The following is a 144,179-nucleotide window of genomic DNA, read 5'->3' as shown; positions in this document are numbered from 1 at the left end:
CAGTAAATACTATGGAAGGTAAATATAAACTTTCACCCAAATCGAAATCAAAAAAATTACCCAAAGTTAGTGTGTGTACACATGTAAAAGACTGTAAAATATATACCCTTTTAAAAATAAGTGGTTCTTTTAAAAATCAAATCTCTGTAGTCCTACTGTGCATGTTAAAATTTATAAGGGGCGTTCAATAAGTAATGCTACCATTTTTTGTTTTGTTTTGGAAACAGGGTGGTTTTATTAGGGATTTCAATACGCCATATTATTTCCCACTCTTTAGGCTACGAAACCCTATTTTCAACATAATCTCCATTCATTAAGACGGCCTTATGCCACCTTACAGGGAGGGCCTGTATATCAGCATGTAACAACTCTACTGCTCGACGTTCAATAATCTCCCCATCATCGACGCACTGCTTCGCACGGAGGGCATCCTTCATTGGGCCACACAGATGGAAGATGAAAGGAGCGAGATGCTGGTTGTCGGGCGGATGAGGAGAAGTAGTCTAACGAATTTTTGTAAGTCCTCTCGGGTGCGTAATCTTGTGAGACCTAGAGTTTTCATGAAGAAGGCGAAGTCCGTTTGCGTTTTTGTAGCGACGAACAGGCTGGATTCGTTTCTGTAATTTGCTAAAGATAGCACAGTGCACTTTAAAGTCGATCGTTGCTCCATGAGGGAGGACATGAAACAGAGTAGCCCCTTCAGAGTCCCAGAAGATAGTCGCCATGACTTTCCTGGCTCAAGGTGATGCTTCGTGGATTGCCGCTTTTTTCCGAAGAGATGAGCCTATGTTTCATCGCTTGTGGCGATTTCGACGAAAAACTGAGACGATCAGCCTCGTAACGCGCAAGAAATTCTTCACAGATGGTTCTTCATTGCTCTTTGTGGTCTTCTGTCAGGTGACGTGGAACCCATCAGGTACAAACCTTTGAGTATCTCAACTGATGGACGAGCTTATCAGCACTGCTAACAGAGACATCCAGCTATGCAGCGAGGTTTTTTGATTGTGATCCGTTGATCACTTCGACTGAGAATGTCCACACGTTCCAACGTGGCAGGAGTCACAACCATGCGTGGACAGCCATCATGTGGGAGACCGGACCGGTTTGCGTGACCTTGTTGCGACGAAGACAGACGCCTCGCCCAACGACTCACCGCTCTTTTGTTCACTGACTGGTGTCGTCTGTAACAGACGTTACGTATAGCGCCACCACCTATCGGAACTTGCTGAAACTGTAGGGGCTGAATATTCCACGAAGTCAGACAACAGATACCGAGTTTTTTTTTTTTTTCAACCGAAAGTGACCGAGAAAAAATGTGTTGCATTACTTATTGAAAGTCCCTCGTACCATAATTATATGTGTTCGTTCGGCTGAAAGTGCGATGTTATAAAACCGTATGAATCTTTCTTAAAAATTTTTCAGTATGGTTATGGGTTACTAAATATGGCAAATGCCATTCCAATCGAAAAAAATATATTTATATTGTTTTCATTACAAAGGAAGCTACAACAGGTAAAGAGTGTTTTTTTAAGCATTAAATTTGATTCGAATTCATGCTTTTTCGTTCTGTCTCTTCCGATTTTAATTCCAGAGGCCTTTCGTGACTGACCTATACTATGTACTTTAAAGAACAGGAAATTATCCCGACCATCGTGTAGGTAAAGTGACGCGTCCTAGTCGCACCAGCGCTAGACAGACGCCCTCAATTGGTCTCTTTAAGCGCGCACTTAAATTGTTCCACAGTTGCGGATGGGGAGCGTAATTTATGTGGGCAGGAACGTAAACGCACTCAATAGCGGCATAAATCGGAGGCTCGTTTTGATTTAAGACCGGAGCGACGTCTGGTTTATGGCAACGGCGGACAAATATTGCGGCTAATAGCTCACGCCCGTGAATCTTAAAACAAACGCCAGCGCAACATATTGGGACGTTCAGCAGCCACGCGCCGAAGGACATTCCCGTGAGATATGTGCCGCGGGAACCGTTAAATATTAAACCCTTTCACCGCAACAATACGTTAAGTGCGTTTTTAACGCTGTAGCGTTCGATATGCGGTGGTAAAGAGACAGGTCAGATAGGATAGCGGCTATTACGAACGTGGCGACAGTCCGTTATTTTTGCTTGATATCGTTCCGTAGCCAACAACGGAGGAATAGGTTATTGTTGTAGAGCTCTGCCGTTAGCTATATGTTTATGCCCGTGGTAATAATTGCTGTTTCTCGATAAATCAGACGCGCGTTGAATAAATCTTTACGAGCTTCCACCCAAGTGGCTGCTTTGGGATTCCGCGACATTTCGATTAGTGTCTCATCTTTTTCTGGCGAATATTTTCACAAAAATATACGCCGCAAAAGTCTACATTCACACGTACAGTAAGTGGGCAAAGATATGGAAACATGGAAAACACAACACATTAGCGTGCCTAATACGGTGTAGCAAACCCGTTGACACTCAAAACAGCTTCCGGTTGGCGTAGAATGGATCAATACAGGTCATGTTTGCTTTTCAAGGAGATATTATACCATTCTTCCTGTAAAATAGTGGCACGTTCAGTTAACGGCGATGGATGTGGGTAGTGTTTATGCACCATTCTCTCAAAAGGAGAGCAGAAGCTCTCAGTCATGTTGAGATCAAGTATCCGAGGTGACATTGGGAAGTATGACCATTCTCTTTCTCACAAAATGAGTTCGCAACGATGCGAACTGTGTGAACAGCAACCCACCCCCTACCCCCTCTCGTCTTGGAATACAGCATTATCACTGGGGAACAAACCTTGTACGACGAGATAGATCTGATTAGCCAAAATGGCCACACAGTATTTGACAATAACGAGACCTTACAGAGGGCCCGTGGAATACTACGATGTGGCTGGCCAAATCATTACCGAACCCCTGCCGTATTTGACTCTTGGGACCCAAACTAGGCCAGTTGTTTCCAACTTTTGGAAGCAGTACGGAAAAAAGATTCATCCGAGCAAGTGGCTTTCTTCCTTTGCTCCGTAGTACAGGCTTTGTGACTTCGGAACCACGTTTTTCCCTTCCAAGATTTAGCGTCAGAATGATAAGCTTGGGAATATCATATCGCCCTCCAATACCCTGCTTGTGGAGCTCCCTTCATGTTGTTATGCTACTGACAGGATTCGCTAGTGCAACGTTCAGTTCTGCAGTGACTTTTGCAGCTGTCATCTTCTTATTCGTTACAATCCGCTTCAATGACAGTCCGTCGCGATGACTCAACGCGCACTTTCGTCCGCGTTGAGACTTATAAGATGATGGTTTTGCGCTTTCTGTGTAAGTGATGTAAATCAATACGGTGTTTCAACACCAAACATTTCGGCTGCTTTGGTTACGAAAGTACTAAGCAAATGAGCACCAATAATTTGCGGTTGGAGCTAGTCTCTCTTCGTCGTTCGTTCGGGCCGCTTTTGCCTTGCCCCGCACCGAGCTTCCGTGCCGTCACACCGATGCAGGTAAATTCTGAACAACGGAGCACGCCTTCTTTACCTTTCGCTCACCATAGTACTGACGATACTCACTGAATAGTAAATTTTGACTTGGAGCGATGGGTATGTCTATGATCTTTCAATGTTGTTGTACCTGATGATACAGCTTAGACCGCGAAACCCGTTGTGTTTTATAAACAACAGTTTTACCAGCTCTTTCCGGAGTTCTTCCTAACATCACGTCTTTCAACAGATGCGCTTGCCCAGAAAGTAGAATAATTTGTGAATTATCGCACCTTCCAATTCACTTGCCACGATTGCCACTTCCAAGGTGTTGGTGCCGTTCGTGGTCAAATACAACAGCACAACTTTCAAGCTTGGCTAGCATCTGATCTCTGTTCAAGCATGCATTTCTCGCGATGTTTCCACATTTTTGTCCAAACCGTGTTCGATAATGCACTGTTCGCGAGCACGAACTGGCAGAGGAATTACAGCAGCAAGCCAAAAGTCAAGGGAAGCCTTTTCCCATTTAAAGACGTGTCGTGCATGACGCCCCAGGATTGAGGCTGAGTGCGACGCTTGGCACAAATATAGACGCGATATCTGAACAGTTACAGAATCGTGTGTAGTGAACAACGCAGCAAATCTTAAGTTTCACTGACTTTGAACATGGATTGATAGCTAGTGCAAGATGCATGGGTCATAGGATATGGGAGATCACATCAGAATTAGGGTTACCAACGTCAACAGTATCCAGGGCGAATCTTCAGTATCACAGAGACGATGTTTCCACACGCTTAAAATGCCGCAGCGGATGACCACACACGTTAGTCGGAAGGACGTGGCGTCGCCTCCACAGTGGCATACGGGGCGAACGATGATCTGCTGTGAGACTGCCACCCATTTGGATGTTGGGAGTACCAGCTCTGTACGGAGACAAATGCACGGGTTTGGCTTCAGGAGCCGACAACCGAAATCACATTCAGTTCCTTCCTATGACTTTTGGACACCCAATGTAATGCAAAACAACTATATTTTCACTTTAAATCTGTAACAGCCATCTTGTTCCCTTTTTTCTTTTTCCTTTATCCCTCACCGGTGCAGGATCGGTATAGTTATGAATGGATTTCGCACGGTTAGTTGAAGGGATGGCTAGATGCTATTCCTATCGCCGCCCGATTAACCCTGTGGATGGAAATGCTTGTAGTGTCATTCAAGTGAAAGTGAGCAAAAGTTTTCTGAATGTTGCGAATGGTGCAACTGAGGCGGGACTTGGGTGCCAGACCAGCATTCACCAAGTGGGATGTTGGAAACCGCCTAAAAACAACACCCAGGCTGGCCGACACATCGACTTTCGCCGTTCATCCGCTGGGTGGATATGATCTGTACCTGGCACACCATCCCGTTCTGCCCTTTACCATGCATGACAATCTTTTTCCAAAAAAACCTTCCTGGCGTCCAAAAGGAGGCGTTGGGGTTAAGTGGGCAGGGGCACAACCTGAGGACTGACCACCGTGTCCCGTTCCCTCCTCCAGGAACCAAGGAAAGCGTAGGGAATGTGGGATGGAAGTACAAAGCACATCACTGAGATAAGCCTTTATTTTTTTATTTCTTATTATTTATTAAATTGTTACTCGGTGGAACTACCGAGTCTTAGTTTTTCGGAGATGAACGTTCCTGTGACCATAGAGTAACCAGTACTAACAGTAGAAAAGGCGTGGATCAGCTCTTCACTGCAGTAAACCCCAACTCCGCGGTGGGTTTAAAAACACTACAGAGAAAATTAGGGAAAAATTGTATTTGGGATTGCGGACAACTGCACTATGTCGTTCATTAAGGCATTGCAAAAATCAAGGACATTTATCTCACCGTCAACAAACAAGTAGTGGACTGCTTGTCCACAAATGCACCTCTTGGAGTTCGTTTGTAAGAACTATCTCGAGTCCGGAGAGAGGAGTAGGTGAGGAGGTATCTGACGAGGAGTCGTGTGGGTAACGAAGGCCACCATTTGTCGCGCCAAAAACCACACACCTATGACCAATCCTCACCCGTGTCCAGAAATATCATAGGCGACACACAACGGGGCGTCTGCAAAGTGAATCTCGTGAAGGGGTGACCGGCATACTTGCTTCCCACTCACTGTGAGGTACCGTGCAAAGTAGACATCAGCGGCGAGGTAAGGAGCGAACACCGATCGCTAGACGGCACTTCGGTCAACGTTTAGATGGTTCCCCTCAACTACATTCTGTGACCTGTTCTTCTGAAGAAAACCATATATCGCCTCCGTGGACCTCAAGCGCGTTGACAGAATCGCAGTACGGACATAGCTAATTTCTAGGAAAAAATGGCGAAAGTAATTAAGAGCGGCGGGACGTTTGAAAAGCTGGATAGAGGCTGAGAGCGTGGAGGAAGGACCTCCAGCAACAGACAGGTACATAGGAGCAAACGGAAAGGGCTATTGCTCCGTCAGTGACATGATGCAGGCCTAAACAGCCCCTGCACCACGGAGATGAGGGTTTCGTACCGTGTCATAAACAGCAAGCCGTGGCAAACATAGCAACCCAAAGCCGCTAGCAGGCGGCGGATCGCGGATGATCGAATGGAACGTGTCTGTGCCTCGTGGGATTTCGTGACGCCACATACACATTAACATATTTTGTCCGTTGCATAAGCTCGAGCGCTTGTAAACGATGAGCTAGGAGCCCAGCTCGTAACTGGGACAGTGGACGCCGGCAGTTGATGATAGTCATGCTCCGCAGATCATTTGCGAAACCGAGTCCTAAGCATCGGAGAGTAGCAGCCACACGCAATGGAGCAGCGCTGTCCACAAGATGCCCCTCTTCTTTAGCCACAGCTCTCGATTTGCGGACGTTAAGGAAGGTAACTGAAGTTTCACCGCAGGCGGTAATCTACGACAGTGACTCCCTGACCTCAGCACGGCTACAAAGAACGAGGACAAAATCGTCTATATAAGCAGTGCAGCTCAGTACACGGTCATCGACATCCCAGACAAGCATTGATCCAGGTCGCAGAGCAACGGTCCCATGGCGAAAGCATACAACAGTGTAGAGAGCGGGCAGCCTTGACGATTTGAGCGACGGATCGAGATGGGAAAGCGAGACGGCCATTCTAGGGAACACTGGACGTCGCTCCGCATTACGATGTCGATGGTAGTATCAGCGTATCCCATATTGCGGAACACCTATTCCAGGTAGTCGTGATCGACCCGATCGAACGCCTGATTGAAGTCAACAGTGGCCAAAAGTCGAGGCACACGACAAGCGTGAACAAGAGGAATTACGTCTCGATACCGACAAAGGGGAGTGCGGATTTTATACGGTTGCAATGGACATGTAATTTATAACAACTATTGGCCTAAATTTGTGTTCCTCAAATCTTAGTATATGTCACGAAAGCACCATGACCACCTGAGGACTGTACAATTTTAGTATCACCTTTGTAAGCTAACTACTCCTTTGTATCTGATTCTAGTACTTGAAAATATGTCTTCAGAAAAATGCCCTAAATAAGTGGTGGTGATTGGTGGCATGTTTAAGGGGGGACTAAACAGCTAAGGTCATCAGTCCCCCCCTGAATAAGTGGCTCTTTGTATATAAAGTTTACACCCAAGGAATTATTTATAATGCAATCTGCCAATAAGAATATTTCACTAAAAGTATTTCAGAGTAGTTAATGCTTATTTTGCATAACGGAAAGAACTGGCGACATAAATGAATACTTAAGTGAGTCTTATGATCACAGCTATTTCTAGCAATTTCATACTCGACGAACGTGTACATAATCGGCCTTATAGATGAATTAAGTGCAATGAGCTTAAGTGTCTCAGTGTGATGCCCTAACGCCTTTCTATCTGTAACACTGAAACATAAAGATGCGTAGTAGTCATGTCGAAAATAGTGAGATAAACAGCGAACAGTCTCAGTGCTTCAACGCCGTCACTTACCTGCAAACCTGAGGAGCACGCAAAGAGTACCAAAGGCTTCCTGTTGGTTGCAGTTGCGCCTCTCTTTCGGTAGCATTCTTGCTCAGGATATACAGGGTGTTACAAAAAGGTACGGCCAAACTTTCAGGAAACATTCCTCACACACAAATAAAAAAAAGATGTTATGTGGACATGTGTCCGGAAACGCTTAATTTCCATGTTAGAGCTCATTTTAGTTTCGTCAGTATGTACTGTACTTCCTCGTTTCACCGCCAGTTGGCCCAATTGAAGGAAGGTAATGTTGACTTCTGTGCTTGTGTTGACATGCGACACATTGCTCTACGGTACTAGCATCAAGCACATCAGTACGTAGCATCAACAGGTTAGTGTTCATCACGAACGTGGTTTTGCAGTCAGTGCAATGTTTACAAATGCGGAGTTGGCAGATGCCCATTTGATCTATGGATTAGCACGGGGCAATAGCCGTGGCGCGGTACGTTTGTATCAAGACAGATTTCCAGAACGAAGGTGTCCCGACAGGAAGACGTTCGAAGCAATTGATCGGCGTCTTAGGGAGCACGGAACATTCCAGCCTATGACTCAAGACTGGGGAAGACCTAGAACGACGAGGATACCTGCAATGGACGAGGCAATTCTTCGTGCAGTTGACGATAACCCTAATGTCAGCGTCAGAGAAGTTGCTGCTGTACAAGGTAACGTTGACCACGTTACTGTATGGAGAGTGCTACGGGAGAACCAGTTGTTTCCGTTCCACGTACAGCGTGTGCAGGCACTATCAGCAGCTGATTGGCCTCCACGGGTACACTTCTGCGAATGGTTCATCCAACAATGTGTCAATCCCCATTTCAGTGCAAATATTCTCTTTACGGATGAGGCTTCATTCCGACGTGATCAAATTGTAAATTTTCACAATCAACATGTGTGGGCTGACGAGAATCCGCTCGCAATTGTGCAACCACGTCATCAACACAGATTTTCTGTGAACGTTTGGGCAGGCATTGTTGGTGATGTCTTGATTGGGACCCATGTTCTTCCACCTACGGTCAATGGAGCACGTTATCATGATTTCATACGGGATACTCTACCTGTGCTGCCAGAACATGTGCCTTTACAAGTACGACACAACATGTGGTTCATGCACGATGGAGCTCCTGCACATTTCAGTCGAAGTGTTCGTACGCTTCTCAACAACAGATTCGGTGACCGATGTATTGGTAGAGGCGGACAAATTCCATGGCCTCCACGCTGTCCTGACCTCAACCCTCTTGGCTTTCATTTATGGGGGCATTTGAAAGCTCTTGTCTACGCAACCCCCGTACCAAGTGTAGAGACTCTTCGTGCTCGTATTGTGGACGGCTGTGATACAATACGCCATTCTCCAGGGCTGCATCAGCGCATCAGGGATTCCATGCGAAGGAGGGTGGATGCATGTATCCTCGCTAACGGAGGACATTTTGAACATTTCCTGTAACAAAGTGTTTGAAGTCACGCTGGTACGTTCTGTTGCTGTGTGTTTCCATTCCATGATTAATGTGATTTGAAGAGAAGTAATAAAATGAGCTCTAACATATGGAAAGTAAGCGTTTCCGGACACATGTCCACATAACATATTTTCTTTCTTTGTGTGTAAGGAATGTTTCCTGAAAGTTCGGCCGTACCTTTTAGTAACACCCTGTATATGCATGTTAAACGCAGTTTTGCAAAAGGAACGAAACAACACGTAAGCAACTGATTTTTTTTTTTTTAATATGAATTCATCAGTGATACGGCATTGTGAATAAATCACAGAAGCTTCAGTTCAGTTGGTGCTTGTTTCGTCTCCGAATATAATCATCGATACAGGAAAGAATACACTACTGGCCATTAAAGTTGTTACACCACGAAGATGACGTGCTACAGACGCGAAATTTAACCGACAGAAAGAAGATGCTGTGATATGCAAATGATTAGCTTCTCAGAGCATTCACACAAGGTTGGCGCCGATTTCTCATACACAAACAACAGTTGGCCGACGTTGCCTGGTGAAATGTTGTTGTGATGCCTCGTGTAAGGAGTCACGTTACCGACTTTGATAAAGGTCGGATTGTAGCCTATCGCGATTGCGGTTTATCGTATCTCGACATTGCTGCTCGCGTTGGTCGAGATCCAATAACTGTTAGCATAGTATGGAATCGGCAGGTTCAGGAGGGTAATACGGAACGCCGTGCTGGATCCCAACGGCCTCGTATCACTAGCAGTCGAGATGACAGGCACCTTATCCGCATGGCTGTAACGGATCGTGCAGCCACGTCTCGATCCCTGAGTCAACAGATGGGGACGTTTGCAAGACAACAACCATCTGCACGAACAGTTCGACGACGTTTGCAGCAGCATGGACTGTCAGCTCAGAGACCATGACTGCGGTTACCCCTGACGCTGTATCACAGAGAGGAGCGCCTGTGATGGCGTACCCAACGACGAACCTGGGTGAACGAATAGCAAAACGTCATTTTTTCGGATGAATCCAGATTCTGTTTACAGCATCATGATGGTAGCATCCGTGTTTGGCGACATCGCGGTGAACGCGCATTGGAAGCGTGTATTCGTCATCGCCATACTGGCGTGTCACCCGGCGTGATGATATGGGGTGCCATTGGTTACACGTCCCGGTCACCTGTTCTTCGCATTGACGGCACTTTGAACAGTGGACGTTACATTTCAGATGTGTTACGACCCGTGGCTCTACCCTTCATTCGATCCCTGCGAAACCCTACATTTCAGTAGGATAATGCACGACCCCATGTCGCAGGTCCTGTACGGGCCTTTCTGGATACAGAAAATGTTCGACTGCTGCCCTGGCCAGCACATTCTCCAGATCTCTCACCAATTGAAAACGTCTGGTCAACGGTGGCCGAGCAACTGGCTCGTCACAATACGCCAGTAACTACTCTTGATGAACTGTGGTATCGTGTTGAACTGCGTGGGCAGCTGTACATGTACACGCCATCCGAGCTCTGTTCGACTCAATGCCCAGGCGTATCAAGGCCGTTATTACGGCCAGAGGTGGTTGTTCTGGGTACTGATTTCTCTGGATGTATGCACCCAAATTGCGTGAAAATGTAATCCCATGTCAGTTCTAGTATAATGTATTTGTCCAATGAATACCAGTGTATCATCTGCATTTCTTCTTGGTGTAGCAATTTTAATAGCCAGTTGTGTGCGTTCAAAGCCTGATACGCTGGGCACCTAAATAAGAAAAAAATTGAAAAAAAAAGTTCTTGGTGCATTAGAAAATGCTCGAAACATTTAAATACACGAGACTTTGATTTATTCAAGAAACCTACCACTCAGATAGATTAACTAGAACCCGATTCTGTTCCAACTGCATCGAGACCTAAAATTATTACTGAACAACAAACGTTAAATTTTAACACAAATAAAGGCAAGTAAAAGGTCTGAAAATTCTGCATGCAATATATACACCAAGTTGCTTCTGTAACTCGTTGTAAGAAATCACTATCTGAAATCAACTTCAAGGCATATTACTACATCTCTCGTTCATAGCAAAAAGTGGAAGCAACGACCAGAGCTGCTCGCAGAAGAAAACCACCAGAAAACCCAGTCAAGGATAAATTAGGAAGCTTTGTGTGGTTCCAACAGGTAACACGGCGAGACCACGTGGCCGAGCTGGCCTATCACCAGCTCTCGGTTGTGCTGGCCCAAGTGCCTCTCGTCAGAAATCTCTTAACCCTTTTAAACACTGTGACATCTTCATTAATCGATCATTTGGTATAGAAAATCTTTGAAATGTGCTTGCTATCCAGAATACGTCGAAGAAAGAACAGTTTTGGAAGTTGACATTCTGACAACCAACTTCCATCTTCATCCAAATAATGTACAATACGCATTATTAATTGTTGTTTGTCAAACGGTGAGCAAGTAATTGCTGTGTATTCTACCCTTGTAAATAATAGGAGTTTTTAAGCGCTTATCAAGGTATCTCTAATTGTCACCAATAATAAGTGGTCCACCTCACGCTCCTTAAGGATAATGTACAGGGTGCAGATGATCAATACGACGTGAGAGTGTACTGAATTACATGTGTTTCACTTCCACACATGTCATCGAATACTGCTTGACCCTCAGAATACGAATATTCGATTAACTTTTTGACGTTGTAGAATGGAAGACGGTTGGCGACGTGAAATGCAGTTAATTAGTATTCTACTTCACCTTCTGATGTTTACGGGATAATCGAGAGAGCGTTATAGCAAATAATGTCCATATAAGCTATAGTATTTTTTTTACATTTCTTATTCTCCTTTTTCTACATACCTATTTGCATTTGTTAGATGTTAGCAAAGTTGTATGTGGAATTTTCCGAGAGTTATCCTACAGAAACACTTGTTTCACCAAGTAATAGAGTATCGTACCTACACTGGTTTGTGGAATATTGCATCAATGGAGGTCATTACTCGCCTGTGACTAGGGAAGCGCGCACTGAGTTTTATTGGTCGCTGGAAAGGATGTGAGAGCGTTATCAGCTGGCCCCTACGTTCATCCGATTTGATGCCTTTTGATTTCTTCTTTTGGCGCAAGCTCAAACGAAAAGGCCATGCCTAAGTTCGGACAATGAGAGATGATTTAGATCATCGCATTGTTTCTGCAAGTGCAACGATATCGAAGGATTCTCTTCAGTCTGCACCTGTGATTGCAAAAGTGTATTACAGACTACTTAGCACCGTAATTTATAGAATTTCTTACAAATTTATGGAAATGTATATAATCGGGGTTTTGTGACTTCTTTTATGCTGCTCTTGCTGGTACAATTTTACAACGAAAATCTTATCTCGAAATTAATTATTTTTTAAAATTGAAGTTGTTATTATAAACATTTTTACTTCAATTTCTTGTTTTTCAAATCTTTTACATTTGGGGCTTCTAGATTTATTTTAATTAGACACAGTTTATACTAAACTTCTTCAGATATTTTATTTACAATGAGACTCTTACGTGCAAGTTGGAGCGGAATGTTTTCTATGGTAACACATACGTTCGGCCGGCCGGTGTGGCCGTGCGGTTCTAGGCCCTTCAGTCCGGAACCGCACGACCGCTACGATCGCAGGTTCGAATCCTGCCTTGGGCATGGATTTGTGTGATGTCCTTAGGTTAGTTAGGTTTAAGTAGTTCTAAGTTCTAGCGGACTGATGACCTCAGATGTTAAGTCCAATAGTGCTCAGAGCCATTTTTTTGAACACACACGTTCACATAGGACAACAGTCACATTTACGTTGAAAATGGATAAATCCCGAGTTCTATATTTTGTAATTTCTCCGAAAACACACATCGGGTTCCTTTTTGAGATCTCAGATCTATCGATAGAAATTACTATAGTTCCATTTGAAACTGCAAAGCTGATAGGTATATGCTTATGATTAATACAGCTATGACAAGAAATAATAGTCCTTTTAACGAGGACATTCCTACAATTCATTTCGTTAAAAACCGGATACCATTTTTTACACGATTGTAGAAGTATCTGACGTAACTAAGCAAACTAACACTCATACTGTAAGCCCTAAAGACCTAAAAGTGGAACGGAAATTTTCTTTTTACATATGAAGTAAATCTGACTGAGTGAGTAGAAGTTTTAAATCATTAAATACAAGATAATCGAAAATATATTGGCTACCATGGATTTCGTGGTTGTGTATGGTACACCTCTACAGGAACTTCGAAAGTGTGCCCAAAATTATTATTGTAAGACAACAGTAACTTAGGAAAGGAAACAGCAGAAATTGACAATGAAGTCATAGAGCCAGTTGATCAGTTTTTTGTATTTATGTTAGTTCACCATGACTGGATGAACAAAAAAAGAAACAAAGCTTAAATATCGCCAGGAACAAACTAATCATAATTTTCAAAAATGGCTCTGAGCAGTATGGGACTTAACATCTGAGGTCATCAGTCCCCTAGAACTTAGAACTGCTTAAACCTAACTAACCTAAGGACTTCTTCACATGCAACCATGCCTGAGGCAGGTCGCGCGGTTTCATACTGTAGCGCCTAGCGTAATTTTCAAAACAGTTTTGTGATTACAGTGGAATCGAGAAGTTTTCAATCAGTGTGCATCGCCACTTTTGACTAACGACTGGTAGACATGGACTTTTAATGCGAAAATCAGTCAAGAGTCACAAGAAACAACAAAATTGAGAGGAAGTCGTAATGACGAGTCTCGCGATACCGAAATAGAGATGATTGGTCCATGGAGGCAGCGAATGACTGCTATACGAACCAAGGTAGATCTTTGATGGATTACAAGTGGCGTCATCATATCTTGGTGAGGCACTAATGAAGGGTGTGTAGCTGACACTAGAAAAATGCAGGAGCAACGTGGATGTGTGTAGCTGAACATTGTTGGTGGTAAGTTGAGGAGTTCGACATCCATAATTTTATTTGTTTCCAAAGCTGGACCGCAGTTTGTGAACTTAAATAATGAGTTACTGATGTTACCATGCAAATAGCTCAGTCAGCGAGCAGTTACGTTTTAACGTAGGGAGACATATGTTGTAGCAATGTTTTGTGTGTGTGTGTGTCGTGACTTACACGGAAGATCATGAATAATATCGAAAATTTACGGAACTATGCAGAGGAACTTCGAACACAGTGGAATGAAGAAGTTTTACAGTCAAATACAGATTGTGACATATAAAACTTAAATTACATGTAGTCTTACGAAACAAATGTTTTCATAATTGGAATACGTTATCGCTTGTAAAAAGCGTTTCCTCGCATGCATACGTAACGCCTCCATGCCCAGAACTGTATGTATAGCAGCTTTACGATATTTACATTCTCAGACGATGGTTGCCGGCCGCGGTGGCCAAGCGGCTCTAGGCACTTCAATCCGGAACCGCGCAACTGCTACTGTCGCAGGTTCGAATCCTGCCTCGGGCATGGATGTAAGTGATTTCCTTAGTTTAGTTAGGTTTAAGTAGTTATAAGTTCTTGGGGACTGATGACCTCAGATGTTAAGTCCCATAGTTCTCAGAGCCATTTCAACCATCAGACGTTGGTTGACTTTTGACAAGAGTTCCACCAAACACGATAATAAGTAGAAAATTCCTCATTCTCGAAACGTTTCCAGTGGACGTATGAAGTCTAATAAGAGACAGAAATGACCTTGTAGCTGCCCAGTTTAAGTTAAAAGCATCGAAAGCTTCACGTTGGCCGCGCGGGATTAGCCGAGCGGTCTAAGGCGCTGCAGTCATGGACCGTGCGGCTGGTCCCGGCGGAGGTGCGAGTCCTCCCTCGGGCATTGGTGTGTGTGTTTGTCCTTAGGATAATTTAGATTAAGTAGTGTGTAAGCTTAGGGACTGATGACCTTAGCAGTTAAGTCCCATAAGATTTCACACACATTAGAACATTTTGCTTCACGTTGACTGGATTGTAGCCTTGTATAGAAGTGAAACGTGGACGGCACGCAATTCAGACGAGAAATCTGAAATTGAAATGTAGAGCTACAGAAGAATGCGGAAGATGGTGTGGGTAGAATGAATAATAAAGGAGGTTATTGAATCAACCTGGGGAAAAAAAGAAAATTATTAACGTGACTAAAAAAAGGGTATCAGTTGATAAGACTGATTCTGAGGCATCAAGAAATCTTCAGTTTGGTAACGTAGGAAGAAAGTGTGGGTTTATGTGCGAGGGGGAGGGGGGCAGGAATTGTAGAGCAAGACCAAGAGACGCGTAAAAACAGCGATAACAAGCACGATCCTCATATGTCACGATAACGTTACTGCTATGTTAACAGTGTCCAACTTGTTGTTATTGTGTATGTCAGTAAGCCAAGAAGTAAAATAGTAACAGTTCGGAAGATTGTTCTCATGGTCTGGTAACGCCCCTTCTACAGAATGGGCCTTCGCGTTGCCCCACATGCTGCATCGGTCACGGGACGCCGCCATGACGGAAGTCGCGCCGTGGTTTGCTGCCTCTGGTGATTTAGAGCCGTCACGGCGACAAGCGTAGCCTCGCATGACGTTTCGTCATCGTCATCATTCGTCACACGCTCTTTATAGGACAGCCGTGACGTTCTGTGGCTCCGGAGCTGCGCAGCTCTTTTACGACCGTCTCCGAGGCATGTCGAAGCGCCGCTGCCTTTGGGGTGAAATACTTCACAGTTAACAGATAGCGGCAACAATACCAATGACGGGCCTGGGGTAATAGACTAACATTAGGGGAGAGCGAGGTTCGAATTCCCTACCGGAAGTTTGATTTTCCTAATTCTCTTGTGGCGAATGCTAGGATGGCCTCTTTGAGAAAGACACGACCGCCTTCCATTCGAATCAGAACAGGCTTCGTCTCCCGTTATCGCCGGTAAGTTACACTCTAATCTTCCTTCCGAGTGATGGCTGTTGCAGGAGCTACCATTATGATGTTCTTCTTTGTCCCATCCTTTACTGTGAATGTGGAAGCAGGTCGCCGAAAATACTCTGCACGTCTGTTATGTAGCCATCACTATGAGATAAAACGAACATAATGCAGAATGAAATAATTGCCGTGGACTGTGCTATGTTTTGAAACTGCCCGACCGATTAAAGCTGTGTGCCGAGACAGGACTCGAGGATAGGTTAGTCTGTGACACCACTGCCCGCAGAAGGCAAGGTTCCATGTTTGAGTCCCGGCCCCACATTCATATGTCAGTTTCGAAACAGAGCACGATCCACTGCATGGTGAAAAATTTACTACGGGAACAGCCCATATTCTGTGGTTAAGTTGATTCACCACAATATGCTTTCTTACAGGAGAGGAGGTCCAGTAGGGTGTGCAGAAGAAATCCAGTGGTTTCAAAATAAGAGACGTACTGGAAAAAAAAGAGCTGTGAGAACGTGCCGAAACATTTTCTTGGGTAGATCAGGAGGAAAGAAAATTGCCCTTGGAAAGTGATGGTATGAGTTCGAGTCCCGGCTCAACACAGTTTTAATCTGTGAGGTAATATAATGTTTAATCGTTGCTTTCATCCACGTGGTGTCCGCCCCCGGTAGCTGAATGGTCAACGCGACAGACTGACAATCCTATGGCTGGGTCGGAGATTTTCTCCGCTCAGGGACTGGGTGTTGTGTTGTCCTCATCATCATCATTATTTTCGACCCCATCGACGCGCAAGTCGCCGAAGTGGCGTCAATTCGAAAGACTTGCACCCGGCGAACGGTCTATCCTGCGGGAGTCCCTAGTCACCCGACATTTATTATTTTATCCACGTGGCTAATTTCGTTATCTACTTGGTCAGACGATGTTTATATGTGATTTGCCAACTTAATATGGAAATTTCATATAATCACTATGTTCAGGTCCATTTTATAAAGTAGCCACAATTTTAAAAAATACAATAAAGAATTTGTTATCGAAGTTGCTCTGACTTCGTGTTGGAAATACAGTAACCACAATTTAATTTTGTCTCATGTTTCAGAATATTGTACGGCGATGAATCATGGAACGTGGGTAAGGCGGGAAACAAGAATATCGAAGCCTTCGAGATGTGGTGTTAGAAAAGAAAGTTGGAGAGTAAGGGCACTGATAAGACAAGAAATGCATACATGGAAACACCGATTCGAACAAGGGACAGAATGGCAGGATCTGCGTTAACACATCGTGGAGTAACTTCATTGGTACCCGAAAGAGATTAAGAGACTGCCACAGGAGAGGAAGCAATGGTGGGCCACAACAACTTAGTCGGGAGACTGACGACCCGAGACAAAATATAATTACCCATTGGAGGACAAAGAAAATACCACCTCCGCTAGAAAGGTTATTAAATTTCCTTAACAAAGTTTCGGCAGTCTCCTTTTAACGTGTGAGATGTGCTGATGGCCGGAATCTGTTCTCTGTCTGACCATACTCAAAAATCTGCTAGTCCCATCATTGGATCGCTTATCGTCTGCTCCGTGTTGCCATCTAGTTTCTGCCAATGTCCTTCAATATAACGGGTGATCAAAAAGTCAGTATAAATTTGAAAACTTAATAAACCACGGAATAATATAGAGAGGTAAAAATTGACACACATGCTTGGAATGACATGGGGTTTTATTAGAACCAAAAAAAAAAAAACCGAAGTATTGGTAGACGCGTGAAAGATCTCCTGCGCGCGTCGTTTGGTGATGATCATGTGCTCAGCCGCCACTTTCGTTATGATTGGCCTCCAAGGTCCCCAGACCTCAGTCCGTGCGATTATCGGCTTTGGGGTTACCTGAAGTCACAAGTGTATCGTGATCGACCGGCAGCTCTAGGGATGCTGAACCGGCCGAAGTGGCCGGGCAGTGCTAGGCGCTACAGTCTGGAGCCGCGCGACCGCTACGGTCGCAGGTTCGAATCCTGCCTCGGGCATGGATGTGAGTGATGTCCTTAGGTTAGTTAGGTTTAAGTACTTCTAAGTTCTAGGGGACTGATGACCTCAGCAGTTAAGTCCCATAGTGCTCAGAGCCATTTTTTTGAAGGGATGCTGAAAGACAACATCCGACGCCAATGCCTCACCATAACTCCGGACATGATTTACAGTGCTGTTCACAACATTATTCCTCGACTACAGCTATTGTTGAGGAATGATGGTGGACATATTGAGCATTTCCTGCAAAGAACATCATCTTTGCTTCGTATTATTTTGTTATGCTAATTATTGCTATTCTGATCAGATGAAGCGCCATCTGTCGGACATTTTTTGAACGTTTGTATTTTCTTGGTTCTAATAAAACCCCATGTCATTCCAAGCATGTGTTTCCTCTACCTACATTATTCCGTGATTTATTCAGTTTTCAAATTTATACTGACTTTTTGATCACCCGGTATTTAGCCTCAGATATGAGGATAATGATTCGTCGAAATTCATAGCGCACGTCTATTATGAAGAAAAAAACCACTTTCATGAATCGTAGACAAATCCTTTCCTTTCACCAAAGACTTTCCCAACGTTTCAAACAGGAGAGAAATGCATCAAGCAATTACTTTCATAAAATTTATTGGGACACTAGTTTCACAAGTTATGGCTGTATTATGAATGCTCTGAAGAAGGTGTTAACACAAATTTGTGAACACGGCTGTTATTAGCTTGGAAGGAATGAGCATCTACAGCACACTCCTCATGAAGTGGAAGAAAGGGCAACGCTTAGTCACCGAATATCTTGAACTAAACATCCTGATTCAAGTCCATGGTAAACAGAAAAAGTGGACCTAAGTCATGGTGAGAAGAACACACCTAAAGCATAAGAGAACAGTGAACTACACACTCAGTTCCCTGCACAGTAAACGCCTCTTTGAGCGGCAGGTGCACTAGTCGCCTTTCCTCATTCGAAAAAAGACAAATTTTTGAGTCGTTGGACCATATTGGATGGCTCCGGCTACTTTTAAATTTCTGTGTTGTTACAAGGTACCCGACGGCTGTGACTTTCCTCGCTCTGAAGTGAGATGACTTGTATTCACTGATAGCAACAACTGCTATCGGGTTTGAAACCGAGGCGTGGCACCATAGAGGAGAAATGTCTCTGGAGTGAACACTGCGTTCTGTGCATGTTGCCAACATAAAGCAGGATGTGTCACGTGATCTCGGGGCGACGCTGGTTTAGATCATTTCACGCTCGCTCTCCCGTCATGTCACGTCACAACATTCGTTTCAAAAGGCGGCATTCAGACAGGTCGTCAACGGAGCGTCACATGACGTCACGGCACGATTCGTCAAGGTCTCTCGGGAAGAAAGTTTTGACGATATCGTCATCTGCTATCAGCGTAAGTTAAACTATTTTCGACGAGCTCGCTAGTGTTATAATATCGATTTAATGCTTCTGTGTTTCCGTTATCTTTATTTTATTATTATGCTTTGATTTCATGGGAAACTGCAAATGTTCCATGACAACTGGGACATTTTTCCACTTTCTTTCACAAGTGAGGTCAAATATCTGAAAACGAAAAGAATTTTTGTGGTGTAAAATAACAGTAAAGAGCCGACGCGCACAATGTATATAAATAAGAAAAAGAAGTTGACGAAGATGTTCCCATAACGTTTTAAGTGAAAAAGTCAGTTTAGAGGAAGGAGAAAAACAAAGTTGTTTGTGATGTTATTAGTTACGTAAGAAAGAAAACGTAATGGATTAGGTAAAAGGCCCCATTTAAACTTTAATGCTATTGTTTAATAGGTTTGGATGTATACAGGGTGGTCCATTGATAGTGACAGGGCGAAATATCTCACGAAATAAGCATCAAACGAAATAGCTACAAAGTACAAAACTCATATAGCTTGAAGGGGGAAACCAGATAGCGCTATGGTTTCCCCGCTAGATGGCGTTGCCAAAGGTCAAACGGATATCAACTGCGTTTTTTTTAAATAGGAACCCCCATGTTTATTACATATTCGTGTAGTACGTAAAGAAATATGAATGTTTTAGTAGGACCACTTTTTTCGCTTCGTGATAGATGGCGCTGTAATAGTCACAAAGTATAAGTACGTGGTATCACGTAACATTCCGCCAGTGCGGACGGTATTTGCTTCGTGATACAGTACCCGTGTTAAAATGGACCGTTTACCAATTGCGGAAAAGGTCGATATCGTGTTGATGTATGGCTATTGCGATCAAAATGCCCAACGGGCGTGTGCTATGTATGTTGCTCGGTATCCTGGACGACATCATCCAAGTGTCCGGACCGTTCGCCGGATGATTGCGTTATTTAAGGATACAGGAAGTGTTCAGCCACATGTGAAGCGTCAACCACGACCTGCAACAAATGATGAAGCCCAAGTAGGTGTTTTAGCTGCTGTCGCGGCTATTCCGCACATCAGTAGCAGACAAATTGCGCGGAATCTGGAATCTCAAAAAGGTCGATGTTGAGAATGCTGCATCAACATCGACTGGACCCGGACCATATTTCTATGCACCAGGAATTGCATGGCGACAACTTTGAGCGTCGTGTACAGTTGTGCCACTGGGCACAAGAGAAATTACGGGATGATGACAGACTTTTTGCACGCGTTCTATTTAGCGACGAAGCGTCATTCACCATCAGCGGTAACGTAAACCGGCGTAATATGCACTGTTGGGGTAACTAAAAATCCACGATGGCTGCGACAAGTGGAACATCAGCGACCTTGGCGGGTTTATGTATTGTGTGGCATTATGGGAGGAAGGATAATTGGCCCCCATTTTATCGATGGCAATCTAAATGGTGCAATGTATGCAATTTTCCTACGTAATGTTCTACCGATGTTACTACAAGATGTTTCACTGCATGACAGAACGGCGATGTACTTCCATCATGACGGATGTCCGTCACATAGCTCGCATGCGGTTGAAGCGGTACTGAATAGCATAGTTCATGACACGTGGATTGGTTGTCGAAGCACCATACCACCATGGCCCGCACGTTTACCGCATCTGACATCCCCGGATTTCTTTCTGTGGGGAAAGTTGAAGGATATTTGCTATCGTGATCCACCGACAACGCCTGACAATATGCGTCAGTGCATTGTCAATGCATGTGCGAACATTACGAAAGGCGAATTTCTCGTTGTTGAGACGAATGTCGTTATTTAGCATTTATTGCATTAATGTGGTATTTACAGACAATCACGCTGTAACAGCACGCCTTCTCAGAAATGATAAGTTCACAAAGGTACATGTATCACATTGGAACAACCGAAATAAAATGTTCAAACGTACCTACGTTCTGTATTTTAATTTAAAATACGTAACTGTTACCAAATGTTCGTCTAAAATTGTGAGCCATATGTTTGTGACTATTACAGCGTCATCTATCACAAAGCGAAAGAAGTGGTCCAACTAAAAAATTCATATTTATTACGTACTACACGGATGTGTAATAAAAAATGGGGGTTCCTATTTCTAAAAAAACGCAGTTGATATCCATTTGACCTACGGCAGTGCCATCTAGCGGGCCAACAATAGCGCTATCTGGTTTCCCCCCTTCAAGCTAGGCAAGTTTGGTTGTTTGTAGTTTTTCCGCTTGACGCTTATTTCGTGAGATATTTGGCCGGTCACTATCAATGGACCACCCTGTATATTTTCGTTAGGCAGTAAATACAGATGTTTAAAAATTTTGTTTGACTTCTCAGGACTTCATTAAACAGAACTGTCCAAGAACAGACATGATCAAGTTTGTTCTAAGTTATAGGGGACTGATGACCTCAGATGTTAAGTCACATAGTGCTCAGAGCCATTTGAATCAATATTCAAAATTAATAGAACACATTACGGGCACGCCTACGTCGTCCCGAGACCACGCGATCATGGTGGCGATGTATGTTGACAACATAAAACGGAATGCTCAATCCAGAGATGTTTCTACTCCCTGCGTGACTCTCGACATCCATCCCTATCGATTACCATCATTTTGCGACCACCGTTCTTACGCCACGTAAGATGGCTGCGAATAGGACACTGTTGTTTATAGGTGGTGGTAGTAAGTTCCTGTGGGACCAAACTGCTGAGGTCATCGGTCCCTAGGCTTACACACTACTTAATGTAACTTAAACTTACGTACAACCATCTGCAGATCTCTCAACTACCATGACAGAGAACAGCAGTAAAGTGTGACGTGAACATCTGGTAACAGCTCCAATCATCCCACTGCATTCCAAAGCGATCAGTGTGCACTCGTCATAAGGGGTGACCTATTTTGTGCGGTGAGCCTATGCTACGTTACTGCACAGCTCGAGACTTCCCACTCCATACACCTATACGACTCCTGCAACTCTACCGGTCACTGACACGAGGCACTCGTTTATTCCAGCTAGTTCCTTTTTAAGCTTCTTTTACTACAGTGTATTCATTCGTATTATTGATACATATTTTCGAATCTTATCAAAAGCTACGAGAGCTTCTATTCCGGAAAATTATACGTAACTTGTATTGCCGTTTTATGATAACTCTGCTGGCGGTAAACATCAGGGTGCGTGTGTATGTAAGGTATAGTAACGTCACGGTTTATCGCATTTTACTGCCTGCCTAATCCTCTACGGACGACCATCGGCCGCAGCGGACGCGATACTTTATTAGACAGCGACAGTGTAAGCCGGCGTACGTGCGCACTCGTGGCCGTTGTAGAGGGACCGCGAAAGCCCGCCACTTCTTTGTGTCGGTTCGAGGCGCAGTCCCGCCACTCGCGGCGCGTCTCGAGAGATCCGTCGCGTCGCGTCGGACCGTGAAATGCGTGCGGTTCCGGCTATTGTTATTAATTCCTTTTAATTCTGCCGGCAGGTTATTTATGTGCGAGTGGCCGCACGTCTTTTTTCCGGCCCGCGGGGGCTGATTTACTCGCCGGGATTATGTGACGCGGGCCGCGCCGGGCCGCGCGGGGCCGCGCAGGGCCGTGCCCTACAAAGGGCGCAGCGGCGCAGGTGCGAGGCCCGGCGGCGGGCCCGCGGGGAGGCCAGATTTATGAAGTCGCGGTGATTTACCGGGCTGGCCTGCCCGCGCCCAACAACGGCCGAGGAGTCTATTATAGACACCGGAGAGCGCCGAGCCGCGCTGCACCGACCGCGACCCACCCAGGGCGAATCGCGCTGCCAGATTTATCGCGCGCGCGTCTCCGTTCGACTCCGCTCGACTCGCTTCACTTCCCTAAGGGGTGGCGCAGGTCGCCGCATTAGGCTGTGTGGTGGCCGCGGACTGACGGGCTGGCAAACTGCCTTCCGAAGAACGCGCAAGAGCCGTTACAGCTTCTGCACTCACCTTTCATCTAAGACGATAAATCTGTACATTACTGACGCATACGCTATGATAATAATTTGGTATAATTTGAAGCAGAGTGCGGGACCAGGATTCGAACCCTTATCTTTCTTGCTTTCGAGGTCAATGGACTATCAATCCATGCCATCCCCGCACGGCTCCACCTATGTACCATACTTGATACAGGAAGTACCGGGTATAAGCGCAGATATTTCTGTTGGTGACTAGGATGGTGTACACTGAACAATATTCCATCACTATCGTAAGATGGCAAGAACTATGCCCCTTACATGAAGTCGTTAAAGATCACCGAACTCACGTTGAGTGAACAGTAGGGCTGAACAAAAAAGCTGACAAGGCACAATGCATCTTGTAGAGGGTATAGTATGGACGGATTGGAATGATTAATGTCGGGTGATGGTTTTAAAGTAATTCACGCGACATGAAAACTTTGTGGAAACGCATCGATTTACTGGACGCTAGTTTATCCCAAGGAAGTATTCAGAGATGACTGCAGCCGGGCTGGTGAGCAGCGAACGAAGCGACATTACGCAGCTTAGGACGACTCAAACTCTGAGAAAGCGATAGCGTGGCGCAGCCTCCAGCTGCCTTAAGATGAGTGACAGTGAGGGGGGGGGGGGGGCGTTGACCCGGGAAGCAGACGGAGAACTTGTATGCCTGTTGATAAATGTCCGTCGTCCCATTTTCCGTGAAATATGCGAGAAAGCCGCGCAAATCTACGGTGGAGCGGTCAACAGAGGCCAAAATATGCATGTTTGTGACTATAGCAACTTCACACCGAATTCACGGTCTGCAGAGTCTGAAGTAAATCAGGTGCTAGAGCGACAGAATGAAATACGCTGGCCTCCGATAAGAACGTAGGACCAAGGAATTTGAAGTACCCTACTGGGAGTCAGAATTCCGGAAAAATTAGTGTTTTGTGCAGACGCTAACCTTGATGGGTGGCCTGGGAGGAGCTAAATAGCAGAAGTTGAGAGGAAGGGAAATTTTGTGGGAATTTGTTCACTTCCCAGAGCAGGCACTGGTCAGCGCTGGGAAGCGATGCATAATTTATGCGACTTGCACTGCAATTGGTGTAAGTGATTTTGCTGGAGGGGAAACTGAGGCAACGAGCGGACTGGGAGAAGTCTCCATAGTGGTCTTCCATTCCCAGCTTGCCTAGAGTGCGGACGTGGCATTCTTTACTCACCTTGCCTGAGAAAGAGTGAGCATCTCTGCAGTTTACGACTTAGAAAATGGAACGATTGAGCTTGGAGAAACAAAGTTTTGGTTCAGCTACGTACTGTGCAAGATAGCTAGGAGTGAATAGACGAGCATAGCCTTGCAGCACCATGAGGTCAGTCGACGTCCGCGCAACGACGACGCCCTGCCACACTGAATTCGGTGATATTGCACTGGCTCCAGCTCGAGTTAGGCCACTGATTAATTTGTTGGATCACATCGGCAAAGTTTACACGAGGGCTTCATGGGCTGTGTATTGTAGAATTCTCTTCACACTTCGCATTATGCCTGGATCAGTTGATAGGAATTACTTTTGAGTTATCGCGCTTTACTCAACGCAAACGCAATTTATTACCACTGACAGTTAGAGTCATTTAATGTGATGATTGAAAGCCGTGAATTAAAATAAATTTGTGCTAATCGACTGCATCTGTTTTCAATCAAGTTGTTGAAATCCCAAGTCACTTTCTTAATTAATTTCATGTTCAACATTTGCATCTGGTGTTCAATAGCTGAAGAAACATCAATGTGCACCCCTTTTTAATTAAAAGGGTCAATTCTGAATCAATCAATGTCAATACTGCCACCGCAGTTCAATCAGGAGTCACAGGACCTTATTACTTTCTTTGCGTTATCCGACATTGCGGCAGTTTGGCACTCTCTGTTGATCTGTTGGTCAATTACCTGGGGTGAACACACGCCAAAACCAGATAAGTGACAGGTGGGGTGTTACACTATTTATGTCATTTGAAGACTAGTAAATATAGCTGTTACAAGTCGTATGTTTTTAGGTTGGTTAATACCTGTAAGTACATGTGGCAAGAGAGAGCCATTAATGCATATTTTCACCTGGGCAGTAGGTCAAGTGTTGAAGTGTTGACGCGTGAACGCAAAACAGTCAATCTATACTGACAGGCGTAGTCCACTTACGAGGAGAACACGGCAACAGCCATAACCTGATTTTCCAGAAACTTGGCCCGGTGGAAGAGGAGTCAATAAAAGTCAACAAGTGTCTCGGATTATCTGTAGATACTCGACAGCTTCTGAGAAAGCAACTGCCAAACTATTCGATGTAATTTGGATACCTTTCAATGCTCAATAATCTCAGGCGAAATGGTGACACAGTTGCTAGTGCCACAGCCTATCATTTTTGAGCCAGATGTTCGAAATCTGATTGCTTTTATATTACACTCATGTCCGTAGAAGGTTACTACACAAATGTTTTTTATCAAGTTAGGGGATACAGGGGCTTTTTATTAATTGCAAAATTTTTCTACGTATCTGTAGTGTGTCGTGACCATATGTCAATGAATGGAGCTACAGTGAATTTATGAAATCGCTTCAATCATTTGTAATAGCCCTGTACAATACAAGTATGTACAGTTTTTTCAGGGGTTACAATCTTTCTTTAATTTGCATTTTCTCATTGACAATTCTTATATTAATTCTTATCTTTTACTCTTATGTTTATTCTTCAGAGAGATTTGGCGCATTCTCTTGGATGCTACCGATCGTAGACACATTCGAAACATAGAAATTCCGAACACAACGAGCAACGTGCAAAGGGAGGTTTACGACAGTGACGTTGCTTCGTATGAAATACACTTACGAAGAAGCTCAGATGGTTCAGGTGGCTCTGAGCACTATGGGACTTCACATCTGAGGTCATCAGTCCCCTAGAACTTAGAACGACTTAAACCTAACTAACCTAAGGACATCACACACAACCATGCCCGAGGTAGGATTCGAACCTGCGACCGTAGCAGCAGCGCGGTTCCGAACTGAAGCGCCTAGAGCGGCTCGGCCACCGCGGCCGGCTACGAAGAAGCGTCGTTAACGTTGTTGAAGGTTTCATGCAATGTCAACAATTTCGCGGCAAACCACCCATAACGCATCACTTTTCCGAAAACTGGCGCTTGCAAATGAATCAAGATACACAACAGGAATTTCACCGAAAACAATTTCAGATAATTTTCCCATTCATTTATCAATTATTTTTAAAATTCATTTGCCAGACACACATTCAGCAGACGGAAAAGGGCAACTTTATTTCTACATACATTGGAAAACAACAGTAATCCTCAACGGATATGGGTAGATAAATGAACGACAAAAATATGAAAAACATCGGGTTTCGAACACAGAGCGCAGAAATGTGAAGCCGTGGCGGTAGCCACCGTGCTACCGCTTTGTTTGTCTTCTTGATAGCGAGAAGGCACATAAATTACCTGGAAAACTGACCTTCGTTTTCTATTAAACGGTAGAGTAGCAACAGAAATATGTTCCTTTAATTTTGACCCCTCTTCCAGTGAGCGAAGTTTCAATGAAATCGTGTTGTAACACTCCCCGTGTTCCCCTCATTACTGATGCAATTACGACCATGCAAGTTTGTGACGTGGGAAGATTGTTCGACGCAGAGAAAAACTAACTAACACAGTGATGTCTGCACATATCATGGTACCACATAGAAGAGTATCTGCACTTACACCCGTTACGCTCTGCATTTGGTTTTTCAGGATGCCCAAAGGACTTACACTAGAGAGTACCCAGTGTCTGGACTAAGGCATGAGGGAGGCAGTACCGGCGGTAGTGACTAAGGCAGCGGGGCAGGGCGTCACAGGATGGCCTCTACTCTTATTACTATCTACATCTACAAATTTATTCTACAGTTCACATTTGTGTGGCAGAGGGTCCATAGAACCAGTTTCAGAACCATTTCTCGAGCCTTCCACCCTCAAATACCTCGTGGGAAGATCTCTCTTTCTGAGCTCTGACTTCTCTTATTTTTTTACGATGGCCATTTCTCCATGCATAGGTAGGAATCAAAAAGACGTTTTAGCATTCGAAGGGGAAAGTTAGTGACTGAAATTTCATGATAAGATCTAACTGAAACGAAAATCACCTTTGTTTTCATGACCGCAACCTCAACTTGCTTATTATAGCCGTGACTATCTCTTCACTTTTTCGCGATTACACAAAACGAGTCGCCCCTCTTTTTCGATGTCTTCTGGCAGTTCCATTTGGTAAGGATCATGCACCTCGCAGCAATACTTCAGATGACGGCGGACAAGCATTATCTAAGCAGTCTGTTCAGTAGGTATTTGCATCTTCAAAGCGTTCTGGCGATTAAACTCGGGTTATTTTTCGCGTTCTCTACATCATTTTATATGTGATGGTTCTCACTTCAGTTGTTAGATCAGTTGCTGCTGCTACTATGGCAGGTTATCAAGATTTAAGTGAGTTTGAACGTGGTGCTATAGTCGGCACGCGAGCGATGGGAAATAGCATCTCCGTGGTAACTATAATAATGTCGTGTGACTAGGGCCTCCCGTCGGGTAGACCGTTCGCCGGGTGCAAGTCTTTCAATTTGACGCCACTTCGGTGGCGTCTATGGGGATGAAATGATGATTAGGACAACACAACACCCAGTCCCTGGGCGAAGAAAATCTCCCACCCAGCCGGGAATCGAACCAGGGCCCATAGGATTGACATTCCGTCGCGCTGAACCACTCAGCTACCGGGGCGGACTGCGAGGTAACGATGAAGTTGGGTTTTTCCGTACGACCATTTCACGAGTGTACCGTGGATATCAATAACCCGGTAAAACATCAAATCTCCGACATCGCTGCGCGCGGGAAGAGATCCTGCAAGAACGGAACTAACGACGACTGAAGAGAATCGTTCAACGTGACACAAGTGCAGTCCTGTGGCAAATTGCTGCAGATTTCAATGCTGGGCCATCTACAACTGTCAGCGTGCGAACCATTCAACGAAACATCATCGATATGGGCTTTCGGAGCCGAAGGCCCACTAGTGTACCTTTGATAACTGCACTAGCCTGGACCTGTCAACATCGAAATTGGACTGTTGATGACTGGAAACATGTTGCCTGGTCGGACGAGTCTCGTTTCAAATAGTCCGCAGCTCGTGGTCTCGCGGTCGCGTTCTCGCTTCCCGAGCACGGGGTCCTGTGTTCGATTCCCAGCGGGGTCAGTGATTTTCAGCTGCCTCGAGATGACTGGGTGTTTGTGTTGTCCTCATCATTTCATCATCACTCATGAAAGTGGCGAGAGTGGACTGAGCAAAGGTTAGGAATTTGTACGGGCGCTGATAACCGCGCAATTGAGCACCCCACAAACCAAACATCATCATCATCATCATCGTTTCTAATTGTATCGAGCGGATGGACGTGTACGGATATCGAGACAACCTCGTAAATCCATGGACCCTGCATGTCAGCAGGAGACTGTTCAAGCTGGTGGAGGCTCTGTAATAGTGTGAGGTGTGCGCAGTTAGAATGATATACGTCTAGATACGACTCTGAGAGATGACACGTACGTAAGCATTCTATCAGATGACCTTCATCCATTCATATCCATTGTGCATTCCGACAGACTTGGGCAATTCCAGCATGACAATGCGGCACCGCACACGTCCAGAATTACTACAGAGCGGCTCCAGTAACACTCTTCTGAGTTTAAACACTTCCGCTGCCCACCAGACTCCCCAGACATGAACATTATTGATGTCTGTTCAGAAGAGATCTCCACTCCTTCGCAATCTTACGGATTTATGGACTGCCCTGCAAGACTCATGGTGTCAGTTCCCTTCGGCTTTACTTCAAACATTAGTCAAGTCCATGCCACGTCGTGCTGCGGTGCTTCTGCGTCCTCGAGGGGGCCCTACACGATATTGGGCAGGTACACAAGTATCTTTGGCTCTTCAGTGTATATTCACGCACGCTTCTCATTTGGTTTCACGAAGCTGAATGTACCATGTTACAGAACTACACATCACAAAAATATCTGATGTGGTCACTGGGAATCGTACTTAGGACTTCCACCGACTCTAACCACAATGCCACATCGCCGACCTCGATACTAATATTACCATTTTAAAACAGGTGCCTAACAAAATAACCGTTTGTATGAGATTAGCATCTACACGAATATTTTGAATTTTCACATTTTTAATTGTTTTTCACGTTTCCTCAAAACAAAAAGTCAAAACATCACGAATACAAGGTTTTTTTTAATACAGAGTTACGGGGAATTTTCCGTTCCGGGAGGAATGACGGGAATCGACTCAAAATTTGGAGGTTTTATAACTTGCGTTGCGTACACTTATTGCTAATGAATATCCTATATACGTTTTGGCTGTGTACAAACTGGTGCTATATTGATACGTTTGTCTGAGTAGTTGGGTATGTGCTAGTCCCATTTGCTAAGATCACAACTTTTTCTTTTCTTAACATTGGTGAGGGGCAAGCTCTCCGTTGTCCCATTCTTGGATGAGCCCCTGGGAGAAAAAAAGGAAATCTGGGAATTTTACTTAGATATGCTTTAGGAAATGTGGCTAAGACATATCATTGCTTGTACATACTGGTATGAAAATTGATAACGGGTTAAAAATTATTGCTGTGCTGGAGCTGGAAATCTGATACCTTCCTTTCACATGCAGTGCATTAACGATTGCACCATGCGATAATGCCTCTGAGAGTAGTTGCAGAATTGCTAGTGGCTCTTTTACTCGTACATACCTACATATTAGCCTTACGGAAATACAGCGTCTCTTAGTGTTAGCTAGAGAAAACATGTACCTGCAGAATTGCATCTCCAAGCGTTATTTGGGGAAAACATGTAATTACATAGCTGCCTTTAAAGGCCCTTACTTCATACTGTGGACATACTGAAACTGCATAATAGCAGGTTTTGCCTAGTGGAGTGGAATTTGAAGTCTTTCTTGGAAGCACAAGTGGCAAGCAAATCAGAGCAGTATGTTACAGACATGTGGAATGCCATCGAGGAAGCATCAATGATGTAGCTTGTAATACAGTTGCAAGACAGTTAATTGCTATGCAACATCAGAGCTGTGTGACCAAGATGCCAATGCATTACAATGACATCAAAGAGAGAGATGACTGTACAGAGTGAAGTAAGAAGTCATAATTCATACACAAGAATAATTATTCAGTAGAATGACTCTGCCAAATGCGTCACCACTGCTCTTGAAATATGGAGTTGTAATAACTTTCAGACTCATCGAGGGTGACCAGAGAAGCTGGATGGACAAGCAAAGCAGCCTAGTGATGTCATTGATGCCTGAAAAATTCGGAGTAGGTATTAAAATCAATGGAGAAGAAATAAAAACTTTGAGGTTCGCCGATGACATTGCAATTCTGTCAGAGACAGCAAAGGACTTGGAAGAGCAGTTGAACGGTACGGACAGTGTCTTGAAAGGAGGATATAAGATGAACACCATCAAAAACAAAACGAGGATAATGGAATGTAGTCGAATTAAGTCGGGTGATGCTGAGGGTATTAGATTAGGAAATGAGACGCTTAAAGTAGTAAATGAGTTTTGCTGTTTGGGGAGCAAAATGACTGATGATGGTCGAAGTAGAGAGGATATAAAATGTAGACTGGCAATGGCAAGGAAAGCATTTCTGAAGAAGAAAAATTTGTTAACATCGAGTATAGATTTAGATGTCAGGAAGTCGTTTCTGAAAGTATTTGTATGGAGCGTAGCCAGGTATGGAAGTGAAACGTGGACAATAAATAGTTTAGACAAGAAGAGAATTGAAGCTTTCGAAATGTGGTGCTACAGAAGAATGCTGAAGATGAGATGGGTAGATCACATAACTAATGAGGAGGTATTGAATAGAATTGGGGAGAAGAGGAGTTTGTGGCACAACTTGACTAGAAGAAGGGATCTGTTGGTAAGACATGTTCTGAGACATCGAGGGATCACCAATTTAGTATTGGAGGGCAGCGTAGAGGGTAAAAATCGTAGAGGGAGACCAAGAGATGAATACACTAAGCAGATTCAAAAGGATGTAGGCTGCAGCAGGTACTGGGAGATGAAGAAGCTTGCACAGGATAGAGTAGCATGGAGAGCTGCACCAAACCAGACTCAGGACTGAAGACCACAACAACAACAACCAGTTTCAACAATTCAATATGCCGTCTTCAGGCCCCATATGCAGCTCTCAAAAATATTGACATTCGTATACTAAGACCATTTGATTCTGCGTGTCGCGAATTCTCGAGTGCCTCCTGGGAAGACTTCAATGCAAATCAACTGCGAAGGAAGCACTTGAGAATTCAAGACATCCAGAAACAGATGGCCTGAGTATGCCAACATCGCTATTTTTGCGAGGTGCATAAGGGACTTGAAGACGTCGTACTGAATTGTCGCAACTGGAAGCGAAAATAAAATAAAATACACTCCTGGAAATGGAAAAAAGAACACATTGACACCGGTGTGTCAGACCCACCATACTTGCTCCGGACACTGCGAGAGGGCTGTACAAGCAATGATCACACGCACGGCACAGCGGACGCACCAGGAACCGCGGTGTTGGCCGTCGAATGGCGCTAGCTGCGCAGCATTTGTGCACCGCCGCCGTCAGCGTCAGCCAGTTTGCCGTGGCATACGGAGCTCCATCGCAGTCTTTAACACTGGTAGCATGCCGCGACAGCGTGGACGTGAACCGTATGTGAAGTTGACGGACTTTGAGCGAGGGCGTATAGTGGGCATGCGGGAGGCCGGGTGGACGTACCGCCGAATTGCTCAACACGTGGGGCGTGAGGTCTCCACAGTACATCGATGTTGTCGCCAGTGGTCGGCGGAAGGTGCACGTGCCCGTCGACCTGGGACCGGACCGCAGCGACGCACGGATGCACGCCAAGACCGTAGGATCCTACGCAGTGCCGTAGGGGACCGCACCGCCAATTCCCAGCAAATTAGGGACACTGTTGCTCCTGGGGTATCGGCGAGGACCATTCGCAACCGTCTCCATGAAGCTGGGCTACGGTCCCGCACACCGTTAGGCCGTCTTCCGCTCACGCCCCAACATCGTGCAGCCCGCCTCCAGTGGTGTCGCGACAGGCGTGAATGGAGGACGAATGGAGACGTGTCGTCTTCAGCGATGAGAGTCGCTTCTGCCTTGGTGCCAATGATGGTCGTATGCGTGTTTGGCGCCGTGCAGGTGAGCGCCACAATCAGGACTGCATACGACCGAGGCACACAGGGCCAACACCCGGCATCATGGTGTGGGGAGCGATCTCCTCCACTGGCCGTACACCACTGGTGATCGTCGAGGGGACGTTGAATAGTGCACGGTACATCCAAACCGTCATCGAACCCATCGTTCTACCATTCCTAGACTGGCAAGGGAACTTGCTGTTCCAACAGGACAATGCACGTCCGCATGTATCCCGTGCCACCCAACGTGCTCTAGAAGGTGTAAGTCAACTACCCTGGCCAGCAAGATCTCCGGATCTGTCCCCCATTGAGCATGTTTGGGACTGGATGAAGCGTCGTCTCACGCGGTCTGCACGTCCAGCACGAACGCTGGTCCAACTGAGGCGCCAGGTGGAAATGGCATGGCAAGCCGTTCCACAGGACTACATCCAGCATCTCTACGATCGTCTCCATGGGAGAATAGCAGCCTGCATTGCTGCGAAAGGTGGATATACACTGTACTAGTGCCGACATTGTGCATGCTCTGTTGCCTGTGTCTATGTGCCTGTGGTTCTGTCAGTGTGATCATGTGATGTATCTGACCCCAGGAATGTGTCAATAAAGTTTCCCCTTCCTGGGACAATGAATTCACGGTGTTCTTATTTCAATTTCCAGGAGTGTAGTTTCTCAATCTGCACGGCTGTTAATTGTAATTTTATCTCAAACTCACAGTCCGTTTCCATATTACGAAACCAAACGTGTGGTTTATCGCAAAGATATTTTTATAACCTGTACTCTGTAGGTACGTCAAAAAGAACTTAAGTATTTTTTTTTCACGAATACAGCTAGTACAGTGTAAATATTTTTGTCGTTTTTGTAACCTGACACGTGTAATCCAGTGTACGTACACGTGATCAAGTCAATGAAACACTTCATTTCAGAAGCTTTCTTTACACTAAATGGATCGTGAGCCCATCGGGATTTGACACCTCGGCTGTTCTGCTCCGAGGGCCTGCCTTACCACTAGATCACCAGGCATAGCTGGTATCACAGAACCTGACCGTAATATCAGTGTTGCAATTACGAGTACATTGACACAGTCATGAGCTACCTTTTCCATACGGGACAGAAGTTTTAGATCCGAGTCTAATAACTCTAGATTTTTGTCCTTACGGTTTTTGTCCTTACTGTTAGAGGGTGTGCACTCCAATCGGAAAAAAGCAGTAAACATAACTGAAGACGATGATAATGGGAAAGAGATGAGGGTAGTTTTGTGGACATGGCTGTACAGCTTCCTTTTGAATAAATAGCCCATAACATTGCCTTCGCCTAACTTTTTTTCTTTCGTGCTTCACAGAGAAATGGTTCTTTTGGAACAGCTGTCCTGCAAAGCTGGCGCACTGCCATTGTCGTCGGTCAATTGGAGACGAATTAAGAACGCGATACGGAGCGTAAATCGAGGGGAGGTCTGGTGGGCTGAACACGTCTAGCCGACTCCGGCTGCCGGCTACGGAGGAACGCGATTATTTACACATCCAGCGCGCATGTGATCGGAAAGCCCTGCGGCGCAGTGCGGCGCTCCGGGGATTTAGGGACAATATGCTAGTTAAAGGCGGGCACGACAGCAGCTGTGGCCGGGGTGAGTCCAATCGCAGCTCGCTATTAGGGCCTGCCACAATAGCCGCGGCCGGCGCGTGGGAAAACGCCGCGCATTCCTGCCCGGCCCATCTCGATCCCTCTGTCTGCGGGGGCACGCTTCTCCCACACACAGCTACAATGGCCCCCTTAACAAGCACCTTACTACAAGTAGCAGGCCGGTTTAGGTTCCTCGCTAATTGTTTACCTCATACGTTTTCATCGGTCTTCTGTAACACAGTTAACACTAGGAAAGTGCTTCAGAAGTTCATCTGCGGCCTTCCCGTTGTGTATTAATGAACCGTTAGTCCCAAGCTACTTAGGAATGTTTCTGTTTGAACGAAGAGATGTGCTTCACTTTCCAGCATCAGCTACCGTGTAACTGAGAGCTATATAGAGCGTCCCAGGAGGAATGGTCAATATTCAGGAATATGATAGCAACTATCATTCGTAGCAAAAAAACAGTAAGAGCTATGAGCCCTTCATCTTCGGCACTCTGAAAAAATCTCTTCTACGGCAAGTTCTTTGCTATTCATAATATGAAAGTTGGTAGTATGCAACAAAACAAGGAAAAGAAGCCAGAAAACATGGTCTTTAAAGAGGATTCTGTAACCAAAAAAGCACCCACTGTTATACATGGTTGTGTACCTTACGTCAATGCTTAGCATTAACAAAAAATGGTTCAAATATCTCTGAGCACTATGGGACTTAACATCTCAGGTCATCAGTGTTGTGACTTGGCAAGACAGCCAAACCACTAGGAGATAGCCGAAAGGCACGCGTTTATGCTCACGCAGGCTGGCGTGAGGTCTGGAACAGGTAAAGTAATTGAGACTAGCAAGTAAAGTACGTAGCTTCTTGAATACTTAACTTTAATCCATAATTCGTGAACATCTGTCTGACGGTACACGCATCACAAGATAAATAGCAAATGATAATGGCGCCCTGCTAGGTCGTAGCAAATGACGTAGCTGAAGGCTATGCTAACTATCGTCTCGGCAAATGAGAGCGTAATTTGTCAGTGAACCATCGCTAGCAAAGTCGGCTGTACAACTGGGGCGAGTGCTAGGAAGTCTCTCTAGACCTGCCGTGTGGTGGCGCTCGGTCTGCAATCACTGATAGTGGCGACACGCGGGTCCGACGTATACCACCGGACCGCGGCCGATTTAAAGGCTACCACCTAGCAAGTGTGGTGTCTGGCGGTGACACCACAATCAGTCTCCTAGAACATAGAACTACTTAAACCTAACCAACCCAAGGACATCACAGACACCCATGCCCGAGGCAGGATTCGAACCTGCGACCGTAGCGGTCGCGCAGTTCCAGACAGAAGCGCCTAGAACCGCTCGGCCACAACGGCCGGCAAATTTGGTATCTACCATGTATGTAACTAGGTTGTGTATAGTTACGAGATAACTCTCACGCTTTTGTTCTCTGCATGTTGGGTGATGTAGAATTGAAGCCGGGATCGACTGAACAAGTCGTTGTACTTTTCGCCGTGTCTTGTGCCTGCCATCAATATAGCTACCGTTATTTGCTTTTGTGTAGTCTGGTTCCGTCGTACCAAGCACAAACAGGTTCTAATACTCGAACGACAGTCTGCACAGCCTGCATAGAGACATGTGGTTCAAATGGTTCAAATGGCTCTGAGCACTATGCGACTTAACTTCGGAGGTCATCAGTGGCCTAGAACTTAGAACTAATTAAATCTAACTAACCTAAGGACATCACATACATCCATGCCCGAGGCAGGTTTCGAACCTGCGACTGTAGCGGTCAGTCGGTTCCAGACTGTAGCGCCTAGAACCGCACGGTCACTATGGCCGGCCACTGAGACATGTCCTAAGAGGTATGAGCACTTGATCATCTTCGCTACTGTGAAACACATCTCTTCCTCTGAACAAGTGCTCGTTACTCTCACGGTAAGCATTTTAGCGTCCATGTTTACCAGGCAATTTGCTCTTGTTTTTGCCCATACTACCTCCTTCCAAAATACAGGAAGCAAATAGCTTGCAGATTTGTTTCATAGAATATAAGGTCACGAAATGCTGATAGCTCCTGAGGTGAGCTTTTTAGAACCCATGTTTACTAGACATTTTTGGTTCTAATTATCGTTCCTGTACCATCCCTGAATGTCGACTATTCTCCTTAGACACCGTGAAGGCTTAAGAGCATTATTCACCATTCTTTTCTGTACAATTAACTTAGACTGTCAGAGACAGCAAAGGACCTGGAAGAGCAGCTGAACGGAATGGACTGTGTCTTGAAAGGAGGATATAAGATGAACATCAGCAAAAGAAAAACGAGGATAATGGAATAAATCGGGTGATGCTGAGGAAATTAGATTAGGAAATGAGACGCTTAAAGTAGTAAATGAGTTTTGCTATTTGGGGAGCAAAATAAGTGATGATGATCGAAGTAGAGAGGATATAAAATGTAGACTGGCAATGACAAGGAAAGCGTTTCTGAAGAAGAGAAATTTGTTAACATCGAGTATAGATTTAAGTGTCAGGAAGCCGTTTCTGAAAGTATTTGTATGGAGTGTAGCCATTTATGGAAGTGAAACGTGGACGATAAATAGTTTAGACAAGAAGAGAATAGAAGCTTACGAAACGTGGTGCTACAGAAGAATGCTGAAGATTAGATGGGTAGATCACGTAACTAATGAGGAGGTACTGAATAGAATTGAAGAGAAATTTGTGGCACAACTTGACTGAAAGAAGGGATCTGTTGACAGGACATGTTCTGAGGCATCAAGGGATCACTAATTTGGTACTGGAGAGCCGCGTGGAGGGTAAAAATCGAGAGGGAGACCAAGTGATGAATACACTAAACAGATTCAGAAGGATGTACATTGCAGTAGGTACTGGGAGATGAAGAAGCTTGCACAGGATAGAGTAGCATGGAGAGCTGCATCAAACCAGTCTCTGGGCTGAAGACCACCACAACAACAATTTAGACTATTTTCTGACACAAATCACAAATCCGAACTTTCAAATTACTCATTTTAACCGATTTTTGCTCGGTTATATTTATGCTGCACGCTCGCTGCGGGCATATCGCTGCTCTAGTTGAGTCGGCGTCAGTTTGATCCCTGACAGTTGCAGCGGGCTGGGCGGGGTAGCTTCGCAGCCCTACCTCAACCAATAACGCAGCGCGATTTTGTAAACTTCTCTGTTGCAACGCCTCAGTGTTGTCACAGTTCTGTAGACGGCTGCTGTTTTCGTCTGTAGCCGTTTGCACTTCGCAACTGAAAGCTGGCAACAGCGCTACGAGCTGTCACGGATCTTTTCGCCCCATCTCGATTATAGGTGCTGGCACATCGCCTCTCGCTGCTTCCCTGGAGCTTGTACATTACAACTGTTTGCATCGCCAGTTGTATTGGCGTAAAGCGTAAACAATATTCTCTGCATCTTCCGCCGCCAGTAACAGTGGTTCGTTCGTACCAAAGAAGGTAAGGAAAAAGAAGCGAAAGTATGAGGGGATCCCTTGAATGCAAAACTGCCACTCTGCAGATAGTTTCACCTGTTCTAAAAGCAGCTCAAAAATTATCCAGAGCACCTTTTCAGTACCTAATGTCGAAACAAAATTTTCATATTATTTTAAATACTTTAGAATTATAGATAGTTAAACATCTGAAGATGTGGCGCAGCACTGTTAATACACAGGTGAACCTGTTGGTTTATGAGCCGAGTTGCGGCGTCATATTGTCGCAACGTTTTGACGAGTTTCCTACTCGATATCTTTTGGTGAATTACCCAAGAAGATTTCATCGATGAAATTCTCCGAGAAAGTCAGCATTCCCGTATTATTAATGCAAATTAGTGGAAGAGTCATTGGTAGGGCTACCCACTTTGATGTAATATTTTGTAAGTTTTTATCAACATCTACTTCATGAACTACGTCGGCCGCCTGTAGACTTCTGTTATTTGCCCACTTAAAGAAGATAATTTACGTGAAACAGAGGAAATAGGTTCCGAGAATTATTATACCGAATATTAGCCGTTATGAGTCGGTTGTAATTATGTGTATCCCTCTGGCTTGCGATAGGTTTGTATTAAAAAACGCCTGAAACAAATACCTGCTAAAAATCGTCAGTTCCCGTGCTCAGTTTTGAAATTATCTCCTATTGCCTATGATGGTTTCACAGGTAGGATACTGGGGAAATGAAGTCAGGCTATAAAGGGCATTTCTTACAATTATGCCGAACCATCCTACAGGTGTGTGTTATCTTTATCAAATAGGAATACCAGTTATACTGAACGTATAGAACGAGGGACAGCACGATAGATCACAGATTTATCTCATCCACCGAAAATCGTCACAGAAAAGTAGAAAAGGAAAAGTACAAAAATCTGGACAGGAAGACGCTTGAAGATAGATGTCAACCTGCGAAAACCCCCCTACGAAATTCCAAGAAACAGTACTGCGGAATGTACTACAGCCCCCTACTTATCGCTCCTAAAGGAACTGCAAAGACAATATTAGAATAATACAGAGTGCACTGAAATCCTTAAGATCGATTTCTCCCCCGCCACTATGAGACTGAAACGGGAAAGAATAATAATATACCCCATACCCTTCCCAGCGGTTTGCAGAATATGAAGGCAGATATAAGTGTATCACACCCGGCAGTTCTCTAAACAAGGGCACAACTAGTGTGACTCTGAAAGAGCCAGTCGCTGCTCAAGTTTTAATACGGCCGGCGATGGTAGCTACTCGAAAAACAAACGAGCTTGACTTGCTCGCCTGTCTAGGTTCGTAGTGAATATCCCTGAGAGCAACGATGCTGCTGGCTAAATGCGCATCGCGGGGTCTTAGAATCGATGTGCGAGCAGCGAAGCTACAGTATAAATGTACCTTTGGACAAAGGAAGGAAGATAAGGGTTTAGCATCTCTTTGACTAGTGCATCCTCAGAAAAAGGTGTACAGATTCGGATCGGCGAAAGATAGGGAAGGAAATCGATCATTTCAAGGGAACAGTCTCGGCATTTTCCTTATGCAGTGTAGAGAAGCCACGAGGAACCTCAATGTGACTAGTCGATCGAGGATACCCTCTACTCTGGGGTCAAGTGCATGAGTTTCAGACTACAAATCCAAAGTTTATCGTTTCAGTTTCCACTTACGCCCTTCTTTCACCTCTCAGAACAAGTTGCATATGTGAACATAGTCGGGCATAGGAGTTCACGTTAAGCCATAGTTCTACCTACAACCGTCTGGGTAAATGAGTTCAGATATCAGAAGGGCAGGGTACACCATCTCTATTATGTCACAGCCTAGTAAAGCATTGCAATGGTGAAACCAACTGACACCTCTTAGGAGAGAAACCCAGTTGAATATAAGCTAGTGTCATAGCGTAGCAAACTGTTGTGGTGGTGGGGTTAAATTACCAGTAACTTTAACAACTGGGGATATGGTAGAGTGATCTAAACAATCTTGTTGCTAATGGTTTTTCCCAGTAGTTACTTGTGTTGATTAGTCGTTTGTGCTATTTTGTATTGGGTGTGTTTGTGAGTGTGTGGCGGAGAGTGCCGATAGGCAAAAATTTGAGATACTGCAAGAATCTTATTACACCTTTAAGGACGTCGTCGCTGATTGGACTTGACGTTATACTGGAGTGTGGTGGGAGCTTTCTAACAACAAAACAATTACGCCATTGGCGCAAAAAGTGCTACTTTTTAAGGATTGGTGATGAAATTGCCTTGGTGCGAAACGCAGAGATGCTTCGTGTTAACTCCCCAAAAAGGGAATCTTTCGTTTGACTCTTGGACACTTAACATTGACTCTCGGCTTGTAGCTCTTGGTAACTCGACTTGGGAACTATGGCAAGCGGAACGTCAGACTTGGAAGGCAGCTCTCCTTGACGGTGGAGACTGGCGGAGTCAGAGTTACAGTTCACAGCAGTGCGCTCGTAGGCACGCAGCCGGTCACCCCATCAGCACTCCGCTTACGTCACATCGAGGGTATGGTCGGACTAACTTGCAGCACCTGTATGTTGGGACAAATGGAAGTTAGGGGCTCGGCATCATTTGTGGTTCAGTCTTCTCGTGGCGACAATAGAGCCACAGTTGCACAGATAACTTCAAATTCTTCAAGCCACACAGGCACAGATATTAATGCGTAGACGTATTGTCGTAAATTCATTAAGAAAGGGACATGATGTTTAGAAAATCACTCTCTCACCAATTAAATTCACCAACCGTTAATTATATTATCTTAGTTTCATTCTTTGTCAAGGTTTCAGTGTGCATCAAGCAATTTCATGTCATGTCTATTTTACATTTTGTGTGTATAAACTTTTGGAACAAATTCAGAGTACACAAGCCATGATTTTGATTAAAGCAATTACCGAACGCTCTATTATGATCAATTTTTTTGCATAAAATAATTGTGGACACCCTTCCTTAAATCTCACCGCTGGACCAATAATTTATAAAGCGTAAATTCCGTTAGTGCGAACTTTTAATCCAGTGCTTGACTCTTAACGGTGAATATGTCTCATAGTTAATTCCGACAGAGTTTGCTCCATACACACGGGGTTTCAAACCGCTAATAACACTCCTTAGCAAAGTGTTACTTACTGCTAGGACTTTTCAGAAGTTTGTAGCCAGAAAGTGTTGGGGAAAATCCACCATCTAGGGAAAGTGACTACATCGTAAGTCATCACAGAAAAAACCCACCACAACCCATTCAGAAAGTTTTATGGAGAGCCCCTTTCGCCAGTGCTATGCTGGTGGAGAGTACGCGGCTTGTTACCACAGGAATAAAGCTCCAAGTTGTCGTCACAGACGCGAGCAAATCCAGGTGTGTATTTCTTGGTGGCCTGTAGCACGGCTCTCAATGTACGGCTGATACCTTTCACTCTGGACTGGAGTTTGCGAAAGTCAGTGAGGCTAGCCAGTCGTGTGTTTTTGTCGGCACACGCAGTATTCGCCTTACTAGCCTAACCACCGTTGGTCTCAAGAGAATCATCGACAGTAACTAAAGGCAGATGTAAGAACACACTGCCGAAGCTATGGTGTGTATTGTGAGAGAATTAGATGGCTTTCATTCCAGAAATTGTCATCTAATCATGTAAGTCGGTCCGCCTCTGTGCCATGGCATGAAGGGCATAGCCAATGAGTGTGTCACTGCTACCAGCTAGTACCAACCTCTTGCATGGACATTCTGTAAGCTTTGGATGAGAAATTTCAGAAGCGTTACCTTGCATATACGTAAATTTTGGGAAATTCTCTTCGATCAGGGTGACTGAAGTTTTTGAGAGTACATTCGGTGTGACGGTGGTGCGCTGCCCGATCGCCGAAAGAAGGCGTCTGGTCGAGCTTCAACCCGGATCGCGTGCTGATTTTCGAGTAAGTTTCGCACTTTGTGTTTGTACTATCCGCTTTATGACCAGCTCACAATTTACGGGCTCTGCTACACAGCTTGTGTTGCTTCACTAATTACATTGTTTCACGGGTCTTGAATCCGTTGACTTCGCAATTGAAAGCTGTAAGGATTAGGAGAGCTTATCGCGTTTCTCCAGCAGTCTCCCGCTTTTCAGATATCCTCCAAAGTATTAGCGGTACATTCTTTTTTTTATGCATTTAAGAGGGTAGTATGCCATCCTTTGTTGTGTTCAGTGTTCTTTTCAGTCATAACTGAGTATCAGTGATTTCCATTGTGGTTCATGTAGAAATTTGAGACAGTAAATCATTATTGTTAAACACAAACTTATTTTGCATTTCCTAACCTAGTTATCCTACAACTGATCCTGATGAGGCGACCCTTAGAAAATAAATGTAATAAGTCATTGGTACATCTAATTTATTGTCTAACTGTGACGGTGTTTCGGTTGCAAAACTAGCGGCCACACTTCGAACATTCAGATTTATTGGTAGAGATTAAAAATAAACTGTCCGTATGATGTCTAACGAGCTTTGCACTCGCTCGCACAGCATCTCAGAGTTAGCAAACAGATTTATTTACATATGTTATTATTAATTTATTTATTTGACGTCTAACGAACACTGCACTCGTAGCGCAAGCATTTCAAATGCCCAGTTATGACGTCCCACTGTTTAACGTGCAGAATACTTCTTAGTCGATCTACAGCCTTCACAGACCTCACAGCCACCGTAACAGGAGTATATAGCCAAGCTCTAATGCTGTTGCCCGTATTTCAACGGCGTCTATCTCGAGCAGAAAACGCACGATAAACGACAAAGATGGAATAAACTACCATCCTTCAAGCCAGTTTCTATACGGCAATAAAAGTGCCTGAAACACCACTCAATTAACTGTGGAAATAACACCATGAAGCAACACTTGATTTCTCAAGACGTTATGGCACTATTCTCCAGAGAACGCATTCACGTAGACACTGACCGCCTTTGCATGAAAACTAAGTAGTCAATTCCTCATGTAAAGTGAAGCTCTAAACAAAGTGGCCGACTTTGCGTGATGCATTCGACTCAGTCACCAAATGAGAACTAGGCACACAAACATCCCTTGCCTAGACTCAGCACTGTCAGTGCGCTGTCCTGCTTACGACACCAGGAAACCAACCAGCCTGACACTTACGCGTGACACTGCTCAAATCAGTAATTAAACGTAGAAGTACAGTTCTACCGGTTGATGGCCCCTACCACTGTGCTCGGCGGCACTAGAGGAGCTCCTTCCTCGGTAGCGTGCGCTTACGGTTCCAGGGACACGGCCGCCAGAGCACGCCACAGCAGGCAGCAATACTGCTCACGATTAGCAGCAGTAGTTCAAATTCCGCGAAACAATGAGCACCTGGCTCATGGTTGACCACTTAATCAAGAAGCGTGATATCAATCGGCGTCGTCGTACTGCTGTAGAGCACTGCAATCATTATGAGGGTATAAGGACACCATTTAACAGAATTTCTGACGACGTACTTAGCAATCCTCTGTTGCTCCTCTTCAGATCGATACCTGCTCCACAATGAGCTTCATAATAAAGGTTCTAACATAAACGCAATACATGGTTCTTAGTAGGACGAAATCGATAATTTCGAGAGTACAATAAGTAGTGTTATAGGGCTGTTAGTGGTTACAATACAGATAAACTAGCCTTTACCCCCCAGCTTCACCTGTGTATACGTTAGACCATCCATTGAACACACCTCTTCCTCGCCATCTCTGTGACCACCTTTCCCTTCATCTGTTTGTCCGCCTGATCCTCCGACCTGTATCTTTCTTATCTCTTTCTCCCCTCTCTCTCTGTCTCTTCACCTCCTCCTTCACCTCTCTTTGTCCATGCCTACCATCCGGGGTAGACTACATGTCATGGGCTTGAACATAAAATACTTGCCCCTGATGTACAGGCTGACATGTAAGCCAATACTGCTCGAACGCAACATGACTATCATGCAGAGCAGCCTAGATGTTTGGGTAGGGAAAACCGTTTCTTACCCCTCACATATAGGCTGCCTAGCAAAGCAGATTTATTTGGTGGGCCAATACTGTTCCCACAAAACATCTCCATCATGCAGGGCAGCTTATACATCAGGGACTGGAAAAACACATTTTTGTCAGTATCTCAGCTCCTATTGGAGCTACAAGGTTATAAACCACCCAGCGCTGATACTCAAGAGACCTGCTGTTTCTGTACTAATTTTGTTTGAAATCGATTTGGGCATTTTGGAGAAGATCCTGAACATACACACAAGTAGATAACATCAGAAGTTCCTCAATGAGGCTGTTTGCAGATGTTTCTGGTGTCTAAAGGAATGATGCAATGTCAGATTACAGTGAAATGCAGGAGGATCTGTAACTGGTACCGCTACTGTTGGCCTTTAGTGACAGTAATGGGCAGAGAGACCCATTACTGTTCATTTACACTATTTAACTACCTTAAAGTATGTGGGATTAACTGTCTGGAGCCATCTACAGTGTAATGACTACATAAAACTAATTGTAGGAAAATTAGTTGGAAGCCTGATGTTTATTCAGTGAATACTTAGGAACTGCAACCTGTACATGAATTGAATGTCTTGTAAAACACTTGTCACAAGCCTTCTTCAGCACTGTCATCAATCTGAGAGCCTTATCGGAAGTGTAGATCCAATGAGGAACGGCACTTTCGCTATAGGATTGTTCAATAAGTACACAGGGAAGGAGGAGTTGATAGTGGTATCAAAAGTACCTTCCGCCACACACCGTAAAGAGGCTCGTGGGGTATAGGTGTAGATGTTTGTTCGACTATAACAACCTGAGTTCTGATAACACACTTTACGTCAACCACATGGACTAGCGATACTTCTTTCGTTATTTTACAATCGGGAACGGACTAAATTACAGGCGGTAAGAACGGTTAACAAACGGCCGCCTCCCTGTAGTGATTCGCGAATGCAGCACTCCCGCCCGTAGTGACGGAGCAGCCGCGAGCGGCGTTGTGGGAGCCGCCCTCAGACTAGCAGGTGAATGCGCGCCAGCTGGTCTCCTTCAATGGGCTTTAAAGACGCGGCCGCGGACGAGCGCGGCTCATTTTAATATCAATGGGCGCGCGAGGCTGCGAGCCTGGCTGGCCTGTGCCACGGCCCACATTGTCTCCAGCTAGTTTATTGCCCTCCGCGCCGCGCTGCCCGCCTGCAGGTAGAATCGGAGCCGAGCGCAGGTGCGCGGGGGAGAGGGGACCTGCTGGATGCTGCGGCTGGGTTGCTGTGGGCCAGCGCCACGTGTACTGCGCAGTCTGTGCGCCTCACTGCTCGTCAGCAGTGGCACCCGGCTATGTCCGCGGTACCTCATCGTCTCACGATGGGCAATATGTCGGGCCACTTGATACCTGACTCCTTGGCCACTTGTCACCGGATTGAAGTGTTCCAAATTTAAGATGTTAGAGACAAGACTTGCATTAAAATATCTTTACTAAAAAAAATGACAAACTTACCGGCTGAAATTAAACTATACGAAAAAAACGTCAATTAGTTACAAACTATGGTAAATTCTCCATGACCCGCTGAAGTGTCGGAATATCGAGGCTGTCGATGACCTCCTGAATAGCTGTTTTCGGCTCAGCAATGGCTGTGGGGTTATTACTGTACACCTTGTCTTTAATATAGCCTCCCAAAAAGGAGTCGATTGTGTTCGGATCCGGAGAATATGGCGGCCAATTGAAACCCATGTCAGTGGCCTCTGGGTACCCCACAGCAAAAATGCGGTCCCCAAAGTGCTCCTCCAGGATATCAAACACTCTCTTGTCTCGATGGGTCGAGCTCCATCTTGCACGAACCGCATCTTGTCGGAACCAGGGTCAATTTGGATAATGGGGATGAAATCATCTTACAAAACCTTCACGTACCGTTTGATACTCACCGTGCTATCAAGGAATATCGCACCGATTATTCCGTAGCTGGACATTGCACCACACACAGTCACCAGTTGAGGGTGAAGAGACTTCTCGATCACGAAATACGGGTTCTCAGGCCCCAAATGCGCCAATTTTGTATAATGACGAAACCCATCGAAATAAAATTGGGCTTCGTCGCCAAACCAAACCATACATCCGAATACTAATTCCCATCATGCCCCGCGGCCAATCGTCTAGTTTGAGCGTCCTAACGCGAACCGTTCAGAAGCTATGACGATTTTATTTCATATAATTCAACTGTCACCCTGTATGTCATGCAGTCAGTTGTTATCGGTTTTCTGTCTTGAGCTTACTGCAATTTAATTAAAGAGAATTATACCAGACGCGTTTCGCTTTTATTTATATAGCAACTTCCAAGGTTATTCTATAACTTATATACATACGTTGCTACATTTTTGGTTGTTTTAGGTTAAAACGTAGCGTCTTGTTTATGAAATTGGAGTACAAGTTACTTGCGGTGTTTCTTTGCATATTCTCCAAACCACTGCTTCTTCCCTCGTTGCTAGCAGTGGCTAATGTCGAAAGACTTTGTTTTATATATGGACTTGGCATTTGGGTTATTTACACTTAACTCTTTTAAATTGAACTGAAATTGTGTGTTTCTCACTCTGCACAGTATTACAGTGCTTATGTCCGTTCGTTTGCTTCCGTTCACGTCGTGTTACCACCCTATTTTTATTTATTTCATGCACGTCAGGCAGAAACGTGAGAGGAGAGGGGAGGGGGAGGTGATGATGGCTTTTTTTCTGGGGGGGGGGGGGGGGCCTTGGATGGGCTTGAATGACGATTGTAGGAAAGAACATGGGAGCAAATGGCAGTGGTACATGGAACCTCTGATTATATGTGTATTTGCAGTTAGCTCAAGACGGAAAACCAATAATAACTTATTTTAACAGCTGCTGCGAAAGATGACCATGCAAACAAACATATTATGTAATAGAACTTTATGTTACTCGAAAACATACATCCTCCCTGAGTTATTCGAACAATCGAATAGTTTAACGAATTCGTGATGACGAAGAACACTTGTTTGATGCGCATGTAGTGCTACCACTTTTACAGGACATGCACTTATTCGTGAGGGCTTCACTGTTGTTTCAACTTCGTAGACTGTTGTGCACCTTCTGTCAAATTTCGTATGAAGTTATTTACGGTCTAAATGGTGGTGGCCTGGCCCGATCTGGCTGTTTTCGTAGCGAGTGATTTGTACAGGATGAATGGTGCTCCCTGATTCCCTTTAGGAACAAACTCTTGAAGAGTAAGCAAGCAGCAGTATCTTACAACACTTTCATGAGCATTAACTGGAAATGGCCAGTCAAAGTGCCTACATCCTCCTATAGAGGCTGATAGACCATAAAGACTGCATAGGAAAATAATTTCGATCGGCGGTTTGGAGCACACGAATTCGAGGTTTCGGCTACAAGCCCTCGTGGCGTGCACAAGGCCAGTTTCCTGCCCTCTGAGGCTTTTCGGAAGTCGGTAGTCAGTGATATATAAAGTTTTTCTCTCTGTACACGAAGTTTCGAAAGTGTCTGGAAGGATGTTCCTATGCACATATACAGCGTACACAGCTAAGTGCCGATATTTCTCTTGGCGACTGAGGACGGTGTATTGAATAACATCACTCCAGTATTTGCGTCATTAGCAATTTAATAATTATAGTTGTTACACCTCTTATGTTTTTAGGTTGGGTAGTATCTCCAAGCATAAGTGGCTAGAGGAAGCCATTAATGCTTATTTTCCTCCGGCCAGCAGCTCAGCTGTTGAAGTGTGGACGCGTGGAATAAAAATGGTGAGTCTATAATGATAGGTGTAATGCATAAAATATCAGGTTGGAAAGTTTGTGACGAGTTTGCGGAGAGACTGCTCGATGCAGGGAGAAACAACCAACACACAGATGTGTGCACATATTAAGGTGCCACATACGAAAATATCTGCACTTGTACCCGTTACATTCCGTGTATGAGGGTTGGAACATTAATAGTGGCAACTACTTATTAAAAACTTATAAAGACAGATACACATTTCAAAATATTACTGACCATCGAAGTAGTCATCAGCATTGTGTATAACCCATTACCAAGGATGTGGAAGTCGTAGGATACCCTTAGCAACGCCAGTTGTGTTGATAATTCGAATGGAGGAGGCTATTGCCCAACGAACTTCTGTAATAGTTCTGATGCGAATGCCATGAAGTGCTTCCTCCAATTTAGAAATCAATTTGAAGTCACAAGGACCTAAGTCCGGAAAATTTGAAGGTGGTACATCACTTCCCAGTCCTGTCGATCGAACAAATGAGTCACAGCTTACGCCATATGCGCCCGACCTTTGTCTTGCAAAATGAGGTGTCGCCACTTCTTTCCCTCTCTCTCTCTCTCTCTCTCTCTCTCTCTCTCTATATATATATATATATATATATATATATATATATATATATATATATATATATATATATAAGTTTTTGAAAGCAGCTGGATTACTACATGACACTGACTAGTGCTTGATTATTTTAACCCTGTCTGGCGGCGGGATACAGTGAGGCTGGTGAGCCTCGCTTTACACTGATAGTGCGTAGAAATAGTCCATAACCTCCAAGAAACGTTTCTGAAGAAGTATACTTTGCAATAATCGTCTCTCACGCCTCAAGGTGCTAACAATGGGGAGGCCTCAGGCAAGGCCAACTGATTAGGTTCATATTTGGCAGGTTCCTTGTGTACAGTCTACGCAAAATGAAAGACTGTAATGAATTACTCTAAGATTTTTTGACTCAAATGACTCGAACATCCCCCCCCCCCCCCCACCCCCGCCCTCTCCCTTTTCAAGAAAACCATCACGAAAGTTCATGACGAGCAGTCGACTCACAATTGACAAAATCGAGAATGACCGAAAACTGAGTATTTTTGTCGTCCTTTTTGGGATCCGCAAACACATATTTTCCTAGAAACCGAGGAAGGAAACTATTTTGACTTTCGCTTATGGACCCGTAGGATAAATGCTGTGCAATGGACGCGTCACTGGCGCAGCGATCAAGGCAAATGGCTGGGCGGTAGAGAACCTGTGTTAGATTTCCAAATACAAATGTTTCTATTTGTATTTTTCTCATTTAGAAATTGTAATGAATAGGAGAGTCGTTAAGGTAAGTTGGATAAATCAGTGAGGAAGAATTACAAGGTAGGCAAATAAATTTCTCAATTGACTTGAATTAGTAACAAATTAAAATTTTTAGCTTCGTTGTACGAAAACAGTTCCTAGTAAGAGAGCTGCGCCAAAGAGCGTTCGATGCACATTATCGCATAAGGGAGAAAAAAGAAATAAATTTACAAAACAGATCTTGCGAACGTTTTAAAATCACGCGATACTGATAAATAAGTTTTGTCTGATATTGGTTTTCTGGGGTGGACAAACTAATACTGTCCTGCATGATAGCACGTTTGCTGGCCGGAGTGGCCGTGCGGTTCTAGGCACTACAGTCTGGAACCGCGAGACCGCTACGGTCGCAGGTTCGAATCCTGCCTCGGGCATGGATGTATGTGATGTCCTTAGGTTAGTTAGGTTTAAGTAGTTCTAAGTTCTAGGGGACTGATGACCTCAGATGTTAAGTCCCATAGTGCTCAGAGCCATTTTTTGATAGCACGTTTATAGATTGATAGGGTCAACCGATTTGGGGTGTACAAGTAATATTGCCAAACTGCACGCCTGTGTACCAACCTCATGATGTTAATTTTTGAAGCCAAGTTAAAAACTTTATTTCGAGTCTTCAAAACTGCAACCTGCTTCTGGAAAACCAGCGGGAAATGCACAACCACTCGGATGCAACCGCGATTCACAGCATATTTCATGATCAGCGCAATGCTATGCGTAGTGCGCGAAGAAGAAATGCCTTTAAATGTAAACCAGGTCTTTTTCCCGTCGAATCTTCGAAAAACCTATGTAATTACTAATTACGCAAAGACTTGCATCCATTAGATGTTTTTGGTGCCGCGAATATATTTGTTTCGAATTTTTGTGTGAAAATTACTGCCCATTTAGGTGTTCGAAAGAGATGGGGGAACGTAAAAGAGTGAGTGAAAGAGCCATTATGAAGTAAAATTTTAAATTCTTGCTAATCCAAGTCGTTCGAAAAATTTATTTGCCTAGCTTTCTGTTATTTCTTATTGATTTACTTATCATATTAATACTCATATTCCTATCAATTTCTAAACGGAAGAAATAGAAATAAAAAAGAATCAATGTACTACGGAACTGAACACAGGTTCTGCGTTCCTTGACCAACAGCCCTGGTCGTTACGACATCTACGCTTTCTTTGCACAGTGTTTACCTTACGGGAACATCAGCGGCAATCAAAACGTTTCTTTCCTCGAGTTCAAGGAAAACATGGTTTTGCGGATCTCATATACAGGGGATGGACAAAATAATGTGAGCACCTGTACTTACTTTGGAATGGTTTGTTAATAAGGGGTTGGACCCCCATTTGCCTGTAATACAGCTGCGATTCTTCTTGGAATACTGACATATTATGATTGTGTAGTCTCAAGTGGAATGTTATGCCACTCTTCGATTAGAACCTCTTCTAACTCCAGTAGTGACGAGGGAGACGGAAATCTGCTCCGGAGTCTGCACTCCAAACCGCCCACTATGGTTCGATAATGTTCAAGGCCGGGGACTGTGCTGGACAGGGAAGAAGCTGCAGTTCAACTGCATGCTCGTCATACCACGACTCCACTGTACTGTCTGTGTGAATGGGTGCACTATCGTCCTGAAATATGTCACCATTGATTTGAGTCATGGGTTGCACCTGACCACCTAAAATGTTCACATAATCGTTGTCTGTAACGCGTCCTTTGATATTAATAATGAGGCCAGAATAATGTCGTGGTACTGCTGCCCACACCATCATACTTCCACCTCCATGCTTAACCGTTGGAATCAAGCAGTCAGGATTGTAGGCTTCTTTTGGCATTCTCCAGGCGTAAACACGGCCTGATGTTAGAAATAAGGAAACGTTTACTCGTTGGACATATGACATGTTTCCACTGATCATCGGTCCAGGATCTATGCTCCTGACACCACGTTTTATGCTTCTTTGCGTTGGTTGTCGTCACAAATGGTTCCGGTATAGCAGCTCGTGCATGAATGTTCACTTTATGTTCTCGGAGGACAGTGTCGATAGACACGGGGTTTCGAAGAGGGCTATTGAGCTCTGCAGTCACTTTAGCCGCCGTAGTTTTATGTTGTGTTGACACAATTCGCGTTAGCGTACGACGATCTCTGTCATTTAATTTTGATTTGCACCCACTATTACGTTTACACGATGGTGACTTTCCATGTTTTGTGCAAGCTGTCATGACTATCGAAACAGTTGCTCCTGAAACATTCGATCAATTGGCTGTCTTGGTTACTGATGCTCTAGCTAATCTCTCCCCACAATCTGTCCTCTTTGGAACTCGGTTAGGTCTTTCACTGCATGCCGGCCAAGGCCTCTGTATGCAGATACGCAGTGTGCACTACTCGTAAACAGCCTGCACTGATACTTAGTCCATACTGTAGCGGCACCACCGTTTACGATAGGGAAAGTTGGTTTTGTGCAATATTCTGAGCACAATTTACAGCCAGGTACGGGCCGGATTGCAGTGAGTTACGCATACCAACAGCTGCGAAGTAGAATAGAGCCCACAGGGCCCTCAGATTGCTGAAATTGTATACATAGTGGTTTTGCATGTCGCGAATCACAGGCAGAAGGGGCCCACTGGCCAACCTAGTGTGTTATGAGTACGTGATGCAAAGTGGCACATAAGGCAAAACATAGGTGCACAGCCACATACAAGTACGTGCAGGTTTCTAACGAGATTCATTCAAGTGTGGTAGCACTCCTGGACAGTGGGGCATGTCACAATACCAGCTACACGCAGCAGCGTTCCAGTCCACGCTAGGTCGCTAGTTCGACCCTCTGAGGCTGACCTGGGGACTGTAGGAAGCCAGTGGCGGGCCACTCCTTGGCTCGTTACCGTGGGCAGTTGTTCTGGCTTCCAACACACGCTGGAGGCATCCTGAGGCGAGGTCTGCAGATTCGGACTCCGGATCGCGGGCACTTATTGTCGCCACAATCTTAGCCACACCGTCGAGAAGCACGCTGCTGGCCATCTGCAGCTCACACCGAGCAGCACTGAGTCGGCAGGGTCACAGACCACTGAGTCAAGTGCCGGCATCCTTATGATGCCACAACTCCGCTGCCGTACAAGGCCGACTCACAGCAGTGCATGCACGGGTCGCTGAGACAGCCATTCTACGCCAAGCCGTTTCATAGGCAGCAAAGTGGTGTCCTCAGCATTGTGGGACCCAGTGACGCAGATCAAGAGGAAACAATCGAGTTGGAAACAATAAGTAACTTGGAAAGCTCGCCCGAGTCTTAATACTGTGCCATCTACCTCTTCCCACTACATTTGATGTTGCCATTAAATTCTGTGGCAGAAGTTGCCACTACAGTACTGAACACGCACAGTCCAGCATGACACGTGCCTTACCTGCACTGTTGACCGTCAAGCACAACCATCCCATTACTGACAATTTTCACATTATTTTGCCTATCCCTGTATAATGAAGAAAAACGTTATGTTTTCAATTATATTTCAATTTCGTCAATTTTGGGTCAATAGCGCATCATAAAGCCAAAATACCTTAGAGTCTTTAATTTTAGATTTGGCACCAGCGATCTACCAAATGCGAGCCGAATCGGTTGGCTGTGTCCTCAGACACAGCCTTTCCCTTATAATAGTGCGTGGGTTCGGGCGGCAGACGTTAGTGGGTCGTTGCCATGCACTACGGATGCTCCGTGAACAGTGCAAGAAAGACCGTTTCAGCCTGAAGACTGACTAGATTAAGGTATTGCACCAACCTCTGACTACAAGAAGCGAAACACATGTAGTAATAACAGAAAGTCAAAATGTGTAACAAGAATGGTTCATAAATAATAGTCACAGAAAAAATCAGTATAACTAATATGATGGTAATAGTAACAGCACATTAAAGTGGTTGTAGCAGTTACAGCATTTTACCCACTAGAAACATAAACCGAACTCTAGTAACAGTGACACGCACTAATGGCACAAGTTTGTAGTTTGCGATAGGTTGCACCAGGAGGGCTACATTGAATGAACTGCGATGGTAAATTCTAAGAAACTTCATCTGATTCTTCCCTAGGTTATCAGAAGGAGGCTTGCTTACATCGCCTCTTCTAACACTGTTTCGATGTGCCCAGTGACTATATTCTCTGTAGAGTGCGGCTACATAATATTCAATCTGTAGAGTCTGAATTTTGGTGTGGCTTTCAAGAATACTACTGTGATCTTACAATGAAGTCTCAATACGTGGGATGCCGCCTCATTTAGTAATTCAAACCAAGATGAGGAAAACGCGTTTTCACAGTCAACCGTATTTGAGAGCCAGTCTTGAACCATTAGTCAAATAACAATCACGGTGTCTTAAGTTTTCGAGCACCATAGCATTAACATAAGAGTACAAAGTATTTCAAGCTATTTTCTTAAGTGAGAATTGGTACTCTGGACTTAAACTTCACAGTGAAACGTCCCCTTTGAAAAATTATACATGACTGTGCTTAAAATGATACACAATATTTTTTTAGCGTAACGCAATCTGACTTTCAAAAATCCCTACAAAAGAATGGCCCTGACTAACATTAACCTATGCATTTCACAAATCGCTTACCTCACAAAAGTCTTGGTTACTCGAACTACTGCAATACAGCGAGCGCCACTACTGCCAGCTAAATAAAAGATTCAAACTACGGAAGGCACTAACTACTGATAGGGATAGTTAGCAAATGAAAGATATTAATAGAGAACAAACAATGTATTTACCTTAATAGTCATAATATATATAGCAGTTCATGACAAATTACAAAACTCCGCCATCTCTCTCCCCACATCCACCACTGCTGGCGGCTCACCTCCAACTGCGCAACGCTACGCGCTGTTCACATCCAGCTGCCGCTGCCCAACACTACAATGGCAGACAACAGTGCAAACTAGACACAGACTGCACACAGCACAGCCAGTGATTTTTATACAAAGGTGGCGTTACCAATAAAAAAACCTAAACAGCCTACTTACAACAGTCTTGATGGCGAGGGGGAGGGCCTAACCTCTTTCCTACTCATCTGTGCAGGGCGCACTTTTACGATTGCATGGTTAATCCCACCAAACACTCGTAACACTAAGTTCATTCACTGTCAATCTTTGCACGTCGGTTTTGAACTGTCGGAATGATTTCTTAATGATTTAACGTTGAATGATATTAGAAGTTATTCGTATTGCCACGAACTCTAACAAAGGATTTCCTGCTCCAGGACAACGCAATATATTAGCCGAGCGGTCTAAGGCGCTGCGGTCATGGACTGTGCGGCTGGTTCCGGCGGAGGTTCGAGTCCTCCCTCGGGCATGGGTGTGTGTGTTTGTCCTTAGGGTAATTTAGGTTAATTAGTGTGTAAGCTCAGGGACTGATGACCTTAGCAGTTAAGTCCCACAAGATTTCACACACATTTGAACATTTTGAACAACGCCATATACTCTTACAGCTTTCATGGTAAACTGACCTTGAATGGAACCGCAAACAGCTGCAAATTGATAATTTATTCAAATTACGTCCACAAATTTCATAGTCATAGAATCCAACTCACGTAGAGCGGAAATGGTCAACGAATAAAACCTGGCAGAGCTTTGGGGTGAATAACAAACTATTCCGAACCGATATTGAACATAACAGATAATAGGAGACAATTTCCTCTCTTCACGGAGTAGGATTCAGTGACTGCAAACATTGGGAGCGTCGCTGTGTGTTAATCTATGCGGTCGCAGGTTCGAATCCTGCCTCGGGCACGGATGTGTGTGATGTCCTTAGGTTAGTTAAGTTTAAGTAATTCTTCGTTCTAGGGGACTGATAACCTCAAATGTTAAGTCCCATAGTTAAAATGGTTCAAATGGCTCTGAGCACTATGGGACTTAGCATCTGAGGTCATCAGTCACCTAGAACTTAGAACTACTTAAACCTAACTAACCTAAGGACATCACACACATCCATGCCCGAGGCAGGATTCGAACCTGCGACCGTAGCAGACGCAAGGTTCCGGACTGAAGGGCCTAGAACCGCTCTTGCACAGCGGCCGGTTAAGTCCCATAGTGCTCAGAGCCATTATTAATCTATGTGATACTACTTATGCCCTTAGAATGCTGCTTTAATGCAGCGAGACAAGTCGAGTGAATAAATCATCAATTAACATCAGCTTGCGGCTCTTTAATTTACCGTGAATTTCAACAGCAGTGGATGTCCATTTTATAAAGTTGTATGTCTCACAGTTTTCCCACATTCCCTGTCCATATGGCATGACCACCTGTTAGTTGCGGATTGGGTAACCTCTCCTTCATGCCAGCTCGCATAGCTAAAGCAGCATAAGCAGTTGTACACGATAGAATGTAAATACTGCCCCTTCCCCCCTCACAATGTGGAGTGGGTGCCAGAAGGTAATGTGACGTTCCTTCGATGCCGTTTCCACGCTATTGCAACTCTAAGTGGCCAACAGCACACAGGGTGATTCAGCGTATAACCTGCAATGCCTTCAAAAAACAGCGCGAGCTTTTCACATTCTCTCGTCTGCAACTCAAACTATTAGTCCTACAGAAAAAAATGAACAGGAAAAATGAACAGGACCGTTTTATAGTGAAATTTTGATTTGGGACACGTTTCCGCTGGAGACCGCAGCTATCGAGTTATTCAAGAAAATCGCCTCTGGAGGTGACTTTTGTACCTATACCTTGAAAACGTGTTTGAAGGTCACTCTTGCAGCTTTTTCTTGAATAATTTGAGAACTGCAGCCTTTAGCGAAAATGCATACCCCTACAAAAACTACATTAATTTCCTATAAATAGGTCCTGTTCATTTTTTCTGTAGGACTAATAGTTTGCACGTAGGAATGGAAACAATATAAAAAACTTTTTCATGGCATTTGAAGGTATTGCAGGTTGCATATAACCCACAGGTAGGGCAGCTGAATCTCGCTGTATATGGGACGCCGAAGTAATTTCAATGAAATTTAAATATGTGATAATGAGCAACGTATTTTGTGTCATTTGAAGTGTGAGCGCCTCTTTCGTGGCACGCTGCAGTTTGACTGTCGCTTCCAAGTAAACAATACTCTTGCCGAGGGTATCAATCCCGACTGCTCTCCCTCGGCGACTAAGACGCCGCGTGGGGAGTGGCGTAGTATTTTACGCAGCTCGGCGCGGCGCGGCGCTATCTTCGCAGCCTGCCCACCTCGCCGCGCCTCGCCGCGCCTCCCTATAGATAAACGCGGCCGCCCCGCACATTAAACGCGTCGCGCCGGCGGCGAAATTTACGGGGCTGAATTCCGGCACATTATCCTATCCCTCATCCTCAGCTCGAGCCTCCGCGCGCGTATATATACGGCGAGTGGCGTGCGGCGCGCTGCTCCACCTGCGCCGCACGACTGACTGCCATCCGTCTTTTTAACACTCCAGTTCAAACAAATTACGCGAGAAATATCTGGCGTCGCGGCGCGGGGACACGGCGGCGCCCGCGGGGTTCTTTATTTCTCAGTAATGGACCTCTTGCAGCCGCGCTCCGGGATATTTTATGTAGTTTGCCGCGGGGGCACTTGGGAACATACGGCGCGGGTATTCGTCGGAAATCCGATATGAGCGCGCCATACATTCGTGCGCCGCCGGAACTGCGAGGGGCCGGCCGGACGTGGGGACCGCACCGCCGAAGAGGCCCCCGTCCCGCAAGGAGCAGACGCCGCCGTCAAAATATTATACACGGCGCCGCGCCGCGCGCGTTACGGGCGGGCAATACGGAGTGAAATAACGCCTATAAATTCCAACAGGTTGCTCGCTTTTGCTTCTGAGAGGGCCTTGGCCTCCATTCCTTACCTCGTACTGCTGCTAACTGTTTTAGCTCGTAAGTACACACGACCAGTAATCTCTGCGGCCTCGTACAAACTAATATGTGTTTCTCTTTCGGTTTCCACACTCGATTGCAGGTTTGTCAGTATTTTATACGCTAGAGTTATTAATTACTGGTGCCTTCGAGGCAGGAAACATCTATCTGCAGCAAGAAAGAACCCCCATGAGTAATTTTCAGAAAATAATCTTACGAAGTCTCAAGGAACCAACTTAATGATAAAATAAGTTTTTCTCCAGTATCAACAAACGGGGAAGTCACATACACACACACACTACATTCTATCACCTAAAACTTGCTCCGCAAATAATGCGGAAATGGAAAGTGCTATTGATGTGCGGCTTTCACACAATGGATTGGTAGTCAAGCGGTTGCATTTTTAGCCGATCAACAGACTGTAATATACATATAAAGTATTTCTTTGCGCAAACATAAGCTTTTCTAAATGAAACAATGCCTAGTGACATTAACAAACTAAAAGCAGAGTAAATTAGAATGTCAGTGGTGTTTGTTACAGGATTCTAGAGCGAGTCGTTTACGACACACCGTATTTTGGAAAGTCTTCGAACCGACACTTGTTCAATACCCGTGGTAGCATACACTAAAGATCAACACAACTACATACACTAGGTATATGGACTCTGACCAGTAACGAGACAAGTGACCATCACAAGTTGTGTAGAAAATGACCACCGGAAGCGCCAATACACGCTCCCAGTCTGATATGGAACGACTGCTGCACATTCACTTCAGCGATATCTGAGCAGGCTGCAGAAATACGCCGTCGCCTATCAAAGGGTGTAGTTGGTATGTCCTTATAGATAGCGTCTTTCAGCTTTCTCCTCAGAAAAGAGTCTAGAGGCTTCAAATTCGGGGAACGGGGCTCCAATGTACAGGCCCTCTCCGTCCAACCCAACGATTTGGAAGCGTTTTATGAAGACGTGCTCAAGTACTTCTTGGACTATACGCTGGGCAGCTATTATCTTGGTACCAGAGGTTCCTCCTAGTTTGTAGTGGAACGTCTTCTAGCATCCGTGGAAGATGATCCCTTAGGAGGCGTTCAGGATTCCGTCTATGAAAAACGGGAAAAAGTATCCATTTCCAGCTCAGTCATCCAAGGTTTCAAGTTGCTGATCTTAATTCTCTTCGAGTCGTAAGACAATACTTTAGAAGTTAATAATAATATTTTGTCATTTTCTTTTTCTATCATATCCGGTGAGAACGTAAAGCATATGGCTTCTTGATCTGCGTTTAACCATGAGGCATGTTATCCTGCGTGAATTTCAGTCATCATGTTGCATTTGAGAACAGTTGGGAGTTTGCGAATTTGCCACCCTCCTCCCTAGTCTTTGATCAATGATTTTTTCCACGTGTTCCGTACCTTCATATGTGTTCACTCGACAAATAAGAGGGCGATTTTCTTTTACAAAATACGATCGTTGCGAAATGGAAACTACAGTGAAAATAAAAAACGTTTTATTTGCAACATTTAGTTACTTACATCTTCCAGATGCTTCTCTACGTAGTCGTTACTCCGACTGACATTGTTGTCGTAGCGTCGTAGATGACAGTCACTTGTGCTTTCAGTCACTTCTCTACCTGGTCGGCAGCTCGTTGTCTCTGCCAAAATGCTGTTCTCATGGTCAGTGGTCCATATGCGCAAAGAGATGGAAATCAGAGGGAGCCAAGTCCAGGCTATATGGTGGGTGGACAAACACTTCCCACTGAAAACGCTGCAGGAGTGTCATTGTTGTAGCTGTAGTGTGTGGCCGAGGATTGTCACGAAGAAAAACAATCCCTGATGACAGCATCCTTCTTTGCTTATTCTGAACTGCCCTTCATAGACCATTTTCTCGAATCGTCTGATCCACACCATGAACAAGATCAACAGCAGACACAAGCTTCCTTCCGAGATCGCTTGCATCATGGATGTCTGTATGTCCTGCTTCAAAGTTCCTGCACCATTGACGCACTATGCTGTCACGCACGACACTTTACGTTAACGGTGCTGCGTGAAGTCAGGTGGAACCCCTCACATTGAAGAAATCGAATGACAGCACGCACTTCATACCTGACGGGAAACTCAATTGTTCTAGACATCTTTACCTGCTCACTGTGCCCTTAGAATTGAAAAGTGCAACGTAAGGGCGTACTACAGACACTGCGGAACACATCTGCACAAAGCTTCATCGGATTTGCACTGTGGTTTAAATAAACAAACTATCGGGCCTTGGAAAAGAAATTGCCCTTGTTTGTCAATTTTTTCATAGCTCGGATGAAGCAGACTGAATTAAGAAACGTTCACAATTATTTGATGTAAGAATTTTGAGCTGTATGTGGATGACTACATCGCTGTGGAATTTGAAACACGCACTGGTCGAGAAGGTGTCATTGAGACGATTTCTGATGCCATACCAGCTCAGGCAATGTGGGGCACACATACCAAAAACCTTTCTTTTGTACAAATTTTGTCTAAAGGGTACAATGTCTTTGCGTAAACAGTCAGTAGATACATGAGGTTAACGGTAAGGATTCTAGCTTCAGTTTTCTGTTGGTTAGCTATGGTTAACCCTCCTTACTTCCGCTGCGTTTGTAAGGTGTGAGGCAAATCCAACACCTTCCATGAAACCCTGACATGATAGCAAATCCGGCAGTATGTCACATAGCTCCGAATAAATCCTGACATTAAATTAACCAAAGTAATACGATCAACGAGTGAGCAAATGGAATACCTCAGACTGACACAGGAATGCCTAAATGCATGTCATACCTTCCCACCATGAAACAGACGCAGTTTCGAGGGAAGAAACGAGAACAGAAGCCGAGAGCAGAGTCGTGTAGGCTAGGAGGCCCTACGATAAGGGACAGACACCCACGTCGCCAGCCGACCGCCAGGACCACCCCCCAGCCCATGTTAAAAGATAGAGCCCTCCAGAAGAACAGTATAGATCTTACGATAACACTAAAAGGACCACACCAGATGAAAGTTTTAGCGTGAGACTATACGCGTCTCTGTTACGTTGCAAACGTTAAAAACATTGCCCCACCACGAAAAGTATAACGTTTCTCATTGGATAGACAGAATTTTTGTAAGCAGAACTTAAGGTTAACATTGAGACCATGATTGGTCAGTTGAAAACACAACCAGATACCTTTTTTTTAAACCACCTTCGGTAAATTATAGTAAGGAGAAGCGAGGAGGGAGTTGCTTCCGAGACGGCAATATGCGTGGAGCTGCGCCGCCCGCCGCCCCCTGACGCTGCCTAAACACCGACAAGGTAATGAACGCATGCGGTGCCGCCATAAGGCTTCACTCAGAACTGCAGAAGTCTCATCTGTTACATCCCCTTTTTGCATAATACTAGTGTCGATCGTCAATTAAACTTCATGGTACTCACATTTGCTACTAGAAGTTAAAATCTGAAACGCGATGATTTTTTTGTTATATAATTATTGAGAAGCCACATCAGCCACTGTAATTTAAGACAAGTTAAATAAGTAATTAAAGATAATTGAGGGTCACTGTAGACCATTTTGATAGTTTTCTCTTTTATGAAACTTAACTTAAATCTAGATTATGGATGTGATATGGCATAGCTCATCCTTCGATCCATTGTAGAACTTGGAAACCCATTCAGGGAATATTCGTTCACATTTTTGTTGAATGCTGTTGGTTTTTATCATCCTGTATTAAAATATTTCCTTTTATCAATAGTGCAATTTATAAACAATGTTTTGTGAGTAGAATAAAATTTCCAATAGTAAACTTAACTGCTTTTCCGACGTTATTTTACCAGCTAACTAAAAATAGGAAAGCCTTTAACCCCTTCCACTAAATTTAGTTAGTATTAAGATTCTTTTACAGGGAGTACAGTGGAGCTGACGCTGAAATCATTAAGGATTTGATTATATCATCGCTAGTCTCACTGAACTCTTCTGAACTCTACATGTCATGTCTGGTCTGGCGTCTCCTTACCAGCAACAGGTCCCAGGTTCAAACTAGTCAATTCCCTAAAAAACATGCTCAGAGCGTCGTTGCGCGAAAGTGGTAGGGAGACACGACTTAGAACAAACAGACACCACGCAGAATGTTAGCCGTTTTTCGAAAGACCTTGCCACTCCGAGACGTTATCTTCACAGTCAGATTGCGTTCACTTACATGTGGGTCACACCAGTATAAAATGGTAACACTTCATAGTATAAAGCCGGGCTCATAACCTCATATAAATACCCGGTTCAAAGGTAAGTAGAGTTCGGCGAGCTATCAGTGAGCACCGCTTTTATCCCACAAACGATTCCGATCTTGAACTATGGTTTGAAATAAGCGACAAAATGCAAAGGGACATGTAGTTTTCTGTATGGCAAACTTCCAGTAATTTTCCAGTTTATAGAGATATTGGAGTTAATATGGTTTTGTGAGCGTTACGATGTACTCCTTGTGTCAGAATCCGGCTGTTTGTGAAAACAGGAGAGCAGTAATATAGCACTGTTTCAAGGGGGGGGGGGGGGGAAATGAAAATCTGGCAACTTCATCACACTTTCCTGGAAAACATTTAACATGATAACTGGCATTTTTTGAAAAATTCCCTATTAACATTGACACAGTGATACAGCTATTATTAGTGTAGTTTTGTCTTTACGAACTATGGAACTGTTTTATAAGAAAATCTTTTCGTCACGAAATGAATTTTTTTCAATATGTTGCTAGTTTGCAGTTGAGAGTTAAGAGTAATTTCATTATAGCAAAATATCGCAATATTACTGATCGATACGATGAATCGTGTAGGATATATTAGAGGTGTTCACGTTGTGTAGGACAGACTATCTCTCACTAAGTAAGACAGATGAAGTTTTTGTTTGAGGATAATGCAGGTTTTGTGAAAAATGGTGAGTATAAGGTAAATGATTTATGAACAGGGAATTAGTTGAAACTGCTACGAGGCTTCTGGAAATGGAACTGGTCAGCCAGAACATTGTGACCGCCGACCTACTGTCGACGTGGACCCGTCCACGCGATAGAAGCATCACCTGGCGAGAAATGGCTGCCTTTCATACACACACATGGTGCATGTAGTATGAGTGTGCGTGCTGTTCGTTTGTAGAAAGGGGAAGGCGAGCGATCTATCTGAGTCTGACTGAGAGCAGATTGTGATGGCCCGGAGCCTCGACACGAGCATGCCGGAAACTGCACGATTTGTCGGGTGTTCGAGGAGTGGTGTGGCGAGTTTCTTCAACACAAGGTGAAACCAAGATGAAATCTCGCCCAGACGTTATGTGGTTCGGCGGCCATCCCTCGTCACAGATGTCTGACCTCGTAGGCTGGGCAGATTGGTAAAACAGGATAGGTAGCGAACTGTAGCGGAACTAAAATCAGACTATAATGCTGGACAGACTACAAGTGTGTCTGAACACAGAGTCCACCGAACACTCCTAATGATGGGACTTCGCAACCGACGACTCATGTATGTGCCAATGTTATCAGCACGACATCGGCTACTGAAGTCGGCACGTGACCATCTCCACTGGACACTGGCGAAGTGGCACGGTGTTTCATGGTCTGATGATCCCGATACCTTCTCCGTCTTGTCGATGGGAGGGCTCGAATATGTCATCTTCCACGGGAACACTTCCATGACACCTGTTACTGCAGGATAGAGACAAGCTGAGAGTTGCCCTATTGCGCTCTGGGGAACATTCACATGGGCATCCATGCGTCCAGTGGAACTTGTACAAAGCACCATGATGGCCAATGAGTATCATACACTGCTTGCACACCATGTTCACCTCTTTACGTCGATCATGTTTCCTGATGGCAGTGACATTTTTCAGCAAGATAATGAGCTATGTCACAAGGCCAGGAGTGTGATAGAGTGGTTTGAGGAAAACAGTGGCAAGTTCCAGTTGATGTGCTGACCCCACAGGTTCCCAGCTTTGAACCCAATCAAACTCATCCGGGTTGCTATTGAATGTGGCATCAGAGCTCATCATCCCCTTCCCCTTAATTTACGGGAATTAGGTAATACTTGTGCAGACATGATGCCAACTCCCTCCAGCGACCTACCAAAGCCTCACTGTTTCCATACCAGGATGCACCGCTGTTGTTATCAATGCCAAAGGTGGACATAAGTAGTAGGACAAAGAGAGAATAGAGCAACTTTTTTGATTGACAGCCCTTAATCTATTACTCTGCTCCATGTCAGCACTTAATCTTCTGTCCTCTTAAGTGGTTTTCCTTGTCGCTCCTTCCACTCTCACTCAACTTAACCAGTTATTCTGTTGTGTATGGTACCCCGAGGACTGATTTATGACCCTCTGGAGATAATCAGTGCTTCTTCCTCCCCCACTCCTCTGGGAAAATGGACAACTGTTCAGTTCTGAGACATTTTTTCCCCTCCTGAAAAATCCCATGAGTATGGGCCAAAGGCCACATAACTCCAATTCATGGGCAGTAGCTGAAAGTTAGTCAAATTATTGAGTGTTCAAGATTCTTGCATTACTAGTTTGAAAAAAAGTCTAAAATTTCTTTTCGGTCGGTTTATTGTCTTTAAAACAAGTAAAAGGCTAAGAAGTCCGCATTTAACATCCTGTCAGTAAATATGCAATGTTATTGACCAGCTCTGGAACAAGTCCACACCCAAAAGAAGCCAGAAAATATTTTGTCCAACCCGATACTTTGAACGTCCTAAACAGTCACTTACCCATGTCTATTTGCGAGTTAACACATCCAGTCTTTCCGTAGACTTCTTGTAAAGAAGCGCTCACCATAATGTTTCGCAACCTGCATGAAGCGTACCATGCATAGTTTGTGTACGACATAAAATGTTCACACGCGAATATCTCCTTAAATAAACCACTCACCAGGCTCAAACTTTCAAAAAATACACAGTACTGTAGTCGCTCTTAGTCAACGAGAGGCGAACCTATCAAACGCGCAATTTTTTTCATTTTAGTATAAATTTGATAACAGTGGTTTACCAAAAGACAGCTGCCCCAGCGACTCTGTATCTCCAATCTTAGATCTGAGACACAAGGCCCTATTCAAATGCACGGAAATGCTGAATTCCTATTGGCTAATATGTTAAGCAGCCAATCAGATCATCTCGAGCACTTCTATACTCGAGGTATTTCTAATGTCAGTCAATCAGAGTACCACAAGTAATTTAGACTAGAAATTTCGTAATTGCGAGGGAAAATTTAATGAAAGTAGAAGTCGATTCCATTTAAAAAAACTAAATTACTAATACATTTTATACTCAACATCCCTTCTGACTGCCTTTTACAAAATCAAGCTCACTAGGACATACGTCACAAATTCCTCTACTTCACAACAACTCTCTTCACATTTACATAGTTTTAATGAACTATCACATTCTCACTTTATGTATCTTCCACTCACTCTCTCAGTCTCTCCAAAACACACAACCAAAACACAACCAAATAATAAGTTTACGAAGTATTTTCAATTACTTCAGGAATCTGTGGTAATGAAAATAAAGAAAATTCGAGAAAATTAGATTATGTGAACCCATCCTGTTGATTGTAGTTTCAGTTGATACTATAGATGAACACATTATAGTCCCTAACTGAAATTTCACAATGCCATCACGGTTATTATGTGTTTTAGGTAAAAACCTTTATCTCCAAAAGAATTTAGTTCATAGATTTGAAATTTCAGCACTATGATTGTGTTATCCATAGAATTTGGTAAACTAAGTATGAAAAAGATATTACTAGTTACTTGTACGTCTTCAGATTCATAGAGAGTTGTGTAACGTATTGCACGCAAGCTTAGTAAAGTAATACTGCTCGCCGGGCCCAGTAGACAGCGTCAGCTGTGCCAGTGTGAGGACTAATTTCTGCTCTCCTCCCGGCTCCACGGCAAACTACGCTTTCAAGGCAAAGTGACAGCTCGTAATAATCTCCTACGTTACAATCACCACATATGGGAATTGGAAGAGTTGGCGGCATTATGGATAGTTTCCAAGCAGCTCTCCGAAGGTGATGACCTCTGTATCCAATCTCATCTTCCACAGTGCTGGTTTAGAAGATGTCTCGGTGTTCCGTTTTAGAAGAGATCCAGAGCACTGAGCCGTCATATTGGTTGTGCGTATTGCACCCAGGTTATGTCATAACTGTTTCGGTGACCTAGGTGGTAAGCATCCTGACCTCCAAATCTTTACTCACTACGTCTTTCATTTATATGACTTACAATGAATCACCTCATGTGGAATACAGGGGTATTCTGTAGGACGTAAGCCCATAGAGCACGGATAATATGCACCATCAGTTGTCAATCCCACGGGTGGAGGAATGGAATGATTTTCATACACACAGGCGAGCATGTAAGTTATTTCTTCCCCTCCTTTCTTGCCGTAATTTCATCAATTTTATGTATTTTCCGTCAATTTTCGTAATTTTACCAGGTTTTCCATAAGTTCAACGCATGTTACCCAATTACTGGAGGTCCAAGCCACCACTCTCGACCAGTTGTCATGTCAACAAATCGTCTCATCAAGTCGATCTCGTGATGCTATCAGCCAATGACACAGCAGCATGGTTCTCAATTTCTGTATCTTTGCCAGACCAACCCCTCCATTACTTTGTGAGGGTCCACATGTGGACATAACGAGAGTCCTGTTACACCATCTACATCACATGACACAAATACTGTTTCTTAGTGTAGGAAATAGCCATCAGAAGCCAGAAGGTGCAAAAACTACGTTCCGTAGCCGTAAGGCTTTATAAATTCGATAAGATTTTCTTACGATATGTCATCTCTCACTGTGTGGATGGGAGTCACGAAGTATTCTCCCATTCATAGGATAAAGTCGGGGATTCAAAGGTCTAGCACTCTGCCCTCTATTTGGAAACCAGCTACCCTCTCGATCTGCAGGTTTCATCATGAGTGCTGCGTCACACATGATCTCTCTAGATGCATGCATGCTGAGGTAGCTAGCTCTCCTTATTGGTGTATAGTAGACACGAGCCTGATAGATTTGTTAGTGGTGTGGTGATTTAACAGACGATTAAAAAGAAGAAGAAATATAAGATTTATGTGTGATGGAGCTTCAGACGGAAGGAATTTGAAATATTTTACGTAAATCACTTGTACTATCAGTTGTTGTAGCGTTTGGTTTCCGTACCAAGAAGTTGTTGGGAAGAGAGAAATGATCATAGAACATGAAGAGACACTGTTAAGACTACATGGTTCTGCAGTTAAGCTTGCTAGAATGTTGAAGCAGTATGGTTTCCGATATATTAGCCACTTGGAATGAAAAGCTGTTAATACACCAATGGAGGAATTACATTTCCACCATAAGACATACAATGACCCTGCAAGTTTTCCATCCCACTCACTATGGGAACAAACTTTAAGATGATAAAACTATTACCTTCTACATCAAAGGAACAAGAAGAGAGATTCTTTGGAACCATGCAATATATAGCTTTCCGGAGGTGTATGGCGCCCACTGTTCGTATAGGTAAGAAACAGGGATGACTGTACTTTTGGCTTCCTTGTTTCGTCTACTTTTCCACGTCATCCGACTACCCACTTCCCCCGTCCAAGATGTGTAGTTTTAATTACATCCAACTTAATTGTTATCCTATGATTCTAACCACATCTGAATCGGCTATTTCATCCTCCAGCCAGTAATCAGACAGGTACAATGAAGTTATGTTCCCGAATTCCATTATATATCTAATTTTTTCCCTGTAATCTATTTTTTGGTTTTAACAATTAGTTCTGTTCCTTCCAGAATTACCCCTAGACGGGGGCATTTCAATTTTTCCTCTTATTTTCTGAATAATACTATTAGGTAGGTAATTAAAATTCTTTGCAGACAGAACATAACTGACAAGCGTTTCTCCATCTTGAGCATCTGAAAGGCTTATTTATACGGTTGTCAATTTCGGTTGTCCTCATTACCCCAACGCAAATAAAATTACGAAAACTGACGGAAAATACAATATGAGGAATCAATGCTCCGAATCCCTTTGAAAACTGTGAAAGATGAGATTAAATGTAGAGGTAATCACCTTGGAAACGCTCCACAATGCCACACACTCTTCCAGTTTCCGTATGTGGCAATGTCTTCCACATTTTTGTCTAAAAGAAACACCGCCTTTGTCTTACGTATCAACCATCCAGTGTGTTGTGGGAACAGCATAGTTTACGCCATGCGATGTCCAGCTTTCTGTGAGAGCTAACGGTTTGAAACATGTTAATGTCTTAGCACCTGATGGACCTCGAAGTCCTGGTAGAAAAAAAGTGTGAATGTGTACACAGCCGTAGTCATACATTGCTTCGATGTGTTACAGCAAAAAACAATGTATCAAACTGCTTCTGGAACAACAACACAAGAAAAATCTCCCTGTAATTGATAGTCTGTGTCTCCAATATATGAGAAGAGTGAGACATGGCAAAATCTTATTGTACTCTCTAACAGGTGACATTAGCGAAGGTTATACAGTTCGTTGTTTTACTTCGTTGGATGTTACAAAAATAACGAGGAGAGAGAGAGAGAGAGAGAGACATTGTGCTGTCAACGAAGAGTCTGACACCATTAGACTATCGTATTTCTAGCGTGGTAATCATAGGAATAGGATAAGGAAGAGTAGGACACATACGGGGGGATATTTATCGACAGTCATTCAAAAATGTCGATGGAAGTGGAGGTGTTGTCCTTCTGAAGTTCTTTGTGTAGTCTGCGTACACTCTGTATGGTTGTGAATTTGCTCCTGTACATTAGTGTACTACTTTTCTCGTTGTGATAGCTTTCTACTTAGTCAGTGATGGGTGGATCACTAGACGACATTCTAACTAATGAAACAGCGCTGTTGGAACGTGATAAGATTTCGAGATAAATATCAGGAGTCTGTAACTTGGTGGGGGTCGTCTCTCACTCATCGAAATCAGATGGACTCAAATGATACATGTCAAAGACTGGAGGATAGATGAGAATGTGACAAGTAAGCGATACTCTAACGAATGGAGAGTTGAGAGGTGAGCTCTTTACTTTTTCTTCTTAGTACTGTGGGCAAACATATTACAACCTCTTACATACGTCTCATAAAGTGACTGCAATGAGATAATGATGGGCTAATCCGAATATTTCTACAGAGACACTGAAACGTCCCCTTTTTAACAATTATACATGACTGTGCTTAAACTGACACACAATATTTTGTTAGCGCAACGCAATCCGACTTTCAATAATCCCTACAAAAGAATGGGCCCTGACTAACATTAAACTATACCTTTCACAAATCACTTACCTCACAAAAATCTTCGCTACTCAAGCTACTGCAACACAGCGAGCGCCACTACTGCCAGCTAAATAAAAGATTCAAACTACTGAAGGCACTAACTACTGATAGGGATAGTTAGCAAATGAAAGATATTAATAGAGAACAAACAATGTATTTACCTTGATATCATCATATATAAATATAGCAGTTCATGACAAATTACAAATCTCCGCCATCTCTCTCCCCACATCCACCACTGCTGGCGGCTCACCTCCAACTGCGCAACGCTACGCGCTGTTCACATCCAGCTGCCGCTGCCCAACACTACAATGGCAGACAACAATGCAAACTAGCCACAGACTGCACACAGCACAGCCAGTGATTTTCATATTGAGCGCTACGTAACGTTGCCAATAAGAAAACATAAACAGCCTACTTACAACACAATCAACAGCAGAAGTTAAGTGTTCGTTTTCTCATAAACAATAGACAACTTTCTTCCGTGAGTTTTGTGTGCCTACAATTGAATGGACTGACATCTTAATAGATAAACTAAATTTACATATATATCAATATGCACAATTTCCTGTATCTTATTTTCGTGGTCCACACGCTAAATGTATGTTGCCGCAAGTAGAATCCTTCTGCAGTCAGCTTCAAATGTTGGTTCCCAATAGTGTTCCTCGAAAAGAACATCGTATTCTTCCAGGGATTCCCATTTGAGTTCTCAAAGCATCTGCCCACGACTTTAGCGGGAGCCAATAGGAATGGTTCTATAGTGGTGTATTCTGAGGGAATCCTAGGTCTACATACTCATACACGTCTGATATCTGGTAGTCAGTAGCCAGTTATTTTACTTTTACTCACTGGGTCAGCCTTCTGAGGATTTTTCTAAAACACGCGTGAGAATCGTACAAACATACCGCCGTTTGAGTCCCGTATGGAGGACATAGTGATAGACATCCCTGGGGTTGTGAAGCTGCTGAATGGGTCGAAAATAAATAAATCGCCGGTCCTGATAGGATTCCAGTTCGGTTTTACAGAGAGTACTCTACTACATTGGCTCCTTACTCAGCTTGCATTTATCGCGAATCTCTTGCCCAACGTAAAGTCCCCAGCGACTCGAAAAAAGCGCAGGTGACGCCTGTATATAAAAAGGGTAGAAGGACGGATCCTCAAAATTACAGACCAATATCCTTAACATCGGTTTGTTGCAGGATTCACGAACATATTCTCAGTTCGAATATAATGAATTTCCTTGAGACAGAGAAATTACTGTCCATGCATCAGCACGGCTTTAGAAAGCATCGCTCCTGCGAAACGCAACTCGCCCTTTTTTCGCATGATATCTTGCAAACCATAGATGAGGGTATCAGAATTTTGGGAAGATGTGGTTCATCTGTAAAGGAGACCGCTTATAAAACTCTAATACGACCTATTCTTGAGCACTGCTCGAGCGTTTGGGATCCCTATCAGGTCGGATTGAGGGAGGACATAGAAGCAATTCAGAGGCAGGCTACTAGATTTGTTACTGGTAGGTTTGATCATCACGCGAGTGTTACGGAAATGCTTCAGGAACTCGGGTGGTAGTCTTTGGAGGAAAGGAGGCGTTCTTTTCGTGAATCGCTACTGAGGAAATTTAGAGAACCAGAATTTGAGGCTGACTGCAGTACAATTTTACTGCCGTCAACTTATATTTCGCAGAATACCACAAAGATAAGTTAAGAGAGATTAGGGCTCGTACAGAGGCATTTAGGCAGTCATTTTCCCTCGTTCTGTTTGGGAGTGGAACAGGGGGAGAAGATGCTAGTTGTGGTACGAGGTACCCTCCGTCACGCACCGTGTGTTGGATTGCGGAGTATGTATGTAGATGTAGATGTACAATGTTTCAGTTCGCAGGAAGGATCAGAGGAATCCTTCTGAGAAGGAGAGGACAACTGTAGCGAGTCTGGAATCATGAACAGTTGTCCAGAGTGGTGGGTTGTCGGCTGGGAACGGTACAGTCCTGAATTACAGGCGCAGGTTTGCGACCTTTATTGTGATAGTGGCAGCTGTTAACGTGCGACCCAGTGGTGGGCATGGGGATGGGGGTGGAAGTCTTATGGGGGTGAAGAAGAGAGTGAAACACCCTACAGCCCCCATAGACTGGCAGGCCTCGGCAAGTTTAGTTTGGGAGCAGTACACCAGAACCTAAGTGCCATTTCCAGCAGCATGACAAAGCATATGAGAGGCAGAACGCAACTATTGTTGGATATCTTGCAAGCCTTGTGAGACACGATATTTCCGAGATGATATTCAGTTCAACTGTGTGTACATTGGAAACTGCCACTGGTCTTAGCCCACCACAAGTTACAGACCACAAGTCCTACCCACTAGGGAAAGACTTGAAGTTATCCACCAGTGGAGGACCAGAAGATGAAGAAGGCAAAGAATCACAAACACTTTACACCAAGCCTCAGTACGAGACCGAATAAGCAAAAACAAAACCGCCTCCAGATTTTTATTTTTTTAAAATTTATTTCATTAACAGTACACAGTAACCCACCGCCTTGAAATGTAAGATGGGTCGTATGCTTCTGAATCTAACAGAAAAGCCTACTCATTGTTACAATCTTATTGGTATACATTAGTTAATGCTTTTTTTGAAATAATATAATGACCATAATATATAAAGATTTCTCTGAGGTTACAGCGAATTGTATGCATAACAATTGTTAAATGGTTCCATATGATTTGTTTCTACCTAGTTGATGAGAGTATAATTTATATAATGCAAATGTCATAGAAATTTTTTTTAAAAAAAGCAAAATGCAATACAATGAGTGTGGTGAAAATAATTTGGAGTATGTAGAGGGAAGTGATACACTGTATTTGGATGTGTAATGTAGTCTAAGTAGCATGTTGGTTGATACTGGCCTATTTCTACCTATTTCAGATGAGAAGGTCTTGGTAGAACCTCGAGCAATTCTCATCTGAAATGGTTTGTGCTTATGTATGTTTATTGTGTCTCTGTGTATTGGTATATTACTGGGAGTGTTGCAAGGCTGGACACCATATGATATTGAGCAGCTGTTGGTTTGTCCTGTTGTTGGTAGTTGTGGTATATTCTGTGTGTTACCTTAGATACATACATCTCGTATTATACAGATTAAATACTGATACATGGAATACATGAATGTTAGCTTTACATGAGAAATACAGTTATGTTTGTAATCTGTTAGTAGAAATAGGATATAGTTCATTGCTACCTGAATGCATTATTCCTTAAGTAACTTAATACATTATATTTTTAGTGTTATACATACTTTATACAGAAAATACATTTTATATATAAAATTCATTGATTGTAGCTTTGACTAAGGAAGAGAATATACTTCTGTCTGCGCACAGTAAGACGAGCAATACATTACTGCTTGTGTGCAGTATACTTTAAACACTATGCAGTATCTTCAGTATTTTGTTGAGGAGCGGGAGCCTCAGAATAAAAGCTCCTCGAGCCTTCTCCTCCCAAGCGACAATACCTTATTACTACAGTCTTAGTATTTGGTGTCAGTGATTGTTTTTTTATGAATGTTGTGTTGTTTGTGACTGTGTTGTGGCATGCAGTGTCGTGCATTGTTGGTTTGGGTTCAAAAATGGTTCAAATGGCTCTGAGCACTATGGGACTCAACTGCTGAGGTCATTAGTCCCCTAGAACGTAGAACTAGTTAAACCTAACTAACCTAAGGACATCACACACATCCATGCCCAAGGCAGGATTCGAACCTGAGACTGTAGCGGTCTCGCGGTTCCAGACTGCAGCGCCAGAACCGCGCGGCCACTTCGGCCGGCTTGGTTTGGGTCCCTTACATGTTGATCCCTTCTGAGTCATGTTCACTTAGTGTTCCTTCCTCTGTCTCGGAATCTGTGGTCATGCTTGAGTTCTCCACATTGTACAAACCAATCACACCATCCTCTGCTCATTGAATACCCCCTCTTGATTGTTCTGTTGGTCTGGTATCCAATCCATACTGCGCGCTAGGATTCCTACACTGAGGGCGCTAGCCTAAACTTTGCATATCCTGAGAGGAGCCAATCAGTAACTCCAAATCTCTCTTGTCTGAAAAAAGAAGATTTTAGACTAAGAAGGTGTCGTTCCCACAATAAGCATGGCCATTTTTGGCTAGAAAACATTTACCTGGACAGGACCATAGTCCTTCCTTTACAGAGAATTTAATCTTTCCTGGCTGATCGTTCCAATTTCTGAAAGAAGGCTGTTAAGCTTCTCAGAGTGTTGTGCTTGTGGAGTATATGTTTTTCTACTCGCTTAAAGAACCTGGTGACTTCCTGGCACCACAGAGTTACAGTCTTGCCTCAACTGAACATGTACACCAGCCTCTCTGTCCATATCGTCCCAGCTTCTAACATGGAAATGGAAGGAGTTTTATGATCTTCCTTCCATTTGCACGAAGGCTCAGTTTACAGTAGTCCCTCCTAAATGGATTCCTTCACCCACTTTCCGCCAGATGACCACCTTCACAGCGGACTGCTACTTGTTCCAGGTAAGACGTTTAGCAAACTGGCGCCCTTCTCTCTGACTCTAAGAGGAAGGGGGAGAGTGGTACAGCCAGAAGTCCCCACTGCTTTCCAGAATCATTCACACAGACTGGTCGCTGCAGTCAGTAAGTATGGCCCCCTGTCCATCTCTGTCCCTTTTCTCCATGAGCTCCACTACAAACCCTCTCGGTTACAAGTTCTTTACAGAACTTCTGCCCGTAAATTTCCTCATATAAAAAGTCATAAACCACACCTGTCAAATGTAGTATTGGGGAAACACAGAGATTATGATCTAAAATGTGAATGTTAATCTGATTGACAGTGTTGCTAAAGTGAGAAGTGGCATACCAGCTCTCAGTCTTCAGCGGTCTGACGATGGTTACCACCAATTTTAGTATCAGAGGAAATGGCTACCTAGCATATGGGAAGCCTCCTCAAACGTCGTGGAAGTGTCTGTAATAGTTAACTGGCAAGCCTAATCCGTCTGCAGGAAAAAAGTACTCACCATCGAAGTGCACTCTCATGAGCCATTTAATTAATTAGTCAATAAATTTGATATAAATGACGTGCTGCAAGTGGGTGGAAGAGAGGACGAAGGTACCAAAATTATGATTCGAGAGTTGGAGTAGTAAAGACGAGATTTTCTGTTGCGGCGAGGTATTTTAATGGAATTTCAATCTCTCATCGTAATTAAATGAGCTATACTACCGAATTTATAAAGTGATATGTAGTATAAACCTGATAACTTCTCTGTCTTGCTAACTTTAGTGACTTCTTAGGTGATGAGGCATTTGGTTACTTTAAGGGAGTTGAAAAGGAAGGAGGCATCCTGTGATACAGGCAGAGCATGCTCTTAGGGGTCCATTGTGAACCAAAAAAAGAGTTTAATATTCTAGTCCTGTGATGCAGGACGTGGCAGATGTTAGACTGGTAGGAACAGATTTTTCTACCTGATGAGAGAAGACTTAGATGAAACCTAGCCTACGCCATCGTGTTGTATAGGAATTTCACGAGAAGCAACGACACTGTAGCGATGTGACAATGTGTTTATTGTCCAATTTCTTCTGTCTTTAAAAAACTCATGTAAAAGGGAGGAATCTATGATTCACGAGAAAAGTTCAGAGTGTATGGATAACAACATGAACATTTCGGATTGAGTAAAGTGGATTTCTTAAACTGAGGAGTCTATGTCAATGTTGGGACTGTTAGTCTGAGTCATGCCTGTTTGCCTCACATTGTGCCACAGTGAGTGGCAGGAATTGGCACGAGGCCTCAATCGGCCAGAAGCCCATGGACTGTGAGTGGCAGTTACAAAGAAAAGTTCCGGCTAACTAGCTCTTGCCTGCAGCCATAGGGTCAAGTCCCAGTTGTGGCGCCCTCTGGATGACTAAATAGCGAAGTAACAAGTACAGTGGGTGAGTGGCGACAGATGTGGGCGTGTGTATTGGTGTATTGTGCGAGAAGATTCATTATGACGAGTCTTTGTGCTGGACGATTTTTCCCCCACGTAAATTGGTCGATTGACTGCCTGGTGACATCCCGCGACCTCTGAGTATCTGATAGGGCCAGTGTAAGGATGCTGGGGGATGGGCGTACAGCTTCCAGCATGACCAGTGTGGGTGTGGGTTAATCCCAGCTGGTGCGCGGGCAGCCACCCGGCAGTCGGCTTACAGTACATGCTTCATGATTAGGAGTGTGTGATCATAAGGTTTGTTTTCAACAGATATGTTTAGTTTCCGCAACCGCTTCGGTCGCAGGTTCGAATCCTGCCTCGGGCATGGATGTGTGTGGTGTCCTCAGTTAGGTTTAAGTAGTTCTAAGTTCTATGGTACTGATGACCTCAGAAGTTAAGTCCCATAGTGCTCAGAGCCATTTGAACGATTTTGTTTAGTTTCAGGTGAAAAAATTGTGATGGAGGAGGGTGCTTCTTTTCTCAAACATCAGTGCATACAATAATGGCTCTGAGCACTATTGGACTTAACATCGGAGGTCATCAGTCCCCTAGAACTTAGAACTACTCAAACCTAACTAACCTAAAGACATCACATCACCGTATCGGTCGCGCAGTTCCAGACTATAGCGCCTAGAACCGCTCGGCCACCATGGCCGGCTTCAGTGCATACAAGACCTTGGATATATTTCGCGTTACAATATATTTGTGGCGAAAATTTAATAACTTGATTTTCAGAGTGTTTGCATGTGACTGTCAAATGTTGAAAATGTGTTTTATTATGAAGAAGAATCATAGTAAAGTGGGGGTAAGTGTCTTAAGCGATATATTTGACTCTGTAAAATGTTAAACAATTAATTCGATAGGTTAGTGCCTATGGACTATTTCCCGCCATTTTTGGTATCTCACTTCCGCCAGCTCTCAGTTTGTCCCCAGCATTAACCAATAGGAATACGGTATACCGAGGAGGGATGAAAACATCTGTCTGTGTGTTTAGACACATTGATTCACACACAAACTGGTAGTAGGCACTTGAAAGAGACAGAGACAGAAAGTGGGTCTTGAACTTCTTGGTCAGAGAAATGCCGCCGCCTGGTTCTTTGTTTGGGACCTCAAGATCAAAGGAGGCCGACATGGGCTCCATGGTCAGAGGTATTTAGTATCAGGATCTGTAATTAGGACATCGGGCAGTGCTTGACCTCCGTGGCGGGGCCCAGACGATGGACGCGTGTGCAGGCGACCTTAAATGGTAGGTAACATACCACACTTCATTGTATCCATCAGTGCTTACTGTTATTAGGTCTTTGGAAGTGGAGGAAAATGTGAACTCTATCCAAATGGGGGAGCCCTGTCTCCAGCAAACTGATTAAATAAAGAATCATCATTAATTTGAATTTCATGATGTGGGATGGTTCTTCCCCAGAACAGACTGAGCCTTTTTCCAGCCAGTTTCCAGAAGGGGGGTGGAGGGGGAGTGGGGGAGGGGAGGGCTGTGGGTTTTTCCAGGATTGGGAGGGATAAATTAATTGATCAGTGTAATCAATTAGACAATTCATTTGATACCAAAAGTGTGCTTCTATCGAGGAGGGTGAGGGGGAGTTGGGAATTTCCAAGAGAGGTGGGGAAGGAGGTTAGAGAGCAGATGGCGTGGGAGGTTTCTCAGAAGGACGGTTTATCCTCAGGGGGTCATAAATCGACCCCCAGGGGGTCATAAACCACTTAGCATAACATTAGGTTTAGGGGAGCAAGAATGGGGAGGAAAGGTCGTTGAATTGTTCAATTTAATTAATTGGCATATCAATCTGATATCAAAAGAGCACCAGGATCAGCCTAGCTCTGCTACTGACATACTAACTATTGGCTGGTGGCTATAATGTCCTGCTAATCAGTGCAAAAAATATGCAGTATCAGCAACAAGATGGTCAAATAATCTGTAATGTGAAAATTTGTAAATTCTTGTGACTCACGATAGATAGCTAGTTTTCTCTGAAGTTTTGCTTTCAGTATCTGATATACAAACAGACTGAAGCTGTTTTTCACCGTCAGGCAATGTTTGTAGCAACTTATTTCACCCTGGTACGACATACAGTATTATATCCTGGGGTAGTAGAGAGATTCAGCGGCAGAGACTGGAGTGGAAGTCGTAAATAAGAATTTAATGAGAATGGAGTGTGGTGGGCCAGACTTTGGTGCATTTGAAGATACAAGGCACATGACCTAATGGAAGGTGAGTACATGGCATTACAAAACTTATAGCAGCAACGTGGATGCTGATCGTTGCAGACTGTAAGCCATGTAAAAGTCTTAAGAAGACCCTTATCCACAACAGGATGTCAGATGGATAACAATGAAGCTACTGGAAACTGTTGGAAAGTCTATATTACATTATAGATGAAAAATATCTGTAAGATGCAGTGGACTGAAATGTCGCCTCCCCCTCCCGTCCCTGCACACGCACGCACACACACACACACACACACACACACACACACACACACACACACACACATACATAATATGGTTCACATTATTACATTTATCACTATATAACACACGCCACTCCTCCAGCGGGATGTCATCCCATAGAACGATGAAAACAGACATCTGTTTTTGATAATTATACATCACTCGGTACTACTACAACAAAGGTAAAATTCATTACTCACTCAAGGCCAGAACAGAATAGACTCCTCTGTTGTCTGTAAATCAATTTGCAGTTCTATCAGTTAACGTATCAGGCTAATTTTTACTCGATCTACCTACGATTATTGATAACACTGTTAGAACTATTAGCTTCAAAACGTTGCTCGTTGCTACAAGCAGCACAATGATCTGGGCGAATTGTAATCTGCGGATTGTTTCCACTTATATGACAAAGGTAAGTTTCAACTTAAGCTAGGCCCTTCGAAGACGTTCCCTCTTGTCATTAATGAAGGTATTGTCGCACAATCTTAGGAGTGTTCAGCATTGATCAAACGTACGGCCTCCGTCAACGTCATTTAACCATAGGTGCGGTGTAAAAATGAATTTAAGGAGCCTATATCTCTATAAGAAGATGATGCGGTGTTGACTTACATTCTGCCAATTAAATTTCGGCCTAATGAGTTAATAACTGCTTTCTTTTGAAAAATATACGATACCAGCGGAAAGTGCTCCTATCGGAGCACAAAAAACGAATATGTTCCTGTTTATTTTTAAAAAATGCCTGAAAAGTGGAAAATCAGCTGTCTCATTCTACTTTCCTCGGTACCTTTCAGAATTTTCCCAAAACTTTTAACAAGCGAACACTTTCGTGCTTTTTTTTTTTTTTTAACATTCAACACAGCTCAAACTCTCATGAGCTCTTCTAACTGTAGCTCACTCACATCCACTAGTCCATCGCTGTTAGTCGCTCATACCCATCCACTTTCAGTTGCCCTTTGTCACTCACTTATTCAGCCTCACTTATTGTCATTATGTCTTTGTGCCTCTCAGTCATCGTCTCCTATGTCACAGCCACAGTCCACTTCGTTCTTCTCTACTACTGCGGTCTTCTATCACTGTCACTGTCTCCTTGTTCTTTCTTACTACTAATATTTGATTCCTTCCTTCTTTCTGCTGTTGTCTGTTCTCCCTTCCTCGTTGTCCTTGTCATGTACCCCGACTCTCATTTTCACTGGCTCCCACGCACTTCCAGTTTCTCTTTATTCCTTCCCTTGTGGCACTTCTTCTTCTTCTTCTTAGGGTGTCGATGACAACCATGTAAATGACATCAAATGCCCGATCCACTGTCCTCACGATGCCTGAGGAGATGGTGTAAATAGGGTAGTGTAGGAAAAGGATCATCATCTGTTTAACAACAAACGCACAGAACACAGCTTAGTTACCGCAGTGTCTCCATTTTAACATACAAATTTTCCTTCAGCCAACGCCTACGCAAAGACGATTAACTGATCTACATGCTGACCATGACAGGCTGTTTCCTAGGGTAGCTCCTCTTTTGGTGGAATCCAATCACTTTTAGCTCTTTGCTGCCAGTGTAGAAGCCTCTCATCCGCCTTTGACTTCACCAAGAAAGAGGTACTTGAGATGAAGCTTCTCCTACTGCGAAGACGTAGAGCAACAGTTTCATGCCCGTGAAGTGGAGGTCTGTCGTCAGTATCGACATGCTGTAGCATGCATACCCATAGGCGCTTACCTTCTAGTCTGACGGCAAACCTACGAAGATGCTTGACTGATTATCAACAATGAGACTAAGCTTGTGAAGATCTACTTCCGATAAGTTTAGCTAAACATTGGTGAATGTTACACAAGCGCCACAGCGTATTGATTGACAATAAGGGTACGTAACTTCTGAAAGAGAATATGCATGACCATCGTTATTTAAAGATAAAGATTATTTCACTGGATCATGCAGTTCATCTGAAATAGCTACACTCACACATCTCTACACAATTCTGCTTGAATTAACCATGGCTTATATTGCGCGTTTTATCATTACGCGTTTTATTGCTGCCGTGCCAAGGTCTTTATGATTTAAAGGAATGCGTTTTTGAAATTTTCCTTACATTTGATCGTGGATCCACTAGCACTGAAGGTGACAAACTTATTGATGAACTCAATAAAGGACTTACTGCAGCCTCTATAAAGTAGGGTGTTTGATTGATGTAGGGTATGACCGCAGGACAGAAGATCATCTGAAATTGAAAGTCTAATATTCTCTCTTTGATGCACATAAAAATAAAGGATTACGAGAAAGGATCACGTTTCGGAAGATGACAGCAAAAAATGTTTTAGTACTAACGCCGATGGTACGTTGCTTGCGAGTGGAAGGACGGGGCCAAATAAGGGGTGAACATCATTCGTATTAAGACTTTTATTGATACTTGCCAGCGAAATACTTTATTAATTAGGCCAACAGGACCTTGACATATTAAAACAAAACTGTTAATGTAAACAACATTACTTAAAAACGTTACTTATAGTCGATCAACAATTTACCAAATATTTCCGTGAGATCAAATAACAAAATGTTATCGTGTTTATTCATATACTTGCCCTCAAGTCTCCAAAAGTCATTCATGGTAACGTGATGCAAGAAATTTTAAATTTACAACAAATGTTATTCTGTTTCCAAAAACATAAAAATCTTGTGTGCCACTGGTTACTCTTGTCAAAATATATACAGCAAATTTTAATAAGAGAAGCGAGATAATATTTCAGCAATTGAACTTACATAACATTCTCTTCAAAGGTTCTGAGAGAACGGTCTTCAAACAGGTACTGCAAATATATTTCTTGAATGTGTTTCACTAAAATACAACAAATGATTGAGGTTGACGTAAAAGGGCGTTCATTAAAAGGGAACAAAAACAATTAAAGCTCCTTGATATGAAACCACCACACGTCGGGCAATATGGTCCGGACGGACGGATCCGAAATTACTTAGAGCAGGCCCGATACTTTGCTCACCACACTGCTTTTCTAAGCAACCAGTGGGAACACGCCGCATGCCACAAACACACAATGATAGCCTGCTGAACAGAGAAGTAAGTTTTAAATAAAACGAGTAAAAACATAAGTCATCAGATTACAAGCAGATATTGCGGATAAAACAGTTGTTTTACTTACATCTGATAGTGTACAAGTTCAGCGGCCAACCTACATTCAACTTCAAATTAAGCACTTACTCCAAGAGGCGGAAACGGTAACCGCTTAACCGTCGCGCGGGACGAAAACATAGGCGGCAGGGAGACGCGAACTGCTAACTGATGAACCTCACCTATGTAAATATAAGCTTCGCTCGGAAGTGTAATCCATCACGATACATGCAACAAGATTTGCACCGGTAAGGCGCATAAGTTTGCGGGTTCTAAATGACTAAAGAAAGCGGCTTGGCGATTTAGTGCACAACGTGTCACAGAAAAAAATACTTTGAACGTCCTAAATAATGACGCATTATACATTAAAGCAATTTACAAAACACCAATAATTCAAAACACACCATTAAACAAGAGCTCTATGACAGTTACCGAATGGAAGCTATTACTTTTTGATACGGGCGATAAATTTCTCAAATTGCCTGGTAAGAAGCAGGAACAGAGAACAACTACAAAGAAAGCGGAACAGAATCCGATATAGATGCAGCAGGCCACAAACACGCGAACCAGTCACAATTGCCACCCTCACAATGGAGAGCAAGATCAGTCTGTAAGATTGCCGCGTCGTCTCGTCAGGTCCGCAGCTCGTGGTCGTGGGGTAGCGTTCTCGCTTCCCGCGCCCGGGATCCCGGGTTCGATTCCCGGCGGGGTCAGGGATTATCTCTGCCTCGTGATGACTGGGTGTTGTGTGATGTCCTTAGGTTAGTTAGCTTTAAGTAGTTCTAAGTTCTAGGGGACTGATGACCATAGATGTTAAGTCCCATAGTGCTCAGAGCCATTTGAACCTCGTCACGTCAGCAAAGCAACGACCTGAAAGTAGCTCACCGAGCATACGAATCCGCTGTGCGATGACAAACATTGGAAAACTTGGAGCCTCCAGAAGATTTGTGGACGACAACGACCCACCGCTCGGCTCCAGACCTGGTCGGTCAAAGGAATAATGTGCACTCTCCCGCTTCCGGTGCACGTCCCTCGCGTCCGGGAGATGCTCAGCCACACAAACTTGGAAGTCTCACGGGCGGCAGAACAAATAGGCGGCCCTTCACCCCGGAGACCTGCGCTGCCCGTGCAGCTTCACACGCTGCCTCTAACAGGAAAACGGTCTGGACGGCACTCGCGCAAACGTGGAACGCCCTCTTCACGCCAAAAATTTCATTCCTGTCAACGATTCTTCGACCGCGAGCTGCTTGCGGAAGATAGTACACGGGTGTGACAAGCGTCACAATAGGACATCATGGAATGATGCCAAGGATCGGTCAAGAGAAGTCTTAAGACACACCCTTCACATTCATCTAAATGCCGTAAAATGTCACCCCGACATAGCATATAGAATAAAGAGAATGCCAAAGAAAGGGAAGAAGAATTTTTGCGGAGCAGGTTCGGTATGGGAGAAAATAAAATAATAATAAGTAAGAGTGTTTAAAACAAGTTCAGTATATCGTTTACTTTCCGTCCCAGAAACACTTTTATCCGGTATCGTTAGTTTCTATCTTCGTGGATTATCTTCAGATTTACATCAGGCCAGCAAACAGCTGCTGCAGACGGCTACGTTGCAGAACGTTACGGCAGCAATAGTGCAGCGTGAAACTGCAGATTTACCCAGGTCGCATCTAGATCTACATACATACTCTGCAGGCCACCTTGATGTGCATGGCAGTGTATACCCCGTAGCTGGCTGCTGTGACATGCCTGAGACCGGTGCCGTAACGAAGGCATCACATTTCAACTGCTTCCTGCGTCTTTTTTGGTTTCCAACGTTCCACGTTTCACCTTCAAATAATGTTGTGTTCCAGAATTACTATTTCAGGAACTCTTCCTCAGTTCCATATCTATATCTGAAATCTTTCACTGCAAAAAAGCTTCCTTCGTCAGTGCCAATCTCTTTATGAAATTTTCCTTGCTTCGGGCATCGAATGTAATCTTGCTTCCTAGTTAAGAAAATTCCTTCTCTTCTACCACTACTACCTCGTTCGGATATGATGTTAAGCAAGTGATTATTCACCGTTGCTCTTTTATCCTTAATCCACATTATGTGCTAACAAGGGAACCTCCCCATCGCACCCCCCTCAGATTTAGTTATAAGTTGGCACAGTGGATAGGCCTTGAAAAACTGAACACACATCAATTGAGAAAACAGGAAGAAGTTGTGTGGAACTGAGAAAAAATAAGCAAAATATACAAACTGAGTAGTTCATGGGAAGATATGTAACATCAAGGACGCTGGGACAGCAGGAGCTACGTGGTGTCGTGGTAACGTGAGCAGCTGCGGAACGAAAGGTCTTTGGTTCAAATCTTCAATCGAGTGAAAATTTTAATTTTTTGTTTCCAGTTTATGTGACAAACTCTTATGTTTTCATCACTTTTTTGGGAGTAATTATCACATCCACAAGAAAACCTAAATCGGGCAAGGTAGAAGAGTCTTTTTACCCATTCGCCAAGTGTACAAGTTAGGTCGGTCGACAACATACTCCTGTCATGTGACGCACATGCCGTCACCAGTGTCGTATAGAATATATCAGATGTGTTTTCCTGTGGAGGAATCGGTTGACCTATGACCTTGCGATCAAATGTTTTCCGTTCCCATTGGAGAGGCACGTCCTTTCGTCTACTAATCGCACGGTTTTGAGATGCGGTCGCAAAACACAGACACTAAACTTATTACAGTGAACAGAGACGCCAATGAACGAACGGACAGATAATAACTACGCAAAAATAAAGAAAGTAAAATTTTCACTTGTGGGAAGACTTGAGCCAAGGACCTCTGACCTCTTCATCTGCAGCTGCTCACGCTACCACGAGACCTCGGCGCTCCTGAACCCACGAACTCCGTGATGTTGCATATGTGACCCATGGACTACTCAGTTTGTATATTTTGCTTATATTTTCACAGTTCCACACAACTTCTTCCTGTTTTCTCAATTGATCTGTGTTCGGTTTATCAAGGCCTATCCACTGTGCCAAGTTATAACTAAATCTGAGGGGGGGGGGGGGGGGGTGCGATGGGGAGGTTCCCTTGTAAGTATCCTACCCATTCGTTTCATCATCTCTTCCTTACATCCACTCACAAGGTTTACGTCGCCTGCGAACATTATGATTGCTCTCTGTTCCCCTCGAACTCTTGGTCTACTTCATAACGTTGGTTAGCAGAAGAAATACTACAATTAATCGACGAAGAAAGAAAATACAAAACTGTTCAGGGAAAAACTGGAGTACAGCAATATATTTCATTTAGAATTGAAATAAATAGGAACTGCAGGGAAGCTGCAGAACAGATGTGAAGAAACCGAAAAAGAAATGATCGTTGGAAGGACTGACTTGCCGTGTAGGAAAGTCAAAACACCCTTTGGTGAAATTAAAAGCAGGGGTGGCAATACCGAAAGGGCAGCGATAAGCGCAGGGTGGACAGCAGATAGATGGAAAGAGTACAATGAAGGTCCCTATGAGGGGGAGGAATTGTCTGATGACGTTACAGAGCAACAAACTGGAGTCTTTCGCCGCACAATCTGCTTAACAGCTCATGCACGCAAGTTGCTGACAAGAACAATATGCAGCAGAATGGGTAAGAAAATTAGGATATATGAGATGAACTTCAGTTTGGCTTCAGGAACCGCAAAGACACCAGAGGGCCAGCCCTGACGTTGCACTTGACAGTGGAAGAAAGACTGAATATAATTCAAGACACTTGCATTCTATTTGTCGAGATCTAAAAAGTATTTGACAATGTAAAATTATGCAGGATCTTCGAAATTCTGAGAAAAACTGGAGTAACTGTAGGGAAAGGTGAGTAATACACAACATGTACGAGAAACAAGAGAGAAAGATAAGATTAGAAGACCAAATACAAAGTACCGGATTAAAAAGGATGTAGGACGGGGATACAGACTTTCGTCCCTACTGTTCAGTCTATACATCAAAGAAGCAATGACGGAAATAAAATAAAAGTTGAAGAGAGGGCTTAAAATACAGAGTGAAAAGATATCAATGAACATACTTGCAGATGACGTTATTATCCTTAGTGAAAGTGAAGAAGAATTGCAGCATCTGTTGAATGCAATAATCAGTCCAGTGAATACAGAATATGCATTGTGAGTAAACCGGATAAAGATGAAAGTAATGAGAAGTAGCAGAAATAAGAATAGCGGTAACTTAAGATCAATATTGATGATCATGAGATAGACGAAGTTAAGGAATTCTGCTGCCTTGGAAGCAAAATAACCCATTACAGAGGAAGCAAGGAGGACATAAAAAGCGGACCAGCACAGGCAAGAAAGGCATTCCTGGACAAGAAAAGTCCATTAGCATCAAACAAAAGCTTTAATTTGAGGAGGAAGATTAGATTAGATTAGTACTTGTTCCATAGATCACGAATACGACACTTCGTATTGATGTGGAACGTGTCAGGTTAATAAAAGGTGTCTATACAAGATTTTACATTAGACAAAATATTACATGACACTCAATAGTCTTTTTTGTGGAGGTTGGGAAATTACCCACTTACTATATCCAAAAATTCACCTAATGAGTAGAAGGAGTTGCCATTAAGAAATTCTTTTAATTTCCTTTTAAATGCTATATGGCTATCTGTGAGACTTTTGATGCTATTAGGTAAGTGACCAAAGACTTTTGTGGCAGCATAATTTACCCCTTCTGATCCAAAGTTAGATTTAACCTTGAGTAGTGAAGATCATCCTTTTTCCTAGTGTTGTAGCCATGTACTCTGCTATTACTTTTGAATTCGTTCGGATTGTTAATAACAAATTTCATAAGTGAATATATATATTGAGAGGCTACAGTGAAGATTTCTAGCTCTTTAAATGTCTGCAGGATGATCTTGGATGAGCTCCAGCAATTATTCTGATTGCATGCTTTTGTGCAATGAACACACTTTTACTCAATGATGAGTTACCCCAGAATATGATGCCATACGAAAGAAGAGAATGAAAATAGGTGTGGTAAGCTAATTTACTCAGATGTATATCACCAAAATTTGCAATGACCCTAATAGCATAAGTAGCTGAACTCAAACGTTTCAGCAGATCCTCAGTGTGTTTTTTTTTCAGTTCACCCCTCATCAATGCATACACCTAGAAATTTTGAGTATTCTACCTTAGCTACCGATTTCTGATCGAAGTCTATATTTATTAATGAGGTCATTCCATTTACCGTGTGGAACTGTATATACTGTGTTTTGTCAAAGTTTAATGAGGGCCCATTTGCAGAGAACCACTTGATGATTTTCTGAAAAACATCGTTTAGAATTTCACCAGTTAATTCTTGTGTGTCGCGTGTGATAGCTATACTTGTATCATCGGTAAAAAGTACCAGCTTTGCATCTTCGTGAATATAGAATGGCAAGTCACAAATACACTCCTGGAAATTGAAATAAGAACACCGTGAATTCATTGTCCCAGGAAGGGGAAACTTTATTGACACATTCCTGGGGTCAGATACATCACATGATCACACTGACAGAACCACAGGCACATAGACACAGGCAACAGAGCATGCACAATGTCGGCACTAGTACAGTGTATATCCACCTTTCGCAGCAATGCAGGCTGCTATTCTCCCATGGAGACGATCGTAGAGATGCTGGATGTAGTCCTGTGGAACGGCTTGCCATGCCATTTCCACCTGGCGCCTCAGTTGGACCAGCGTTCGTCCTGGACGTGCAGACCGCGTGAGACGACGCTTCATCCAGTCCCAAACATGCTCAATGGGGGACAGATCCGGAGATCTTGCTGGCCAGGGTAGTTGACTTACACCTTCTAGAGCACGTTGGGTGGCACGGGATACATGCGGACGTGCATTGTCCTGTTGGAACAGCAAGTTCCCTTGCCGGTCTAGGAATGGTAGAACGATGGGTTCGATGACGGTTTGGATGTACCGTGCACTATTCAGTGTCCCCTCGACGATCACCAGTGGTGTACGGCCAGTGTAGGAGATCGCTCCCCACACCATGATGCCGGGTGTTGGCCCTGTGTGCCTCGGTCGTATGCAGTCCTGATTGTGGCGCTCACCTGCACGGCGCCAAACACGCATACGACCATCATTGGCACCAAGGCAGAAGCGACTCTCATCGCTGAAGACGACACGTCTCTATTCGTCCCTCCATTCACGCCTGTCGCGACACCACTGGAGGAGGGCTGCACGATGTTGGGGCGTGAGCGGAAGACGGCCTAACGGTGTGCGGGACCGTAGCCCAGCTTCATGGAGACGGTTGCGAATGGTCCTCGCCGATACCCCAGGAGCAACAGTGTCCCTAATTTGCTGGGAAGTGGCGATGCGGTCCCCTACGGCACTGCGTAGGATCCTACGGTCTTGGCGTGCATCCGTGCGTCGCTGCGGTCCGGTCCCAGGTCGACGGGCACGTGCACCTTCCGCCGACCACTGGCGACAACATCGATGTACTGTGGAGCCTTTACGCCCCACGTGTTGAGCAATTCGGCGGTACGTCCACCCGGCCTCCCGTATGCCCACTATACGCCCTCGCTCAAAGCCCGTCAACTGCACATACGGTTCACGTCCACGCTGTCGCGGCATGCTACCAGTGTTAAAGACTGCGATGGAGCTCCGTATGCCACGGCAAACTGGCTGACACTGACGGCGGCGGTGCACAAATGCTGCGCAGCTAGCGCCATTCGACGGCCAACACCGCGGTTCCTGGTGTGTCCGCTGTGCCGTGCGTGTGATCATTGCTTGTACAGCCCTCTCGCAGTGTCCGGAGCAAGTATGGTGGGTCTGACACACCGGTGTCAATGTGTTCTTTTTTCCATTTCCAGGAGTGTATATATTAAGAACAGCAGAGGACCCAAGACCGAACCTTGCGGCACCCCATTCTTGATTGTTCTCCAGTTTGAGAAATCACCAGTTTTTTGCATATTATGTGAACTGTTTATTTCAACTTTCTGCACTCTTCCAGTTAGGTATGATTTAAAGCATTCGAACACTGTCCCATTCATACCACAGTACTTGAGCTTATCTAGAAGTATTCCATGATTTACACAATCAAAAGCCTTTGATAGATCACAAAAAAACCAACGGGTGACTTCTGGTTACTCAGAGCATTTAATATTTCATTAGTGAAAGTATACATAGCATTTTCTGTCGAAAACCCCTTCTGGAAACCAAACTGACATTTTGTTAAAACTTTATTTTTGCAAAGGTGTGAAGCTACTCTACAATACATTACTTTTTGAAGAATTATGGATAAGGCAGTCAGAAGAGAGATTGGGCGGTAGTTGTTGACATCAGACGTATCCCCTTTTTTATGAAGTGGTATAATAATGGCAAACTTCAGTCTATCTGGGAAAATACCCTTCTTCAGAGAGCTATTACATATGTGGCTAAGAATCCCACTTATTTCTTTGGAACAAGCTTTTATTATCCTGCTGGAAATGCCATCAATCCCATGTGAGCTTTTATTCAAGAGAGAGTTTATTATCTACCTAATTTCAGACGGAGAGGTGGGTGGAATTTCAATTGTATCAAATGGTGTGGGTAAGGCCTCTTCCATTAACTGCCTTGCTTCTTCTAATGAACATTTAGATCCTACTTTCTCTACAACATTTAAAAAATGATTATTCAAAATGTTTTCGACTTCTGGGGATTGTTTGAGATGTGGTGATAGAGAAGAATGTTGAAAATTAAATAGAATGATAAGGTATGGAATTAGATGATTCTCTGCAGAATCGGCGAAGAAAGGAACAAATGGAAAATACTGATAAGTGGAAGGTACAGGATGACAGGACGTGTCTTAAGATATCAGGGTGTAACTGCAGTAGTACTAGACGAACTTTGCAGAGGATAAAAAACTGTAGAGGAAGATGGGGATTAGAATGTATACAACATAGGTAGAAGAGAAAGAAGTTGGGATTGGAGTGAAGTTCATGTCGGGCTGAATCGAACGAGTCAGATGACTGATGACTTATTAAAAATTTTTTTTTCACTTACTTTATTACTGCACTGATGTAATCGATGTGAAAGACGAATATCTTCTTAATACTAATTTACATTTTTTCACTTTCCATTTTTATTATCCCCACTTCAGTTTTGATTCTGTAGATTGTATGGCTATCTCTGCACTTTGCCTCAATCTTTTAAGTATCCTGAACGTCTTACTTCACCTTACAATGTAGAAGACTTTCTGCAAGTCCACAATCGCTAGGAAAGAATTCCCATTTTTCTCCTGTCTGCCTTCCACTACTAAGCCCAATTTCAGAATTTGTTACCGTATTTTTTTTCTTCATGTTGATGAATAACTTATATCTATCATTTTTCTGGACAGTTCCTCCTCTGTTGTACAAGCCTTCGATGTACTGCCACCTATCTGCTCTTTCTTCTGAATTTCATAGCATTTTATCTGCACGACGTAGGTTAGCTCCTTTATATTTTAGGCCGAAGTCAGACTTAATAGGCCGGCAGAAGTGGCCGAGCGGTTCTAGGCGCTACAGTCTGGAACCGCGCGACCGTTACGGTCACAGGTTCGAATCCTGCCTCGGGCGTCGATGTGTGTGATGTTATTAGGTTGGTTAGGTTTAAGCAGTTCTAAGTTCTGTGGGACTGATGACCTTAGAAGTTAAGTCCCATAGTGCTCAGAGCCATTTGAACCAGACTTAATATTTTGAACGCCACGTTGACTTTTGTCTATAAACACATCTTTCTCTACGTTCTTCGCGTTAACTGAGTCTTCTATTGCTTCCTTGTAGAACAAACTTTATAATGTGACATGCACAATATTCTGTACGTTCTTCAGTATTAATTTATTTTGGTATCCGGTTTTTGGCTTACAATGCCATCATTAGATTTTAAATAAGATAGTGGTCTTTTAACCGAAAACCGGTTAACAAAATATATTAATAACGTAGAATATAAAGCATAGTATGCTTATAACCTTCCACACGTTTCTCTCATTCATTCCAGCTTTTTTACACTTCCTGTTAATTTCATTGCGAGGCAGTCTACACTGCTGCGTTCCTACCACATTCTTAATATTCTTACTTTTTCTTCTACCACCCTTAAGATTGTGTGTTTCCTCAATCACTCATGGCTTCATCGCCTCTACTTTCGTTATACCTACGGTGCCATATCTTGCCTTGATTATTATGTCATTCTTCACTACGTTCCACCTCTCGTCCTCTGAACTACTCTCAGTCCCTTTGCTTAGGCCATCGGTTACTGCCTCAGAGGATTTCCATTTCATATAATTCATTTCGTCGCACAGTCCTTCGTCTTTATGTTCTTGTAATTCACCCTGCTGTTCATCACTACAAAATTTCGGTATGAATAATGATCAGTATTAATAACGAAGATACTACAACTACTGCTATCACCACCACCACAACAACAACAACTACAAGTAATATAATAATAATATAGTAGTAGCCGTGTGGAGTTGATAGTCTCCCATCGGGCGCCTCCCCAGGTGGCGGATAATGGAATGCTCTCCAGATATGGAGGGTATCGGGAAAATAAAATACCCGGGGTGGACCAAAACTGTCAACCGAAATCCACTAGCGTCTGCCTGGTATCCAGCGGTTAGGGGTCAGCGTCTGTTCGCGTAGATGGTGATCTCAACAATCAAGTCGTATTCCTCGTGATCTTTCCTCGGAAGGACCACCACAGAGTTAGTTTTCAACTTTAAAACCAAACATGATGGTAACACAAGGAATAAATCCACTACCCCAGGCACCAGTCGGAAGGCTGGCTTTACCTCGTCATCGGATTCCGGGGGACCAGGAGCATCATGTTACGCCTAAGGTTGAGGACCAGACGACGTCCAAATTATTAGACACAAAACAAATACACTTCATCGGTACACTTAATACTAATACTCTCTTCAAACTGGGCAAGATCAAACAACTTACAGACGTGCTGCAAAAATTCCAGATCAAAATCCTTGCAATCCAGGAAACACGATTTACCGACGAATACCATTTTGACACAGACAACTACAGGATCTACAAAGGAAAACCAGCAGTTAAAACTAACGAGAAAGGACTCAGACAGTTTGGTACAGCATTTGTAGTCCACAAATCTATCAGCGACTCTGTCATTGACTTCCAGTCTGCCTCAGAACGTATATCAACGCTTTCCGTCAAATCGGCCAACAAAGCATATACCTTGATCAACGCACACGCACCCACATATAACTATAACAAGAACAACCCCCAGAAAGTGGATGATTTCTGGAACGACCTTGAAGAGACGACAAACAAAATTGCCAAACACCATGTAATAATCTTGTTAGGCGACTTTAACGCACAATTAGGCAAAGAAAAGAAATACAGGAGAATCACCCGAATCCATACAGCTCACAAGAGAACTAACAAGAATGGGGAAAGATTGATAAGCTTTGCGAAAATTTCTGCCTCGTAATTATGTCAAAACAATTCAAAAAACCCAACAAGAAACTGTATACTTGAAGTCGCCCAACACAATGTTGGGTGAATTCCAGACAGACCATGTGGTCATCTCCAAGAGTAAGACAGCAGAAATTCTGAATGTGAAAATGAGAAGAGGATTTTTTGAATTAGACCACCATCTTGTACACATAAAGACCAGATTCCAGCCCAACAGAAAAAAACCAAAACTAAACAAAGTGCTGAGACCAGACCCCGAATACATAAAACTCAACAAGGAAAACATCTTACACGAAATTAGTCAGACAAACACCACAAACTGGACAGAACTTATGGACGTCCGCAAATCCGCGATGAAATTGGGTCAACCCCCGAGAAGGAGAAAACACAGGTGGTGGAATATAATATGTGACCAAGCAATAGAAGAAAGGACCAATGCCTGGAAAAAACTTCAATAGTCACAAAACATCAGAAAAATGGCAACGATTTCTAGTAATCCGAAAACAAACATCGAAAACTATTCGGCGGTAAAAAAGAAATTATCACAAATGGCGACTAGATGAGGTAGAACAAGACTTTAAGATGAACGACACCAGGAATTTTTATAAGACGTTTAAAGAACATATTGCAGGATACCAGCCACCCAATCTTTGCTTGAAGAAACCGGGTGGTTCAGTAGAAACTAACACGAAGAATAACTGCCAAATCCTCGCAGACTATTTCAACAAACTTCTCAACTGCGAAAGACCTACAGAGGATATTCACTACCAGACATCTACACCAAATCCCGACGCTAAGCCACCAACCGTCAACGAAATAGTAGAAATTATCAAGACACTGAAAAACAATAGAGCCCCTGGAGAAGATGGAATTATTGCAGAACTATGGAAACTAAATGATGAAAGATTAACAGGAAAAATCCAGAAAATCGTATGAAACATTTGGGAAACAGAACAGATCCCTTCTGAATGAAAATGCGCACTCATCCATCCACTCCACAAAAAAAGGGGACAAAACTGAACCAAATAATTAAAGGTGTATCATGAATAGATTACAAGAACAAGCTGACCCACAAATAGGAGAATACCAGGCTGGTTTTCGCAAGGGACGATCATGCATAAAACAGATCTGGAATCTGAAAATGATTCTCCAGATGAGAAACAACCGAAACATTGTGGTCACTTTCGTGGATTTTAAAAAGGTCTACGACTCAATAGACAGAGTAGCGCTCTGCAACACGCTGGAAGAATTCAGCATTGACAGAAAGACGAGAGCAATCATTTGGCAAACATTAACTGACACAGTCTCCAAGGTTAAATTTATGGGGGATATCTCTGAACCATTTGAAATCTAAACTTTAGTGCGACAGGGTGACGGACTTTCGCCATTACTCTTTAATATCATTCTTGAAAAAATTATCAGGACATGGGAAAAAGAAGTCAAAGGAATCCAAATTGTCATTAGAAAAGATAATGGATTCAATGTGAAGTGTTTAGCTTTTGCAGATGACCTTCCAATCCTCACAAATAATAGAAAAGAAGCCACTAACGCCATAGAGAAGTTACACGAAGTTTCACAAAGAACTGGCCTGCAAATCGTGTATGAGAAAACCCAGTACATAGAAAGAGTGTCACAAGACAAATTGTCTATTGTGACAACCCATGGGAAAATCGTACAAGTACCACATTTTAAGTACCTAGGAGAAATCTTCCAGTCATCAGGGATCAACCTAAAGGCCAATGAGGAAAGAATAAAAAAAACTATAAAAAGCATATAAACTCACGTGGAACTATTATAACAAAACGTCCACATCCATTAACGCAAAACTGAGGCACTACAACTCTTTCGTACTTCCAGAGGCACTTAATGCATCTGAAACAACACAAATAGGTGGGCAAACTAAAATCAAAGAAATAGAGAAACAAGAAAGGGAAATTCTCAGGAAAATTTTTGGCCCGATACAAGAGCAAGGAATCTGGAAGAAGAGACCAACATCAGAATTATATAAATACACAGACAAGATTACGGGATACAATAAGGAAAAGAAGTATGCGGTTCTACGGACAAAGGAAGGAAAATATATTTGCTTAACATGAGTGATAGGGCACAAATCGCAGAATATCTGAGTGTCCACCATCAAACGTTCATTTCTGAGGAAGAGGATGTGGAACAAAAATGGAAAAAATTCAGGAACATCGTCCAGTACGCCTTAGATAAGTTCGTACCGACTAAGGTCCAAAGCGAGGGGAAAGATCCACCGTGGTATAACAATCATGTACGAAAGGTACTACGGAAACAAAGAAAGCTTCATCATAGGTTTAAGAGTAGTCGAATCATAGCTGATAAGGAAAAGCTGAACGAAGCGAAAAAGAGCGTAAAGAGAGCAATGAGAGAAGCATTCAACGAATTCGAACATAAAACATTGGCAAACAATCTAAACAAGAACCCTAAAAAGTTTTGGTCATATGTAAAATCGGTAAGCGGATCTAAATCCCCTATTCAGTCACTCGTTGACCACGATGGCACCGAAACAGAGGACGACCGAAGAAAGGCAGAAATACTGAATTCAGTGTTCCGAAACTGTTTCACTGCGGAAAATCGTAACACGGTCCCTGACTTCAGCCGTCGCACGGACGCCAAAATGGAAAATATTGAAATAAACGATATCGGAATTGAAAAACAACTGCTATCACTTAGTAGCGGAAAAGCATCCGGACCAGACGAGATACCCTTAAGATTCTACAGTGATTATGCTAAAGAACTTGCCCCCTTTCTATCAGCAATTTATCGTAGATCGCTGGAAGAACGTAAAGTACCTAGCGACTGGAAGAAAGCGCAGGTCGTTCCCATTTTGAAGAAGGGTCATAAATCAGATGCGAATAATTATAGGCCTATTTCGCTTACATCAATCTGTTGTAGAATAATGGAACATGTTTTGTGTTCTCGTATTATGACGTTCTTAGATAATACAAATCTCCTTCATCATAACCAACATGGATTCCGCAAACAGAGATCATGTGAAACTCAGCTCGCCCTATTTGCCCAAGAAATTCACAGTGCCGTAGACACTGGCGAGCAGATTGATGCCGTATTCCTGGACTTCAGGAAGGCATTTGATACGGTTCCGCACTTACGTTTAGTGAAAAAAATACGAGCTTACGGAATATCGGACCACGTTTGTGATTGGATTCAGGATTTCCTAGAAGAAAGAACACAACATGTCATTCTTAACGGTTCAAAATCTGCAGATGTAGAGGTAATTTCGGGAGTACCGCAGGGAAGCGTGATAGGACCTTTATTGTTTACAATATACATAAATGACTTAGTTGACAACATCGGTAGCTCCGTGAGGCTATTTGCAGATGACACGGTTGTCTACAAGAAAGTAGCAACATCAGAAGACTCGTACGTACTCCAGGAGGACCTGCAGAGGATTAATGCATGGTGCGACAGCTGGCAGCTTTCCCTAAACGTAGATAAATGTAATATAATGCGCATACATAGGGGCAGAAATCCATTCCAGTACGATTATGCCATAGGTGGTAAATCATTGGAAGCGGTAACGACCGTAAAATACTTAGGAGTTACTATCCGGAGCGATCTGAAGTGGAATGATCACATAAAATAAACAGTGGGAAAAGCAGGCGCCAGGTTGAGATTCATAGGAAGAATTCTAAGAAAATGTGACTCATCGACGAAAGAAGTAGCTTACAAAACGCTTGTTCGTCCGATTCTTGAGTATTGCTCATCAGTATGGGACCCTTACCAGGTTGGATTAATAGAAGAGATAGACATGATCCAGCGAAAAGCAGCGCGATTCGTCATGGGGACATTTAGTCAGCGCGAGAGCGTTACGGAGATGCTGAACAAGCTCCAGTGGCGGACACTTCAAGAAAGGCGTTACGCAATACGGAGAGGTTTATTATCGAAATTACGAGAGAGCACATTCCGGGAAGAGATGGGCAACATATTACTACCGCCCACATATATCTCGCGTAATGATCACAACGAAAAGATCCGAGAAATTAGAGCAAATACGGAGACTTACAAGCAGTCGTTCTTCCCACGCACAATTCGTGAATGGAACAGGGAAGGGGGGATCAGATAGTGGTACAATAAGTACCCTCCGCCACACACCGTAAGGTGGCTCGCGGAGTATAGATGTAGATGTAGATGTAGATGTACGGACATATCCACAGGATGAATGGAAACAGATTTTCAAAGCGAATTCTTAAAGTCATCAACTCAGGCAGGGGAAAAACAAAATCGATAAAAGAAGTTGAATAGGACCTCAGACAAGCACACAAAACAGTGAACGATGCAGAAAATAGAACTGAATTCAGAAACATCTTCAAAAAACATAAATTTGACAACACAACACAGAAGAGACCAGGATGCAAACGGACAGCGGAGCGAAAGAAACAACACAGTGAACACATGAAACTGCAAATGGGAGCTGAAATAGATGGAAGCATTGTTAGTGGAAAGCTGCTGCTATGACAAAGTCAAAGCTGTTGATTTTGTGCGAGTTGTTACCGGAAATCATTTGGAAACTTTCTCAAAGTCGCACTCTACGAAGTTCGTCGACATAGTAGGAAAAATTACCATTATACCTGTGTGCGACGAAGAAAGTAAAGCGAAATTATATCTCTGCTAATTCGCTCTAAGAGGTCTGTTTGCATAATTAACCACTGCTTTACTGGTACGCTTTAACTACGCTTCAGCGCTTCGCTGCAATTAACGCTGGGTGCAACAGCGTTTTCTCCATACCTGGCAGTACCTCTACCCTCGCAAGGTGCGCTTTTCTACACCTTGCCATCAGCTCCTGATATTTTCTTTTCAAATTGTATGCGGTTTGCTTTTTCAAATACTATTCACCTAGTAAGTACTGTTCATAAATCAATTTTACATTGGCATCTTAGCTCCACCAACACTGATTATGCACTGAGGTGACAAAAGACGTGGGATAATACAAATATACCGAGGGCGGTAATGTCTGGTGCACAAGGCATAAAAGGGCAGTACGTTGGCAGAGTTCGTGTGAAGAGGTGTGCGACGTGATTATGGTCGCACGATGGGAACTAACAGACTTTCAGTTCGTAATGGTAGTTGTAGCTAGACGCATGGGTCATCCCCTTTCGGAAATTGTTAGGTAATACAGTATTCCGAGATCCACAGTGTCAAGAGTGTGTCGACAATACCACATTTCAGGCATTGCCTCTCAGCACGGACGACGTAGAGGCCGACGGCCTTCACTTAACGACCAAGAGCAGCGTAGTTTATGTAGAGTTGTCAGTGCTGACAGACAAGCAACACTGTGGGAAAGAACCGCAGAACTCAGAGCGGGATGTACGATGAACGTATCCGTTGGAACAGTGCAGCGAAATCTGGCATTGTTGGGCTATGGCAGCAGGTAACCGAAGCGAGTGCCTTTGCTAACAGCACAACATCTCCTGGGAATGTGACCACATCGCTTGGACGCTAGACTACCAGAAAACAGTGGCCTGGTCAGATTTCAAGTGGTAGGGGCTGATGGTAGGGTTCGAGTGTGACGCAAACCCCACTAAGTCATGAACCCAAGTTCTCAACAAGGCACCGTGCAAGCTGGTATGGACTCCATAATGGTATGGACTCCGTTTACATGAAATGGACTAGATCCTCTGGTTCTATTGTTCGATCATTGACTGGAAATGGTTACGTTTGTCTACTTGGAGACCATTTGCAGCCATTCATGGACTTCTTGTCCCCCAACAACGATGAAATTTTTATGGGTGACAATGCGCCATATCACCGGGCCGAAATTGTTTTGAGAACATTCTGGACAGTTCGAGACCATGGCTTGGCCACTCACATCATCCCATCGAACGTTTATGGGACATAAACGAGACCTCAGTTTCTGCACAAAATAGTGCACCGGGCACACAATCTCAATTATTGACGGCTGTATAGGTAGCATGGCTGAATTTTTCTGCAGGGGACTTCCAACGAATTAGCCGGCCGGCGTGGCCGAGCAGTTCCAGGCGCTTCAGTCTGGATCCGCGCGACCGCTACGGTCGCAGGTTCGAATCCTGCTTCGGGCATGGATGTGTGTGATGTCCTTAGGTTAGTTAGGCTTAAGTAGTTCTAAGTCCTAGGGGACTGATGACCTCAGATGTTTCGTCCCATAGTGCTCAGAGCCATTTGGACCATCCAACGAATTGTTCACTTCGTGCCATATCTAGTTGCTGCACTACGCCGGGCAAAAGGGCTTTGGTCACCTCATTTTATTAAACTTGTGGTATACGATTTTGAAGAGGACACCTTTTAAAGGTCACTTCTCTGGCGGTTTCAATCATTCAAGTAGCTGCAAATGCATTCAGGTCACAACACCACTAGGGAGTACCCAGTGCAGTAGACCGTTCGCATTTACCACAGGACAGATTTAAAACGCTAAAGAAGTAATCATTAACAGCTGTCCACTGTAGTGCTTTCTGGGGCGATTTCTGACTTGCTCAGCGTCGAGGGGAATGGTGCAATTTCTGCTATATTTCTGATCGGGTCATTGAAATCTTTGGTTAAGCGGCATCGATCGTATAGTTCAGGCACCATCAAGGTTATTTGTGATGTTAACTGAAGAATTTCATGCACTTAAGTACTTGAGCAGCCGTACGCCGTTGTCATAGTAGGGCACTCGTTACTCGAATGCTGCCATGCTGCCTCGCAAACGTCTTTGTGTAAGTGACTGGGCCGGCGGGTGTGGCCTAGCGGTCCTAGGCGCCTCAGTTTGGAACCGCGCGACCGCTACGGTCGCAGGTGCGAATCCTGCCTCGGGCGTGGATGTGTGTGATGTCCTTAGGTTGGTTAGGTTTAAGTAGTTCTAAGTTCTAGGGGACTGATGACCTCAGATGTTAAGTCCCATAGTGGTCATAGCCATTTTGTAAGTGACTGATTGCGGAAACGAACCATTTACCACTGAAATAACTACAGCGGGAAATATAAATTTATATGCACATAAAATTTGGCCAGTATGTGAATATTTTACAGACTGGAATACATTGAGCTCGGGTTAAAATTACAACATTTATACCCTTATTGACCACTTAGACAGAAAATACAGATTCATTTGAGCAAACAACCTGCCCAACCAGCTGTATTGGTCATTTAGCACAGCAATGAGGTGTTAATAAAACTCAGATCTAATGAAATTTAAATTAATTTATTACCAAATAAAGACAAGTTGAAACAACCTCCTTCAAGTACGTACTGAATTCAAAAATGAAATGTTTAAAAATACTATAAAAGTCCACTGAAATAACAATCAGTTATTTACTAGAGTCTCAAATTAATGCAGTTTAAATAAATATAAATAAACATGATAAAAAACAGAAAAGAAAGAAATCGTTGAAAGCCCCTTAAGCAAAACCCGAATTCATATAAAGTAGAATGCCTATGACAACCGTAGCTCACCTTGGGTAGTCCATAGCCTTCAACCATTGCATTCTCACTTGTATCGCGGTATTTGAACATTATTACACCTCAGCGTATACAGATACGAGGATATACCAAAGTCTAACCTGATACAGGTCAGTGTCAGAAATGGGCAACAACTTTTTCTTATTTTGTTAACAAACAAATGTTTTTTCTGTTGCCCTCGTCCAGCTATTTCATTTGTTAAAGCACCTACGCCTGGGTTTCAAGCAGGATCCCTCATTTCATACGATGCTTAGGTGGTATTCCATGCAGCTGGAGAGCCTCTGCAATGCTGTTTGAGTTTAGGAGGAATGCCAAGCGAGCTGGCACATGAATGGAAATTTGATTTGAGGAGGAAGGCGTGCTAGGGTAATCCATGTAGTTGTGCAACGCCACTTTGACAGAGTGGCACATCCATCTACTGAGCAGGAGATCTGAGATCGAATCCCGGCTTTGGTACAAATTTTCATTCGTTGATTCAGTGTGTATATATGCAATAACTCATTTCTCCCATTCTGTCTCGCCTCCACGGTGACTCATATTATTTCTCTGTACCTGGCAGTACCTCTACCCGCACAAGGAGCTCTTTTCTACACCTTATAACCGGCTGGCACATACACAGCACTCTACACTTACGTCAGCGTTGGAGGGTCGAATGACCGCCTGATATCAGGTCTACATCATCCACAGAGCCCCAAAGCGACCAGTGTGCTGTTTTAAGGGGGTGAGATAATTTCGTCTGGTGAGCTTACGAGTCGGACACACACTTGCTTCGAAAATAGTGACGTATCAGACAGTTTTGTTGAAAATGTCGGCGTCTGTAGGAGGCAAGTGAGATTCGCCGGAGCTGGAATTAAAAATTCCGTACGGTGCATCCAGACATGAAACGGGCCCAGCCAACACGAAGTGCGTGAAAGCAGGTAGGCGGCGGCAGAGTAAGCCGCAGGGGGGGCGGAGTGCACCTGGAGCGTGATTCGTCTGGGTAATAACGGAGTAATGGGGAGGCTGCGAGGCGAGGCGAGGTGCGGCGGAATAAGCAAAACGCTGGTGCTGCCGGGTGGCGGGCGGGCACGGCCCGGCGCCCGTAAAGCGAGGACACTTTACGCGACAGCCGGGGCGCGACATGTTTAGGGGCGCCGCGCCACGCCGCGCTGTCTTATTAATGCCGTCTGCAGTAATTGCTAGCGGTGCTCGGCGTCGCTCGCAGTAATTCCGAGTGTCCCTGGCCCGTGTTTTAATTAAGTAGCGCGCGCTGGAGGCCGGCGTGTCGCAGGTGTGCTCGCCGCCCCGTGCGCGAGGCGGGAGGCGGCAGACTGCGCGGGTGGCGGCCGGGTCCCGGGGGCTGGGGGCGGGCGCCGCTGCCGCTGTGCACTTCATAATTCCCACGCACGGCGCCAGGAGCCAGTCGGCGCTTTTAATGGCGCAATTAGCTGTTCGCCAGAAGGAGTGCCGCCATATTCGCACAAGTCGTGTAATAATAAGGCTACCGATCGCTCGGTGCTCGAGGCGGTAGATCGGACAAGGGGAAATTTTCTAAGAATTACAGCACGTACCAACAGTATTCCAAATGCTCAGTTTCTCAATTACGAAAAATTAGAAACGCCTGTGGAACAGATCGCGTAGGGCAGGCAACTACGTACCGCTTTGTGCCTTATATTCACACATCTTCTGGGACGAAATGCTAAGCTCCTTCAGAAACATGACATCAAATGTATTTCGTTTCCATCGACAAAGGTAATAAGTCAACTTAGAGAAAACAATCCACTTCGAAGTAGGCCGACTTCGTAATATTGAAGAAGGAATGAAGGCAAACTACAGAACAGTTACATCGAGATCGTTAGAGAACGCGCACAGACACGACCAGAATTGTAAGGAAAATCACCTGTGGCCTATAAGGCTGAAACGATGTAAGACCCCACAAACGGTCGTATACTGCATACCACAACAGTGTAACATCTTGTATGTGATACATGTTGTTAGAAAAGTCGAGGGGCTAAGAATGATGAATAGAGATGCAAGCAAGCAAATCATGTGTCCCGAGTACTGACTGGAGTCTTCTTCTTCCAGTTGGTGAGGAGTGTCCCGTGCTTACTGGTTAGTCTCTGGGTTTCGAAGTCCGCTATTTCATGATCTGGCAATTACTTATTTTTAACCTTTGTGACCGGATGCCTTTTCTGCCGACACAGTCTTCAATTAAACTAAGGAAGGAAATTCGTGCGCAACATTGCTTTGTACTCTAGGTTATCGTATTTTATCGGTGCTCACGTTGTATATACTTAGATACCTGTGGTTCCAAGCAGACACATAATTTTATTAAATTAGTATTTTTTCCTTAATCACTCGAAATTGTGTGTACTAGACATTGGTCAGTGCAAATAACCATGGGGGCAAATCTACTAAGGTCAGTATTCACTTCCTTCACTATTCTGTCTGTTGGCTCCCACTGGGGTAATTTGCCGTGCATGTGTGACGTGGCCAGCTGGTGTGGCCGAGCGGTTCTAGGCGCTTCAGTCTGGAAACGCGCAACCACTACAGTCGCAGGTTCGAATCCTGCCTCGGGCATGGATGTGTGTGATGTCCTTAGGTTAGTTAGGTTTAAGTAGTTCTAAGTTCCAGGGGACTGATGACCTCAGATGCTAGGTCCCGTTGTGCTCAGAGTCATTTTGTGTCACGTGTTATCAGGCAAATTCATGTCTTTGGCTTTTCATAAAATATTTTTCTTCCGTTCATAAGAATAAATGTATACAATAATTATTTTGTGTACAAGGGGGACGCAAGGTAACTAAAATTTCTTTCCTGTAGCTGAGGGACGGTTGTGACGCATTTTCACTTTTGAAACACACATGACGCCTAATATACGTATTCTCCATCTTGCTCCTTTGCATCACATTATTCTGGACGTAATGACGTTAAACGATTTTTCCAAAATACATTATCGGAATGTTCGTTCTGACAATCTGAGGCTTGTGAAAGTACCTATCCAATACTTTTAGCTATTTTTCATACAGGGTAGTCCACTGACCGTTATCGGGCCAAATATCTCACGAAATAAGCGTCAAACGAAAAAACTACAAAGAACGAAACTTGTCTAGCTTGAAGGGGGAAACCAGATGGCGCTATGGTTGGCCCGCTAGATGGCGCTGCCATAGGTCAAACGGATAAATTTTTTAACATACAAACCCCAATTTTTTATTACATATTCGTGTAGTTCGTAAATAAATATGAATATTTTAGTTGCACGACATTTTTCGCTTTGTGATAGATGGCGCTGTAATAGTCACAATCATATTGCTCACAATTTGAGACGAACAGTTGGTAACAGGTAGGTTTTTTAAAATTAGAATACAGAACGTAGGTACGATTGAACATTTTATTTCGGTTGTTCCAATGTGATACATGTACCTTTGTGAACTTATCATTTCTGAGAACTCATGCTGTTACAGCGTGATTACTTATAAATACCACATTAATGCAATAAGTGCTCAAAATGATGTCTGTCAACCTCAATGCATTTGGCTATACGTGTAACGACATTCCTCAAAACAGCGAGTAGTTTGCCTTCCGTAATGTTCGCACATGCATTGACAATGCGCTGACGCATGTTGTCAGGCGTTGTCGGTGGATCACGATAGCAAATATCCTTACACTTTCCCCACAGAAAGAAATTCGGGGACGTCAGATCCGGTGAAAGTGCTTCGACGACCAATCCACCTGTCATGAAATATGCTATTCAATACCGCTTCAACCGCACGCGAGCTATGAGCCGGACATCCATCATGTTGGAACTACATCGCCATTTTGTCATGCAGTAGTGAAAAATTAAAATGAGAAATAATGTAGCTTATTGGCCACTTCATATATAAGTAACACGAAAATGTAATTAAATAACAAAAAACAACACGAATCTGCCCAGCGGATTAGTGTCGAGATCCGGTGTGCCGGCCAGTCTGTGGATGGTTTTTAAGGCGGTTTTCCATCTGCCTCGGTGAATGCGGTCTGGTTCCTCTTATTCCGCCTCAGTTACACTATGTCGGCGATTGCTGCTCGGACACTGTCTCCACGTACGCGTACACCATAATTACTCTACCACTCAAAAATTGGGGTTACAATCGTCTGCTGTGAGACGTTCCCGAAGGGGGGGAAGGTCCACTGGGGGCCGAACCGAACAATAAACCTGGGTTCGGTGTGGGGCGGCGGTGGGACGAGTGGACTGCTGTAGCCTGTTGTGACCCACTGATGGCTACGGCGGGGACGAAGCCTCTCCGTCGTCTCTAGGTCCTCAGTTCCATACAACACAACACAACACAAGTCAATTAAATACCAGATTCACTATTACTTGTGTGTGTGTGTGTGTGTGTGTGTGTGTGTGTGTGTGTTTGTTTGTTTTGAGCTAATTCTCTGTGGGGCGTCTCATAGAAGTTCCATGTGCTACAGTGTGCACTGTGCACTCTACCAGTATACGAAGTATCTTAGGACGGCCGGTACAGACCTCGGCGACGACAAAACCACCAGCAGTTGGTCAACGCATTGTGGTTGAGAACAAACCGGCACTTCCTGCTCCATTTGCAGAAATGTTGTTGGGTGTAGTAGTTGGCTGCATGGTGAGCACACCGATGACCTTGCCTCCACAGACAAGAGAAAAGATCAGCGTCCAGTGACTTAGCCTTTGAAGTGAGATTACAAGAAACAGAATTCTGAGATAATCCCCTCAAGATTATCTCCTCAAGATCATTTCAATTTGATCGCTTTTCTACAGAATCTGTCCCATATATGATGCGTAATTCTGGTGGACTGTATCATTGTCTGCCATAACCTCTTCAGGGGAACCAAAATGTTATCCAATCACAAACTTTGTGGAAAATAGTTGGAGGCCAGGGCTTGCGTGAACCGATGACTAGGGTGCAACATCTTCGCGAATATGATTACGTGACCATTTGACTTTTCTTTTGAGCGACGGGTTACTTAACTTATTAGTGGAGGAGTAGAATTGTGGCTTTTAAATTAACTGGAGAATTTCATGAGTGCTAAAAACCGTCTATGCAGTCATTGTACGCTAACGTTCATTGCGCTATGACTTCGCAACTCAGTGCAAGTTGCGGCCCATTCTACAGATGGCACCCAGGCTGTTGCAATTCTCTCGCCCTGTACGAGAGGCCGCTGCTACCAAAATCTGTGCCACGCGATGAGTGAGAGTTGTGGAGCAGCGGAACGACACGAAACTGACAGGCGTCTGAGAAATCAAGCGGTGCTTGGCAGCTGACACTAAGAGTGTGCTATCCGTAGGACTAGAAGTACTGGATGCCCGGTGTTGTCTTGGAGTCCGGAAATCTGTTCGTTGCTATTACTGGAGAGTATGGACTTGGACAGCGCCTTGGGCCGTGTGTGTGTCTTGCATACAGCTCTTCACAATAGCCAGCACATCTTATAGTCAAGTCTGCCCCATATACGGCTAGCATTGTAACGTAACGAAAACAGAACAGATTCAATTGCTACGTGACGTATGCGGGTAGCGAGTCTGTGCATAATTGACCATCTTCTTATACTTCCTTTAACTGATTTGTGTGACTAGTTATGCCGAGTTGTGAATGTCGTGAATAACATTACTCTGCCGGTCGCTGCAGCTGTAATGAATGAAGCAAATTTTGTATATGTGTTTTAATAATGTCTTTGCACCTAGATGATAAATTTTTTTTGGAGGGGCTGGTAAATTAATAGTGATGATCACCTTGTTAAATCTGACATTCATTTCATTGTGACTATTTTGTGGGACTTGTGAGCAGGACAAGGTATTTTTTGCATTTATCTCTAGGATCTAGAGTAATTAAATTTTCTATTCTGGCACCATTAGCACTGAACTTTTATTACCATTTTTTAGTTAATTAAAGTGAATTGTAATTCTTAAGGTTACCTAGTGTATATTAATTCTGTGGATTTTACTATTGCTTATTTGGCATTATTTGTCAAACCGTCAGTGCTGTCCTGAAAGTCTGACTTAAAATTTGCTGTTCTTGGGAGTTGCTTAGAGCTTTCATTTATGTTTCCGTATTTACAGTCAGCCCTATCAGTTTTTGCGTTTTTTTGTTCTATTGTGAATACTCTGTGTTTACTCTGATAAGAAAGGTATTGCCCCCACAATCTCCAACCACTTCCACTCCTCAGCCTCCGTTGCTATTAATCCTATCGTACCACCATCAACACGCATTTGAATTAATTAACGGATATAGATAAGTGTTAGTTCCACAAAACAAGCGATTTCTTCATCGCACCTTCCCCGATCTCTGTAACTGACATTTGGACCTCCTGGCTCCGTGGGCACATTTGCTAATTAGATTCATTTTGTCTCTCTTTCGGGATAATACCTACTCTGTGCATATCATATTGATTTATAGTAATCAGCCAGGCACCCAGCTCAGTCAATTAATTGAACATTTTAAGTGAATCGTAACCAGTTAAAATGAATTATTCTAAAATTTCAAGGTCCTATGTCCATTCTATTAACTCAGAATATGTATCATTATGGAAGGTACCACCATACGCGCATGATCTTAGTGCCAGATTTGCATATATAACAGTTTGTGACCAATCTCCAGTGTGACGTAACAAATGTAAAACTCTCCCGCGTTGCTCTCCAGCTTCGAGCATGTTGACGCAGCAAGGCACTGCACTCCCATTTGGCTTGGGTACGGTACAAATCCCACACTGCCGTTCCAGTGTAGATTTTCTATTGTTTTGCTAAATCGTTTCTGATGAGGAAGGTAATGGAGGTAAGTTCATAATGATTAAGACATACTATCGAATTTTCTGGAAGTGCTGTTCAAATCCTAAAAAATCTTATTTTATTCACGCGTAGCTTTCCTAAATTGTTACTACTGCACTAGGGGGAGTTTTATTTGAAATAGATAACGTAACATAAACTAGACTACCCCACTTCGCCTTGAAAACAGCATGGCCACAACATCAACAGAGATAGCATTCAGTTTTGTATAGCATTTGTCGAGGATGATAAGAGCCTTTAGGAACAATCAAGTATTGTGACTGGAGGAGATGAAGGCCTCATAACTGACAAGTTTTCAGTACCATAAGTAGTTTAGAAGGAGCTGTTACGCTAGAAGTATTCAAAGGTTTGTACTGAGAATCTAAATCGTAGGTCAATGAACCATCTCTCATTTGCTGACGCTATGCCTTTAAGTGAAGACCACACAGAATTAAGAATTACGATTCAAGCTGTCTGTACACCATTTGGTTTAGAGATCAATATGGGAAAAAAAATTTTATGAGTACAACTTCTAAACCAGTGAAAATTGACCATGAAGCTACTGAAGCGAGTTCAAAATTTACCCCTTGGAGGGTGGGGGTGGGGGGTGTAAAGTTTAGCTACAGAAACTCAACGAATAGACAGCAATTTCATGATGAATAGAATGAAGTTTGACAGCATTCAGAAAGCTTCAGTTCATACTGATCGACCAAGATGGTCCGTTGAACTTGGAAACGGTCTGCAATATTTACACCTCGCCAATATCTCCTTACGACCTAGAACCATCGCCAACGACAAAAGCTAACACTCATAAGTTACAAAGTGTACAAAGTACAGCTGAGGCGCAGACTGTAATAAATTAATTTGATGTGCTAAGCCAAAGATCCAGCTGTCTATTTAAAATCCTTGATATATTTTTGATATTCAGTTTAAAAAATAACTCATCTACATGGATACTCTGCAAATCACAGTCAAGTGCCTGGCAGAGGGTTCATCGACTTACCTACACAATTCTCTATTATTCCAATCTCGTATAGCGCGCGGAAAGAATGAACACCTATATCTTTCTGTACGAGCTCTGATTTCCCTTATTTTATCGTGGTGATCGTTCCTCCTTAAGTAGGTCGGTGTCAACAAAATATTTTCGCATTCGAAGGAGAAAGATGGTGATTGGAATTTCGTGAGAAGATTTCGTCGCAATGAAAAACGCCTTTCTTTTAATAATTTCCAGCCCAAACCCTGTATCATTTCTGTGACACTCTCCCCCATGTTTCGCAATAATACAAAACTTTCTGCCTTTCGTTGAACTTTTTCTATGTACTACGTCAGTCCTATCTTGTAAGGATCCCACACCGCGCAGCCGTATTCTGAAAGAGGACGGACAAGCGTAGTGTAGGCAGTCCCCTTAGAAGGTCTGTTACATTTTCTAAGTGTCCTGCCAAAAAAACGCAGTCTTTGGCTAACTTTCCCCACAACATTTTCTATGTGTTCCTTCCAATTTAAGTTATTCGTAATTGTAATACCTAGGTATTTAGTTGAATTTACGGCTTTTAGATTAGACTGATTTATCGTGTAACCGAAGTTTAACGAGTTCCTTTTAGCACTCATGTGGATGACCTCACACTTTTCGTTATTTAGGGTCAACGGCCACTTTTCACACCATTCAGATATCTTTTCTAAATCGTTTTTCAGTTTGTTTTGATCTTCGTTTTTATAGAGCAAAGGGCCTATAACACTCAGGCAAGTATAGCTTTGTAAATATTTTCTTTCTTCGTCCGTCCGTCTCCATCTAAGGACGCATTTTCTTGTTACTTTTGCTATTACAGATGCATTTAAGTGTTTACTTTATAGTAGTCCTATAGATATCCTGTTAATTTTTTTACTCTGTTTCAGTGTTAATTACGTTGGGAAGCGATTGGTTTAGTGGCATGTCGATTTACGCACCATTCACGATCCGTTACGTGCAGATTTGCGTTCTTTACTAATCAAAACTTGCAGTCTAAATTTATTGTCACATAGTTTGATCAGTGTTTCTTTGTATAAAGCAAAACATTTTTCGCTCTATAGTTCATATTATCACCGTCATCAACCGTATCCGCTTCACACCAACGACTCTGAACATTTCGGGCAACACTAAGTGTAAATTCAATTAAAATTGAACTTCTTATGACCCACCTTTTTGTGATGCTTCTGCTGTGATAACTGTGATGTGTACCGACTCTGAACAATTTCTTTTCGGAGGAATTAAGTACATTCATTACTTTTTAATTATATTTCTTCCTTCATTTTGAATGGGATACACTGCAAGATACGAGGCATCAGCCTCAGGGTAAAGATCAGTAGCTAGGTGATAGGAAGAAGAGTATCCTCGCGAAAATAAGTAAACTGTGTCCAAGCATCCAAGTTTAGGTTTACTATGGTTCCCTATATAACTTGAAACCAATGTTGCGATGTTCCTTCAACACGACCACTGCTCTTTCCCTGGCCCATTCCTGCCAGCTAGTCCTCAGTTCCTGAAGACCTTGTAGCTGACGTAACTTTAAAGTGTAACGTTCCTTCCTTTTGCTGTTGACGCAGTCCGCTCTAAAGCTGCAAATAATGTGGCGCTGTTAGCGGCGGCTGGGGAGGCGACCACAGCACGTGGTCTGCTTTGTCTGCTGCGACATCAGGCGGGGCCGTTTAATGGCCGTCGGTCGCAATCGAAGTGAGTGTCCTGTCCCGCTGCAGGCGCCCTCCATTGGGAAATAACGCCATCGCGTCTGAGTGGCCGTCTCGCCTCCCTTTCTCTCGCCATACCGGCGTGTGCCTATGCTGAAAGTACAGTGGATCATAGAAGACCTTTCACCGTTCTCGTTCGATTTTAACCTTTCCTGAGTTGAGGATGAGGGACGCTATTCTTACTTCTAAAGACACGGTGAGATTTCTGGGGCTCATTTTTGACTCGAAGCTTACGTGGTTACCTCATCTTAAAGACCTGAAACGACGGTCACTTAAGGCTTTAAGTATTTTAAAATGTCTTAGCCACAGTACATGGGGAGCTGACAGGACTTGTCTGCCCCAGTTTTACAGGGCGTTTCTGCGATCTCGGCTCGATTATAGGTGCCCGGTGTATGGGTCTGCGATGCCTTCTTACTTACAGATGTTGGACGTTGTGCACTATGAAGGGCTTCGGTTGGCCACTGGGGCATTCCGAACTAGCCCCATACCAAGCCTCTGTGCAGAGGCTGGTGAACCGCCACTTCATATGCGGCGGGGGCTACTTACAGTGCACCAGGCCTATAAAACTTTGTCCACACCATAGACACCTGCATACCATACCGTTGCTCAGCCTCCTCTGGCACGGCTATTTCATCACCGGCAACGTGCGACGCAGCCCTATGGGATTCGCGCACAGGATTGCCTCGCTGCGATGTCTATGGCTGGTCTTCGTGTTTTACGTCGCGGTTGGAGCAGATTTCCACCTTGGCTCCTCCGGAGACCCAGACTTATTTTAGATTTGACTAATTTTAAGAAAAATAGCACACCAGATTTTAGATTCCAATCTCTATTTTTTAACATTTTAGATGTGCATCACGGTTTCACCGTCGTTTACACTGAAGGCTCCAAACAGGAGAATTTCCTTGGCTGTTCTGTGGTGTTCCCTGATCATTTTACCCGGATTCACCTCCCTGATCAATATACTGTATTCGCAGCGGAGCTCCACGCGATCCTGAAGGCACTGGAGCGGATGAATCGTGTTCGGGGCAATCGATTTCTCCTCTGCTCCGATTCTCTTAGTGCCTTACTATCACTACAGAATCTGTACCCAACTGATTAGATGGTCCAGCTGATATATGACCAACTGCACTTTCTCCGACGGCGGGGTAAAGAGGTGTCCTTCTGCTGGGTGCCCGGTCATGTAGGAATATGGGGCAATGAACAGGCCGATCGGGCTGCCAAGGAGGCCTGCAGAGAGCAGGATGTGTTCCAGTGTCCCATTCCCTTGCAGTCTGTCATCTCTGCACTCCACAGGAAGTGCATGGAGTTGTGGGAGGAAGAAGGGCTGGCGGTGACGGCCAATAAACTGCGGTTGGTGAAGTCAACAACACGGCCGTGGCGTTCCTCCTGCCAGTTGCTCCGGCGGGAAGAGGTGGCCCTCACACGTCTTCGGATCGGGCACTGTCCTCTCACACATAGCTTTTTGTTACGGCGGGAGGATCCTCCGAATTGTGATGCTTGTGGTGTGCACATCTCTGTCCGGCACATTTTAACAGACTGCATTTTATACCGTGATGCAAGGGCAGAAGCACAAGTTGATGGGGATCTGCCTTGTGTTTTAGCTAACGATGAGACGTGTGTGTCTAGGGTTTTAAAGTTTTGTGATGTGTCTGTACTCTGGCCTAAACTTTTAGGCTGGAGGTTTTAGTGTATTGCAGAGTGGCTGACTCCTCCCTTTTTTCCTTGCGGTCAGCCAGCCACTTCCATCTGCTCCATTGTTTTAGCACCCTCTACCACTTTCTTCCTGTGTTGTCCACGTTTTACTGCTAACGCCATGCTTCATCCCACGCTTCGGTGTGGGTAGGCACGTATTTTTCAAAGCTTGTTACCTGTGTTTTATGTTCTGTTTTATCTTACTGTTCTGAATATTTTCACGACACCCGTCTCACTATGTTACTGAGCGGGCGCTGAAGACCTTGCTGTCGTGCCCCCCAAAAAAAACCTTCTACTACTACTACTACTACATAAGACCTTGCTGTCGTGCCCCAAAAAAAAAACCTTCTACTACTACTACTACTACTACATAGAAGACCTACAGATGGAAGGTCAGAACAATTTAGCAGCGTTCCTTGCCATTCGAGGTAGCCACAATTACATTAATGACCATGTCGACTTTCCATATTTCATTGTCCATTCACATTAATGTGACTAGCTGTCAAACGCCTGATTAACAACCTCTAACAGCGCTTAACCCTGCAGGACGTGCAGGAAGATAGTCAATGAGATTTGGAAGGCACTGACAGCGATGTGAGTCCACGCCATATCTAATGCCTTGACCAGTGCGCTAGGTTTCTCGGTTGAGGACCCATGGCGCGAACAGCCAGATCGAGGTTGTCCCACACAGTCTCCGGGGAGTGCTCATCCTAGAGCTCTTCGAACCACACACGAACACTGCGAGCTGCGTGATGCGTCGCATGGTCCTTCTGGTAAATACCACTGTACCGAGAAAAACAAACTGCGTGTATGGGTGGACATGGTCACCGAGGATAAAGGTACTCTTTTGTTGATGCATTGTACTTTCCAGAACGACGAGAACACCCAGGGAATGCCACGAAAACACTCCCCCAGACAGTAACGCGCCCTCCTCCTGCCCGAATGCTATTGACGATTGTTGCAGATCTTTCATTCTGATGGGTCAGAAAACGTGATTCATCAGAAAAGGCAACTTGTCACCACTGAGTGAACATCCAGTCGCCAGTGGACAGTAGCCAACATGGTTGCAAGAACCAGCCTGCTGCAGATGCCCATTTGCAACAACTTTCGCTAAACGGTCGCTTATAAGACACTGTTGGTAGCCCCTTGTTTAATCTGGGCGGTCGGTTGTTCAACGATTGCACGTCCGTTCTCCCTTACACGTCTCCGTAGCCGTCGTTCACCCTGTTAGATACTTTGCCATTTCGGAAACGCCAACGATCACGCCCATTTGATCGTCAGATAAATCGCTGCGTTTTCGCCTGCCGACAGCGGCTGCACTATTTTCCGCGACCCCCACACATGCTTATGTGCCCTCAACGCTAGTGCTTCCACCTGCCTGCCATCTGTGAGTGGTTATTGCACGTTGACGTCGAACATAGGCGGTGGTCACATTAATGGGAGTGGACCGTGGAGAAGTGAACCAGCTCTTTCAGACATGAGTCTGAACGTAAACCCAGATTGCTTCAAGCAGAGCTCGAAATTTGGACAGTGTTCGGTCTGGATTTTAGCCGTGGGAACAATTGGAACAGTAATTTTCGCTCAGTTCGTCGATACTTGTAGTTTCTGCTTTGGAATTGAGACAAACATTGCTATTGTTTTTTTTTTAGTTCCTGTCCATTTTGGTGGGACACAGAACATCCGTGCCATTTTCTAGTTGCTTCCACCAGTTGAGGTGACACATTGATTACAAACTTGGTCCCAGTATACGGATCAATGAGGGTCAAAGTCAACTCCTGCATTTGGTTTTTGGGCTTACACTGATTCCATAAATGGCACCAAGCTAGTAGCAGATTTTTATAAGCAGGCAGTGAGTGTCGCCGTTTCCTATTGAGCCGTTCGGTGTCGAGGAAAATGTGTAGTACAACGTTCCCTGAACGTTTGTAACAACCTAAATTACGATCACAAACTCTGAATTTTTACCATATATTCTTTTCAGGGTGTAGGGTTTCATTTCGTGGCATATTAGCCAGTTCATTGGCGACACAGTGTCAGTATGTTCATTTTGTTATTTCGAAAGTTGTATGCTTTCCGTTTGTTCAGTTACGTTTTCTAGTAGGAAGTGTTATAGCTGAACAATTAACCTAGTCAGTTAACGACGTTATAATTTTGAATAAAATTTCAAGGGAACCTAGAACTGGTGTCACTATTCTCATGTACAAGGCAAGAGTTAAGAAAGAGCCGTCCAATAACAGAGGGTTAGGCCTGCTCACGCCAGCTCGAACTCATAACATAAATAATATGGACTCTTTTCCAGAGGCACGTTATGGTTTTATATTCGGTAGGTCATGCACAGATGTAGTATTCATTCATATACAGGATGTAGAGAAGCCCTTTGAATTTAACAGACCAGCTTGTATTTGTTTTATTGACTTGCAGAAAGCTTTCGATAGGACTGAATTAACACATGTGGTAAACCTGCTGTACAATCTTGACATGCTTCCAACTCAACAAAAACAACTGAAGACATTTATTCCAAAAGCTACATCTAGACGAAAATTCCTTCTCGGTTAACAAGCTGTGTACCTGCTAACAGTTATATTAGACAAGGTGACTTTAATCCCACTACTTTCTAATGTAGTCATGGACGAGGTGATAAAGAAGGTATTGGTTGGCAGTGGTTGTAGAACGGAGGACGAAGAAAAGAAATTATTTGTTATTCTGACGATTCTGCTAGCAAAAGTTGCAGATAACCGGCAGAAACCGTTAGATATATTTAACGTGGCAGCCAAAGAGGGCAGCGAAAAACCTGAATATGGTCATATCATCTTAAAAAAACCAACTGTATGACCATATCTATGGAATCAATTAGATGCAATTTGCAGGCAGATGGAAAAATTATTCAACAGGTAACGTTATTTTAATACCTTAGTGCTGAATTGTCAGGCAGTTACAACGGAGGCCAGGTAAAGTTCACAAATATCACCACTTCACAGAAACGAATCGTTGTCGCTCAGAATCCAAAGATCCTTTTTCAACTTGAATAAATCGCTTCCTGTACCCTCGCCATCTGTGTGCGGTCTATGTACTCGCAACCTCTTACAATCCCACGTATTGCTTCACCTATACCAGAATCAAATTAAAAATAGTTCCCGTCCCCCCTTCTGACAAAGGTTTCGGGAATTTTCCATTGGCTTCATGGCAAATACTGATCAGTATGAGCACGTCTAGCGCTTTGTTTAACAGTGGGTCAGTACAGTCTGCACAGAGAACTAAAACGGAAAAAATTACTTAAATCAGTCATAAGCGCACACACACACACACACACACACACACACACACACACACACACACACACGATTTTATTTTTATTTTTAGAGACAATTAAGCTTTGCCCCACTACCAGTCGATACGCCTGATATATGGATGCCATGAAAAGAGGTTGTATAATGGACTGGATCTCAAACAGCCCACTCTACCACTTTGAGTGGTGAATGAGAAGCAAAACACAAAGTAAATATTGTCTTGTTATCAAAATTTACGTGAACGCTCTCCTCGTTAAGCAATTACGGCATACGCCGTAGTGTGCTTTCTACCTTGCCCTGTGTGCTGATGCTGAACAAGTTTCATCGTGCTGTGTCAGCTCAGTGATAGTTAACGATAGTTCACTCCTGCGAGGACTTGGGCTGTGCTGCAAGGAAAAGTATCCTCGCAGACTTCACGCAGCTATGTTTCGAGAAAAAGCAGGAACGAAATCGGATGTTTGTGGCCTTAAATTGGTCCTACTTTGAAGCACACAACCGCTGGCTGAACATATTTGGAAAGTGAGCAGATTTGCTCCATCAGTCTTGTTAAATTTGTGTCAGACCTTGTAAACGACATTTTCTGTAGGACCAGAATACTGAGTGTCTGAAAACGTATTGTATAACTTTAATGTGTTACAGCTTCCAAAGTAATTAAGATATTCACGTTATGATTGACTTATGCGACACACCATGTCACAAAGGTTTTATGCCATTTTATAAATTTCAACGAATGCCCATTTGCCGGCACGCACACCGTCCACTCTGTATTCATTCTCAATCTACACCCGGTGCAACATGTCCGCATCATCTTTGGCAATGGTAGCAACTACTCGGTTCTTTAATTCATTGATGTGGTTGACAGGCGTTTGATACCCTTTGTCCTAACCGTACACCCATAGAATGATGTCCATCGGTGTACTGTCAGGCGACTTAAGAGGCTAGGGAACTGGACCACGCCTGCCAATCCGGCGGTCTAGAAACACCAGTGAACATCTAGCACAGTTTGAGCCCAATGTTTCTTGGTGGTCAGTCAGTTGTGGTACCGCTAACAGATCCTGCATATCAAGGTAATAGAATTAACAGTTTTTTCTGAAAAAAATGGTTCCGCAATTTGATCAACCATCAAAACACAGCACATTCACTTTCGGGTCGTGAAGTACCTCTTCCGTCACAGTAAGCGGATTGTTTGTGCCCCATATGCGAATACTGTGTTCTTTTACCTTACCACACACGTGGGATATTAATTCGTCAGAATATGCTAAGCTGTTTAGAAAATTTTCATTCTTCTCCAAACGGTGACGAGCACACGTTGTGGCTTGTCGTCTGGTTTCAATGCATGCAATAGTTTCATTCGTAATGGATGTACCTGTAAACATTTCTGTACGACCCAGTGCACGGTCGCCCTAGGAAATCACAGTTCCTGCGACGCTCTCTGAACAGGCTTCTACGGCGAACGTTTAAATGCAAACCGTATCCGTTGTGTGTCAGCTTCACTTGTTCCAAGTCGTCCAGCACGACGCATCACATCGTACCTGTACCAACGACATATCAGTGTCCGCGAGAGCGGGTGCTTCTTATACCGTGTGTGAAAGTTCCTGTCAACCTGCTTGTCTGTTAGGTCTGAATAAACCATTCCATACGCTGAGCATTTTCTTAAACCGTTGTCAGTATTCTTCACCCGCGGAAACCTGGAACACACACAAACAAAACTTTATGAGTTGGTCTGTCACATAAGCCAAACATGGTATGATTATCTTCTTCAGTTTGGGTGGTATAAATAATTGCTGATGTAGGGTACCTTTTGAGATATCATGTTCACGTACAGTAAACCATCTGTCCACTGCCACTAATCAGCGAGTAAAGTGAAACTCGCTGCACCCCAAGCACACACTTCTACATCGAAAGTCTGTTGCACACTATAATGGTAGAAAACAATAACTTTTTAGTAATGTAAGCAGTCTCTTATTTCTTTTTCTTTCAGTCCTTGTACAGGGTGACAATTATTTAACCATATGAAGAAGAAAAAACGTAAATAATTTACAAATTGCGGCGTGTACACACTTTGTTCAACGTTTAAACCTCACTACAGATATTCGGATTTACGTAGCCCATGTTCGATGTGCCTGCCATTCTTGGCGATGATGTGAAGCAGACGAATAGCGAAATTCTGCATGACCCACTGAAGTGTCGGAACATCGATGCTGTCGATGACATCCTGAACGGCTTTTTTCAGCTCAGCGATGGTATTGAGGTTATTGCTGTACCTGTGTTCAGATCCGGAGAATATGATGACCAATCGAGGCCCACGCCAGTGGCCTCTGGGTACCCCAGAGCGAGAATGCGGCCCCCAAAGTGCTCCTCCAGGATGTCAAACAATCTCTTGTTTCGATGGGGGTCGAACTCCATCTTGCATGAACCACATCCTGTCAAAATCAGGCTAACTTTGGATAAAGGAGATGAAATCATCTTCCAAAACCTTCACGTACCGTTCGGCTGTCACCGTGACATCAAGGAATATCGCACGGGTCACTCCGTGACTGGGCATTGCACACCACACATTCATTCGTTGAGGATGAAGAGACTTCTCGATCGCGAAATGCGGTTTCTTAGTCCCCAAAATGCGCCAATTTTGCTCGTTGATGAACCCATCCAAATGAAAGAGGGCTTCGTCGCTAGACTAAACGAAACCATACTAATTCTCATAATGGTCCGAGCCAACCATGCAGTTAGAACGTCCGAACGCAAGTCGTTCAGAAGTTGCGACGATTTTATTCCATATAGCTCCATAATTGCAACACTGTACATCATGACAAATGCATTACACTCGTCTGTCCCCGAAAGTTGTCATAGTAACCTGCTACCCACTTTTGATCTCTGCTAATAGCAAAATTTTTAACCGCCCACCAGTTTTTGTTTTACAGTAGTGACGATACATAAAGTAACTACATTATGAAATTTATAATGCCGAGTTGCAGCAAGTTAAAGCATATAACAATAATTACTTACAAAATACTTAATGTTAAAAATTTGTGTAAACCTGATGAAAATATCTTTAATCCCCAACAGCCTACCGCCCACCATGAAATCTGGATCGCCCACTAGTGGGGAGTAGGGACCAGTTTGAGTACAACTGATGTATGCAGCCACAGATTAAGCGACAGTCGCAGTTGAGCTACCGATGCTAAAACACACAGTTCGCGCCTTCCCGCCGAAAGAGTAGCGGACTCGGGGTAGTGTCCTCGCGGCTCCGCTTCCCACGGTGTTTGCGACGGCCCGGCAGTAACCCTAAACTGGCTCGCGCCCCGCCTAATGCCCGCTAACGAAGGCGGGCGTATCCGGGCTTATTACTGCCGCCCGGCACCCAGATATTATTCCTTCTAATTGGCTTCCTGGGAATCCTACACCTCGGCGCTAATGCCGCGTAAGCCGCTTTCAGTCTCGCGCCCAATATGACTGCGCGGCCCAATCAATGGCGCCGCGACAATGGGCGGGGTGCGGGAATCCCCCGGGAGAGTGTGTCCCCCTCCCCCGTCCTACCCACCGTACCCCGCGGGTGGGTCATTACTCAGCCGCCGCAAATACCAGCTGCGGCCGCGCGCCAGCCCGGCAGGGTTTTAAAAGCGGAGCGCGGCGCGTCGGGTTGCTGGCCGCGGGGACGAACTGTGTGACAGCTCTCGCACGGGACCAGCAGCAGCATACAGTGTCTCGGTGGCGTACTGCGCTGCTCCATAGGTAGCGGCCGTGCTGTTGTAGCACTAACAGAGCATAAAGCCATACGGCATTACGAATCGTCGTATTGGGAAAATACAGATATTTCAAAACGGTGACCAGATTTCAAAACTCGATATTTATTGATCAAAACATGCTAGAAATATGGGATTAATAGCATAAGTTTTAGCAGTTCTATTACAAATGCACTATGCGTCCACCAGCAGCAGCACGAACAACACCTGGACGATCATATACTTCACACACCGCATTTTCTTTTATAGAAGTTATGGTGGGTGTAATCTGCTCTTCATCTCTACTATATCACGCGGTAAAAGAGAGATGAACACGCTTTCCTTCGCATATTTTCCTAAGAAAAAATCGCATGAGGTCGTGTCTGGTGATCTAGGACGCGAAGAATGAAGGGCAGTGCGCCAAATCCAGCGTTGAGACAAAGTGTCATTGAGAAATGGACGTACGTTGTTGTGCCAGTGTGTGGAGCTCACTCCTGATGGAAAATGAATTCATCGCAATCAAAAAAAAAAAAAAAAATGGCTCTGAGCACTATGGGACTCAACTTCTGAGGTCATTAGTCCCCTAGAACTTAGAACTAGTTAAACCTAACTAACCTAAGGACATCACACACATCCATGCCCGAGGCAAGATTCGAACCTGCGACCGTAGCGGTCTCGCGGTTCCAGACTGCGGCGCCTAGAACCGCACGGCCACTTCGGCCGGCTCATCGCAGTCCCACTGAAGTTGTTGAACTAGGCAGTTCTGCAGCATTTGAAGACAGCTTATTCCAGTCAACGTGTTTTTCTCTATCAAGAAGGGAATGTTCGCTTTTACACGAGAAATGGCGAAAATAAAAAAAAATAAAATAAAAAAATGACTCCAGGTGAGTCTCTTTCGCGTACAGTAATGTCACGAGGGTTCTGGAGTCCCCAGACGCTCACGTTATAAACGTTTAATTTACCGCTAACATGAAATGTTGCTTCGTCTCTGAAAATTAATCGCAGTAAAAATTTATCGTCTTCCATGTCGACTAGCAGAGCATTGCTGAAGTCACCCGTTTCCTTTTATTACTAACCCGAATAGCTTGCACTAATTGTAATCTGTATGGTTTTTAGACCACACGACGCGGATTAATGCCAAAACGCCGACGGAAAACACGCCTGGACCTAAATCGCTGACTCACTCTTTGCAAACTGCAGCACACAAAACGGCTTCTGTTGAGCGGACGCCATTTCATTTCTGGCTGACTGCAGACCTGAGAAGATACATTGATCGACGTCTAACTGCTTTTTTCTGTAACTCCAGGCCACACCAATTCAGAAGACAGACATTTCTCTGCCAGCACGATCCTTATTTCGTAAATAATATCGTCCAAAATCAGGTCTTTGGTAGCACCCTCTACAATGGGACTATAAAAGCGATCTGGTCCAATTCAGTCCTGAGGCCCATCCTAGAATGTTGGTCAGTTGTATGGCGCCCGTTACGAATAGGACCAATAAAGTTATTGGAACTATACAAAGAGGGGCAGCAAAAATCTACATCAACGTTTACATACATACTGCGAAAGCCACCATAATGTGTGTGGCGGAGGATACTCCGTACCACTAGTAGTCTCTTCTTTTCTGGTCCACTCGCAAATAGAGCGAGGCGAAAATGACTATCTATATGCCTAATTTCTCGAGTCTTATGTTCGTGATCCTTACGCGAAATGTATGATGTTGGCGGCGGTAGTACAGCTCTGCAGTCAGCTTCAAATACCGGTTCTCAAATTTTTTTCAATAGTGGTCCTCGAAAAAGCTTCGCCTTCCCTCCAGGTATTCCCATTTTACTTCCCGAGGCATCTCCACAATACTTGCGTGTTGTTCGAACCAATCGGTAGCAAATCTACCAGCCCGCGTCTGAATTACTTCGATGTCTTCCTTCAATCCGACCTGGCAGGGATGTCAACCACTCAAGCAATACCCAAGAACAGGTCGTAGTAGCTCATATATTTGGTCTCCTTTACAAGTGACCAACACTTCCCCAAAATTCTCGCAATAAATCGAAGTCGATCATTCGTCTTCCCTACTATAATCCTCACACTCTCGTTCCGTTTCATATCGGTTCGCAACGTTACGCTCAGATATGTAAACGACATGACAGTGACTACGGGGCGCTACTAATGCTGTATTCAAACATTATAGGTTCGTCTTTCCCACTCATCCGCATTAGCTTACATTTTCCTAATTTAGAATTAGCTGCCATTCATCACACCAACTAGAAAGCTTGTCTAAGTCATCTTGTATCCCCCTACAGTCACTCAACTTTGACACCTCCCTGTACGCCACAGCAGCATCAACACAGAACCACAGATTCTTGCCCACCTGTCCACCAGATCATTTATCTACATCTGCGTATACACTCCGCTAGCCACCAAGCTGTGTGTGGCGGAGGACACAATTCGCACCAAACTCATATTTCCCTCCCTCTATTCCACTTGCGGATCGCGCGAGGAAAAAACGACTGTCTGAACGCCTCAGTTAGAGCTCTAATTTCCCTTATCTTTGAATCGTTATCAATGCGCGATTTGAAAGTTGGTGGTAATAATATATGCTCTACATCCTCCGTGAAGATCAGATTTCGGAATTTAGCGAGCAGCCCCTTCCGTTTAGTGCGCCGTCTATCAGCAAGTGTGTCCCACTTCAAACTTTCTATGAGATTTGTAACACTCTCGCGATCGCTAAATGTACCAGTCCCGAATCTTGCTGCACTTCTTTGGGCCTTCTCAACCTCTTGAATCAGACCCAACTGGTACGGGTACCATACAGACGAACAGAGTCACTCATATATCTAGGAACCTATTCCATATGCTCGTACCTTCGTAAACAGTCTGCAATGGAGCATCGTGTCAAACGATTTTCCGAACTCTAGAAATATGGAATCCGCTTCGTAAACAGTCTGCAATGGGGAACCATCTCAAATGCTTTTACGAACTCTAGAAATCATGTATTTAATGTGGAATGAGACAGTGGCTCTTTATCCAGTTCGCACTATATAATGCAAGAAGGGGAAGCTGAGTTTCGCAAGAGTGATGCTAAAATCGTGATGATTCGCTGATTAAGCTCTTCGGTCTCAAGGAAATCTATTGTATTCGAACTCTGAACATGTTCGAGAATTCTACGGAAACATTTGTTGAGGACATTGCTCTGTAAGATTGCGGGTCGGCTATTTTGTCCTTCTTATATACAGAGTTCACCTGTTCCTTTTTCCAGTGGCATGAGACTTTGCACTGGACCACAGATTCGAGATAAATGCAAGCTATGGGAAGGGCCAATGCCATAGAGTACCCTTTGCAAAATCAAATTGGGATTCCATACGAACCTGGTGACATATTTGTTTTCAACTCTGTCGGTTGTTTCTCTACGCCAGGGATGCCTGCTACCATGTCGTTCATAAGAGAGTCTGTGGGATGGTCAAACGACGGTATGTCTGTACGAATGGTCGTAAGTTTTTTCGACCTGTGCGAGAGTCCTAAGCATATCTTGGAAAATATGACTGGCAGACTCTTGAAGATAGACCGTATCCCACAAAAGCCTAATTCCGAAGTTTCTAGAAACAGCATTATGTGTGGAGTCTGGAAATATACTGTTGCTCCCGACGTACCGCTCCTGTAGGGACCACGGCGGCAGGATTACACAAATTATAGCACACATAATGATAGTTTGAGCAATCATTCTTCTCGCCTTCCATATGCGAATGGAACGGAAAGAAACACTTGTTACATTGTGAAATATGGATTGTTCACGCACCTGAAGTTGTAGATGGGCAGATGCACTGTACAAGGAAGTAATTTATTAGCAAAAGAGTCATTGTTTTTATTTTTTATTGATGTACGGAGTGACGAGATTTACGATGAAGTTATTTGTGTCTCTGGATGACAAGAATAGTCCAGGTTGATCACCGCTTTTAAGATGCACTATTTCAAGTCTGGAGCCTTTATCTATCGCAGGTGGAGTGGGCAGTGCCGTTCAAAGTGTGAGTGCTGCGTCGAGTGTGATCAGAAGCAGTCGTGATAACAACGGTATTTGTTCGCGTGTACGTTCAGGTCGCGCTGGTAGCAGCAGTGTCAATATCGTTATTATCCAACAGGGCTGAGGATGAAATCGAGTTGACGAATTCATTCTTTTCAGCGATCATGATTTAGAGTTTCGGCAATTCAATAGGCCACCGAAAGAGCACATACGATCATGGTTACTTTCATGTTCATAAATTGCAGATAGGGCTAACGTAACACAGTCATTCAGGAAGGTAGTGTTTGCAAATGATTACTTATAAATGTTTATATCATCGTGGAAACTGGAAATCCTACCCGTATTGGAAAGCAGAAAGCCGGCCGCTGTGGCCGAGCGGTTCAAGGCGCTTCAGTCTGGAACCGCGCGACCGCTACGGTCGCAGGTTAGAATCCTGCCTCGGGAATGGATGTGTGTCATGTCAGGTTAGTTGGGTTTAAGTAGTTCTAAGTTCTAGGGGATTGATGATCTCAGACGTTAAGTCCCATAATGCTCAGAGCCATTTGAAAAGCAGAAAGTTCATTAGCAAATAAAGTTAGCGATCTTAGCAACAAAGGTTGTCACACAAATGGTGTGCGTATACTATGTACGTTAAGCTTGGTAAGAGGTAGTAGATTAAGAATTGACCGCAAGAAATGGAATGTTTTTATAAAGAAACAATACAAAACAACGTTCCGCCCTAACACCCCTGCTACAAGGATGGTGTTGTGCCTCTTTCAATAGTTGGAGTCAGGAATGGTGGAGGTGAAGTTTGCTCTTGTTCTGCGCACATACGTCACACATTCTGCAACAGCCAATGAGCATTCAGTAGCGTTCTGAGCGCTCTGCTGTGAACATCGTAGTCAGCGCGAGCATTAAACGTGATCATAGCGAGTTATTTAGTAAATTTTTATTCGATTCGTTCTGAGTTGTCATCGCTGATGTTGGTGATAAGCGACAAATTCTACGTAAGCAAGCGAGTAACAGAAGTTGCAGGATATACGCTTTCTGCAGGTGCAAAGCACATGTTTGGGTGGACCGCAGCTGTCACACGCTTGTCAGATTGTGGCTGCAGCTTTCAGCGAAGCCACTGCCCAACGACCACTCATTGTCCTGTCGCACCCCTAACAGTCACAGCATCACGGTCTGTGGCCCTCTACTTTTGTTGCTGTTGGGCAGCTTAAAGTTTTCGATCATATATTTCACAGTGACCCATCCAAGTGCTCACCTTTCGCTATGCAGGCTGTAGCTGAGCTCCAAGTTTCCCTGTTTAAGCATGAAGGTACGCACAATGTTTCTTACACATTTCTTCAACGCTGACTCACTGGTATGCTTCGTGTCTTCGAGAGAGCTACAGCCTCTGGTGGAGATGTCCTCCGCCGAAGGGGACGAAACGTTGGATTTCAACCAGAAATTCGTCTGACCATGACATAATAGCCCAGAATATTATAACAAGTGTGGTATCGCTACTGCCCTGGTCAATTCAAGTTCTTTGGTTAAGATGTGTCTATTCTTGATTATCTTATCGTCGATTTATTCCTTAGTTCTGTCCAGATCAGATCGTGTAGAAGATCACACGAGAACACGCACATCAAAATGTGTTTTCTGTCGTTGGCATTCTGCTTCTATAGAGAGATGAAAAGTGATACACTCTTCATCTTGTACGCAAAATACGCTATCTCTATATTGACAATCATACGGAATGAGAGTGGAGTATTAGGTGAAATTATGTCTTCTCGAATGTAATGCTGGTTGCGTAGTAGCAGGATACCTGTGAGAGGCACCACTTTGAATTATCTTGTCGACCACACGATGCATAACCGGCTAGTTAGATACACAGCTCAGATCGAGCATGTGGAATACTTGCATGATGCGTAATTAGCTGAATTGTGTCTGTGAGGACTCTAACATGTGGTGAGGCTGTAAAGTGTTGTGATGCAGTTGATTACCCACAATTTAAACTTTAAAAACATCGTTGGTGTCACTTGAATCGATAAGGGAAGAGTATCTCACAGCTGTATAATATTTTAAAAGTCGATAATTAGATAATTTGTCGTCTCTACAGGACCTCAGAAGGGAGTATAATTGCGAGGCGTACAATATTGGGGAAGTGTAAAAATTGCGACAATAGCTAACATCGTTAAAAATTCCAGCGGCAGGGACTAACACGTGACGTCTGACAGACACCTGCGAACTGATGTCTACTGTCACACGGCTAAAACATTCTCTTTCGATCTGTTCTGTTTTGAAGACACGATACAAATATTCTAAGATCAAGATCATGATGGCAGACGTTATTCATCTGCCATTTGAAGGGTTCGGAGTAAGAAAATGTTCAGTTTAGCAAGGGCTAATCTGATCACGTCATCTATTGTGTTTTCGAACGCACAATATTCTGGTGATAAGTAGTTCCCTACATACCGCTAGAAAACTGTTCATACTATATAAACTGCTTCGTCGTTTTACTTTACTGTTCTTGCCTTTGAATAAATGAAACTTATAAAATAAGATAACTCAAAATGCATTCTTGTGGGTTAGTACTTTCTTCCTGCAACTCCTTCATTTCCTCTGGATCTCATGGATTTCTTATCAATGTTTTAACTTTAGATAAGCATGAGTTTAGGTCTTTCTTACATGAGTTATAGGGTTCCTATAAGCCGTGATATGTTTACTACCTGTTTCCACACCTAACTTAATACACACGTTAAAAACCCAAAAGGAGTTACTGGGTTATTTAAAGAACTGTTGCGCGCTTCGTGGAAGGTTAAAGTATTAGTTTATTATCAGTGAGAGCCAGAGACGCACTTGAGGAATAAATTTTGTCGTGCACATGGAGCCGCAATCTTTGTGCAGTTTTTTTTCCACAGCGTAGTTAAAAATAAATAACAGTCCAATGAATAGTGTACGGCATAGCACATCACGGGAATATGTGGCTACCCACAATAAGAAGGCTAAAAAAGTAATTCAAATTGATTCGAAGGAATATCACATACTACTGCCAAATACAAAAAGTGAAGTAATTAAATAACCACTAATTGTCCGTCCCTGGTAGCTGACGGTCAGCGCGACGGAGTATCATACCTAACGGCCCGGGTTCGATTCCCGGCTGGCTCGGAGATTTTCTCCGCTCAGGGACTGGGTGTTGTGTTGTTTTTGTCATCATCATTTCATCCCCATCGACACGCAAGTCGCCGAAATGGCGTCCACTCGAAAGACTTGCACCAGGCGAAGGACCTACCTGACGGGAGGCCATAGTCGCATGGCATTTCCATTTTACCACTAAGTTATGACAACATGTGGTCAGATAAGCTTGGTTCAACTACAATGTATCATTGTCTGACCTAACTAGCCATTAAAATGGACCAAAGGTTATGTCAATTACTTTTATTTATTTTTATTTATTTATTTATTTATTGTTCCGTGGGACCACATTTAGGAGAAGTCTCCATGGTCATGGAACGAGTCAATACATGAAATTATAACACGATTGTAGAAACAGATAAAATGAAATATAAGAAACATATTCAGGCGACAAGTCGTTAGTTTAAATAAAGAAAATCAAGAATGTAACACTGGAATTTGCTTAATTTTTTAGCTCTTCCAGGAGCTCCTCGACAGAATAGAAGGAGTGAGCCATGAGGAAACTCTTCAGTTTAGACTTAAAAGTGTTTGGGCTACTGCTAAGATTTTTGAGTTCTTGTGGTAGCTTATTGAAAATGGATGCAGCAGAATACTGCACTCCTTTCTGCACAAGAGTCAAGGAAGTGCATTCCACATGCAGATTTGATTTCTGCCTAGTATTAACTGAGTGAAAGCTGCTAACTCTTGGGAATAAGCTAATATTGCTAACAACAAACGACATTAAAGAAAATACATACTCTGAGGGCAATGTCAAAATTCCCAGACTATTGAATAGGGGTCGACAAGAGGTTTTCGAACTTACACCATACATAGCTCGAACAGCCCGTTTTTGAGCCAAAAATACCCTTTTTGAATCAGAAGAATTACCCCAAAAAATAATACCATATGACATAAGCGTATGAAAATATGCGAAGTATACTACTTTTCGTGTTGAAATGTCACTTATTTCAGATACTGTTCTAATGGTAAATAAAGCGGCATTTAGTTTCTGAACAAGATCCTGAACATGGGCTTTCCACAACAGCTTACTATCTATCCGTACGCCTAGGAACTTGAACTGTTCCGTCTCGCTTATAACATGCCCATTCTGTCTGATTAAAATGTCAGTTCTTGTTGAATTGTGGGTTAGAAACTGTAAAAACTGAGTCTTACTGTGATTTAGCATCAGATTATTTTCCACAAGCCACGAACTTATATCATGAACTACATTATTTGATAATGTTTCAATATTACACACAAGATCCTTCACTACCAAGGTGGTGTCATCAGCAAACAGAAATATTTTTGAATCACCTGTAATACTAGAAGGCATATCATTTACATAAATAAGAAACAGCAGTGGCCCCAGCACCGACCCTTGGGGAACGCCCCATTTAACAGTGCCCCATTGGGACTGAACATCATTACCACTCTCAATATTGCGGAGGATTACCTTTTGCTTTCTGTTCTTAAAGTAGGAGGCGAACCAATTGTAAGCTACTCCCCTTACTCCATAATGTTCCAACTTCTGCAGTAATATTTTGTGGTCAACACAGTCAAAAGCCTTCGTTAAATCAAAGAAAACACCTAACGTTCGCAACCTTTTATTTAATCCATCCAAAACCTCACAGAGAAAAGAGACTATAGCATTTTCAGTTGTTAAGCCATTTCTAAAACCAAACTGTACATTTGACAGCAAATTATGTGAATTTAAATGCTGCAGTAACCTTGTATATACAACCCTCTCGATAACTTTAGCAAACACCGATGGCATAGAAATAGGTCTATAATTGTCAACATTATCCCTGTCTCCCTTTTTATAAAGTGGCTTCACTACCGAGTACTTTAATCGGTCAGGAAACCGACCACTCCTAAAGGAAAAGTTACAGATATGGCTAAGTACTGAGCTAACATACGTGGAACAATACTTCAGTATTCTGCTAGATACCCCGTCATATCCATGAGAGTTCTTGGTCTTTAGTGATTTAATTATTAACTCAATCTCCCTCTTGTCAGTATCATGGAGGAGCATTTCAGGTAACAGTCTCGGAACACTTTTCTCTAAGAGCGCTATATGATTCCCTGTTGGGACTAGGTTTCTATTTAGTTCACCTGCTATATTCAGAAAGTGATTATTAAATACTGTACATATATGTGACTTATCAGTAACACGGACATCCCCACTACGCACTGATTCTATATTCTCGACCTGTCTCTGCAGACCAGCCACTTCCTTTACGACTGACCATATGGTTTTAATTTTATCCTGAGACTTAGCTATTCTATCTGCATACCACATACTTTTTGCCTTCCTAATAACTTTTTTAAGCACCTTACAATACTGTTTGTAATGGGCTGCTGCATTTAGATTTTGACTGTTTCTAACGTATTGATATAATTGCCACTTTGTTCTACAAGATATTCTTATCCCTTTAGTCAGCCACCCAGGCTGCCTGTTTGTGCTAGTACCCTGTTTTGAACGTTCTAACGGAAAGCAACTTTCAAAGAGCACGAGAAAAGTCTTGAGGAAAGCATTATATTTATCGTCTACTGTATCAGCACTATAAACATCTTGCCACTCTTGTTCCTTGATAAGGTTTACAAAAGTCTGTACAGCAACTGGATCAGCTTTCCTAAAAAGTTGGTAACTATATTTAACATGTGTTGCAGCACAAAAATCTTTTAGACTTAAAATTTGTGCATCATGATCTGAAAGGCCATTCACCTTTTTGCTAACAGAATGCCCTTCTAATAATGACGAATGAACAAAAATATTGTCTATGGTTGTTCTACTGTTCCCTTGCACTCTCGTTGGAAAGAATACGGTTTGCATAAGATTATATGAATTAGGGAGGTCTACCAGCATCCTTTTCCTTGCACAATCACTTATACAATTAATATTGAAGTCACCACATATAACTAACTTTTTGTATTTCCTATAAAGTGAACCAAGAACCTCCTCTAGCTTTAGCAAAAATGTTGTGAAATCGGAGTCTGGGGATCTATAAATAACAACAGTAAGAAGTTTAGCTCCACTAAATTTAACCACACCTGCACAACATTCAAACACCTTTTCAGTGCAGTACTTTGAAACATCAATTGACTCAAATGGGATACCGTTTTTCACATACATGGCTACTCCCCCACACCGCAAAGAGCTCCTAGAAAAGCTGCCAGCCAACCTGTATCCTGGTAAAGGAAGCCTCTGAATTATCTCCTTATTTAAGAAGTGTTCAGATATACCAATAATTTCAGAGTCAACATCTATAAGCAGTTCACTAACTTTATCTCTAATACCTTGTATATTTTGATGAAATATACTAATTCCCTCATTAATCGGATACCCAAGCTTTGTAGAAAGTGGTTTCTTTGTTAGAAAGACTTCCCTTAAGCAGGAATACCTATCAGCTGACTTCAATCTAAAAAAGGTACAGCTCTAACACCCACAACTACCGGAATTTTCCCATGAGTGATCCCACCACCCCCACCTATGCTGTCACCTATAAGTTTTGCCAACCTCCCCTTCCCATACCTGTTGAGGTGCAGGCCATGTCTAGTGAAACCCGTCCTACTGATAGACTCCACCGACACCACTGAAATGTGACTCATGCCCTCTGTCATCAGCGCACCCCCAAGTCTCATGTTATTACGCCTGACGGCTGTATTAAGATGAGGCCGATCGTGACGCTGAAACAGTTCCACAAAATGCACATTCGTGTTGCCAGTCTGAGTGGCTATCTTTTCCAGGTCACCATCTATGTCATACTCCCCATGCCTATCAATACTATTACCAGCCCCACCCACAATCACTACCTGATCCTCTTTAGTAAAATCCCTACATAACCCCCCTATGTTAAAAGTCACCTGAGCCAATCCTGCATTAGGCTTCACAATGCTGGTGACCTGGTACTCACTCCCCAAAACTTCCTGCAACTGCTGGCCTACACCTCTACCATGAGAACTACCTAACAGCAGAACCTTCTTCTTTCTCTTAGACTTTGCAACTGTCCTAGCCACCGTAACTGCTGAGGTCTGCTGCATACTTCCTACATCTACAGCTACTAGAGATTCCTCTCCACTAGACTCTGACAGTTGGTCAAATCTATTACAAACACCAATAGTAAAACTATCTGAAAATCTCCTTCTCCTAGCAGATCTCTTGCCAACAGCCAGCTCCCATTCCCCAACCCCCTTCTCCCTCCTCATCCTATCTAGCTCCTCCTGTGCGTTTTTCAACTGCACCTGAAGGGCACAGATCTTACGCTCCTGCTCCTCTATCAACTTACTCTTGCTACATAACCTGCAGTTCCAGGAGAGGATCTCACCAGAATGCCCACAGGCTTCCCCACTGCATTCCCCCCAGTGAAAATACTTCGAACAAGTCTCACACCGCAATCCACTACTCACGAACCTACGGCAAAGCCCACACTTCTCACTCATGGTAAAATTTTACGATTATTGAAACAAGAAAACAACTTTATCTAAGTTCCGCAACTACAATAAGAAGATGTTAAAAACTGACTACAATTATCACAAACTTGCTCTACAAGGGAAGTAACTACTATTATTGACAGTATTAATCAACAACAAATGAGAACATAACAAAATACTAACACAGAAAGAAAATCAAACGTCTAATGACAGTAACGAAACTGAAAGCAGTTCTCCCCATCTATTCCCGAAGGTAGGTTCCGTACGTGTATCCAGTATGTCTATAGATATTCAATTATGTACCCATCTCTCCGCACCAAATTGTGGGCATTAGCATCACAGACAACCAGCGGTTGTTCGTTCATCTACAAGCAGCTGTCTGTCAGTCAGCTGCCTTCCTCAATGTAGGAGCACTGTCGTGAGAAAGGTACAATGGCGTCAATACCAAGTCCCTCGGGCTCCCTTCCTCACACTACTTCATTTTGATGGTCACAAAGCCCCTGGAACAGAAGTTAGCCGTCAGTATGAATAAAATTCCATATGCAACCTAAATTCATTTTATTGGTGTTTTTAGGTTTCTGTCACAAATCAAGTTCCAAACCCAGTTCCTCTACGGCTTGATATGCACATTGTGCAAAAATAGGGTCCTTAGATCAGAGCCACGTCCAAATCCTATCTTTCCAAAAGACGACTGAAGGAGGCAGACGACCCCCTACTGTGCTGCAGATTTTTCTGCAACACTTCTTTCCACCAACTTGTCACCGTTGTCGTCTCTGACGTACCTGATCGCCTTCACAACGTGCGATAACCGTAAATACGATTTTAGCTCTTGTCCTCCCACTGTCTTCGTAGATTTTACTCCGAGTTGCACCGTAAGGGTCTGACCGTCAGTTCAAACTTTCCAGTTAATGATCCACCAGTCTTCTATCGAGACTTTCTGGTTTTGAAGGGTCTTGCATAGTTCCAATGCCGTCTTGGTCCACAGGCTCGCCCCAAACCGAGGAGGTATTTCTGGCACAATCTCCTTCAGCTAATCCACTGTCTCCGTCCCCTCACAAAGATTAGAGCACCCTTGTCCGGATAGACAGCATTTTAACTGTGCTCTTGACTTCATCCCCTCAGTGCTGCAAGGTGATCGTAACAAGAGGTTCTCCGTGGTGTACAACCGATGCTACGGTGTATCCTGTTCGTGCCACAGTTCTTTTTTATTATTTGGTTATTCTGCTATAAGATCCTCTTTCTTTTATTACCTGTCTTAGATGAGGTTTGTTTACCCACTTTATTTTGAGCCATTCTATTCTTGGACGTTTAAGACCGTTTAATTCCTTCCATTTCTCCTTAGAAGGCCATTATTTACCTTCCTTTTCCCCTTTGTACTCTGAGGAGTCACCTCAGACCATATTTCAATCTTAATCCAGTCCAGCTTCTCAGTAACATTTTGCTGGCCGCTGTGGCACGAGAGGTTCAATGCGCTTCAGTCCAGAACCGCGCTGCTGCTACGGTCGCAGGTTTGAATCCTGCCTCGGGCGTGGATGTATGTGATGTCGTTAGGTTAGTTAGGTTTAAGTAGTTCTAAGTCTAGGGGAATTATGACCTCAGATGTTAGTCCCATAGTGCTTAGAGCCATTTGAACCATTTGATTTGAATCAGTAACATTTTCCACATCTGGGACTATTGTATCCCAATATCCAGTTAGGGAAATAGCTTCTGGTTGTTCAACGCTCGGTATGTGGGTCTTTGAGGTATCTTGTGCATCGGGTCCCTCGGTTCTTTGATGTTCTGCAGTGCTCTCCACTATTGGTCCCACGAGCTTTGGTGCTTCACCAGATCAAATGTTCAAATGATTGTGAAATCTTATGGGACTTAACTGCTAAGGTCATCAGTCCCTAAGCTTACACACTACTTAACCTAAATTATCCTAAGGACAAACACACACAACCATGCCCGAGGGAGGACTCGAACCTCCGCCGGGACCAGCTGCTTCACCAGTCCGCATCAGCGGTGACCCACACTGTTGTAAGGCTAGTTAGGGAAGTCGCCTGATATCTCTGAGGAGTCATAATACAGAAACGTGCTATTACGGCACGTAATACTTCTCATTTAAAGGAGAAAGTACTGTAATCAGGTTGCGACATTACCAAAAATCTCGTCCTTGCGGCCTTGTAAATTATGATATCGCCTAAAAATCGGGGTGCGTAACAAAGTGGACACCTCATATCGATACTACAGAAGGTAACAAAGACTCACTGAATTCCGCAACGACGATTGTCAGGCGCTGGCTAACCCACACCATGTCCCCGTTTCAACCGCCACTGCGCTGAGACGCAGATAAACAGCCGAGCTGAGGACAGCTCAGCCCAAATTCGTTACCTCCGATCAAGCAACAACAACATCATCTAGGTAGAACACATGTTTTTTCCTATCTTAGATTGAACTGTCGTCAGGAACACTGTGAAATTTGAACTTCAAAAGAAGAGTCAATTAATGAGTGTATCAGGTGATGCTTTAATTTTCGAAGACAGTTATAAATATTCGGACGTTCGTATGGCAACGGATTGTAAGAAGTCAGGTAAATCTTTTTATCATACTTGTAATAAAGTGAACTATCATTTTACATGTTTTAGTTTCCACTCGCTCTCCTCTCGGGGCATGTAAAGACCCCACCGTTGAACTGACGGTTGTATTTTCATCAAGTACAACAGAAATAATGTACGAAAACTACGGAAAGTTGCATGAAGATGGATGGACGCTACTACTATGTGGTAACGACTATACAAAGTCAGTGGATCTTCACTCCAGGAACAATCACATTTCTCTGCAGGCACAATAATTAATCAAAGAAATATTTACTCCCTCTAACGCTTCCATTCAATCTCATGTTCACCAGTCTGGCAGTTGAAGATAGCAAAACGAAAGCCGAAGTTTTAGATGTCAGGTTCAAGAAACCATTCATACAGGAGAATCGTACAGACATACCGTCATTTGACCTTCAGAGAGACTCCCGTATGGACGGCGTAATAATAAGCATTCCTGATGTAGAGAAACAACTGAAAGATTTGTTTGCCTTCAAATCTTTCGGTTGTTTCTCTACGTCAGGGATGTTTATTATTCGGTTTTACAAAGATAACCCCACGGCATTGGCCCCATACGTAGCTTGCACTTATCGTGAATCTCTCGTCCAGCACAAAGTCACAAGTGACTGGAAAAAATGCAGGTGACTCTCATATATTTGTTGTTGTTATTGTTGTTGTGGTCTTCAGTCCTGAGACTGGTTTGATGCAGCTCTCCATGCTACTCTATCCTGTGCAAGCTTCTTCATCTCCCAGTACCTACTGCAATCTACATCCTTCTGAATCTGCTTAGTGTATTCATCTCTTGGTCTCCCTCTACGATTTTTACCCTCCATGCTGCCCTCCAATACTAAATTGGTGATCCCTTGATGCCTCAGAACATGTCCTACCAACCGATCCCGTCTTCTGGTCAAGTTGTGCCACAAACTTCTCTTCTCCCCAATCCTATTCAATACTTCCTCATTAGTTATGCGATCTATCCATCTAATCTTCAGCATTCTTCTGTAGCACCACATTTCGAATGCTTCTATTCTCTTCTTGTCCAAACTATTTATCTTCCATGTTTCTCTTCCATACATGGCTACACTCCATACAAATGCTTTCAGAAATGACTTCCTGACACTTAAATCTATACTCGATGTTAACAAATTTTTCTTCTTCAGAAAAGCTTTCCTTGCCATTGCCAGTCTACATTTTATATCCTCTCTACTTCGACCATCATCAGTTATTTTGCTCCCCAAATAGCAAAACTCCTTTACTACTTCAAGTGTCTCATTTCCTAATCTAATTCCCTCAGCATCACCCGACTTAATTAGACTACATTCCATTATCTTCGTTTTGCTTTTGTTGATGTTCATCTTATATCCTACTTTCAAGACACTGTCCATTCCATTCAACTGCTCTTCCAAGTCCTTTGCTGACAGAATTACAATGTCATCAGCGAACCTCAAAGTTTTTATTTCTTCTCCATGGATTTTAATACCTACTTCGAATTTTTCTTTTGTTTCCTTTACTTCTTGCTCAATATACATATATACTCCCATATATAAGAAGCGTAAAAGAACTGACCCGCAAAGTTATATACCAATATCCCTAAATTCTGTTTACTGCAGAATCCTTAAACATATTCTCAGTTCGAATATAATAAACTTCCTCGAGACTGAGAAACTAATGACCTCGAATTAGCATGGTTTAAGAAAGCATCGCTAGTGCGCAACTCAGCTTTCCCTTTTCTCAAATGATATACTGCGAGCTGTGGATGAAGAGCGACAGGCACATTCCGTATTTCTAGATTTCTGGAAAGTATTTAAAACGGTGCCCCATTGCAGGTTGTACGAGCTGATGGAATAATTTCATAGACAAGTGAGTGGCTCGTTCTTGAGTAATAGATCCCAGTATGTTGACCTCGACGGCGAGTGTTCTTCAGAGACAAGGATATCGTCACTTGTGCCCCAGTTCAAATGTGTATGAATTCCTAAGGGACTAAACTGCTTACGTCATCGGTCCCTAGACTCACACACTATGTAAACTAACTTAAACTAACTTATGCTACCAACGTTCACATACCCATGCCCGAGGGAGGACTCGAACCTCCGGGGGGAGGGGCCGCGCAGTCCGTAACATGGCGCCTCTAACCACAAGGCCACTCCGGGCGGCAGTGCCCCAATGAAGTTTTATAGGACCGCTGTTGTTCACTACATACGTAAGTGATTTGGCGGATAGGGTGGGCAGCAATTTGCTGTTGTTCGCTTATGATGCTGTGGTGTACGATGTGTCGGAATTGAGCAACTGCAGGAAGATAACAAGACGACTTATTCAAATTTCTGGTTGGTGTGGTGAATGGGAACTAGCTATTTATAGCTATGGAAAAAATGTAAGTTAATGTGGATGAGTGGGAAGAACAAACTTGTAAAGTTCGGTACAGTATTACTGGTGTCCTCCTCGACACAGTGATATCGTTTAAATATCTCAGTGTAACGTTGTAAAGGGATATGAAATGGAACAAGCATGTGAGAAAAGTGGTAGGAATGTCGAATGGTCGACTTCGGTTTGTTGGGAGAATTTTAGGAAAGAGTGATTCACCTGTAAAGGAGACCACATACAGAACGCTGGAGCGATCTGTTCTTGAGTACTGCTTGAGTGTTTGGGATCCATACTAGGTCGGATTGAAGGAAATTCAGAGCCGGGCTGCTATAGTTGCTATCGGTGAGTTAGAACAACACGTAAGTGTTACAGAGAGGCTTTGGGAACTCAGACGGGAATGCCTCGAGGTAAGGCGATCTTTTCGAGAAACGCTATTGAAAAAATTTAGAAAACTGTCATTTGAAGCTGAGTGCAGAACGATTCTACTGCCACTAACATACACTACGCGTAAGGACCGCGAAGATAGCATTCCAGAAATTAGGGCTCATACAGAGGCATATAGACAGTCGTTTTCTCATCGCTCTTATTGCGAGTGGTACAGGACAGGAAACGACAAGTAACAGTACGGTGGCTTGTGGAGTGTCTATGTAGCCGTAGACTCGTTGTCCCTTATCACTTGTCGAAATCTATGGGTATTATTCCCGCCCATATCAACTGAATAGGGATTCCCATAATCGAAGGCGTCATTTTAACAAGAGTCGTTATCTTGACTACGATTTGCAAGTTTCTGAATGTACTAAGTCCTTCTCCATCCTTATACTCCAAACCTGCTGTAAATTATTTTAATGTCTTCCTTTGTCGTCTTAATTTCCAATAATTTTTTAGTCTAACAGAACTAATAAAAGGATGGAAAATAATAATAATCCTATTGTTTACATCTACATCAGTATTCCGAAAGTCACCTAGTGGTGTGTGGCAGAGGGTACTTCTGGTGCCGCCACCTTACATGGTCCACTAGTGAATGGCGCTTGTGAAGAATGGTCGACGCAAGCATCTGTATTAGCTCTAATTTCTCGAGTTTTTTAATCGTGGCCATTTCGCGAATTGTTTGTGGAAGGAGGTAATATTTTTTCCGACCCTTCCCGGAAAGTACTGTCTCGAAATTTCAAAAGTAAACCTTGTCGTGATGCACAACGCCTTGGTTGTAGCGTCTGCCGCTGGAGTATGTAGAGCATCTCTGTAAGCGCTCTCGCGCCGACTAAACGATCCTATTACGAAACACACCGCTCTTCGTTGGATCGTCTTTACTTCTTCCATCGATGCTCTCTTGAGATTGTTGGAGAGGAATAAATAAGCGAAGGGCGGTGGAAATCATCGCTAAATTCCAGTTATAGGTCATTGACAAACGAGACAGAAGTGATGAAAATGAAATCTCGCAGGACACTTGTTGGATGTTTTGTCAGGTTTTTTATTTCTATATCGTTCTGTATTTGACACTTTGTGTATTTCTTTTTCTTTTCAGGAAGTCACAAGCCGTTATCCACAGCATGTATAGGGTTCAAGAAGTGCAAGGTATTGTTTAATTTCGCGGCTGTCAGCTGTTCTTTACCGTTTTTGAGTTATGGATGCCAGTGTGTACGCACATCCAGCCCTGAAGCAGATTGCTTGAGTTTCTGCCTCGTCCCTTAACGCAGGCAACGGCCTCGAAATTCGGAGCTCTCCGGTGGCGAAATGATAAAAAAAAAAAAATGATATCGGGCGCTGACAGGGCAAAACGAATTGCGCCTCGCGTGACGGCTCTCCCCTGCCAGTGCTCGTCCTGTGACGTTTCCTCTGGGGTGCGGCCGACGCGTCGCCGCGCGGCGGACAGAAATTGTGATATCGCATATTTGCGTGAGAGCAAGGAATGCAATAACAATAACGGAGCTGGGGGTGGCCGCCTCGGCCGCAATGAGTGAAACACGGAGCGGTGTCATTTGTAACGAGTCCGCCGCACCAGGAATTCAATATCGCGGCGTGGCGCGGCGGAGAGCGGCGCCGCGCCGTCACGTCGACAGTGGAGGGACCGGACGGCCGGTGGGCAGGCGCGAGCGCCGCCAATACCGCGTCAGCCCACCCACTGCCTGCCCCGCACCACCTCGCACCAGCCTGGTGCGCGGCTTAATGGGAAGCGCCTCTGATCTGGCAGATTGGTTGGCAGTGATAGTTTTTCTTTAGGGACAAAGTGCTACCTATTACAATTTGAATAAGTTAATAGTATTGGTTAAAAACAGTCTTGGTTGAAATTCTAGTTTTTTTATTTTTCAACTACGCGTTTCGCCCTATTTAGGCATCTTCAGGTTATCTATTCTAGATGGACGCGAGAGGCACCAAGGAGCTCCTGTGAACGGGAACGCGGTATGCAGATCTTGGTGCCTCTCGCGTCCATCTAGAAAAGATAACCTGAAGATGCCTAAATAAGGCGAAACGCGTCGTTGAAAAATAAAAAGTAAAATTGCAACCAAAACTGCTTTTAACCATACTGCCTCGGGCATGGATGTGTGTGATGTCCTTAGGTTAGTTAGGTTTAAGTAGTGCTAAGTCTAGGGGATGGCTCTGAGCACTATGGGACTTAACTTCTGAGGTCATCAGTCCCCTAGAACTTAGAACTACTTAAACCTAACTAACCTAAGGACATCACACACATCCACGCCCGAGGCAGGATTCGAACCTGTGAACGTAGCGGTCGCGCGGTTAAGTCTAGGGGACTGATGACCTCAGATGTTAAGTCCCATAGTGCTTAGAGCCATTTGAACCATTTATGTAGACAAAGGGGATCGAACACAAGCGTCCGTGTTAATAGTGGGTAAAGCAAACCACGATTGTGGTCCATGCCCAGTTGTATCTGCGGCGATAGTCTAAAAGTCGATTTTTAATGTACGTCTTAAGGCGCTCACACACCATAAGAATTTTACTGATTCAAACTGCGAAAGTTCGTTCATGTATTACGATAGTGTCGTCCTCTGTCAGAAATCTTGCTTGGGCACAGGTCCTCACATTGGTGTCTACAGACGGAGGCACTTCTAAGAACAGTCTGTGTGAACGGTGTCAAGAGTCCCAACCTTTGCACGAGGCCATAGATCTAGACTAATTAGTTGAACGCCGTTGCTGTCACTGTCTAATAAGTTACTGTCTTTCTGTATTACAAACAATTCCTCGCTGTTGTTTGGACAGGTTACAACGTTACCCGTTTAAATTGATAAACAGGCTGCCAGTAATTGTCACTGAATTATGCACGGGAAGCCGACGCTCTTTATTTGAGTGTCAGAGCGGCTGAATGTAAAACAAGACGCGAATTCAGGGCTCTGCGAGCAAGGACCTCCAGAAATGCCTGAGAGAGCGAGGGGAACGCGACAGAGGTGCCTGTAAGAGAGGAAAGACACACAGTGTTCGTTCAAGAATTCCGCCGCCACTCCCCCTACGGCGCCGGGCGTGCTGCATTGTTTATGACCGATCCTGTACCGGGGAAAAGTGAAATAATACGCCTAATTTAATTTAGACGATAATAAATCTCGCCCCGCTGGGACTCTCCGAGGAGAGAGAGTTAATAATAAAAGAATGGCCTCCCCGGGGGGTGCGGAGAGGTGGGAGACGGATGCTGGAGGGGGGGGGGGGGGCGAGTAATGCGGAGAAAGAGGAGGAGAAGTGGCGTGTCACTCGGACTAATTATACGCGGAAGTGACGTCAGCCAAATTCGTAGCGGGGCGTACGGCGCATACTTAATGCGCGCGCTAAGCGCCGGCCCGGCGCGTGCAGAAATGCCCCCCCCGTCCCTCACCCCTCCAGACCATCCCGCTCAGCTGGTCCACGACTTCTTCGCCCCCTCGCAGGGTGCGCCGCGCCGTAAGCTGGCGAGCCGTGTACCAGTGTCGGGTGTCCGCACCGGCATTAATAAACGTCAGCAGGGGCCGCCCTGCAACCATTCGTGCGCCCAGCTACTCTTGCCGCTATCTTTATCGCTAAGACTCCTACTTCCGCCAGGGGCGCCTGTGTCAGACCAGCGTCTCTTACACCATTTCTATACCTCCTATATTAGCAACATAGCGTAAGCTCTCTATTCTAGTTATGTTTTTTACTTGTCTGTAGCCCACTGGCATCGACTTTTTGATTTTTGATACCTGGAAGTGTTCTGAACTAGCATCACGCCAGTTTTGAAATGTTTTATTTATGTTCCACGCTGCAGACGACTACCTATTTCAAACGAGCAAAGAGCGTCCAGTGGGAGTATGTACGCTAACAGTAGCAAATTATTACTAGTAGAATCTAATACCACTTGAAACGCCCTATTAAACATGCAGGACAAGACAAGTAGTAGGAATTGTGGAAGGGGGGCCAGAACGAGCGGCTGTCAGTTACACTCCAAACATAACTCTTTATTTAGTTGTCCAAACATTACAGCGCAACTTCTAAGCTTGACTATCGACAGAAAACGTCTTTAATTCTAAAACAGCTGTAGGCCCATTTTTTTTTTTGAGGCCAAGCGATGTAAGACTTGACTAATCAGATAAATTAAGTTTTTTTAAAAAAGCGGCTGAAGGCCGATAAATTTAAAACAACGTAACTACAATAACCCTTCAATAGTAGAAGGCTCAAGCTTTACGTCCAATAAGAAACCTTATTCCAAAACGGCTGAAGGCCTTTCTTAAAAAAAAACTGCAACCAATTTTCCAAGGCAGAAGGCCCAAAGCTTTTAACGTTAAATAGTATTTAAGCCCAAGTGATGTTAGACTTGATAAGTAAGAATCCAAAATTTCAAAGCAGCTCAAGGCCCATCATTTTAAGAACAATATAACTACGATAAATTTTCAACAGGCAGAAGGCCCACAGCTTTATCTTGAAAGAATGTAATACTTGCTAAGTAAGAACCTTAAAACTTAAAGTGGGTGAGGGCCCATGCTTTTAAAAAACAATGCACTACATTAAATTTTCAACATGTGGAAAGCCCACAGCTTTATCTTCCAAAAGGTAACACTTGATAAGTAAGATCTTCAAAACTTAAAACGGCTGAAGGCCGATGCTTTAAAAAAATACAATAAATTTTCAATAGGTAGAAGGCCCAAGCTTTATCTTCAGACAATGTAAGATTTGCCCAATTTAGAAAAACTTACTTTTAAAACGGCTGAAGGCCTTTGATCTTAAAAACACAATTACAAGCGTACAAATTCCCACCATCGGCTGTGAGCCATTAAAAATACAGGCAACTGGGCTCAGAACTTTCCAGGGGGCTCGGTCTGCCCTTGAAATCTAAACGTTCATTTACATGAGATAAGAAGTCGGACCTACTATACTCGATCCGCCAGCAACACAACCAAGAGACAGTCAGTGACCCACCGATAAAACGACTTACTAACCACCGACCAGTATACGAGAATTCCAAAGCCAAACCCAAAAATACATTAAGCTGTCGTAAACTACACACCATATTGGACAGCGACAACAGGTGCGGAAAGGACACTGCCTGAATTTACGTCAGCGACCAGGGCAGGTAACCAGAACACTAACGGCCACAAGGCAGAAAGTTCCGCTGGTGCACTTGAATTTCAAACCGACAAATATAGTTAATTCTACCACACGGGAGCTAAATCTTCACCAACTCGAACACTCGCTGTTGCTCCCAGGAATACCGCCAATAGCGAACTATCAACCAAAGGGACAATGTGAACAGACGTGGCTTCAGTAATAATATCACCACTCAGCTTTCATGTCCTGAGTCGGTGAGCCACGAATCTCGTGGCACTCGGAACAGCCCCCACACACTCTGAGACTGTGTAGAGACCGCCAGTGGGCCCGGCCGACTGCGCCGCGGGGAGACTTGCTTGCTGATCCGCTCCAACCGACCGTCTCACTGCCAAAATAGTGACAACACTTAAAACAAGTTATCAGTGGAAAAGATACCATCTACACACACAGTTTGACAAACACTTGCATGAAGACTTGAACGAGACTCAGCAGTGGCTGTGCAATCACAAAGACAAATCGGGAGTCGATACACACACACAGCCAACCCATAAGCGATCGGCGAGCCAATTCACGTCGCCCAGTAGGACAACCGACCGACAATCCACGAAGACTGTCCCCAGCTCAATTGATGCGTGGCGGCAATGGTCAGGAGACCCATGGAAAATCCAAACCTCACTGCTGCTCCAACCCGACTGAAATAGTGCCTCGTTCCAACTCCACGACTGGCAGGTCCGGACTGCCCTCATGGAACGTTCCAACTGACTCCAAGACAGACGACACCCAGGAAGTAATAGCAGTGCAGCAAAGATAACAGGTGAGGGCTATATCGATAGGCGCTGCTGCTGCCGCTGAGCGGCAGACAAAGCAGCAACTCGGTGAGAACAGAAATTGAAACTAACATAACGAGGTGGCAACACGAGAAAAAACAGCTTGTAAAATAAGAGATGGCACGAGAGCGAGCCACGCGTGGCTCACTACTGTATACAAATTCACTGTAGTATAGAAATTTCATAAGAAAATTCTTCCTACTAAGCATATGAGAGGCCATAAATTGAAAACCCAACACGGGCCACAACGGGACCATGGATTGGTCCTATTCAAAATCAATCAGCACATGCGTTAAGAAGAGCGAGGAAGTGCAAGAGTTGGTGTAGTGGATCCGTCAGCAGCCGACCGCGATTTTTGAATGGAACCATTCTATGGCCTCGTTGGGGAAACATTTCGGTTTTCATTTGACTATCCCCCCACCCCTACAGAGCTACTGCTCTTGTCAGTTCGCTGAATGAGTTCGTAAGTGCTCAAGGCACGTTGCTCTTATTAGAGAGGGCGAGAGGAGAGTCTCGTCACCCTGCTTTAGATATTCCAGATTTCTTTGAATCTCTGATGCATTAGGTAATCGCCTGGCCGTAATGAAGTTGACGGGAGAGTGCAGCAGTTACCATCATGATGCAGCGCCCCGTTATTGACCTGTATCTCACATATTTTGCTGGAGTAAAATACTTTTTTTTCACTCTGTTTATAAGTACAGAGAAATGAGTGTGCAATTGAAAAAAAAGGCAATCACGTGCCTGTGTCGGTCACATGTGATGTTAAGCAGTAATTGGTTTCCTCTTTTAGAAATATTTAAGCTGCCCTACGCTGTTGTAACGCCATCTATGTCTAGGTCACCCTTTCGAGAGGGAAACAAATATTCGAACACAAAGGCTGTTGCGAACATGACGCGTCATCAGCAACTCGAGAGGCCGACCGAAAACGAAAACAAAAGCCCTCTCCCCCCCACACCGCTTAAATTGAAAGCCGACAGTTATAGCCATGTTAAGGGCTGCGCACGGACACAGTCCATGAATTTTACGAGAAAAGCCTGGAAAAGGGAGGAGCTGCGGTCCAAGGATATCATTTAAAGCAGATCAGATATAAATATTCAAAATAATCTAGTTAGGACGGGGGTTTAGCGTTTCTTATTTTTTTGCCGTATTTTACCTTTACACCAAATAAAAGAGCGCGGACGGGCGGTCATACGACGCTGTATTTCTTGCAGCCTATTTAAGCGGGCCGGCGCTTTCGGACACGGTCCTTAATTTCCCGGGCCCGGGGCGGGCGTATAACGATGTTCGTCTTCCCCCGAAATCAACACCGCCATCTGTAGCGGCCGTGGCGCAGGTCCGGCCCGGCCGCCAGCGGCGCCGCGCGAGCTGCTGGCGCATGATTTGTGGTTATTGCCGCGGAGGGGCATACGTTTATTCCGAGGCCTGGCGCGGGGATTCATCACGGCCGGCGGTGCGCGCCGCTCAGGCCGCACGGCCGCCGACGCCGACGCCGACGCCTGTCGCCGTCGCCGTCGCCGCCGTCATCGCCGTCGAGGCTACAACGCTCTTCATGCCGTACCCGGAAACGGCAAACGAGTCTGTCCCCACCTGGATTCTATGTTGCTTCACAAACATTTTATTTGCTGCAGTTTGTGAGGTGTCGGTTGAGTTGTTTTGCAAACCCGTAAGATGCTGTACGTACGATCCCTGGTAATCTATAGAGAAGGGAAGATCCCCATAAGATCACACAAATTTAAGAAAAACGTTGTCACGCAACGGAAACATCTTATTGAAGTAAAACTACTAGAGGTGACCTAATTAATCATGGAAGTACGGATTCCGCACCACACTAGGTTATGCTAATGAAGGCGCTCAAAAAATGGTTCAAATGGCTCTGAGCACTATGGGACTCAACTTCTGAGGTCATCAGTCCCCTAGAACTTAGAACTATTTAAATCTAACTAAGCGAAGGACATCACACACATCCATGCCCGAGGCAGGATTCGAACCTGCGACCGTACCGGTCGCGCGGTTCCAGACTGTAGCGCCTAGAACCGCTCGGCCACTCCGGCCGGCGAAGGCGCTCATATAATTGCAAAAGAAGCTAGTGGTTACTACAACAATTTGGTTTCTTACGTGCAACATCAAACAACCGAACTACCCACTCAATCAAATACGTAAGTATTGTGGACAAAAGGATTGTAATTATGAAGTATAACCTTGGTACAGGTGGGTGGACACATGAAAACATAATATGAAACTATATCGCAAATACGGCTAATGTCTGCGAAAATGATTAGTGACTTAAAGAAAGAACCCCCAGAAATAAGTATGAACACCAGCAGAATAGCGGAAGTACTTGATGGAAGTAACTAGCTGGCTGCAAACTTTAAAACTGTGTAGTTAAACCGTGACGTTAGGTAACTAGCACCCTCCTCGGTTCGGTGAGAGCACCGCAAGCTCATTTCTATCACTCTTATAGGGTGCGCGTGAGGAAGACGGTGCGACTAGGACCTGGAAACAAGCTCAGCCTCTGTACTCACATCTAATACGCATCCATCTCTCTACGCAGTGGCCCAGCAACAAGAGTTTACTCTTCGGAGCCCGAACAGCAATTGTGTACTCGTCGATCTTTCAGCAGTGTCTTCTGATTTAACTCTTCCAAACTTGTCTGAATCTACCAGCAAAGGAATCTTGCCGGCCAACTGCAGCAGACGGCCGGCCGTTTTGGCCGAGCGGTTCTAGGCGCTTCAATCCGGCACCGCGCGATTGCTACGATCGCAGGTTCGAATCCTGCCTCGGGCATGGCTGTGTGTGATGTCCTTAGGTTGGTTAGGTTTAAGTAGTTCTAAGTTCTAGGTGACTGATGACCTCAGAGGTTAAGTCCCACAGTGCTCAGAGCCATTTTCAGCAGACGTTGCAAGTTCCATCCAATAAGAGTTTGTATAAATAAGTTTGATAAAACTCCTACTTTTGCATGTTTTGTTATGGTAAACCTAATGATTGTCTGATGTGAGGAGAAAGCCATAAAATCTCTCGCAGTCCATGACAGGTTTACAGCCTTCAAAAATCGAATGGCTTGCGTGTAGACATACGGAGGAAGGGATGCGTTCTATGCAAATTATTACTCCGAGCCACAATATCTGTTAGTAGGATTTTAAAGTAACATTCTTTCATGGCATTGTCACAAAGAAATGGCCGCTCCCACAATCTCCCATTCTGAGAGCTGCTACTGGCTTCTAGATTTTATCTTTCTTGTCTCGCAGAAAGCAGTTTCATGGCAAACAGGCCACTTCCGAGGTGCCGTCTGTGCAGAAATGGTGCATAGCGAGTGCTTTGTCCTGCTCAGGAGGGTTGTTTTCAGCTCTGAACAAATTCACGATTCTCTGTTTCTTTTTGAGTTAAATTCTATGACCAGAGCCAGTTTGTAAGGGCTTCCAAGGCTGCAGAAACTAACAGGTCCCACTCACTGTAGTAAAGGGAAAGGATGAGAAGAAGTAATTAGCTGTGCGATCACTGGGAGTAGTTATGATGCAGTCTAAAGGGACCGGTCCCGGCGGAGGTTCGAGTCCTCTCTCGGGCATGGGTGTGTGTGTTTGTCCTTAGGATAATTTAGGTTAAGTGGTCTGTAAGCTTAGGGACTGATGACCTTAGCAGTTAAGTCCCATAAGATTTCATACACATTTGAACATTTTTTTGTTAAGGGACCGAGTATATTGGCTACTCGGACGTGCATATTATAGGATAAAATATGTCATGTGACAGTTCTGTAATAAACTGACACGTAACACAATTACATTATACTTGCTACGTAGTGAATAAGATAGGTCGTGTTTTCACAACATTGACATGTCCATGTATGTGAGATGTGAGATAAAGCTTAGGGGAGAAAATTCAGACCTTGATAGTGATCAGATGCTGAACTCATGGCAAAGAGATTGGGACAACCGTGAGAAGGCAACAGGATATACGCATTGTTCTCCGTTATCAGGGAACAGTAGAAGTGGAACAGTTTAGTCTCAACCAGCAGAGTATTCATTTCCTAACTGGCCGTAGGCCATAGCCCAGGTATGTGCTACGCGTGAAACGTGTCAGGGGATTGATTGTGCAAGTGAAGGAAGAGAGAGCTCGGAACACATTCTGTGGCCGCAGGAAAAATGACTAATTCACTCACAGGGCACTTACAGACCAGACCTTGTGATCAGATCTTGGAGACGACAAACATAAAACATCTAGAGCGTGCTACACAAAGAGTACTTGCAGCGACGAGCGTACAGACGGTAATGAGCACATGCCACGATGTCTCCACAGTCAATAGTAGCGAAACAGGTAATAGTGGCAGCAGTTCCGACAACAGCGGCAGAGGCGCAGAGGAAACAACAATTGTAAGAAAGTTGTATCAATAGAGAACATCATGAGTTGCCGTGTACAGTAGATGAAAAATAAAACCTAATGTAGTTGTAAGATAATGCCATTTGAGGCGAGAGGTTCAAAGTATTGTTGAGGTTTCGACCTCGGATGGTAAGTTGTAGTGGATCGGGTGGTGGCTGACCAGGAGCTAGAGGCTCAATGTCTTTCTGACATACCCCTCCTGGAGAGAATCGGTGTTGGCGTCCTATAAATCTACACTCTTTCCTATTTTCCTATCTTCTTAACAAATAAATAGTTAATTTCAAATTTTTAATTTTAAGTTTACACCATTTAAAAATCTAACTTTGATAGAAGGTGCAATTCTGTTTGACTACTGATCAGCCACTGCAGTCGACCACAGTCATAAACTAGCTCCAAGTTTCCACTGGAACGGTATACACTGCTAGCCATTAACATTGCATCATGAAACTTCCTGGCAGATTAAAACTGTGTACAGGACCGTGACTCGAACGCGGGACGTGAATCGTGCTTGGGTAGCTCAGTTGGTTGTGCACTCACCCGCGAAAGGCAAAGATCTTGAGTTCGAGTCTCGGTCCAGCACGCAGTTTTAATCTGCCAGGAAGTTTCATATCAGCGCACACTCCGCTGAGAGTGAAAGTCTCATTCTGGAAACATTGCAACACCTTGTTAGTGTATGCGGCAAATGTTTAATTTGCATGAAGTGTATTATATGCTCGGATATGCAGCTGATCAGTTTTTCATCACAACCGCTCAACTTAGATAGAAGCAACACAGTTTACATTCCGTATATAATGAAATATCACGCAGAGGGTTTCTCATTCAGTAGTCCCCTTGGAATGTTTTTGAGTGAGAAGATTGTGTCACGTATCGTCTATGAAAGAAAATCACTTACCAACACGTGTCAAGTGCGTCGTGCCTATCATTCTACACTAATGCTGTTCGTGTTGGTCTGGAGCCTTCGAGTGTCAAGCTGATGTCGAACCGATGGGTTCCAGAGGGTCGAGCTGAATCTCAACAGTTTCAAGAGACCAGCGCCCGAGAGGAGAGACCTATTGCACACTCGCCCATTTAGGGTCCCTTAGCCAGGGAATGGGATTGTTTACAGAAATTCAAGTATCCACATGGACAATGCGACGATGCCCGGAGCACCACGGACTGTCAAAGCGACGAACATTTTTACCACTTCCTTTTGACACGGTGGTAGACAAAGGTGCCTAACTGTTTTGTACCCGACAGCACTGGACACATGACTGGTATCACGTTGTGTTTTCAGTCGAGTCCTCTTCCCCATAGAGCATCACGATGGACGCATCCACGTGTGGAGGCGCCAAGGAGATGAATGTTGACAGCATTTGCCGTCACCAAACAGGCCCGACACCTTGCGTGATGATGCTTGGTAGCATTGACTGCACAACATGATCAGCTCTGGTTCGCACAGCAGTCCTTACATTTCTGACATGTTACGGTCGATGACAGTTCCTGTCTTGGAACTGATTTCTTTCAACATGACAACAAAAGACGAAATGTTGCTAAGGCTGCCATGACTTATCACAATACTGTGGGTGAAAGGGGGGGGGGGGGGGGGGAGAGAAGAGAGCATGGTCGACTGCTGCCTTGTCAGAGTACGTTCTCCTTACTTCTCAACAACTGAAAATATATGTCAGTGGGTTGCTGAAAGATTGACACGTCGCCACTAGCCACCCACCACCATTGGCGAACTCTGGCATAGTACTGAAGTAGCATGAAATGAAGGAACCATATCACTCATCCAAGCTAAATTCGATGTCCAGCTGAC

The sequence above is a fragment of the Schistocerca americana genome, chromosome 4 (assembly GCF_021461395.2).
Source record: "Schistocerca americana isolate TAMUIC-IGC-003095 chromosome 4, iqSchAmer2.1, whole genome shotgun sequence".
NCBI lineage: Eukaryota > Metazoa > Arthropoda > Insecta > Orthoptera > Acrididae > Schistocerca > Schistocerca americana.
This window is presented reverse-complemented; position numbering follows the sequence as displayed.